This window comes from Oxyura jamaicensis, chromosome 3, assembly GCF_011077185.1.
Source record: "Oxyura jamaicensis isolate SHBP4307 breed ruddy duck chromosome 3, BPBGC_Ojam_1.0, whole genome shotgun sequence".
NCBI lineage: Eukaryota > Metazoa > Chordata > Aves > Anseriformes > Anatidae > Oxyura > Oxyura jamaicensis.
In genome coordinates this window covers 94,123,232-94,264,601 of record NC_048895.1, presented here as the reverse complement: position 1 = coordinate 94,264,601, position 141,370 = coordinate 94,123,232, and the positions used below count along the sequence as shown (strand labels likewise).

Here is a 141,370-nt window from a genome sequence, read left to right as displayed (position 1 = left end):
CTTTCCTAATTCCCAGGCCTTTCTCTCACGTTGCTTCCTTTACTTTGAGATCTTGTGGAGTCTCCTCCTTTACCTGCCCTTTTCATCCACCATCACTGAAGAGCAGGAGCAGGATTCCCCTCTACAGTGGCCAGCAACAGATGCACAGGAGCACAACAAGGACCATTGTAGGCTGAACTTTCTCCCATTATGTCTTCTTGACCTTCAGCAATTTAGGAACTTCCTGAGGTGAGAATTTCATCCAAATCCCTGCATACCAATAGATGTATTTTCCATTAAATCATCTAATCACTTCTTGAATCCACTGGTACTTTTGGCCTCCACAAAATCTTTCACAATGTTATTATATACTCATGGACAAGTTTTGTTTATTTTTAAACTTGCTGCTCCATCATTTTGTTGAGTGCTCTCTACTCCTTGTATTCCAAGAAACAGTGACTAATCATTCTTTTTTTAGCTTCTCCTCAATATTTGTCACTTCATCTGCCCGCAGAGCACCCAGATCCAGCAACTCGTCATGTCGCAGAACCTAGACAATTCAGTCCTTCTTCACAGTGCTCTTCTCTGCATCTTCCCCAGTTCTCCTACAGCTATTCTGTAGTAGGGTGGGTGGAACTAAACAGAGCATTCGGTAACCCAAGACACAGGGGCTCAACAACCAGGATGATGTGTTCCTGTTGGCCTATTTCTGCAGCCTGCCTAGGTCACTTTGAATGGCACTCCTGCCCTTGAGTGTACCAGCTGATTTGCACCACCCCACTTTGGTGTCATCTGTAAATCTGTTGGGAGAGCCTTCCTTCACCTCCTCCAAGTCATTGATGAAGATGTGAAAGAGGAGAGGCCCTGGAGTGCCCCACTTGTTACTGACCTCCAGCTGGAGGAGTACAAACCACCAGCCAGTACCTGCTGATCCCAACCACCCAGACAGTATCTTTCTGGACTAAAGGATACTTTAAAATATACATCTGAAGGCTTAGGAAAATGTGATAAGGTTCATGAAGGTCTGGGACTTTAGTTATGCTCGTTTTGATCATTATCACTAATGGAGGAATTCATTGGAGTAATTTTCACCTTTGGTTACCCTTATGTTCAGCAGAGAGAGAGAAAGAGAAAGAGCCTTATGCAAGGCATTCCACCCAGTCTGATACAGATGGGATAAATCAGTGAGGGCTATCTGTCTCCACCAAGGAAGGAGCCCAAGCAACTAGTTCAATATTAAACACCCAAGCTGCAAACAGTGAGATGAGCCATACATGTGCTGTCTTTGTATTTTAATTCCCCTTCTGTAAAATGGTGATTCTAATGCTTCCTCGTTCCTGACATCTATTTAAAATGTATGCACTAATGTATTTTGCCTGGTGCCTAGAATAACAACAACCATCTTTTAAAGCCTCTCGTTGGCTTCATGCTACCACTATTCATCATGAAGGAATGGAAGATGGAGCTTCTAGAACAGATTAATTTTGAGCACCTGCACACAAACTAAAAATAAAAAAAAAAAAAACTCACGTAGAAGAGGCATGAAAGGAAAAATAAAGCAGTGAGTGAATTTCCATAATTTGTCATTCTCTCAACCTTTTGAACTGCTGCCAACTTCAAATCTAGATTGGCATATTTCTTATTTTGCTGTTTTTAACAGGAGTTAATTATAGCTCATTGTTCCACAGCTCACTGTGTAAAATGCTGAGCAGTACTTCTGTCCGTTCTCCTTGGCTCTAAGGAACTTTAACTACTTTTGATTTTGTGTCCCAGATAATCACTACTTAGCAGTTAAAAGTTCATTAAAAATGAAGCCAAACATAGATGAAAATGCCAACAAAAACATGCCTGAAAAGATAGATGAATAACATGGCACTGCCAATAGAAACACATTTTCTCACACTACATTTTTAAATGTATCTAACGAACATTTTATAAACTTTAAGTACATTTGATGAAACTGACTTTCTACAAAGTAATTGTCCTAAGGATGGGAAATTTTAAAATGCAAATTATACTCTAAAGTAGCAGACAAAGAAGACACGTTCTGCAAATATCCATGAGTGTTTCTTCCATGACCTAGAGTTCAAATTTCTCGACTGTTTTGCACACTATGGAAAGAAGCTTAACCTATAAAGAACAATTAAAATGAAGATGGAAAAAGCATGTTTGGGTTGCACTCCTGCACTTTCCACAGTTGGGAAAGCAACAGTTCCCTTCGGTTTTCCTTCTTTGGCTGTGAAGGCAAATGGCTGATGTTTCCAAAATGTTTCTGTGCTATTCCATGACATCAGTTATCTCAATGAAAGGAGGCTCCTTCTCCCATTCTTTTAAGTCAAACTCCAAATGAAAAGTACATCATTAGAGAACATTCTTTTAGAATTTCCTCAATTCTTTTTTTTTTTTTCATTTGAAGTTTCCCACATAGAAAAGATGCTCAGAGCACCTCTTATCTCAGCTTGAGCTCAGTATCATACTGAGAAGATCTTCAGCTTTTTTATTCTTGTGGATTGGTAGAAAGAAACCAGTGCCTTTCTCACTAGCAGGAAGCCAGTGGGTAAACAGGGCACCAGAATCTTAGATTAGGACAGAGATTCATCACTGCCAGATTGGACAAAGACCAAATCATTTCTTACTAGAAAATCTATAAAACAGTGAAGCAGACTTGGATGCACAAGAATGACCCAGTCTTATCAGCCTCAGAAACAGATTACCAGCCTCTACTTATCACATTTTCCCATTCGCATGCAAATTTTTAGGTATTCTTTAGTCCAGAATGAAACCAGAACTCCTAACCAGCTTGCATCGATAAAATCTAGCTCCAAAAAACTAACTCCAAAATACTGAGCATGTATAGTTAGTTAGTGATGGAAGCAGCCTAAGAACTGGTAGTCAGGGCTGGCATACAGGCAGCAGGGGAGGAGGGAAGCCCTCACAGGGTAATAACAGCATGCCTCTGTGTCAGCAGGCACACCTCACAGGCCAGCATGTTTGTGGAGACACACTCTCACTAGAGCCTGAAATAAATTTTTGGAGAACAAAGTAGGGCAGTTCTAATAGAGATATGGGCTCAGTGTCCACTCCCTCCACTAGGGCACTGGCTGGCAGGAAAAGGATACAGATAACCACTGATATGACTATCTGTTAGGAGGGGAATAAGTTTTATTTGCCAGAGGCAGCAAAACTCCCCATGAAAACTGTCATTCCCCCATATCCTAACAGTTTACAGCCTTGTTAGGGATGTCTTCCAATGAGAACCTGATGGCTGCTCAGACATACAAAACGAGCCTCTCTCTTCATGTTATGCTATGGGCTGATAAAAAGAGACAAACATCAAGTTCTTCTTAAAGAATAAAAGAAAACCAGAATGTTTTCATTAATCCATCAGAGGCCTGACATTGTACCAAGGACCACTGACTAAATTCATATTTATTTTACAAGGATGTGTCTTGGTTGGGAATATCTGGACTAACATTGATTGGTCATTGTTTATATTGGGAAAATGTTATGTAAGAGGAATGGCTAGGCACTGCCTGGAGAACCAAGCAGGGCACGATGTAAATCTGTAAGGAAATGGGAAATCACCCATATGTTAATTATTTATTGTGGAGGAGATGAGATGTTTGAAAGCATGCAACTTCTGCTAGAAGTGCCAGGAGCTGAGCTCACAAGTTCCCTGTACCTTCAAGGCTTTTGCTTTCCTAATGTCATGGAAATCTGAAAATGTTTTTACATTTTCTTCTTTACTGATGCAGAATTTAGCAACCCAGCCTCAAACTGCTGTGCTTACATGAAGCAAAACAGAATAAGAAAAAACTTTCCTGGTGACCACAAAATGCCAAGCAGAAGAGAAACAAATCATGCATGTACATATGATATAAAAAATGAGGATAGGAATTATATCTGGCTATGTGGTCACCTTGATAATTTCAACAAAGAGCCTTTCCTGTTTGGTTTTCAGGCAAAGTAGTGTTTTTCTCTTATTAAATAACTTAAATGATTTGTGGTCCTGTTTGTATGTTATTTCCTCCACTTTAATCTTCACAGGATCAGTGAAATGTTAGCTCAGGGATACTTGTTCTCTGAAGCACAACAGGCTTGGTCAACCTGTTGTGCATAAATATCTGAAAATACATAGACGAATTGACTTAACAAAGGCAGTACAGTATCTAACTTGCCCATTCCTTCCTGTCCCAAGATAGTAAAGATAAGAGACACGAGACACATTTATTATGTTTTCCATATGCTTGAACAGTTGTCATAAAAATGCAGTTCTGTTAAGTCAGTGCATTTAAAACCAAGGATATTTTGACTCCCTATGCTTGGCCATCACAAACAGGACTTCCAGGGAAGAAAGGTGATCATGTTGGCAGTCAAATCCCACTGGGTTTTCTTCCTCACATTTCTGAAGGACAGTCTGGTAAATGTGCAATATAGAACTGAAATAAAAGAGGTAGCTGTAGATTTGGTAAAGTGAGACAAGTCCTGTTACTTTTTCAGGCCCAAAGATATAGAAATAGCATACGTAACTCCTCTTGTTGCATGGCACCTTCTATCCAAAAAAACCTCAGGCACAGGTGAATGCTTTCACACACCACTGAGAGATGAAGATCCACAGAGAGTCCTGTGGCCGTGATCTGTGCCAATATAAGGACCAGCACATGCAGCTGGAGCTGCAGGAAGCAGCAGCAGCAACAGCAGGTGGCTGCTCTTAACTACATCAGAGCTGGCTGAGAACCAAACATCTACCCTTAATTTATAACAAGGCCTGTGACATCTTGAACAACCACAGTAGATCAGGATGATGGCCAAGCCAGAATTCCCCGTACCATACAGAAACCTGATGCACTTCGTGTACCAATTAAAGAACATTATCTGGGCTTCAGTGTCCCAATCTGTGCAGCCCCAATTGGTCTCCCCACTCTACCTGGCCAAGCAAATTGCACCAGGAGTACATGGCATTTGGACATGACACACAAAATGTGTGTTTTCATCCTCCTTGTGCCTGCTCTTCCTGAGACCTGATCACCAAATTTGATCACTCACAGGTGAATCAAGCTGAGCAAAGGCCTGACCTGGGACATCCATCATGTACCTGACAGTTTTAAAAGCTCATGCTGAAGGAAGAACACAAGCCAACATTGATTTGAGCTTTTCTAGAGCAGCTGAAGGGAGATGCTCTGTCAGCCCTCAGTGTCTATTCCAAAGCTGAGGAAAAAAACTGCAGACACCACAAATGCAGCTGAAAGAGGCACATCTGTATCTTTGCCTGCACACTACCAAGAGCCCCTGTTTGTACCCACTGTTATAGCTAAGATGGCTGAATTACAAGGTCACGTATTTTGCTGAAGGCCATATCATGAGTCATTTGATTAAAACTCTGCCCTTCCTGGCTCTCAGTCCTTTGCTCTACTCATTAGTACACACAATGTAATGAAATGTTGGAATATCCCCAGAAGGGAGTCTTGCTTAGACCACTTCCTCTGTAGTTCAATACCAGAGACCTCAGTTCTTGGCTTGGGCAGCTTTCCAGCTGAACTACATGATGCAAAATAACATTTTAAGTTAAATTTCAAGTGGGATAATGAGCAGCTACAGAACTTCAAACTACAAACATTGTTCTAAATTTAAACAAAACAGCTAGAGGAATTTTAGAGAATATTCAAGAGATTAAACAGTGTAGAAGCTAAGCATATATGTAGTGGACACTATTTGCCTTTCCTATTACCCATTTTGACAAGCATTCTTTGATGCATTTAGTAGCTTACGACCTCCATTGCCTTTTCTTTTAATTAAACCTTTTGCCCAACTCTCTAACGCAGGATAAAATGAATGCTAAAAAGCTGGTAAAATTAACCAGCTGTGTTGACTGCTGAGAAATTATTGATAACATTAGATATTTTATTAAAGTTGCTTTAAAACTCTCCTATTTAATAAAAAAAATAAGGAAGGCTTCATTTTATAAACTCATAGGGTGTTGGAATGAAAGATGTGATAGTTCCCATGTAACCTCATAAATTCTCTTGTTAGTCAGTCTTGAGTCTATGAGCTCTAATAAAATTCTCATGAGAACACAGTATCCGTCCATAAAAACTCCTGAACCCCCCATGGGAATCAGCTGGTTTAGAAGGGTTCAGAGGTTCAAGTCTGTGGTTTATTTATTAAAATTTTCTCAGTAAATATATCATGGTATAATAGATAACAACCACACTGTTCTGTGCTATTAACATCCGTCTTCTATAAAATATATGAAAAGTGTGCCTCAAAAATAGGAATGAAGAACCTTAAGTTACAAATAAATGTGGGTGTATTAGACCTTTTCTCAGAAAGAGACTGCAATCATAAACAAGAGTGAGAATTTTCTTCCTTAGTTTTCTCCTCAAAACCACAGAAGCAGCTCAAATGTCACTCTATGTAAAGCTACAAAAGGGGAAATTCAGACGCCCTGATCTTTGAACAGACTGGTCTGAGGTTAGATGCTTATAGTCCCAAAACATGATGATGAATTAGAGATAACATAGCTGTAGTATTAGAAGCATGAATCTGATTAGGAACACCATGTCAGTGATAGAAATCAAAGCATTTTGTATAGTCTCTGGTTCTCAAACAACTTTACCTTTACCTCCCTCCATAAGGCCTCCAAACAAACCCTAAAAAATGAGTATTGCAAACTCCTTCCCTTGGAGCCAGAGAAGAGTAGGAATCTACCAGACAACAGTAATTTCCGTAAGACAATATAATACTCAAGAACTGCTTAGATACCATCGTAAAGGGTTTGACAGTCATGGAATCAGAGAAGAGCTTGGTTGGAAGGGACCTTAAAGACCATCTAATTCCACTCATCTGCCATGGGCAGGGACACCTCCCACCAGACCAGGTTGCTCAAAGCCCCATCCAGCCTGGCCTTGAACACCTCCAGGGATGGGGCATCCACAGCTTCTCTGGGCAGCCTGCTCCAGTGCCTCACCACACTCTGAGTGAAGAATTTCCTCTTTATACCTAATCCAAATCTACTCTCTTTCAGTTTAAAGCCATTACTCCTTGTCCTATCACTACAATCCCTGACAAAGAGTCCCTCCCCAGCTTTCCTGTAGGCCCCCTTTACGTACTGGACGGCCGCTATAAGGCCTCCCCAGAGCCTTCTCTTCTCCAGGCTGAACAACCCCAACTTGCTCAGCCTGTCTTCAGAGGAGAGGTGCTCCAGCCCTCTGATCATCTTTATGGACCTCCTCTGGACACATTCTAATACATCCATGTCCTTTTTGTGCTGGAGGCCCCAGAGCTGAACACAGCACTCCTGGTGGGGCCTCGTGAGTGGAGCAGAGGGGGACAATCACCTCTCTCACCCTGCTGGCCACACTTCTTTTGATGCAGCCCAGGACACGGTTGGCTTTCTGGGCTGCAAGCACACATTGCCAGCTCATGTCGAGCTTCTCTTCAACCAGCATCCCCAGGGCCTTCTCCTCAGGGCTGCTCTCAATCCATTCTCCACACAGCCTGTATTTGTGCTTGGGATTGCCCTGGCACAGATGCAGGACCTTGCAGTTGGCCTTGTTGAACCTCATGAGCTTTGCACAGGCCCACCTCTCCAGCCTGTCCAGGTCCCTCTGGATGGCATCCCTTCCCTCCAGCGTGTCGACTGCACCACACAGCTTGGTGTCATCAGAAAACGTGCTGAGGGTGCACTCGATCCCACTGTGCATGTTGCTGACAAAGATGTTAAACAGCGCTGGTCCCAATACCGATCCCTGAGGAACACCACTGATCTCCACTTGGACATTAAGCCATTGACCGCAACTCTTTGAGTGCAACCATCCAGCCAATTCCTCACCCACCAAGTGGTCCATCTGTCAAATCCATATCTCCAACTTATGTTCAGAAAATTTGCTTAGGTTGGATTATAAAGTTCTGGTTTCATATTTCAGTGTAATTCAAACCCTGTGGGAGTGCATTTTTATTTTTAAATATATATATATTCTCTGTATCTTTCTGGAAGAAGCCACACTTCCCCTGTTTGTGTTTGCACACATGAGCGTGTGTAACAAAGCTGGTTTCCTTCACACTGACACACCCAGTAAACGTTTAAATGGAAACGTGTGTGTGTAAAATTCAACTGTTCAATGTATAAGTAACAATTAAAAATCTCTATTAATTTCTTAATGCAATTAGGAGTTTAACCCTAGAAATGGTGCACACTATTGCTTACTATTAGCCAACTCCAGATTTGCACATTCCTGAAATCTGAGGGTACAGTACCTTTGCACATCTGCGCATCTTTTCTCTGGAATACAGCTGGCTTTCACATTTACCAAATGATTTATACCATGATGATAAGAGAGAGCAAGGGAATACAACATTCATTGCCTTTTGCAAGGTAGAAACTAGATGTGAAGTCCATTATAGACCACACAAAATCCTAAGACTTTAGGGAAAGCTCCTCCGTGCATTTTAGCTCCAGCAGTAATAGTGGCCTGTAATTTACATAGCATGTCTTCTGAAAAATCCCCAATTTACAAAGATTTATGGGGGTCATTTCAGCCAACAGTGAACTGCAGAGATGGGGGGGAAATGTGTCTGTGACATTTAGCTTCGAAATTAGGAGACATTTCTTCTCAGAAAGAGCAGTCAGACACTGGGACGGGTTGCCCAGGGAAGTGGTGGAGTCACCGCCCCTGGGGGTGTTTAAGGAAAGGTTGGACCTGGTGCTTAGGGACATGGTTTAGTGGGTGACAATGGTGGTAGGGGATGGTTGGACCAGGTGATCTTGGAGATCTTCCAACCTTAATGACTCTGTGATTTCATAAAGGGATAGGACACAAAAGTGAAAGACAAAAGACCAAGAATACTGTATTCCCTTGACAAATGGAGAGGATAATAAACACAGAGGACTATACATTACGACAGTGGATTATCCTTCAGCTAGAAAAAAAAAAAAAAAATCAGGATATCCTAAATACCTACAGATGGTCAGTGCCTCCATTGTCAGTCACCTCTGACAGATGGCCCTTCCTTGGTGCTGATGTGCCAAGAGCAGTGATTAGAGACTGACTCCGAGGCACAAGCGGTGCCATGTTTCACAGCTGTATTTATGGTGTCACCCAGAATTTTCCTTGCACGTCTATCTGCAATTGAAAAATGCAGCCTGAAAACATACTGAAACAATAGCAGTCACATAGCTCGATCCCACACTGTTGAGACCACCACAAATTGCACTGTGCTGCAAGAAAAGGCTATTCATCAGTTCAATTAAGACCCCAGAACTTATCCTTTCTGGAGCTAACAGTTTTGTGTATGCTTAATCCATTACACTATCAATGCATCTCTCTTCCATTCCCAAAAGCTGAGGACTCTGTTATAGATCAAATCATTAGTTACGCTATTGGCCAGTAATCACAAAACCCAGGCCAACTGCTGACAAACCAAATCCATAACTGGCATCGATACTAAATTAATCATGTAACACGTGGCATTTGTTAGCGCTTTACTATGTTGTACACCGTCTGGTTATTTCCTGACTCCAGTTCCAGTTTCAATCTCAGCTCTTCATTTTATGTAAAACGTCCAAAAAATAAAATGATCCAAATGTCTGTATTACCTCGGAAAATGTAAACTGTGGGAGTGTGAAATGTAAATTCTTCACCATCCAGTAAAGCACCGGGCCCAGATGGCTGCTCTACTGAGTTTTTCCAATGATCCAATTTGCTGCTTCTGTCTCACTGATGATCCCTTTACTGAGAATCATAATAGGTGTTCAAAAGACATTTAGTAAAGCAACTGTTAATTTTATTTTGGGATTCTGGAGCCTGAATGGAGTCTGGAAATAGGTTTGCTCGTCCACTTATTACCTTCAGCCATGTGGGATGAACATCAAAGCCCTTTCTGGTTTGCGCAGTGTCACCCATGTGGCTGGAGCCAGTTGCTTGGCCTTGTCCCTTGCTGTACCTCCCAAGGATGTCTATGGACTTTGCTATGAACCCAGTAGGGATGCACAACCCCCCTTTGCAAATGGCCAATGCAATGACAACTGTAAAGATAAAGATATGTCCAAAGTGTGTGGATTGCACACACGAAACTGTCTGGTCAGCACTTGCCCAAATTTTGGTCAGGTTACAGAAGATAGGCATCAGCCAGATGAAACAGTAATCAGGGATTTACGAAGAGACTTGACACAAAGCTGGAGTCGGGCTGAAAAGAAATATAAAAATGTGAAAACTCTTAATGGAAGGGAAGAGATGGGGGAAGGCTTATGTTTCCTTCCAGAGCACTGATACTGAGTAAATCCAGAAAAAGAACAAGTTCATGCTCAGTGTTCCACCTCTAAGCACAGGTGAAATCCCATAAGATAAGGTGAGATCTGCACGTAATATTTGTCTCAAAATAATTATTTTGAAGTAAGGCATTAACCATATGGTTATTTCTCACCTATTTCCTGTGTGTTTATACACTGATGCTACATGGCGAGCTTTTGTAATTCTTAAACATGTCATTATACTTCAGTCAGCACTCAGTGTTGCCTCCTTGTTTTCCCTTTGAGCTATCTGTGAAAAGAATAAACCGAGCTGGACTTGGAGCTCAGTTACCACAGTTACCACAATCTGACAGAGAAGAGAGTCAGCCTTAGTTAAGCCCTGCTGAAAAACTGAAAAATCAGAACCTAGCAGTGTGAGTGGTTTTTCCATGTTGCAGGGTTTCAGTAATCATATCACTTTTTTTTATTATTATTATTTTTTCTTTTTTTTTCATAATTCAGAACTTCCTTTTTTTCTGTAAGGCGACAAATCTTTTCAGTTGTACCCATTGAATTGGCCTGGCCAATTCTCCTTCCTTCCATAGCTGTAATAACATACTCTAGTATTCCCCAAAGCCTGTTTTGCTGTGCATGCCTGGATATGCTAGTCAGTACTAATTTTCTATAACCCTGCTGTCTTGATTTTCCCAGACTACACCAATGTAAGCACAGACAGTTTGGTCCAAAGTGTGGACAGCCCCGAATATAGCACAGCATGGAAACACCAGCAGTGACAGCAAAATCTCTGAGCATCCTTGCAGTATGGATGTTGCCTAATCAGGAAGGCTCCAACTCTTACTGAACAATTAATTTTGAACAACTTGGTAAAGGAAACAAAAAAAAAATCAATTTTTTGGCTGAGATTATAGCTGGGTATCCCAGCCAAAGATAATTGCATTTCACAAAATTACAAACCTCACATGAGGGTTTGTAGTGGAAAAATACTGACAAGCCATTGTCTGCAATGTTATACTCACAATGCTGTAATTACAGCTTTACCATAACGAGTGTAACTCTGTGGTCAGAAAGATGGCAGGAATACAATATTTGTCCATGGAATATTTCTTCCTTCATAGATGTTTGGCTTGAAATCTGGAGTTTAAGTCACAGTATTGTTGGCATAATTTTTCTCATATATCTATATTTTGGGGCTGATTTATATAAGTGCCTTAACTTGGCTTCCTTTTAGGTGTACAAATGAAAATTACTTCATTTTTTTTCCATACTTGAACAATTGCTCATAAAAGTAGACATGTAAACCCCTTCCATTGCCTGATGTTTATAATCCTCCCTTTGCACCCACAATGGTGCTCCCTCGGGTATTAGCCACACAAAGATGAAGACAGCTTTTTTTCTTTTTTTTTTTTTTCAAATTAGATTACCACTTTTATAAGGCAAGATCCCCGAGGTCGCCCTGAGCTGTGCTTCTCCAGGCCTGGCTTGGCAGGAGACATATCCCAGCCCACACTGCCTGATGATACCACGAGATACCAGCCTTACGCCCACCAGGGAATCCACCACATGGCTGAGGAAGGCTTCTGGCTCATCTGCACTGGAGGAGCAGCTAAAAAATCCTCAGCAGAGACCAAAGATCTGGCTCCACACTCAATCAAGCATGAAATATAGGACTGCCTAATAGACCCTGGTGTATCTAAGTGTGGGATGAGCTTTGGAAGGAGGAGGAAAACGCTTGAACTGTTAAAAATATTACTTCTGATAGGTCTAGCAAACGGGTTGGAAATTGTTCCTGGAGGCAGCTGAGCAGTGGGTGGTCCTCCTTCCTGGATGTCCCAGCTCTAATGATCTCTGAAGAGGAAACAAGGTCAGAATTTCACTGTGAAAGCAGAGGAACAAGAACATTGCTTTGAGGGCCCGAGGCTGCTCACCACTTTTTCTCAGTAGTACTTGTGTAAGCAATGCTCCCAATGTTAATGTGATTAGATAAAGGCAGAAGAAATACTCATACAAATAAAGGTTGGGATTCATGCCTAGTAATGTGTCTAATCTGGCACTCTCTCCCCTTCAGCTGCACTAGATCTTTTCCAGTAGAGGACTCTCAAATAATATATCCAAAATGCATGGATATCCAGGGGAAAATTCTATGACAGCTTAAGAAATCTTTCCCGGGACAACTTCATCAAGTCCAGTGCAGACAGTGCAGGAGGATCCCAGGAGAGAAAGACAACATCAGGAGGGCTACAGTTTAGTTCAAGGGGCCCTTTCTAAGTGCTAATAGTACATGGGTTGTCCTAAAGCTACTTGTTTCCTCAACAGGGTACAAGGCAGTGGTAGTGCTCTAAACATCAGGTTTCACTGACGTAAGAGAACCCTGAGATGTTACCTTTGAAAACAAAATGAAATACTAAGTCTCCTACCAACATCCCATTTTTGCTCATATGCCTCTGAAGATGGTATCAGGTCCCTGTAAAGAACATGAGGGATGCCCTGCTGGGTCAGACCAACCTCAGCTATCACCAGTATCTTTCCTCCAGTTACAGGAGATGCTATTAAAAAAGACAATGCAAGCCTGTCTACTTTATGCATGTCCCTCGTTCTCCTTCAGTATACACAGTCACTGTATTAGTGATGCTAGAGAGCACATCCCTACTCGTTCCTTTGAGTATCTCTTTATGAACCTGTACTCCATTTAATTTAGCTTCTTTTTCAGTCTGCTGACCTATCTGCTCCCCAAAACCTCTGCTAGCAGTAAATTCCACAAGTTAACAGTCTGACACATAAGAAGTATTTCTTTCTGTCTTTTCTAAACCAACCTGCTATTGGTTTCAATAAGCGCCCTTACTTATAGTACTGCAGAGCTTGGAGAATTACAGCCTGCATTCACCCTACCCACTGCCTTGATTTTGTAAATCCTGATCGTATCCTCTCTCCCCAAACTGAAATCCTTGCTGCAGAGTGCCTCCCTCCTCTTTGCCCCCTGAGAGCATGGCATGTGGGTTTGAGCAGGACAGTCCATCAGCCTTTCACTCCCCTCTTCCATGCATGAGCAAGGATCCCAGGGATCATCAGCTCTCCAAGACGGCAATGACAGAGCAGAAGTGTCAACAGTAAGCAGTGCCCTTTTCCAGTTTCCTGATGATTTATCATCATCGCTTGGCACAGAGTTCACTGAGGGCCAAAGCTGGTTCAAGGGAGGGACCGAGAATGTGGAAGCCAGCGACTGAAATAACTTCAGTTATTGCGAAATCACAGCTCGAGACACTGTCGGTGCACCCCTTCAAAGCCAGGACCACGCAGAGCTCTTCCCTCTGGGAGAGAGGTCACGTTTTCCTTTCCATTTTGGCATGAGAATGATCTGAAAGATGTCTATGATTTGGTTACACCTTTTAATGAGATCACCAGATTGTCCATGGTGGACTTGAGCAAAGGTAGAGCTAGAACAGCGGCCATCAACTGACATCTAGGAAAGAGTAAGGACAGGGAATGCAGATATGAATTTTCATCCTGAAACTTTCCTACCTTCAGGCTATTTTGCAGCTCAAAGAAGCTGCCTTGTGGCATATACAGTTTTAAATATGCCTTGGTGCTCCTGCTAGAATTTGGGAAGGGCCCAAATTCTGTGCCTGTGGGCTCAGGCAAGCTGTTGTCTGGCAAACTTGTCTCTCAGTGTGTGAAGCTGCAAACAGCCCCTCCTGCACCAAGCACACAGCAGTGAGAAGCATCAGAGACCTGATTTTTACCATAGGACCACAAATACTGCAGGAGGGGTCTGAGAACACACACATGCACACAACATTTCCCTTCTCCCTCCCAAGAAAGAAACTTTCATCTTCACGAGTTGCTTTCAGTCAGCTAAAAACAACACACAATGACAAACAAGCTGCTTCAAATGAGTCTGAAATCCCATGGGGTTTCACTCCGACTTCCTGAACGACTCTTAAATCCACATATCTATTAAGAAAGATGGGAAATTTGGGATATCTCAGAAGCACAGCACAGCTAGTGGTCCTAATCTGGATATATTTAAATCCAGGATTCCTGAGGCACTGAAGGAAAAAATCCCCATTTCTTCAGGAGACACATTCTATCAGCTTTTGAGAAATAGTTTGGGAAAATCAAACCACTGTGCTGATGAGAACCCAAGACAGTTTGATCACTCACTCTTAACCCCTGCTACAGCCCTTTGACCATGCCTTGTGGGCAGAAACTATTTTTTTACACATGCTCTGTCAAATCCCCGCGTATCAAAATTACATTCTTCCATTTTGTCCTCTTTAATCCCTCCGGTACTAAATGTAGCTAGAACCCAGTAACACTGGAGCCGTCACCATAATATCCTGCTGGATGTTGTCAGCCTGCAGGGTCCACATGGACATGTACCTCTATTGCACAAAATAAGGGACTGGAAAGGAGAATCGGAAACAAAGACGCCCTTTTGGCAGCAGCGAGCCTTTAAGTTAAAGCACCATCTCCACTTGATCCCATTGTCTATGTAATTGATAAAGATATTAAACAGCACTGATCCCAGGACAGACCCCTGAGGGACACCACTCATCACCAGCCTCCACCTGGACATAGAGCCATTGACCACCGCTCCCTGGGTACGGCCTTCAAGCCAATTCCTCATCCACTGAATGGAGTCACTCCATCACAGAAGGACACCAGATTGGTCAGGCACAATTTGCCCTTGGTGAAGCCGTGCTGGCTGTCTGGGATCACTTCCTTGTCTCACATGTGCCTTGACATTGCTTCCAGGAGGATCTTTTCCATGATCTTCCCAGGCACAGACATGAGGCTTACCAGTCATTAGTTCCCCTGATCCTCTTTTCTACCCTTCCTAAAAATGGGAGTGATGTTCCCCTTTTTCTAGTCACCAGGGACTTCATCTGACTGCCCGGACTTTTCAAATATGATGGAGAGAGGCTTGACTACTACATCAGCCAGTTAGCATTAAGCCTTACTTACAGCTACAGTCTTCAGTGTTAATACAGGAAGACCAGCCAAAGCTGTAAGCAGCTTATAGCAGGAGATGGGTCTTGTGTGTGATCCTTTCTGCCAGTACCCTAACAACAGGTAGCTGAGCAAAAATGTTCAAGGAGAAGGAGATGAGCTGTTACATTTCAGCCCAAGCCCCTTAAAGTCTTCTTGTTTTATACAAAACACTTGTAAATCAAGTCAGAAGTGCAGCCGTTCTCTGGAGAGAATATATACGTTTGGATGTGAATGCAAATGGGCCTAAAAAAGGCGTCACATTATCAATACAGATGGAACCTTCTGGGCACTGGGCTGTAAAATATTGAGAAGCTTCCTCTCAGTATTTTTAACCCTTTCTCCCCTCAGGTCACATTTTTATGAAAATGAAAAGCATATCCCTGAAATTAAAGCGATTTACTTGCAAAAAAAAAAAAAAAAAGAAAGCTGTTTTTCCAAAACAGAGAGATGCTAGAAACTGTTCAATGAAACAGTTATGTTTATAATCGACAAAAACAGGTATTCTCCCCTAAATTCATCCTTGTAGTTGGCTCAGCTGTCATAAATGGAACTCTCCAAAAACAAAGCAAACAAATCATAATATAGAACAAAATAACCAAAACAAGCTAAAATAAAACAGCTGGAAGTAGACACCCAACAGGGGAAAATTCAGCTCAAACTGGCAGTTAGGAACAACTGAAAATGAGAATAGAAAGTGCTGAGCAACATTAACACTAGCTTTGCTGCAAGCTCTGTTATACCTCACTGTTAGGACTGCGGGGTATGATTTGCCATGCTACCAACAAACTAATTGAATGAATTCTCCTCCCACTAAAAACCTCCCCCAGGAGAGGCAATGGTTTCACAACAGACAGTAGTTTAAGTAACAGCTTAGGGAAAACAATACCAAATACTTTTCATAATTGAAAGTGTAGGAGAACATAACAAGAAGAGTGTAATTCTGAGAATTCAGATTTAGCCCTGACTTCTGGGCTATCCAGTCTTCAGTGAGGAGTATCATTGAATCAGTAACCGCAACTGGTCATTACCCTGTAGGTGCCAAAAGACACTGCATTTGTTCCTCTTTGGAGCCACCTCAGACAGAACTATACGATTTTACTCAGTTTAATCCACTGTTTATTTTGCTGTGCTTTTCAAGAGCCACAAGTCTCAGGATGCATCATAAAGAAATCTGAGCTATCTGGACTTCAGCTTCACAAGTCCTCTTTTGGTTTGCATTTTGGAGCCGTCCTGCCCTCAAGTGTCCTATGCTTGTTTTCCAAAGTCGCTGTACCTTTCCTCTTCCTTCCCACAGACACTTGTGAGATAAGAACGGTTCTGTTTTCCACTGGGCAGACAGACTTGGACAGCTCACATGGAGTGGGTTTGTGTCACAACAATTAAGTGCTAACAGAAAAAACAAATGGAACGTTAGTAGTGGAAATTAAGTACGTTAACCCTAGTGAGAATACTGATTCACTTTCCAGCAAACTCTTTGGAGCGGAAAACTCCCACACCTTTAAGCAAAGACATCTCAAGGAAAAACAAGATTTTGGCAGGGATTTTGAAACGACCCCTGCAGAAGGCAGGTATCCAACTCCGATCACACGGCATTGTGTGTCTCTCCCTGCGGCCATGCTTACGCTCGGCCTGCTAGCAGGAACAATGGGAAGCGTGGGGAATGTCATGGACAGGCACCTCTGAGCTACCGCTGAAGGACACGTCCCACACCAGTCGAGAACAGCTTGTTTGAGGGAAAGCTAAAGGAATATTGAGGGGGATGAGAAAAAAAAAAACATACAAAAATAGCCTGTAGTGGAATGGCTCCAACAAACAAGGCTAGCAGATGAGGAGGGAATCCGCTAGAATAGTCAGGTCAAACGGCTTCATAAATGAGCTACATGTGTAGCATCTGAGTCTCGGGGCTTAGGTCTGTCAGTCTCCCTGGACAAACAAACAACATCAGCATCCTGCCTGCGTGTCTGCCCGTGCGGCTCCATGCAGACAGCCCTCCAGTCCTGGGGATGCAGGCCAGGGACCGGGGCTGGTTTTGGCCATTGACACAGGGAGGAAAAGCCCTGTGCGAAGGGCAGAGCAGGCACCAGCCTCCATGCTGGGTCACAGGGTGGCTCTGAGGGGGGTTTCATAATTAAAATCCCAAATTAAACCCCAGATCTTTCTCGCTGCCACTGGAGCCCACGCAGCCCAGCAGCCCGAGGGCAGGTCGAGGACTTCCACCAAGCAGCAGACGACCCCCGCAGAGCCGGGGGCTGCCGCTGAGGAGCGCAGAGCCCCGCTGTCCTCCATGCCACCCCGGCTTTGTCCACACATTTCTTCCCCACCCACCCCGTCCCCGGTTCGGCCAAGCGCCCCCAAAACTCTCCCCTCATGGCAGCGCCATAGCGCGGCCAGCCCCCGCCGCCATGATAGCGGCAGGCGCCCTCCAGCCTTTTCGCTCCTCCTCGGCCGGCCTCAGCCCCGCCGAGGGGCAGAAATCTGGGAAAGGGCAGCGAGGAGGGAGCCGGGGGCGGGGGGGGGGGGGGGGTGCAGCGCCTCACGCCGCCCGCCGGGAGCGGGGAAGGCGGAGCGGAGCGGAGGGAGGGAGGAGGGCGGCGGGACGAGGTATGGGGAGAGCGGCCGGGGGGCGAGCGGGCGGCGAGGGGGCTCCGCCGCCTCCCTGCTGCGGCCGGGGGCTGCCCCGCAGGCGGCTCCCCGCCTCCCCGCAGCGGCACCGGGGCTGCCGCGGGGGAGCCGCCGCCGCCAGCAGGAGCTCGGAGCTTGGGGCTGCGGAGGCCGAGGCCCGGGTGCCGGGCAGGGCCGCTGCGGGGAGTCGGGCAGGGCCGGGGGCTGGCGGGCACGGGGAGCGAGCGGGCAGCGGGGAGCGGGTCGAAGGCGAGGCTTTAGTCGTGGCGTGCTGCAGCCCTGCGCCTTCCTTCCCCAGGGGGTTACAGCCGACCGGGGGTCGTTCTGAGTTCCTTGTTTTGATATTAAAAGCTTGGCATGAAATGATGAGTGTGTTCTCTTTCCTGCTGCCGTTTTAACACCAGACACATTTCCTCAGGTGGAAAGAAGTATGCACTGAGATTGATGTGGGAGAAGGAAGGAAAAAGTGGGGCCTTCCTGGGGAGAATGCGTACGGCTAGTTCTGTGTATGACACATCATGTTTTTCAACAGTTCGAAGGTCGGTTTAAGTGCCACCTGTGAAAAAGGGTTATTTCTTAGTGCTACTACAGGACCCGTGAGGTGCTCAACACGAACAAGGTGGGATGGCTCCCTTCCACCAGGGCTGCTGGAGAGCTCGGCTTGGAGGGCTTTTCCAACATTAATGAATCTGTGATTTAGGAACCAAGGGGGTCAGTGGTACAGGGACTTAAATGTGCTTCTGGAGAACAGAAGCCCAGCTTCAGACCAGGTGTCAAAATCTAAAGGTATAACAAAAGGGGCATAGACAGAGATAGGATAAAGCTTCCGTGTATATATATATATAACGTTCCCCAGATGGCCTGTGTCTGGAAACTCTCTGTAAACTTTGGGTAGGCTTTGAAAACTTCCCACTTCATGCTGGTATTGCAGGGCCCATGACATTCTACTTGGAATATACGATGTATGTTCTAGTTGAGAGAGCAGCAGTAAGCTGTGCACTCAGTGTATGTCCAGATCAGCCATGCAGCACAAGTGTAACAAATCTGACACTTGTGGTAGTGTCGAGCTTATTGCTTGCATACATTTTTGTTTTGTTTTGTTTTGTCTAGGAACAGCCTGATAGAAATATTTTATACCTAGATACTGAGCTGTAAAGAAGAGCATCAGTTTGTGAAAAGATGACACAGCTAACAGACGCACCTTCATCCTTTGAATGTTTTGACACAGTAGTAACACAATAATCAAACATAACTTACAAGAGTGCAGTGTTACTTAGAACACTTTAAATAATGATTATTTTACTAGAAGGAAGGAACTTGTTTGTCTTCAGTTTCAAAATGTTTTTTCTCCAGGGTTGGGACCATGGCTATTGACTGGATTGGATTTGCATATGCTGCACTGCTGGCTGTTGGAGGTGTTGTAGGATATACTCGTAAAGGTAAATACTGGTATATTGAGATTTGGCAGTCTGAGTATCCTCTCTGATACACTTTATGAAAAAGAAATGGTGAAAGGCATGAAACATTTCCTGTAGTGAACACATCTGTATCTTAAATCCAGCCTGCACTGCTATAAATTAATGTAGTCTCAAGGGATTTACTTGGGTCAGTTTAAGCATAAATGGTCATTTTTTTCTGTTTATCTAACTAATGAGTTTGTTTTCAGGGCAAAAAGCTGCTGTCATGTTATTTTTGACACTCAGTGTATTTTGGGCCTTTTCATTTCTTTTAATCATTTCTGATTTAAACAGAGTAGATTATCATTGATTAAAATTTGTTTTCTTCAGAGGAAAATTATTCTGGGTTGATTTGTAGATTTCCAGATGAACACCACGGAGAAAACCTTTTATTTGCTTATTCTGATCTGATGGTTAATTATATCTTGAATTTTTAACAATGGTAATTTTCATTCTAAGGTAAACATGTAGGCTTTAGATTATCATGTACACATTTCCTGTGTTCAAGTCATTTTTATAGTACTTCATGTGAACTGGTCCAGCTAGCAGCGTCCTTTCTGAGCTGAGCACAGCATCCCAGCAGAGGTCGCAGTGGTACTGAGGACAGGCAGCCTGAGCTCCAGGCTCGCTGCCTGTTAGCTGTCCTGCAAAGAGCACGCCCCAGCAGCACATCGCTCTTGTTCACCATGGCAGTGCACCAGAAGCTGGTATCCAGCTGGTTATCCATCATGATTCTTGGGATTCAGGATCACTGTTTCCCTGCATAGTTTGTGCATACCTTGGTCCTAAAGACATTGTTTTATATCTTGACTTTTTGAAAACACTTGTGTTTTATTTGATGGATTCTTTTTTTGTTTGGTTGGTTTGTTTTTTTGTTGTTGTTATTTTTCTTTTCCTTGCTCCCATCTTCACTCAGTCTCTATCCTATTCACTTGTTCTATTCTCTTTTTACTAGTTGGTCAGTCCTTGTGGCAAATATGACTTTTTTTTTATTGGTAATGATTTCTGTTTTCTTGTAGATTCTTGATTAATAATATTCAATATAACAGGACTGGGAGATACAAGACATCTAGGGTTCTGGATTCTTCCTTTATAATCATTTTGGGATGAGATTAGTCCAGATATTGCCAGCTGTGCTGATTCTACACTTTTATCATGTGGTACCACATAAAATGCCTATTCAGAAACCAAAGTATATTACTGAAACTCTAAACTTTATGAACCAGTTTTATAATAGCACTGTAAGAAGATATCAAGTTAATTTAAAAAGCTATATTTTCTTCCTCATTGTCATCTAATTGTTTTATTTTATATATATATATATTAGTTCTTTATTACTTAAATGTAAACGTTAGTGATACATTTTTTTTTGTCCAGGACTGATGTCTGACAGAAAGGCTTGTGACTAAATGAGGTGTTCAATTTACCGTTTATATATATTTACATATTACGAGTTTTCTATCATTTTTCAGAGATTCCGAAGTGCTGTATGATATAGTAAAAATCACCAGATAGTTCAGAGAGATTACAAAAATGCTTCTGAAGGTATGCGTGGTATGCCTAGTTCAGGTTTGTGCTTCAAAGATTATTCTTTCCATATTACAAGTATTGCTAGATCCTCATCTCCCTCTAGGTGAGCAGACTTTGGCAGTAATGCTATGCAAGAGAATGAGTAAGAAGGGTTACATAAATATTGCCTCTCTATTTGCACGGGTGAGTTGAGTTGGCTGCACAGTGGCAGAAGCAACTCTGTTTTTAAAATATCTGGATAATGCTGTGTAGAGAGTTACTGTGGACAGACTGAGCTTCAAGACATTGTATTGAGAAATAACATTTGAATGTTTTCTTGCAGGTAGTAAAATCTCTTTAGCTGCTGGTCTTACCTTTGGCTCTGTGGCTGGTTATGGAGCTTACTGTGTGACACGTGATCCGAAAAATGTGAAGATATCATTGTGTAAGTGTTTTGCTACAGTTAAAAAAAAAAAAAAAAAAAAAAAAAAAGAACTCACTGAAGTGCCTGTAAAAGTCTCTTTGAGAGTTGTGAAAGTGTGTGAGTTTAAACGTTAATTTTTAAATAGAGCTTGACACTCCAGCTTAGCTTGCAGAATTCAAGAGCTTAGATGTGGAACTGTTTGCAAGATAAGGCAGGTCATTCGTACAAAACCAGCAGGTGTGCACTACGACCTGGCAGTGCCTCCTTTTATTAGATGGTTATGTAACACTGTACATATTGTGAAACCCAGCTGGGAAACGTGGAAGAGATGTCTCATTAGAGATACCTATGTTATTATCTCATTAGAGATACAGATTAGAATTTGTTTTGAGAACACTCCGGTGGACCGGAGTCTTGCATGATGCAGCATTTCCTCAGCTCTCAAACAAAGAGTTGACGTGGCGGTTTTCTTCACTGCCAAGACAGACAGGGTACAAGCCATGCAGTAATTGTCATCCTAGCAAGCTTGCCATGAAACCCACATGGAGGCAAGGAACTACAGTCTCTAAGGGGTACGGTGTTCACCTCACATAACCAATTTGCAGTAGAGTTATTGGGAGCTTGTGTCACTCACGGTTTTAGCACCAATGGCTGAGGCTGTGGTTTCCCATGCAAAAATACAGTGAAGATACATTTAAGCCAGATTGTGTGAGCCCACAATCACTTCTTCTGACCATAGTTAGAACTTACAGTAGAGTGTTTCTGCTGGCTTTATGCTTTAAACCAACTATAGCCATAACAACTTCAATTTCAAAACAATGTTGAATAGCATTGTTACCAAAGTGCATTCACACCAACTGGGTTTTTAGCAAAGGTGGTCGTAGCATATCTGATCTTCTCCTTCATGTCCTAAAATCGGGTATTCTAGTTTTGCAGTCATGGTCTTACACATATAATTTATCCCGCAGTTAAAAAATATGTAAATCTTTTGCAGTGAAGACACAACCTTAAGTCTACATAAATTTGTAATCATTCATTGTGACATGCTTTTAAGCATCATCCAGTATTGTACTTACATGGGTCAGTGAAACATTAATTTAGATACAGAATTAGTGGAAGAGAAAACAGAATTTACTAAATGTTGCTTGTTTCCCAGTTCTCTGATTTTGAAAGGACTAATATAAAATTTCTACTAACCTGCTCACAAACATCAGATAATACTAAAATATTGTCAGTGGCAAGCAGTTCATGTAACCATAGGCATGGGAGGACTTTCTCTCAACTGAAGAAATACATAGTACTAATATAACAGGCATTATAGCAATGCAGATTAGATAGAGTTTACTACATCTGCACTAGAAAGTTCTTAATACATGGAGTAAAAAGAACAGAGGCAGTTAAAAGAAAATCAGAGTGTTTTCACTTAGACTTAACCTCCTGAAGTGCCAAAAAGCAACTAGAGCACAAATGCAAGAGGGAAATTAAATGCATGGAAGAAATTGACCACTCTGAACACAGCAACCAGTAGCGTAAATTGAATTGCAGTGTAGAATGAAATCAGTACCCAAACCTCTAAAAGGTTAGGACATTTTAAAAAAAAATCTCCCTGCAAAATTATAGTTATCCATAGTACCCTTCACCTACTCAAGAGTCTCCTACAATAATGTAAGTAGTATTTTAGTACAAGACTTTGATAGTAGGGTTCTTGTAACCTGTCCTACATGCAAAGGGTATGTGGCATACAGACTGGAAGCAAATTTCTTTAGTTGTTTTATAAATAATTTTTTCAAGCATTTTTCCACTTCTGTGAAATGAAGTCTGTGGTTTCTCGAATAGTTTAATGAAAGTTTATTTGATTGCAGTAGGTGTAGAAATTCGGACTGAAGTATGCACAGATTTACTGTGTTGAATTTGGCTTTATATATTGAATTTCTTTGATTTCAGCTGAAATAGTGATGTCTGGCACTTCTGAAAATCAGGTCTACAAGATGAACCTCTTAAAAAATCACTGGCACATTTGAAAAGCCGGATATTAGTAACTGGAAGAAAGAACATTACAGGCTAGACATGCTTTGTAGCTTCTAATTAAGTGTAAATATACTCAGGGCTCTAGACAAGACACACGCTGTGGAACAGTCTACTCTTTAGACATTCCTGAGAGGATCAAGACTATGGGACCAGAAAATAAGAGAAAGGGATAATGGAGCAGGGTGCCCTTAATGAGCGCACGTGCTTAGCTGGTAGAGTTTTCTAAGATGTGTGTAGCTGGCATAGCTTGTCGTATAACGTTGGAATGAGTTTAAAACTGATTCTTGGCTACTGTGAGCACAGCTCTGTTCACAGAAGGGGATAGTGGACCTGGAAGAGAGTTAGCAAGATGGTTTAACTGCTCCATAAAAATGGAAGAGATTTATGTAGCTGTCATTACTTCAGCTGCAAGAGTGATAAAACATAGCTGCCCGTGCTGCCTCTCTGCCCACTTCTAGGAAGCATTTCAGGTGACAGTTCTTTAATTAAGCTACCTATCTTTGCAGTTTTATGTATTCTTATTAATCTTTTAATTTATGTAGCACTCTGCAGTCATTAACTCAGTTAGAAATCCCCATGCCCAGTTGAGTTCATTGCTACCTCTTTTTTTTAGGTAGAAGAGCTCCAGGAAGATGATATAATTCCTTTCACGATGTTTGTTCTCTGCTGCTAACACTGCATCTGTTGCCCTCGTGGGCTGCCCACCTCTTGTCACTGGGAAGGACAAGAGGACAGCTTCCTTGTAGCAAAGGAGATGTTGATACCCATATTCGCTAGCAAAAATAAGCAGCAAACCTTCAAATCTAGTTTTTAAGGCTTAGCAAATAAGAGTTAGCATTCTAAAAAGAAATTAGATAAAGGTGAATGCTCTAGCTGCTGGAACAGCTAGAAAGAAAAACAGTTATGTTGGTCTAGGATGGTGGGATTTATGAGACACTGTGCCTGTAACTCAGCATAAAGGTTAGTGTTCTGGTGGGGATTCCACCTACTTCATTTGTAGCCCCATGAATGGAGGGATATGGAGGGATACACTTCACTGTCTGACAGACTTGCTTAGTATCTGCAGAGGATTTAGCATTCTGCTGCACCTGGAAACACTATGTGCAGCTGAAGGAAGTCCTGCTAGTGGATTTTGAAAAAGCAGGAATGTTTTTATAGACTTAGAAATTTCTCTTATCTAATATTTTATTAAAGTGCATTTCATATTAAAACATAGCAATGACCTTTGATAAATCTCCATGTTCCTGAATAGTTCACTGGGAGAAGTGAGAACATAAATATATTGACTTGTCTTTTACAGTTTCAGCTTTTCTTTTGACCATTATCATGGGAATGAGGTTCAAGAGGTCCAAGAAATTAATGCCAGCTGGACTAGTAGCATGCCTGAGGTAATCGTATATTGAGGATCTTATTGTAAAGATTTCACCGATTTTTAAATAGTTGCCACCCAACATCCGGTTCAAGCCATTATCAGTGGAGGTTACTATTGTCCAGAAACTGTGCAAACTAAGTGAAATTACTTTGGAGGTCACACTCCTGTTTCCACTCTTTCATCTGACAAGGCAGATACATCAGATACGGACTTTCTCAGCAGAGAAAGGAGATATCTGCAACTAAATATTAGTGCGTATCGATAAGGCTTTTCGAAGAACCTGAGGTAAGCCTCAGTGTTTCCAAATAGCCATGTGTAAAGCCATCCTTATTTCTCTACTGCTGCTTTTTATTTTGGCATTCTGAAAACTAAATTTTCTGTATTAAATATTTTGGAATTAAATTATGGAGTGGGTTGAAACATGCTTTTTTCCCTATGAGTGAATAATGTAAATTTTTTTCAACTCTTAAGTCAGAAACTGTTTTTTGAAGGAAGAATGACTGTTGCTTCTTTGTCCCCAGATTTAATGTAACTCCATTACCTGATTTATTTACGATGCATACAGGGAGGAAAAAAAACAGTTGCAAATTGTCAAGATGCAAAAGTTGTGAATCAGGAAAGTTGTGAATCAGGACCTAAACTGGAAAATGTTATTTTCTGTTGTGGGTCTCTTTGCAAGCCTAGGCAGACTGTTTCAGTGCACACTGAGCTGTAGATTGAGACATTGTGAAAGATTTCTTATAGAGACTCTAGTGTCAGGTATTTATAAATGTGCTCTTTATGATGACTTTAATTGTTTATGCACAGCCATACTTACAGGCTTTGTTGTGCTTTGTTTTTACAGCCTTTTGATGATTTTGAGGCTTGTTTTTATGCTGGTGTAGGAGAATTTAGCAACTTGAGAATCGAAGTATGACTGTCACACCCACCTAACAAAGGCAGGCTCTCCATACTTGAAAGACAAGTTTGAACACAAATCTTACTTTGCATTTATCTTTTCTGTAAAAGATCTGTACCTGTAATTTAATTATTGGCATTTGCTGGTATTTTGCAAGTTTTTCAAAAAACTGAAACAAGTGTTTTGATCTTCCATTTAAGCAATCTGTTAACTCAAAGGATCTTTACCTGAAAGTTTGATAGCTTTCAGAGGTGCTGAGCACCCCAGGAAATTATGTTAGTCTTGCACTGTATCTCTGAGAGAACATACATAACATAAATATATCGTTATGCTAAAAAAATAGATTGTTCTGAACCATAATTTATTAACTTCTGTAATCCTTTCTAATTGCATTGTCAGTTACTAATCAATAAAGATGTGTGCCTGTACTGTCTAACACTAGAAAACCCACATTCCTTTCAAACACATGTATCTTCTTCCACTAATTCTAAGTGTAAAAATTAACATCAGTGTTCAAATAAAACATAAAAAGTTCAAAAGCTTCTCTTGGGTTTCTTAGGCAGGCCAGTGAGCCAGTTTGGCAGTGGAAGTCTGGTGAGCTGCTGTGTACTCATGGCCAGTTTAAAATACATACTGTACCACGTGCCATTGTGGCACTAAGGGACATGGTTTAGTATCCCTATTATTATAACATTACAAATATATATATATTTATATAAAAATAAGTGTATATTATAAACATTACTATAATATTATAAGGGCCACCTATCTCATCACATCTTAATGCTGCACAAAATAAGTAGAACACCAAGCTTGTTATTCTAGCTGGGGACAAGGTGGGAGCAGCTCAAATGTCTGAGGAATATATGACCGAAAAATAAAAATAAAAAATAAAAATTAAAAAAAAAAAAAAAAACACCAACCTCAGCCCCCACCTCTGAATCTTCTGCTAACAAATGCTGGTACCAGCCACCTCTAGGTGTTGGCAGGCTTACAGGTGATTGAGCTGGTGTATTATGGATTTCAGTATGGGGCCTTGGTACATGCAATGGCAGCCAGACAGGTAAGATGTGTTTGTTTTTTTTTTAATCATGAATTAGAACTTCCACACAGGTCAGGGGAATTGGACTGCCATGTACTGTAATTACAAGCTTAGGTTGTGTTGGGTCTGTCTGGGATGGAGTCACCTTTCCCTGCAGCAGCCCACACAGTGCTGTGCTCTGCACTCATAGCTGGAACAGCACTGGTATCACTCCAGTGTTGTGTCTATTGCTGCATAGTGCTGGCACAACATCAGAACTCCTTCCAGGCCCCCAAGAGCCAGCAGGCTGGGGGTGGGCAATTGATGGGGAGGGGACATCACCAGGGCAGCTGACCTAAACCAACCAAAGGGATATTCCATAACACCTGATGTCACACTGAGCAATAAAAGGGGGGCTCTCATGGGGGAGGGTCTCTCCTGAACAACTGGTACGCGTTTTGAGGCCCTGCTTCCCGGGACGTGGCCGAACATCGCTCGTTGATGGGAAGTAGAGAATAACTTTTTTTTCTTTCTCTCTGTGCTTCCGCGCAGCCTTGTTGTTTCTTTTGTTTCTCTTTCTCCCCATTCCCCTTTCCTTAATTAAATCATTCTCATCTCAAACCTCGAGCTCTTTGTGTTGTCTTTTCTCCCCCTTCCTCTTTGAGGAGGGGAGGAGTGAGAGAGCGGTTGTGGTGGAGCTTGGCTGCCCACTCGAGTAAAACCATCACAGTGGCCAATGCTGATTTGGATATTTGTACTGTAGATATAGAGTCCCACCTTGGATTAAGCTCTACTAAAAAGTTTAGGCAACCTACTGCTGAGATGTGGACACCATCCTGCAGTTGCCTGCTAGTTCAGATCCTAAATGTAATAGGATTTTATATTTTTGAGCATCTCCAGAGTTGAGCTGTTCATGCATTCTCAGAGTTACCCCATGGGGACTCGGGCTAGACTCCAAGCCCAACTGTAATCCAGAAGCTTTTGCCTAAATTTCTGTGCAGCCCAAGTATTCTCTTGGGAATATGAGAACATATTGTGTTCTTGGGACTGTGGGATTGTGTTCTTGGAATATGAATTGTGTTCTTGGGAATATGAGAACATGCTGTGTTCTCAGCAAGGTACTGTATCCCTAGGGGATTTGTGTCTGTAGGGGACTGAGCACTGTCGCAGGTAGAAATGATGTGCACTTCACTGGGAAGGGAGAAGTAGCAATATGATTTATTGATACAATGATTTAACAAAGCTTAAAGATTCAGTGATAGCAAGGTACACCTGATTATAATTGGACGATACACTTAGTTGCACACTTTATGAAAGACATCATACACTACATAGAGACTACATGAGGAACTGGGTTAGGCGACATTACATCAAGGAGAACATCCCGTCATGTCTGGAGGTTCAGAGTGGACCCCCTTGCTTTCTAAACTCTGTGAGCTGAAGAGGAAGGGAGCCTAGAGGGGTGTGGCTGAATCCACTCCGAGTCCCAGACTTGGTCAACAGTTTAAGTCTAAAGGTTTATACGCATTACACAAACCCTTTATGCTACTTAGCCAGTGTGAAGTTTGATCACAAAGCACCACTACAGTGCATTAGTGTGCTGTTATTTTCCCAATCTGTTTACCAACCTATCTGTGGCAATAATGGTCTTCTCTTAATCTGTAGAAGTAACCCTGGGAGATGTCCCTGCTGTGCCAGGAGAGCTCAGAAGGCTCTCGGATCACTCACTGTTTATGGGATGAGATGATTGACTCTTGGTCATATTTGCATCCAGGTGTTAGTTTGTTCCAAATTGAGCTTGACTTAGACTTCCTTCTTAATTTGGCCAGCACTATCGTTGAGAGGGGGATGCATTGCTCCAATTAGCCCTTGGCTACTTGTCTCCTGTCTCTCCTAAATCCAGGATACAGCCATCATGACCAGACATCCATCAGGACTGCCACTGATGTTATCTGCTCAGGCCAGATGTTCTGCTTAAGCAGGCAGCTGGGGAGAGTACACCATCACAAGCACTCACAGAATGCAGAGGCGATGCCCCGTGTCAGACCCTGCAGCAGTTCAGTAACTATTGCGTTGCTTTGGAACAGAGGTGCAGCAGCTCAAACTGCTGCTGCCAGCTAGCAGGTGATCTTAATGTAAACATCCTAGGAGCTAATGTGGGCAGTGGCTAGGGGTGTGCATTGTTCCAGGTTTGTACCTGAGGTACATTGTGTAGCTCCTACACAAGTCAGAAAAGGAGGTAACTTTCTCTTTACAGGTACTTGAGAAGTAACTGGGGAAAGTGAAATCTTACCGAAGTCAAGCAGCATTTTCCTTGCTGTGGCCATCCAGCCAAGCAACAAGAGGAGGAGCAAGGGTGTAAGTAGCACAGATGAAAAACACATCAGACTAATCAGACAAATGTACTTTGATCTTTCAGTGAAACAAAATCTCTTCTAAGAGATTCATGTGAGGATTAAAATAGTTTCTTGCTTTCACCCATAAATCACGAGTTATATTTGTTATTTATATAGTTTTTAAACTGTAGCTCTAAAAGTACAGACAGCAATTACATAGATCGGGGGACGTTGAATTTTGGAAATACTGCAATTAAGCAAACACAGAGTATTAGCATATTTTATTTAATGGAGCTGGGGGTAGTAAAAAATGGTGGTAATAAAATGCTACCTTGTGAAATCAACAGGTCCTGCAGCCTTTTATTCCAATCTAAACCATCTTCTCTTTCAAAGATTAATACTATAGCCGCAGAATACATCTACACAGTTTACACTTAAAAGGCACAGCTCAGGTAATATGCTACAGTTGTGTTATCTTCAGCAGCCACATGATTAGATATTGAATATTTTCCTCACGTTAGCAATATACTTGTCATCTGCTGGTGGCTTCCTCTGGCTGCCAGGCTGCAAGAATTTTTTGATTGTTGGAATGTTGCTTATTTTGCCTTTAAAAGCCTGTAACAAGAAACAAGAAAGCCAGTGAGAGCAAGGATATTATAATCCTTTATAGCTTAGAAATCAGATGACTTGGATTTTTTACTTCTCAGACATACCTATTAAGCAGAGAAAGTTATTGGTACTTATAGCCGGCTCAACACTCTGCATTTTTAATTATATATATATATAATCTGTATTAAACACCACAAAAGACGAGAAAGAAGAAACATAACAGATTCTGTAACTGTATATGATTTCTTCCAAATGTAACTTTGCTAGCAAAAGCAGAAGGACAGGAACTGCAGACATAACAAGCCCTGGACCTCCCTCCTGATGCTCACTGCTGTGCTTGAAGACATGGAAGTAGCAGTGACAGGCCTTAATTGGTAGAGTCGGTAGGATGTTAGGTTGGATATTAAGAGGAGTTTCTTTACAGAAAGCATTGTGAGGTGTTAGAATAGGCTGCCCAGGGAAGTGATTGAGTCACCATCCCTGGGGGTTTTCAAGAGACATGTAGATGTAGAACTTAGTGGCATGGTTTAGTGGTGGACTTTAGTACTAGGTTAAATGTTGGACTAGATGATTTTAGAGGTCTTTTCCACCTTAATGGTTCTCTGATCTTATGGCAAGTGAATTCCTCCCAGCTGAGAACAACTGGAGGCAGCAGAGCTGGAGAAAGGTGAGACCCCCAGCAGCTCTGGGGGCAACACTGTGTGTGGGTTCAGCTTGTTACAGTCAGCAGTAGATCAGAGAGCTACCAGTAACATAGCACAATGGTTCAAAAGATTTAAACATCAATTAGCTTTCAAACCTGGGCTGTGAAATTTGCTTGTTACATTCTTTGTTGAGACAGATGATCACTGACCTGTAGCTGAGGGAATGCAGACAGTATATCTGGCTTACATTCCTCTACCATTAGAATGGCTTCCAGCAGGTGGATGTCCGCCCAGCTAAATTTGTTGCCAACAAGATAATCGTGACCGTGGTCTTTTAAGGCCTACAAAACATGAACAAATAATAACAATAATAATAAACAGGATGCAATCATTTTAGCTAGATGTTTTGTTACAGACATATTTCTACAAAAATATACAGCACAGCAAATCCATACGAGGACCTATGAAGACAGAAAGTAGGTATCCTCATGACAAAAAATATTGAACCAGAACTCATGTTTCAGTGTATGTGGGCCTATCACTCACTCTAACCTGTCACCCCAGGTAGCTGCCCCACCAGAAAGACTTAAATCGTAGAAGAGAAGCAGGACTGGAGTAATTGGAAGAGGTAGTTAGGACAGCTTACCTGTACTGTACTTTGGTTAAAAAAAATAAAAAATAAAAAATAAATAAAAAAAAAACAGCACCTAAATTTCCAGATGCTTAAACTGTCCTCGCAGGAAGCAGCAGAATATTATTTAGCAATCAACCAGGGAAATCTCCAGAGCCTCAGATTTGGCAGCACAGCCTGAACTGCTGCTGCTACACCCTAACAATGAGCTATTGTCAAAACTAGCGAATGCCCCAGTTCAAAATCTTAGAAAAAACTATGAATGCCTGTGGTGTGGAGGAGTTGCTTGGTTGTTTTCAGGCAAATATGAGGCTTCTGGTTACAGTCTGAAGTAGGTCAGGAGCGAAGGAACGCAGCCTTTGTACCCTTCATCCTGTACTGAAGGATTCCCTCATGGCAGCCTGCTGATGCCAGAACCACAGCCCTCCAAAGCTACTAGCAGCTATAACAATTTGTGGCGAATGTTGCTGCACAGCTTCAAACAGTTACCAGCTCTCCAGCTTACCCTCCGCCTGAAAGACTACCACCCTCGAAGCAGAAGAAAAGGCATCTGTGCCTATGCCACGCTGATGCTGCACTCCACTACGGAGCATGCACTGAGACTAGGACACCAGCCTGTGCCCCCAGAGACAATTCCTCCATTGCTCTTAGCTACAGAGGTTTTACTGTCAGGACTGTGTAATGGATGGACTGCAAAGCCTGCCAAATCAGCGAATTAATGTACTATTTAAGCAGCCAGTACAGAAGGAACGTTATTAATCATTCTGATGACATTAGCTAGGTTGAAAATCATGCAAAGTTTAGCTGTGTCTAACGTCAGTGAATAAGGATTATTTTAAAGACTTTCCCCCATTAAGCATACACACTACATGTAACAGTTCCCTGTGGCAACTGGGCACAGGTTTGGAGAATAATCTAATTTTGCCTTTTTTAAAATTACTTTTTTCTTTATGTTATCAGACCTCAAATCTTTGAAAGATTGCTGTGTGCAATCAGTCTCTCCAAGCACAGCATTCCACAGGTATGATCTCTGTGATTACAGGAGTGCTGGCTTATGCAGTTGATGTGCAGTCTCATCACAGGGCAGCCTCTGTGGGTTTTGCATCCACAGCCTAAAGCACTGATAAAGATGCACACAAAGCTGCACCAAGTCCTGGTTTTTTGTTTGTTTGTTTGTTTTGAATGGTATGTGAATTAGCAGATGTGGTGTGTCCTGTGTGACACAAAGTAGAAATTTCCCAAATAGGTGCCAGATGTTTCCATGCAGGATCAAAGACATTAGAAAAACTGCATTTTTCTATGTTCCAGAAAGTTGTATAAACAACCCTCCAAAATAATTCTGATTTCCCAGAGCTAGCTCTTAGGAGCAGATCCCATGATGAATTTGCTCTTGAAACCCCCATCTATCCCTGATCTCCTCTATAACCTCTCCCATATTCCTCCTAGGGAATGAGGGACTGAGCCAGGCACCCACCCCAGCTCTGAAGCAATGCAGCTGTGTACCCTTGGCACAAACTTGGAGGAAGCCACTACACTGCGAGAAAGGGCTGTGAGAAAGTCTGCACAGCTCAATCATACAGGGTGCAAACCGGAGCAGGAAAGTGAGATGGGAATCATTGCTAGTGAATACAAAAAGGTAAAATTTTAATAAACACACACACAAAAAAAATAAGAGATTCTAAAGGGAAAAACAAAACAACAAAGCAAACAGCAAGTTGGTAGGAAATGGCAACACCAAGGCTATGTTCCTGGCAGCAGCGGAGAGTTCTTCCCCTCCTGACCAACTCTCGCCTAGCCAAGAGGGGCTCTTTATGTGCTTCATGAGTGCAGTAAAAATACTAATGCTTTGCCTCGTAGCTCTTTAGAGGGCAGCTCCTCAGTGTGTGCTAGCCAGTAGATAATTGCTTTAATGCTTTTAAGCGAGATGCGTCCTGTTTGCAGAGCCTATTTGTTGCATGGCTAAGAATGCCCTAAAAGCAATTCAGAAAAGGACAATAATAATCTTTAGGTGAATTCTATTAAAGAATAGAATAGGGTTTGGGAAAGATCACAGAGTTACATCGCTAATTATAATGCAGAGTTAGATTTAACTTTGAACAGCAAGAGTGTGTACACTTTCAGGCAGTAAGTTCTGAAGGCTGGCACAGGTATTTAAATGAGGCATTTGTGCAAAATGCTGGAAGCTACCAGTTACTAAGCTAGGTGTAAATAATTTAAGTCCACTCCTTCCTCATAACAAGTAGAATTTGTCCTCTGAGGAGTCTTAAGGACAGAAAAGATGCTCAGTGTTGAAATCAGCCCAGTATAATTTGTGGCCCTCTTTTCCCATTTCTGAATGCTATTTCCATCACACAGCCCCAGGTGGTGTGTCACAACCTGCCTTCAGAGTATGTGGGGAGGCTGCTTTGTGGACTCTTGCTGATTCATCCCTTACCTTTTCATAAACCGGAAAGTATCTGCTCTTAGCTCGTTCAATGATTAAGGCAAGATTCTTTTCTCTCATCTCAGCTGACTGCAAAGGGAGCTGCATGATCATTCCCATCAGGTCTGTTGTTCCTTCCACGTACATATCGATCCTGAAACATTTTAATTTAGCATTGATCATCTGAACATTCCATGTTGGTTACTTTTCTGAAATACAATGCTGAATGGATCACTGAGTATTATGCTCATTAGGAATTCAGCGTAAGATGTTGGTTCATTTTCTTGTTCTTCCATTTTGATTCCAGCTCAGGTTTCTTTCTTCCAAAGCACAGATCATTATAAACAGACTCACAGTGTCTGCAATACAGTATAAACTACATTGAAACTGATGTAAATTGGAGTTCTCATTGTTTTCCACTGAAATCCTATTTATCTATGCTGTGGGAGAAAAAACACGTGTCAACCACTCTAGAGAAAAAAATAGTTCTGAGGCCTAATCAGAAAAGGATCCAAGCAACAAATGGCTGCCAATTGCCAGTTAGAATCACAGAATGGTTTCGGTTGGGAGGGACCTTAAAGACCATCCAGTTTCAACCCCCCTGCCATGGACAGGGACACCTCCCACCAGACCAGGTTGCCCAAAGCCCCATCCAGCCTGGCCTTGAACACCTCCAGGGATGGGGCATCCACAGCTTCTCTGGGCAGCCTGCTCCAGTGCCTCACCACCCTCTGAGTGAACAACTTCTTTCCTTATATCTAATCTAAACCTACAATCTTTTACTTTAAAGCTATTGCCCCTTATCCAACCCTCTGATCATCCTTGTGGCCAGACCACCTCTAATAGGTCCATGTCTTTCTTATGCTGGGGTCTCCAGAGGTGAACACAGTGCTCCAGATGAGATATTACTGTCCATAATAACCCCCACAATCTCTGGAGGTGTCTCTCCATTTTCACAGAATAAACCCTTTACAGTCAGTGGCAGTCAATTAGGTTAAGGACTTCATTATCCATGATTTATTTATTTAAGAGTGATGACCTTTACTTTTTCATTAGCCCTTTTGATAATGGAAAGTATCCACAGTTTACACAGTAAAGTAATATGAAACAATTGGTTCAGCTTTCAGGGACATTAAGTCACTGAGCATTTCTTTATTTTTATTTTTAAAACACTTCAGTTTCTCCAGGCAACTGTAATTTACCCTACTGCTTTCCATTTAAAAAAAAAAAAAAAAAAAGCAACTTTAGCCATTATAATTGCCTTAAGGTCCTCCAGTTGCCCAGCAACTTAAACCACTTCTGCTCTGAGTTCAAATGAGCCTGAAAGCAGCCATAACTTTCTCATTATGTTGACAACAAACAATCATTTCTCAGTCACAAATTCTGCTTACCCAGCCCCTAGATCTGAAGGGACTAAGTGCTAGCAGATTATTTGCAGGTCTATATGCAGACATTTCAAAGCAATACTTTTTTCTTGTATGTTAAAAATAGTGGAAAAGTATTAGTAAAGATGGTGTGTACTGTTACCATACCAGGCTCTCTCCTTCAGGTCCTTCCCATAGAGATTGTATTTCCCTGCTATATAGCTGAGGATGGCTCTGGTCTGCACCATCTTCATCCCATCGATCTCTACCATGGGCACTTGCTGGAACAGCAAGGATCCGCCTGGAGAAAAAAAGAAGCAAACTTCTCATGCTGTTGTAGTACTACGTTAATTCTGAGAAAGGTTATCTGTAGTGTACCAAGACGTTTCTAATGCTGAGTGATCTAAAGCTTTTGCAATGCAACCAGGTCTCTCAAACCTCGTTACAGGTCACATTGTATTGGAGTTCGTACAGAAATCTCACCTCAGGCTAACAAAGTCAGAAGAAGTACTCTTTTTGTTATATTGGTGTGAGCTTGTGTTTAGGGGACTGTTTACAGACTCACCATTGCGTAGTTTTTCTAGGTGTTCACTTGTTTCTATGAATTGTTCCTCAAACTGAAAAGCAAAGACAAAACAACATTGTGTAACTCCAAAGACAATGGGAAAGCGGCAGGGATTCTGGTAGCTGGACTCTGATTTTTTTTTTTATGCCTCTTATATACAGTACTTACCCCTCTCTTTCCCCCTGCTGTTGTATATGTTTGTGGGGTTTTTTGTTTTGTTTTGATTTAGTTTTTTACTTTTTAAATGAAAAGGACAATTCAATGAGGGCAAGATCTCTGTTTCCTCAACACTTGTGATCTTCAGCTTCTCTGTCAGCAACACTCACAATGAACAAGCAACATTTAAAAAGTCATTTATTTCCAATGGAAAATAAAAAGTTTCTGAGAAAATAGTTTCAAACCACTGCATTCAAACAAAAAGTGAATGTAGAAATTAAGATGCCTTAGGACAGCTTTCAGCTGATGCAAATCTAAGATAGCCCTCCACTGGCTTCAGGGCAGCTTTGCCTAGTCAGGTTCTGGCCAACAAAAGAAAAACCACTTTGTTTGGAGATTGTGAAGTTCTTCATGTGGTATGCATGATCCTCCAGTGGAGACCAATCATAAGACATGGGGAATTCAGAATTTGCATTCAGAAAACTTTATAAACAGTTCTGGACTGTAGCAGTGATTTAAGATCCTGTCAGCATAAAGTATGTTTCAAAAATGAATGAATGAATTATTATTTTTGTATATTAAAATCAATATCTGAAATACAGTACAAGAGTATGTCACTGAATCTAAGCATTCTGCATCACAATGTGATGTTGTGCATACCTCTAAGCATATATATACTTTGAAAATATTTCCAAAACAGAATCCATATTTTAATCACAGATTAATCGGATCACTTTATTAAAATAATGAATTTTTTAAAAGGTACAAACCTCAACCCCAGCTGCTGCTAACAGCCATCGGATTGACTCCATTTTCCCCCTTCCACATGTGTAGTGCAGCTTAGGTTTCCCGGACATGATTTCAGAGTTGTTCTTTCTGACAAATTCAAGAAGATATATGAAATTGTTTATTTTTTATCGTTATTTTTATTTGTATATAAAATGATCCATTCCAAATGACTAAATACAGTTGGATGAATGTGAAACTAGATGGGCAATCAAAACCTAGATATTTCGGCTTGATGCAACCAAAGTTCCTGTGAATTTCACTGAGGAAAAAAAAAAAAAAAAAAAAATTAGGGCACATTACCAGGAGAACATGCAGTGATTCCGCATGGAATCACGACAGAATAACCTCACAGTGATACAATCTGTTCAGTAGGTGTTGGTTTTGTGACAGCATCCAAGTCATATCAGACCAGAAAATGTACTGTGTGAAACTGATTACTTTGCAAGAACATCAGACCCCAGATAGCAGTTTACTTTTACCTCTGTCATTATGAAGTTTCAGTCCCCTATGTTGCTGTGCCTTTACAAGCTTGAGCTTATGACAGCAATATATATTCCATCAGGCCTGCTAATATCCATATTTAGCTAGTTGTTTTGACCATTTTGGCCAAATCACAGTATATCCATTATAGGGCACATGGACTGACTTCAAGATCTGTTCTAATCTTATGGATAACAGTTAAACTCAAACAGGGATGTATATCTTACTGGCTCGGAGAATTTAAGGTTGAAACCAAACAAATAAGAACATGGTCTCCACTGGATAGATAAAGCCTGATCGATGCTCCCAGCAGCAAGGCCACCCGATAATGGCATGGGGATCAAACATTGTCCTTCCAAAGTCTCACTAACACCAGGTACGGTTCACATGACATAGTATGAACCTGGCAGCCAAGGGGAGCTTGTCTGGTGCAGAAAACAAAGTTATCACTGTACTCTTATCGCTAATAAGTCCCAGAAGATAAAAACAGATTTAGTAATAGGACAAACTCACAGGCTGATTAGCAGAGTGTTTCATCATTAAGGCAAGGTTTCATCTCTTTACAGGCACGTTCAGTTACTCATGTACAGACTTTACAGCACTCAGCTAAGCCACAAAGTGGGAACCCTGGCCACAATACCAAAGGTGTGAATGAAGATGCACAAATGAACAGTATAACAGTGAGTGGGGAGACTGCATGTCAGGTCTTCTCCACTGAAGTCCTTTGTGTTGGGTGGTACCTTCAACGTACCCTGTAAGGAACAGCCATTGCTTTGCAAAACTGTGGTGCCCCAGTACAAAATACACTCCTCAAAACCTCTGCTCAGCTTACACCCAGCCCTGGCAATACCTGTATTCCCAGACACCTGTCTCTTCCAGCAAAGTTCTCCTTTAACATAAAAATGTACTTGATAATGAAGACTTGATTATGTCTTAATGTTTAGCTTTCATCAGTCTAGAGCTGCTAGATATGTAATACCTGAACAGCAACAGAGTGCACAGACAAGGCATTTAGAGACGTGCCTCATTACAACCACCTTCCCTACAGATACATGCCATACACTCCATTTCTAGTTCCCATAAGCACGTGAGTTACACTACACCAGGTGAAAAGCTCTCACACCTCCATACTTCAAAAATACTTAATTCCTTGGTGCTCAGGAAGTAGGTGATTGTATCAACTCTGCTTCTTCTCAGAGCAGAGCTGCACTTGGGCCCCTCACAGCCTGGACAAGCACCAGACAAGGACTCCCAATTCCAGCATTTGGAGTAAATGTGAGAACTGCACTGCAAGGACAAGCTTGCTTAAGCAGAAAGAGCAAAGTTCCCTGATGCCAAAGCAGAGGAAGAGCTGGTAAAAACACATCCAAAGTCCTGCTTGCCAGTGTCAGCTCAGTGCCCCACTCCAAAAAAAAAAAAAAAAAAAAAAAAAAAAAAAAAAAAAACCTAAAAGATGAATAGCTGAGGACATGTCCGTAGGGAAAAGTCCTAGTACCGACATAAGCTGTACTTGCCCATCACATTTCCTTTCAGGGGCTGGCCAAGGGCTGAGTCTTTTGTGCAGGTGAGAAAAAAGCTTAGATCTTCCTGGAATTGCACTGCTTAGGGACCCAGCTCTGGGGTTTAGGCTGAACACACACAGTGGCAAAGTACTGCAGTGATTCTGTTACTGCTCTGCAACAAGTATTCCTCTGAGAAGCAATGAGTCACGAAACAGGAGCAAGGTTGGTCAATTATTTTTGAATAACAATAATGGACTTGAAGAGAAATCCTAAACCTTCTAGATGTGCATGGGACCTTCCTCAGACCTCAGCTAGGCAGGTGCCAGAGTGACAGCTGCTACTGCGATCACTGGTTTTTTGTTGCTGTTTTGTTTTGTTTTGTTTTTTGTTTGTCTAAATAAAGTTATTTTGTCCAAAACAATTCAGGCACTGGCCTTCCAGTGCGAAGCACGTAAGCGAACTGTAGCGTATGCTCGTAACCTGCCCGATCTTAAACCTTCTTCCTAGCTGGACATGGCCCCCAGGCAGCTCCTTGCAAGGCCTGGCTCCTCGCACACAGCTCCCGCACAGCACGACCTCCTAACGCTGTGCCCGCTGCTCTGCAGGCTGTCAGAAGACAGTAATTACTTACCAGTGTGGGGTTTCTACTGGGCTCCAGGCCAAAAGCTCAGCTTGGAGAAATATTCCTCCCACCGCCCAAGCTGGAAGAGATGCTTGCAAGAGGCGAAAGGCAAATCACCCCTGGAAATTTAAAAACTTCTCTGCAAACAGCAGCTCAGCTCTATGCTCTCTTCCCACCCTACCGAGCAGCAGACCCCTCGGCCCCACCATGGCCTCTGTGTCCAACCCTGAACCGGGCCCACGTCTCCCCACCCTGGACCCCCCAGCCCACTGCCACCCCTACCCTCCGCACCGAGCCTCCGCTGCTCTGACTGATCCCGATCCCTTTCCCGATCGCTTTCCCAATGCCGAGCCCGATCCTGAGCCCAATCCAGACCCCGCCGCTCCGCCCCTGCAGCCGAGGGGACGGGCTCCGGCAGAGGGAGGGATGCTTCTGCTGCCCGGGAGCAGAGGCTCTCGGTTACGCCTGTGGGGAAACCTGTGGTTCCAGGCATGTGCTGTTCTTTTTCGAAAACCAGTAGGTGAGAGATAGCAGGAGTTTTATTGTCCGGAGGCTGCCAATCTCAGGCTGGCGGTGCCAGAGCAATCGCTTTTAGGGCGTTGGCAGCTGCATACAACAGGTTGATGTAAAGAATGCCTGTTTATGTATTCAACTTTCTTGCCAGCCTGGATTTCAGTGATTGCAATGCACAACTCATAAGTGAACTTAATATAAATTAACATCAATTCATAACCAAGTTTAATATAAATTAACATCAGTCAACACGAAGTTCTACATGTCAAGGTCTTGATAGCGTAGGGACATGGTTTAGTGGGTGATATTGGTGGTAGGGGGATGGTGGGACCAGATGATCTTGGAGGTCTTTTCCAGACTTTACGATTCTGTGATTCTGACATCAGCCAGAGCACTCCTTCCTCCATTGATAATAGTTTTTCAGCTTCACAGTTGGCTACAAGCAAACATCTTTACTTCAAATGTGTGCAAATTGCTCTTAGGTGCTACAGCAGGCTGTCTGTTAAAGGAGATAATAGTGAAGCTACCATACAAGAGTTTGAACAGCTAGTGACAAAACAGAAGTGCAGTAGGACCCCTGATCCCAACGTACTCCAAGCCAAGGAATATTAAGTTCAGAGGAAAGCTGAATCCAAACATTTAATCTCCATCAAGCCAGAACCTGCAGGCTTTACTTGGCTTTTCCCAGGGAGGGCACGTTGTCCACTGTTTGAGCTGAGCCCCCTTCCTATTCCAGCAGCTCTAGGGCATGCCAGAAAGAACAAGGGATCCCTTCAGTATATAAGTAGCGGCAACAAGTCAAGATGTCAACATACTTTTTAAAATGTAAAGAGTGAGACTTTATTTCAGGTAATCTCTTAAGTATTTAAGACAATTTGTTTCATACAGTGTAGCCCCTAGTTCAGTTAATGATTTTATTTCCTGGTGTGTTCTTGTAGATTCACTTTGAAAATGTCTGCAGTAGGCTGAAGGGTAATCAAAAAACTTTCACTATTTTCATTAATTTCACTTTTCTATTCTCAGCAAATACAGAGACAATGAAATAGAGTTTCTGTGGGTTTGGGTTGCTGCTCAATGGAAAATTTGCATCAGTCTTGGTATATCTTTTTCTTGGATGGGTAGTTTCCTCTGGCTGCCAGGCTGCAGGAATTTCTTTATGTTGGGGATATTGCTTGTTTTTGCTTTAAAACTCTACAAAACAAAAAGAAAACAGCACTATACTTAAGAATGATGGCAACTTTCAGACATTTAGATGCTATGCATGCTGTAAAAGTAACATCACAGATTGATCCTGCAGATTATAGTAAAGGATGATAGTAAATGGGGTTACATGAGGCTGGTGGTCAATCACTAGTGGGGTTCCCCTGGGCTTCATTTTAGACCCATTTCTCTGCAACATTTTTATAAATCATCAGGACGCAGGACTCGAATGCATACTAAGGAAGTTTGCTAATGATAGTAAATTAGGAAGACCTATTGACTTCGTCAATGGTGGAAAGGCCTTGCGGAGAGATTTTGACAAATTTGAAAGCTGTGCAATCCCAACTGCATGAAGTTTAAGAAGTGCAAGTGCCAGATTCTGCACCTGGGAAGGGGCAACCCTGGCTCTATGTACAGACGGGAGGACAAGAGGCTAGAGAGCAGCCCCTTGGAAAGGGATCTGAGGGTTCTGGTCGATGGCAAGCTGAGCATGAGCCATCAGTGTAATTCTGGCAGCCAAAAAGGCCAACCATGTCCTGGGATGCATCAGGCACAGACAGCACTGCTAGTCGGTTGAGGGAAGGGATTGTCCTGCTCTGTTCTGCACTTGTGCAGCCTCACCTTGAGTACTGTGTGCTGTTTGAGGCACCACAGTATAAAAAGGACATAAAACTATTAGACTGTCCAAAGGAGGGCAGCCAAGATGGTGTAGGGTCTAGAGGGGAAGATGCATGAGGGACAGCTGAGGTCCCTTGGTTTGTTCAGCCCAGAGCAGAGCAGGCTGAGGGGAGGCCTCATGGTGGCCTGCAGCTCCCTCACGAGGGGAGCGGAGGGGCAGGCGCTGGGCTCTGCTCTCTGGGGACAGCGACAGGACCCAAGAGAATGGCATGGAGCTGGGACAGGGGAGGGTCAGGCTGGGTGTGAGGAAAAGGTTCTGCACCCAGAGGGTGGTCAGGCACTAGGACACGCTCCCCAGAGTAATGGTCATGGCACATAGCAGGCTGGAGCTCAAGAAGCATTTGGGCAATGCTTCAGGCATATGGTCTGATTTTTGGGTGTTCCTGTGTGGAGTCAGGAGCTGGATTTGATGATCCTTGTGGGTCCTCGTGAGTTCCAACTCAGGAAGATATTCTATCATTCTATGATTCGAAGAGTAGATGCTTCATTGTATTATCTCTTTAAGTGCCCTGGTGGCTCTAGTGACAGAAGGCCACAATAACTATCAATATTTCTGGCTGGCTAAAATGACTTGTTAAAAATAAATAAAATCAAATAACCCTTCTTTCCTTACCCTCCCACACACCCATATTTCTCAGCCAGTTTAAATCAATGGTTCTGCTTTGATTTATTTTCCATTAAAACTGCATAATTACCTGCAAGAGAGGAAATTTGGCAAGTATATCAGGCTTGGACTCTTCTACCAATAAAATAATTTCAAGTAGCTGCACATCTGCTCTGCTAAGCTTGTTGCCAACAAGAAAGTCTTGTCCATGTCCTTTCAAAACCTAAAAACAAGGAACAATGACCAGAAAGAGATGTGATTTGTAAGTGTGTGATTAAATATATCTTCATAGTAAGGTGCTACACTGTGTGGAGTTATCCTTGAAGCAAGGAAGTACAATAAGAACATCCATAGTACAAACATATAATCTGTTTGTCATCCTAGACATCATACATACATCCTTTATCTTCTTATTTTTTTTTTTTTCTGACAGTTCAGGTCTTCCCCTCTTGCCTTCGCTTGTAGCTCTTGTAATTAGAGCTCCTGTGTTGAAGGCTAAGCTTCATGGAAAACAACCATCACTGCACAGTATTTGCAAGTGGCTCGAATTCAGCACAGGGCACAGTAAGAGAATCTTGGACATTTTCAAATTATGGGTAGCTCCCTTACTTCTCACCTGTTTCTGCTTTGATTTTGTGAATATTGCACTGGGGGTTAGTGTGCCTCAGGTTCTCCAACACCCAGCTTAGCCATCTTCCCTTTTTACAGAGGATGCTCCTGTATGTGTGGTACAGTACTTCTAATGGACAGAGGGTCTTGTAGTTCAGAAGGAAATTTTATATAAAAGCCAATGCTATCATGGCTTTTGTCTGTAACAACTGATATGGACAGCTGGGGATTTCAGTGTGTCCTGGGTTGTTGCAACTCTGCATATCTCCCGGATTTGTAACATCGTCTGTCCCCTCTGTGGTCTCCAGCCTTGTCCTACTCCCACAAAAACCATGGAATTTATGTTTAAGTGGTAATTTGTCCTTTCTGTTTTCCTGAATAAAAATTGTTTGTGTAGATCAGGGACAGAGTTTCAGGAAAATAGTATTAATTATGCTACTACATCTTTGCCACGTACCTTCTCATAGACCGGGAAGTATCTGGTTGTGGCCTTGTCCATAACAGTCGCAAGATGTTCTTCCTTTTTATCCGCTGGTTGGAAGAAATTGCTCGTGATTAACTCATTCAGATCTGCTAATCCTTCCACATACATATCAATTCTGGAAAGGAATAAATCCAGTTGGTCAAGTCAAACACAGGAGAGGTCTGAGTAGCACAAAAGGAGCTGACCATAACCACAAAACTAAAGGGCTGCAGTTCTTCATTTGTCACCAGGGGTGATACTCCACTGCATTAACTTTTTTCAAACCTGAATACAGAATTGGCATATGTGTTATCTAAACCCATGTCAAAAACCAAATCAGATGTGCAGTTAAACAGCGAGTCTGTACAATTTCTAACAATTATCTTGAAATGTTTTTACTTGGGCTAATCAACTTGAAACATTTACAAATATTTGAGGTAAAAATATGGCTCCCCTATACTCTTGACTGTTTTTTTCTGATGACTGTATTGACCTCTGATCTTCACAAACTCCCTTGCACCATTCTGCCTATCTTATCTATATGGTTACTATTATTGTAGTCATCACCAACAGTCACGTTCAACACATGCTACGTGAAAACTTGCTGAATCACCCTGAGTCTAAACGTAATTGGGGATATTATTGTGTTACACAGAGAGGTAGCATGGGCTGTAGTCTAACAAACAAAGGTAGTACTGGTACAGTACAGGGCTCTCTCCTTCAGGTCCTTCCCATAGAGATTGTATTTCCCTGCAATGTAGTTGAGGATAGCTCTGGTCTGCACCATCTTCATCCCATCGATCTCCACCATGGGCACTTGCTGGAACAGCAGGTCTCCATCTGGGGAAAAGGGGACAAGACAAGGAGATATTTAGTCTCTGAATGAGCACCATCAGTAGATATGTGGGAAAGTAACCAACCCATGTTATTTTTGATTTGTGGTACTCCTTTTCACTCTCACGATGTGGAGAAAGCTTACCATGAAGCCAAGAACCATTAAAGAAATGTTAATAACTGACTATTATAGCAATCAGCTTCCTGAAGTCTATTCACCTCTGATAAAGACCCAAATGAAGAACTTTCAGTAGCCAGTGAAAAAGACAAGTCTCTTACTGCATGGCCCTAATTCAGATTATTATTTTTTTTGTGTGTGTGTGATTAATACAGATAGGAAGGACTAAATGATCTGACCCATAATGAGCCAGTTTTTGTTATGTGCTATTAAGTATTGTGGAAACTTGGACTATTTAAGTGTTTGTCAATGTATAATGTTAATATACATGCTAATATTTATCTTCTTTACTACTATATTGACTTTATACAAAAACAAACACCTGTACAGGCCTGAAGCAGGGAATAATGAATGGAGTTTCATATGATTCCAGCAAGAGCCAAATACTTCTTGGTGTGAGATTGTAGCAGTGTAAGTCCCTTACTAGTCTGCAAAAGTCTCATTCTAGGAAGGAAAAAGTCAAAATACTGCCAGAAACTGCTCAGAGCAGCATGTCAGAGTATTTGTTTCATGGGATCACATTTCTTGACTCAGCTAACTGACCAGCTGTGTCCATCTTTGTATCCACTGCAAGGCAGGCATGCACAGAAACAGCTTGCTATTAAAGATATCTTCTCTTATGCTCATGCCTCAAAATACTTCTGTGCTTTTTGGAAGCTGGCAGGTGGCAGAGGGGGGAATCAATTCATTGTTCCTGAAGGACGGCAGGACTGCAAATGCCATCCCAAGCTCAGATTTCTTTGAAAAGCTGAGTGGACTGGATTGGATGAGCACAGACACGTCTTTTGCTTTAGAGGAAATATGAGAATCAGTCCCACTAAGATGGAAGCTAAAGATAGCAAGATGAACAGTTGCCTCAGGAAACAGGAACACTTCAGAAGTACACGTTAAACTCAGAAATACAGAACTCTGGTTTCATACAGATTATAAAACAACAGCTTTGTAGGCAACCTAAAATGCTAATGAATTTCAAGATGATCTGATTACAAAAGATATAGTATCATGTGACAAGAGGCAGTGGGTACAAACTCAAACACAGGAGCTCCCATCTGAACATCAGGAAGCACGTCTTTACTGTGCAGGTGACAGAGCACTGGCACAGGCTGCCCAGAGAGGCTGTGGAGTCTCCTCCTTGGAAATCTTCAAAAGCCTCCTGAACATGGGCCAGGCTCCAGAGGAGATGCTTACTGCAGTGGGCATCTGTGATACCACCTGTTTAATCCAGTCTAAATTATCCTTTGAAGAGACATAAATTTCCTTACGTGTCCTAAGACAAACGATTCTAATGATCATTATTATCTAATTAAAAAGTGAAGGAAACTTACTTGTCTGTAACTTTTTCAGGTCATCTTTTGTTTCCAGAAAGGCTTCTTCAAACTGTAGGGAATAAGGAAGAAAAGTTATGTTGTTACTGCATGTTTTAGCTTCTGCTTGTCATGAGACAATGAGGGTTCAAAAAGCTGCACTGTTGGGAATTTAAAAAAAATAAAAATAAAATAAAAACTATTTTTTTCTTTTTTTAAAAAAAGGTAAATTTTCTTTAGAAAGTAAAACAGATTTAAAATATATATTTTGCCTTTGCCATATACTCTCCTCATCCTTCTCCTCCACGATTCACAGTTTTGTGCCTGTAAGATTTTGGCTAACCCTGAGGTGACCAGAAGGCACAAAGCCCTGTCTTCTGAGCAAACCACCACCATGATTCTTCTGTTCTAAGTGCTGGCAAGAGATGTTGCAGGGAGGGGGACAGGTAAATTTGCACTGCAACAGTAGAGCCATGTTAGAGTTCCTTTACCCCAAGCTAATGAAAGGAGGGATGAACAGAAGAGATCAGGTGCTCCATGCAGCTCACTACAGTGATGAAAAAACCCACAGCCCTTAAAACTCACAGATCTCCACACTCCCTTTCCAGTTTGATATCAGAAATCATTGCAGATAAAAACAATTAATGGGTGCTTTATAATACACAGTACTTCTGGGGCAAGCAACATTGTAATAGTCATAATATATATTCTATTTTGGACATTGGGACTTAACTAGAGGCCTTCAAAAGTCAAAGTGCTCGACTGCTGTGATCAGTAAGAAACCAAGCTCTGCTGCTGTGGTATTAAATGTTTTGTTTCACTGGCCACAGGGGAGGTGCGTTTATAGCACTAACAGCAGGCTTGGCACATGATGCTTGGAAGTGAAACAGCAATTTGCCCCCCCTGCTACGGGTGAGCTAGTGGTCATTGTTTGCTTGGTCACTGCTGTGCACTAAATGCAGAACTTGAAACTGCTGCTCAGTCCCATTTTTGATAAGTAATAGTAAAAATGCATATTTACTACATGCTTTTAGTATAAAAACTATAGACAAACCTCAACTCCGGCAGCTGCCAGTAGCCACCGTATGGGTTCCATTCGGCCACGTGCATTGACGTAGTGCAGCCTTGGTTTCCCAGACATGTTTCCAAGTGCCTGATGTCCTACTACCTAGAATAAAGAAGTAATAACTAGAATGAAGAAGGTTCAGAATGCTGTTCTTGAGTCTCTAACTGGTTTTCAAGCATTGGTCAAAGTTGTTGTTAGAAACCAATGCCTGATGATCCAGGTCTGTCATCAAATCAGCAGAGGACATAAAAGTTAGAATACACTGAGAGGTTGCACTGCATCATTTTGCCTTGAGATGTCTTGTACGTGCACGTTAGTGGAGCAGAACTGTGAACCAAGAGTGACTGGCCCATGTCAAGTAAATCAAAGACCACATCAAGCCCAAAGCCTTCTGCCCTGACCAAAGAGCAGGGAGTGCGATATGCACTGCTCTATTTATTTTGGCCTTAGTTCAGAATACAGTTTACTATTTAATCAGGCAGACAATATCAGGTGAATGATTGCCATAGTTTCTCCAGTAGCCATTAGGCTCCACTATAAAGTGACAGGAAGGATTTTTCCACCACATGTATGCATTCAGTTTTATTCAAAACAGTCCCCACTCTTCTCGTTTCTTCAGGCAAGTGTCTGAAGGCATGAAATTTATTTTTTTAATTTGGTTACATAAAACTGGCTGTCACCACAGACAGAGCCAGAGTAAAATATCTGCTCAGTTCAACCCCAGCTCTTGCAGGAGTTTAATGCAACAGCTGTCCCCAGACACATGGCATCCACCCCATTCAGAACCAGTGCACAGCAAATGCAGCGAACCTGCAGGCAGTGCCCAGTTCACCCTAGTGTCATGTCACACCATGTCAACAACAAAGCTGGAGCATTTACAGCAGCAAAAAGCAAATGGGTACAACAAAACATATCCCCCTTGTAAGGAATGTGTCATCTTCTCTAAAATAGGACGCACTTCACTCACACACCCAAAATCGAAATTGCTTTTTCTTAAGTCTGTATACCTAGAAAGCAGTTGATAAATAATTAATTATCTGATGCACGTAACCAAGTCAGTAAAACACATTCAGGAATTTAATCCACAAGATCAATTCACTGACTTTAGTTTCAAGTGCACTAATTCCCTATGCATGCCAAAATCCAAAAAGCTTACCTTGTACGGAGTATATCCCTCTCTAAGCTCTCAGTAGCTTTGCCGTGTGATTATAAAGGTTTTAGCCCCTCCTACAAAGAGAATTAACAGACACTTTCTGCTGTTGGGAAATTGCTATTTCTCAAGCAAATCAAAACAACTAAGTTTAATCACTTCTCCCCTACAGGAAATTTTGGACTAATGCTGATGGTGCACAAATGTAAGACTCATGAGAGGTCATGATTGTTTGGGAAAACTGTGCTGACAGAAATTTTGTGCTTCCTAATTTCATTGTTTGGCAACCTGCTAGCTAAAAATAATCAGAGCTGCCAAAACGCTCTCAAGATTTAAAAAGATTCTGTGACAGCAATTGAAGTTTTATTTAAATTCTTTATGATTTCATAGTTTTGTACATCTTTATGCGTGTTGTATCAGCTAACTCTGCTTGAATCCTTCATAACCTTCCTTCTCTTCCTTGAGGGGATACTTCTTCAGGACATTTTTTTATTTTCTGATGAATTTATTTCCTGGACATAGAAGTACTATTTTTTCTGTTTCTGTCAAAGATATTTCTCTGGATTTGACCTGGTGAAAAAGGATGTAGCTGATGACTGAGGAGCAGCAAACAGAGGTTGGCATCAGAAGAGCAAACTCCTGTTTCCTTTTGAGAACTCTGCTGACTCCAAAGAGTCAACACAGCATGAACTCCCTTGCCCCGTCCTGCTGTCTAATCTGCCTGGTTAATACTGCTGTAGGCATCACATGCAAGCAAGGTTGCCGTGCTATGTGAAAATCTGCTGAATCACCCTGAGTCTGACTGCGAGCGGGGATATTCTTCTCATGTTACATAGAGAGGGTTATAACTAGTCAAACAAAGAAGTGGGTGGCTGCAGTACAGGTCTCTCGTTCAGGCCCTCCCTGCAGATATTCTTTGCTGCTGTATGGCTGAAAATGATCCTCACCCCACCAATTTCCACCACTGGTGTCTGTTAGACCAACACGGTCCATACTTGACAATAAATAAACAGAATTATTTAGAGCTAGAACAGAAGGAAGAGTCATGAAAATGGTCACCACATCAAAGTCTGTCTTTTAGGAGGTGACTAGTCCCCGAATGCAGCACCACTGACATACTTCTGTACCCTAGAGAGCATGTGAGGAGAGCCAGGCTTCACAGAGGGGATTCCTCACCCACCTCACATCCTATAGCCTCCACCTTCTGGTTCGTGCTTCCTTTCTTATTTCCCTTTGTCCACATCTTAGGTTCTGGGAAGTTCTTCCCTCCCTCCAGCCTCTGAAAGCTTCAGTGGGGTTCAGCCACCTACACCGAGGTGTGCACACTGCGGTGCGTGTCCCAGGGCACCCACCAGCCTCTGGAGAGGCCAGGTGCTGGCCCTGCAGGGTGTCCTGCAGCTCTGACCCTGCCTCAGAGAGCCCCATATGAGACCAACAGAAGCCCACCACAAGTAGCCCACATTTTGCTCGTAATTTGTTCATATTTTATAATGAAACAGAACTCTGCATAAGAACATTTTGCTTGCTTTCTTGAGAAATGACTGTTTTCCCTTCTAGGCTTCTGGGAGTGCTGACACTTGCTTTTAGCATTTTTTTTATGCACTAAACAGTGTGCCTCCAGCATTGTTGGACAAATATGACTTATCACCCAGAACCTGGGATAATGCAGGAGACTGTTTCTCTGTGCAGACCTGTGCACTGAGGTGTGGCTGGTGAAGCCTGCACACATGCCAACTCACTCTTAGGTTGAGTAGCTACCCAATCTTTTGCAAGCCTGCTTTTGACAAAGCCCAGAACTGTAGGAAATATCCCAGAAGGCCTAGTGACTACTCCTACATGGCTCTAACTCCACTGTATTAAAAGAATGCAAGGTAAGAAAACATGAACTTGAGCATGAAAGTTAATCACGGTGTAGACAACTTGGGTAAAACTTATCTCACCTATCTTTGTAGACACTTACATCTAGTCCATCTGTCAATCCTCCTTCAAATTTGTCTACATCCAGGTAGGAGGGTATCCCTCACTAAGCACTTGAGCCACAGCTGCTATCCAAACCAAAGGCAGCAGTATGCGCTCAAATGGTGGGTGGATTTCTATCAGATGCCTGAAGGCATTTGATCTCTTACGTTCTTCTAGATTCAGATTGATTGTCCAGGAGTTAAGGCTAGGGGAAATCTCAAATATACCCTGATTATTTAGAAGTGAATATTCACTACAGCTGCTGCTGCTGCTGGCCACCAGCTTGCTTCCATTTGGTGTCTTTTAAAATAATAAGGCATAAATAAAAGTATATAATAATGTTTTTTTCAGACATGATGCCAATTTCCTGACAAAGCATAGAAAAACTGGGTCATCAAACTGTGGATTTTCCTCTCTACATAAAACATGTCAGCATTATGTTAGCTTGGATTGGAGCTGTGTTTAAAATTATGAGCCAATATTTAAAAGTTAAAGGAAACAGGTACACACACAAACTGTTGTGTCTCACTGTACTAACAGGGGAAAGAGGGCTTGTAGAGAAGGGAGCCTCAGCCGGGACTAATGAGACCTGCAGAGATATGCCCAGCCCTGCCTTGCTGCAAATATAAAGGGCAGCTCTGGAGTTTTGTATGATTTAAAACACTTAAAACATTTGATCGTTGTTGTTTTTCTCAACTAATGCTGCATGTGTTTGGTGCATTTCATTGTGTCCCATAAAACATTCCTCTGCACTGAGCTACACATGCTGAACCAGGCTGGGTAGGTACGCAACCAGACTAGTTTATAAACCCAGGTATATGTTGTTTACAAAATATAGCCTTGCCGTTATCTCCAAGATGTCCCCGGGGTATTACCTGCTCACTGTTGCATTTATAGCTCTCTCTGCACGTTAACAGCATGCTAGGCTCCTGGGACACACATCCACTGCTTTGAGATTTTCTTCAAGTTCCCTCTAGCTTGCTCCCTTTCTCTCTCCTGCTTAGTTTGTAGCCTGAGATTGTGTCTTCTCAGCAACTTTCAAGATGTCCTCCTCACCTATGATTGTTCCCTATTTTCCCCTCCACATTTCCAACCTGTGGACCTTTCTCCTCAGGAGATGTGGTTTTCTCCCCATGGGAAGAGTCAGAATTCAAAAAGGGAAAGCAGCATGTCATTGATAGCCAGGAATTTTTAGGATTTCCGGAGTACATAAAATCTGAAAACCCTCTCCTTAGCATCATCTTTCCTCATATCTTCTCAGCTTTCCTCCAGACATCACAGAAAGGATCCTAATATTTATCAAAATTCATGGCTTTCTCAGAACAGTGCTAGTAATGATTCTGAAATCGGGGGTAAGGGGGTTAATTTACTTTACAACTGTTCCACCAAACAATAACATGATACAAAACATCTCTGCTCTCAGATCACTCATGGCCTAAGGTGAGCCATGCCACTGTGTGCCCTGCAGGTCCCCACTGTCCCAGAGCGAGGGAGGTCACCCACCTAACTGCTAGCTCTTCCCTCGGGAGTCAGGAGCATAACAGCAGAGAACTGATGGGAAACACAACTTCTGTTTTGAAACCCAAAGTGGGCACAGAAAGAAAGACTTCTGCACCAAGGACAGTAACTCTGCATTTGTCTGCCTGCTGCTGACAGTGCCCCCCAGCCCCTTGCTCCACGGAGCCTGTAATGTCCTTACAGCTCCTTGAGCTGCTTGTCTCCTCTGCCCCATGCTGCTTTAAACCGATGCAAGTCCTGTACCAGCCAGCTCACATCTTTGGGATATGTGATTATATTTACAAGTGCACATCTCTTACAGAATTAAGCTGCAAATAGGGTGTGTTAGAGTTTTTCATGCACGATTATTTTCAGAAAATTATCTCTCTTGCTTAACTTACCTATAGCCTTGACAGCACTATGGGACATGCTTTATTATTATTATTTTTTAAAATCCTTCTTACAATAGTAATAAAATTTTTCAGGATGGCCCCACCTTACACACACATGTGAATAACTCACATAAGGACATATTCTACTTGACTGCACAATTTGCTAGCACTGACTGTTTGAGATATAACTGTAACTAGGCACAGCCTTGACCTCAGATGAAGTACTGCAAAAAAAAAAAAAAAAAAAAAAAGAGAAAAAGAGTTGGTGTTAGCAGGTCATAGCCCCAGGGCTATGCAATTGCACTAGACATATCAGTAAAAGATAAGTTGCCTCAGACAAAAAGCAGAGCATATTCTGTTAAAAACCCCACTTTGTCTTGCTGCACCCTAACAGAAGCAATTGTCCTTCTTTTTTACTGCTAATGCAAAGGGGAGCTGATGGAGCAGGTGAGTGGAAACATTTTTATTACTCCAGCAGCACAGGGAAGTGTATGCTTAAAAATATACATATATATATTTTAGCTGTGACTGTTACTGCTTATTTCTGTGATGCTTGCAGGTGACAAAAATCTTGAGTTGCCCAACTCTGCTGAAGAACAGACCAGTTACACATAGTGGTACCGCTCTGAAGGGAGCGTATAGTTTCTGCTGGCTAGAAGAGCGTGGAAGGAACACAATCCATCTACAAACAAAGTCCATTCTTCTGTTCTCTCTCTACCAAATTCATTTTCCAAATCTTTTGTAATTTCCTTTCTTTCTACACTTTTATATGGCGATATTAAACATCAGGTTTTGCTACTGAATATTGTATTTTTTAATTTTGTTGAGAGATTTTCGTTATCTCACTAGTACTTACTTAGGGGCTAAAATTTTTCTAGCATGACATAAAAAGAGCAGTCTGCAATTTCCAAAGAGAGCTAAGAGGGGAACACTCAAAGCAAGGGAGGGTCAATCTGAACCACACCAGAACAAGCAGATGTAGTGCAGCTTCCAGAAGGGGAGGAGAAATTTTGACTTTGTTTATGACAGTAAATGGGATGGTGACAGGGCACAGGAAGTACCCAAGGAACATGGCACAGAGATTTGGCTTTGGTAACAGTAGATGAAACTAGTATTAATTTATAAATACACACAATGCCGTAAAAATAATTCAACGTAGGGAGTTACCTAAGTTGCTGTTGAAGCTAGTCTATTTCTTTAAAGGATAAGTGATTCAGTGAATCTTCAGCTCTTTCTTCTTTTCAATAGCTCTGATTTTGAAGCCTATTTTCATACTGAAAATATTTTAGTCAATAAGTTACAGTCTGTCGAACTAACACCATATCAGTCTTTTTTCCAAAGGAATAAACTTCCCTACCGTGATAAATGGTTCTTTGCTTCCACACTCCTTTGTTTTCACATTTTGCCAAACATTGGATACAAATAAAGACAAGCCTGCTCTCACATTGTCAGAGTAGTCAGAATTTCAGGTTTTATTTATTTATTTTTACCATTGGTTGCAAGTACAATACTATTTTACTGAGCTTCCTATTTCCCTAGAGGATTTTTTTGTTGTTGTTGCTTTCCCCGGTATTTTGGGCCTCGCTGAAGGTAACAAGGCATTCAGTTTAGATTAAAAATCGACATCACAGTTGCCACATAATTCTCATCTGGTGGGGGCTTCCTTGCGCTGCCAGGCTGCAGGAACTTCTTAATTGTAGGAACATTGCTCATTTTCGTTTTAAAGGCCTAAAAAAATAAAAGCAAGAGAGATAAATCCCAAACTAATCCAGCAGCAAACAGTGCTCCTTGCACAGGACACAGAACAACTACTTCCCCCTGCTGATAGAAGAGATCCTAGCATTCATTTAGATGTGCAGATCTAAGCAGTCTCCTTCTAACAGGAGAAGGACCGTCAAAAAGCCTGCTCTTACCAGCAAAAGCAGTGTTGGAGCAGAGAATATCTAAAACTCTGCTGCCTGAAAGAAACTGAAGGCAAAAATTCACCACCTGGGGCATCAGGGATTAGTTTTAAAGGTCCATGTACACTAACCAAGCTCATGTCCTTTTTCTTTTCATTGCTGGTTATGATAACAGCATGATTTCCATTTTTACCACATCATGGAAGTATCTGAGCTCTGTTTACATCTAGCACGGCCACTGTTGTCACACTGTTCCAGCCCTTCTGGGATTGCATGGGTGAAGGTGAAATGGCTGGAGGCATCCTTGGCTCATCTCATTTGTCCCCTAGAGGCTTCTTGTACTACGTGTTGCACCTTAGGGTAGACAAACAATGCATGGAGCTGTAAGACAGGCCTTTGGGGAGACCTGTTCCCGTCTGGGGTAGTGTCTGGAGGCCAGGACAGTGATTAAGGCAGACTTGAGAATCTCAGATCACAAGAGAGGCCTGTGTTAAGTCAAGCTTCCTGAGACCTCTTACTGTAGCAGCTGGAGACCCCCCCAGTTAGCTGAGAAATCTTACATACACAAGAACCAACTCTAACAGTGGGGCTAAGGGAGAGGAGCTGGAGCTTCACAGAGCGATAGCCATTTTTTGCTGGCAGATGTATGAACGTAACTTCCTCTTCCTTAAGAGAACAGGAAAGATAAATGGCAATGCAAGAAGCAGCAAGAAAGTAAGAACCACAAATTAAACACCAATTTTAGAAACTTCTCTCTACTGGCAGTGAAGGAATCCCTTACAACTAAGTCATGTATTCAGCAGGACTGTGGCTGTGCCTGGTGGCTAAGATATCTTCCCAAAAGATGAGAGATAACGGCCACAACCCATGAAGCCCAAAAACCTGCATACAGGTTGTAGTATGGCACATGTTGCTGCCCACATTGTGGGCTGAAGCACTTCATTCTGTCACACAAAAAAATCAGAATTAAACTACTGAGGTTGAGATTTGGGAAAAAAAAAAAAAATCCCCTTCTTTCCATTCCCCTCCTCCCTCTCCTGACACCTTTTTCTTATCAGTTCCAAGCAGAAAATCTAGGTGCTGTAGTCTGATGCTGCACTATTTCTTTTGTTAAGGGGATTAAAACCAAAGTCTGAGTGCATCCTTCAGGTTAAGAGTTTCTAAGCACAAAGAAGAATGACCTCAAGAATAGAACCGTCAACCCAAATTTGCATTGCCTGATTGCCTGCAGTGCTTTATTTACCAAGATTACAGGCACAAGGGTGGACTACTGAACAGTTATTTGATTTTTCCAATCTCAGACTATTTGGCTCCACTCTATCTCAACTCTTTATGACTCCTGCAAGCTCACCCATTCACTGAGTTCTACAGTGTGCTGCATATCTGGAAGCTTCTCATTTCTTGAGAAGTCTCACAGCAAAAGTCTTACTCCTGCTTGGTTTCATATTTTGTATATAGCACAAAAGCAGAGAATTGATTCTGGATGATACTGAGTTGATTTTTGAAAGAAAATGGCTGGATAATGCCAGGGCTTGAGTTCCTAGTCATACTTAGAAGTCAGAAGTAGTGAGGTTAATAGGATCCCAAATTTGTAATTCCAGCCAGTACAGAAAATGACACACTGCACTGTACTCTAACATGTCGATCTGTATCACAGCCTTAATTTGTTATCTAGTATTAGATAGCATCTACAGGCAGGAAGCAGGAAAATGAAAACAGGGCAGATTAGGTTGACATTACTTGTATTGAGAAGGCATACACCAAAGCAAATATCCCTCCAAAAGGGACACCCTTAACAAGGTTAGCCAGGGACACAGTGTTTTACAATGAATCAACTAAACCCACTTCCTGCTGTGTTCCATATTAAACAAACAGACAGGGATAGTCTGTTGAAGTGCCCACAGAACTGATTAACATAGAATGATCACTTCAGGATTGTCCCAAAATTAAAGTTTTGAGGTCTTTGTACTGCACGGTTCCTAAATTCAGACATGTTCAGTGACAAGGTTACCTGCAGCTGAGGAAACCCAGAAAGCACCCCAGGTATTTTCTCCTCCACTGCTAAAATGGCTTCCAGTAGCTGAACATCTGCCCAGCTGAGTCGGTTGCCCACAAGAAAGTCTTGGCCGTGTTGTTTCAAAACCTGTAGAATACAAGAGAAGATGTGTTGCAGATGAGAACTGGACATATGATGCCTGGCAGCTAAGTCTCATGGCACAGCTGTAGAGCTGAACAGCAATTGTAACCGAAACTTCAGTTTTTAGCTGGAAGGCTGTGAGCCCAAGTCACTTCATCATTGTCAGAAAAAAAAATCCTGTGGTATACAAATTACAAACTTGGGTCACTTGGTAATGGTGAATGACAACAGGTACGGGGAAAGTGGACAAAACCACAGACTCGAGCAGGCTATTAAGAGTCATAGCATTAGAAATAAGGATAATGGAGGAATTAAAGAGTAACTCAGAATTTATAAAATGGCCATTTAGATATTTCATTTCAGGTTATGCCCAATGTCCAGGAAGCAAACATAGAAAATGCAAAATTACAATAGCTAACCAAAGAGAACCTCTGCCTTCAGAAGCAAGTTATTATAGTCATAAGACCTTCTAGGATGTTCAGCCTTTATTATTGTTTTCCAAAGCTAGATGGATGTTACAAAAGTGAAAAATGTTGCCAGATGCCTGAGTCATATGGGTTTGGTTTGTTGTCTCTGAAAGTGGGACGTGCAGAAATCCAGAACTGTTTCTTTACTAAGAGTCCTAATATCATGGCGTTTTTATCTCTGATTTATTTCCAAGGGATTTTTCCATTCTTCTAATGAAAGTGCTCCAAATAATATTAATTATAACAGAGATGTGCTATGAACAAACAGAAAAATTGAACTTTTGTCTCAAGGAAAAAAAAATCATACATGCTTGCTTTTACTTCAATGAAAGTATTTGCTGCGTAAGCTGCAAATATTTTGCTTTCTTTGCTTTGTAGCTGTTCAAATACTACAGCCCTGACAACACAAGATAACAAACAGAAAGTTTGCTGTAGCATTTCCCCTTTGTGAGAGCCAAGAAAGCTGAGGGATCAGATCTAACCTGCAGTACAAGCATGTTCTTATTTTTGGGAAACTTTGATAATTGCAAGTACAAGATTTATACGCACATCCTCACCATCACTTACCTTTTCAAAGACTGGGAAGTATCTCTTTGTTGCTTTCTCTTCAATTGAGGCAAGATTTTTCGCCTTTGCCTCAGCTGGAGAGAAGGGAAACATCATAACCATTTGCATCAGATCTGTTATTCCTTCCACGTACATGTCAATCCTATCAGAGGAAGGCAACAGACAAGAGCATAGGAGTTATTTCATCAGTTTTCTATTTAACTAAGGCAAATTATAGAAATTGTATACCACCACCATAGTGCCAATTTTCACAGCCAATACAAATACAAACTAAAAGATTAAAACCCTATTGCTGTTGAACAGGATTTCAGAAGCTTTGGTTAAAACTAAACAAAGGCTAGAGACCCTGTTCTTTATCGTGTTAGCCTTTCTCACGCCTTTCTACTGGATTTACAGGATTACATCTTTTGTATTTCATGCAGCTATCAAATAACAGATTGCTCGTTAAGTGAAAGAAAGTGTTACAGTACAGGGCTCTCTCCTTCAGGTCCTTCCCATAGAGATTGTATTTCCCTGCTATGTAGCTGAGGATGGCTCTGGTCTGCACCATCTTCATCCCATCGATCTCCACCATGGGCACTTGCTGGAACAGCAGGTCTCCATCTAGGGCAGAAAGTTGAGGGAAAGCTTGTTAGTTCCTCCTGGACTTCCAGCTTTACAAGAGAATGCATTTCTTTTGGAGTGTAAATCACTGACGCCTTGCCCTTACTCTAGAACTCCGTGCAGTAATTTAACATTGTGGGAAAAATCAAATGCTGCTAATAGGCATCAGAGCTTTGTAGCTGGGTCATCGCAGTGCAGCTGGGCCCCTCGCTCTGCAGCTCTGCCAGAGCTTTGCTGGCTGATGGGAACTGGCACCGCCTGCTCCTCTGCACTGCTGGACCCTGGCCCCGCTGGCAGGAAAAGACTCAACCAGCAGTTTCAGCCCAAGGGATCGGAGGAGAAGAAAGAGCTGTGTTAAATCTGAACTTCAAAACAGAAAAGTTCTATTATTTTGAATACAGATCAGTTTCCTGGCAGGACATAAAGACCACTGTCCGTCCTGCCCCTGCCCTGGTAGTCCCCTTTTCTCCTGGTGCTGAAAGGAGTTTGGCTGATCCTTCATCGAGGCAGTGCCGACAGCTCAGATGCCATAAAGGTTTGACACAGCAAAGCCTGTCTTTTCTAGACCAGTTTTCTGCTGGACTAATTCCCAATCTTTGGTGATACTCCCTGCTCCACTTACACAGTCAGGGCATCCAAAGAACATCCCTGCCTTGTTAAAATCTGATCAAAACTCTGAATTCGAGTAGGCAGCTGTCACTTTGTACTGCTGAAAGTTAATCATTGATTTTAATTGCTTGATCTTAATCTGTCCATTGCACATTTCTTCACAGTAAAAGAATTTATTTTCGAAGGCACTTTTACCTACTTTCTTCTCCACAGAGCTACTAAAATGCTTTGCTAACCTCACATAGATAAACCTTCTTCGCTCATTCTATATTATTTGCAGTTTAAAGGCTCTCTCTTCTGAGAAGGAATTGCCTGTGTTTATTCTCAGAAACATTCACAGATGGATCATAAGTTATCATATCCAGAACACACTTCTGCAGACTGAGGTAACAATATCACCTGTAAGATGGCCCCCATCTAGTGCAAGCACTATGGAATAGGAAAAGCAGCAGCTAGGCAAGGATACTTTTCAGCAGGAAGATGCACTAAGTGGATAATAAAATCTGACTTTCTGTCCCTTGACAAAAGGTGTAATACAGAAAAAGTGGGAGAAGTGAATGCCTGGTTTGTTTCTTATCTACAGAAAAGAAGAATTTCTCTCTTATGGCCAGCAGCAGACTGCTTCTCCTAACCCCGCAGTGAGGACCACTTCACATAAGCAAAGCAGAGAATATTTTTGCAGGACTTAAAGCAGTTTGCCAGTCATTTTGCTGATGGTATTGTGCTATCTGTGAGCAACCAGAAAAAAAAAATCATCTAGACCAATCTGTCACAGAACAGCATGGCTCCTTGACATCAGGGTAGCAACTTGGGCAACCTGTCGCCACTCAGATTGAGCCAAGCTAGTTCTGTCAGAACAGTGGGTACAGGAGGATGCTCCTGATGTCTCTCAGCCTCCAAGGCAGCTGGCTGGCTGCAGACTGCATGCTGGAAACAGCCTTTGGCCCAGGATGAATCCTTCACAATGTTGGGGAATTGCTTAGATCATCAGCTGCCATCGGCTGAAGTCACCCCTGGACCATTGTTAACAGCGTGGTGGCGCCTCAGCACAGCATGCCCCAGCAGAAGGTGTATTGTCAGAGAGAGGAAAGGAAAAAAAAGAGAGAGGGAGAGGCAGTGGAAAGTTATACATGTTCAGCCCGGCCTTGCACAGCTGGCAACATGCCAGCGGTCCTTTATCAGGTTGACTAATATTTGTCTTTCTTCAACTCATCGTACCAAAGCCCGCCTTTTCCTTTGTGTTCTCAGGTTCTTAAGCTCAATATACATACACGTAGAGGCTCCCGATCTTTTTAATATTTCCCTGTTCTTTTCATTGCCACTTAATTCTCCTCCCTGACTATGGATAGGCTTGGATACTATATGCAGGATTATACCACCCCATCTGGATTAGGTATCCCTGAGAAGGAAATTCATAGTTGAGCTTTCACTACCTGAGATACCGTACTTAAAGCTCTACCTGTTGTCTGTACACTGCATTGCTCTCCCACATCACCAGATTCCCAGCCAGATGGACCTGCAGCTGTAATTCTGATCTTACTGACATCACTTCTGTTGGGTTGCTTTGTTCATTTTAGCTTTGCTCTTCTTTAAAGACAGGTTCCCCTTTCTGAGCAGGCAGCCAGAGCACAGCCAAGTCCTTTTTCAGACATCTTAGTACATCTGGGCAAGTTCAGCCTGATGCCTCTCTGGCGTGCTGGGAGGTTTCTGTGAAATGTTTTGGGCAGAAGGAAAACCTTGGGACAGGAGCACTCTGTAGTGCCCCTCACAGTCCCAACTCCTTCCCCACCCAGGCACCAAAGTTTTCTTCCAGGGTGGCTGCAGGGGGCTTTGCCGAGGGGTTTCATCTGACCAAGTCTGAAGGGCTGTGGCTACGCACTGGTATTTGGGAACTGGTCTCCTTTCTGGCTTGCTGCTTTGACCATGTCAGACTTCCCACAGGTCTCTCTTCTGGCTCCATCTTTTTGTCTGGGGGAAGCTTCATGGCTCAGGTACGTCCTGCTCAGCTGGCCTGATACTTTATTGCCATGTCAAGCCCTACCTTAGGCTTCCAAAATTCCTCCCCATTGCTTGCACACGAGGGTATGCAATGTAAGGACTCTCACTGGTGTGTTCACACAGAATCTAGTACGAAAGAAAACTCTTTCCTAGGAATTTTGGTTCCACACAAGTCTTTCACTCACTTTCCACCTCCCTGAGGTTCAGATCCTACATAAGATGGGATCGTACCCTCCATTTTTACTAGTCAACTCTACCAACACCTCAGGCCAGCTGGCACCGAGCAGCCACACTCAATTCAGCTCTCTCTGCCTACACAATATGCTGGTCACAGCTAAAGGACGTCTTGGAGTTGGGCCTGGCCAGGTCCCAGGAGCTGCCTCAGAGAGTGCTATGTGCCCAGGACCCACAGAACAGATAACCAAGTTGTACATAGGAACATTTGCTATCCATGCTCCGTGTATTACTGAAAACAGTCATAGAAGCTGGGACTTCTAGCTTATAGGAGTTATTTAGCACTGCAAAGAACAGATTACACAGAACTAGTATTTTTGTGTGCTAGGCACGCACCTAGAATTTTGCATTGGTTTACATAAATCAATTTTAAACCACAGATTTAGCTAAATTGGAGTAAATTTTTTGACAGAAAGCCTCAGGTATCACATCCTTACCTTTGACTAACTTTTCTAACTGTTCTTTTGTTTCCAGAAATTTTTCTTCAAACTGGAAGAGAAGAGAGAAGAACATTACGTTGCTGTATTTCAAGCCTTCTTCTGTGGCTGACTGCACGTAACCACGAGCAGAACCACCCAACCAAGGCAGGTATGATGAGCTGGGTCTTCAGCTGCAGATGCCCTGAGGATTCCCCACCCGTTCCCACAGCCGGGAGGAGCGGAAGGGCCTGGCCACTTCTGCCTCAGTGCACTGGTGCAGAAATAACCAAAGCACATGTAGAAACAGAGCACAGGCATCTACAGGAGGGAGACAGGTTGCAGCCAGTGCCAAGGGAAGCACAGGGTAAATCAGCTATTTCTAAAACCACCCCCAGAACATGCAGGCCAACACCACCTTTTTTTTTTTTTTAATATACAACTGGAAAACTCAGATTCACTAAGGGTCTTTAAAAAATTCCCCAATTTTACCCATTATGATTACTTCAGTGCATTCTATAAAGCTGTAAGCTCCACAGACTCTGCATCCCAAATACCAGCAGCTGATCATGATAGGTCCAATGCCACTGGCCAAATAAACTTTACCACTTCCTGTAGTCACTTACACTCTGTGCATGTTAAATTGTTGCATACAGCGTCCAGTTGAAAACATCAGCCTGGAACAAGGTGCCAAATGTCAACTAACCTCCACACCGGCCGCTGCCAGCAGCCATCGGACCGGCTCCATTCGCCCCCTTCCATTGACGTAGGTGAGCCTGGGCTTCCCTGACATGCTTCTGAGCTCCTGGATCCCTGAAAAATATTAAGCTGAAAACAAATGTCTCATAAAGCTAGTGTAAGCACCATTATTTTCAGGAAAAAAGGGGGAAAAAAAAAAAAAAGGCTTTTATTCTTACTATGCCTGCTGGAATTGCACATCCTCTAATTTAAAATACAAAATGAAAGATGCACCAGGGACATGCCACAGCCTACGCTAGGAAATGAAAGATGTGCAGACTGGTAAAGCCTTTCCCAGCGCTACTACAAAGGGTTGTTTTTTCTTTTTTAATGATGCAAACACAGACATGCTGAAACAAGTGCTATGGATCCTGGTGGAAGCTTGCTGCATTACAAGACAGTTATACAAAGTCACTGAAAATCCTGCCACATCCCCAGGGTAAGTTATTCAGTTATCCTCACTGCCATAGCTCCACTGAAAAGAAGCACAAGATGTTTTATTGCTAGGCTGGAATTTGTCTAGCTTTGTTTGCCAGATGTTGGAGTGCCTTACGAAGCTTCACCTGCCATCCACTTCTTTCTTGAAGCAGGATCATTACGATCATAATGATCAAATGAATCATTAATCTTCCCTTTATTCCACGAAACAGGCTGAGCTTCCTTGGTGCTCCCCTTGAATGATTACAGCATGTTCCCTTGTTGCTTACAGTCTCCCTCAAAACCAGACCTGGAGCCTGGCTGCAGGCTTCAGGTGCCTCCCAGGTATCCCCCAGGGCACCAGAGCACTGTGTGCCCCAGGGACATGTGCCACTCTCCAAGAAGTTCAGAAGCTCGTGTTCCCTTGCCCTAATCTCTAAAAAATGGGACTAGTATTCCCCTTCACAAATATGTTAGTATCATACACTAATGACCAGGAGAAAAAAGCTTAAAAATGGGTAACTTAAGCATGTCCAAATGTCTCAGAAGCCAAAGAGTAAAGAGCCTGATTAAAAAAAAAAGGCAAATAAACCAACAAACAGAAGCCCTTACCAATGGTCCCAGTCTTCCCAGAGCTACCAGCTGAAGCTGCAATACCGGTCTGTGGCACTGTCATGATTGCATCTACATAACGTATCCCACTGCCCCCACATAACACGTCCCCAGTAAGGTTCAGCATGCTCTAGTGAAGTTTTCTTTTACACTTCTTTTTAAGGTGTTCTTAAAATAAAGTATGTTTAGAACATACTTTGCCAAAACTTGATTTTAAAGAGCAATCAGATCGAGAGCTCTCCCTTGAGCAATTCCATTAAGAATTAAGCCCTATCTCTACAATAAACAAGGATAGTTTGGCTGACTTTGACATGATCCAAATACACACAAAAGAGAAATGATCACCTCCTGTTTTAGGATGCAGATAGCTGCAGCTACCTGCAGCGCTTTACCTGTAAAACAGCAGCTGCATCATTTTCTGCACACGTTGTGTGAATAGCATTTACTACATGACGGTGCAACTTAGCTACGTAGATCAAGGCCACTGAACTAGTGCCTCTTCATTATCACACCTACCAAAACGTCACACACGTATCACTTCTGCACACATTGCCCCAGCTTGTGGTGTGCAGAAACTTACTGCAAATAGGACTTTAACTATCAAAACCAAAGCTCCTGCAATGCCAAGTATATGAAACATAGTCAGCGTGGAAAATCGTCTGTTTTTGTAATGAAAGGGAGCGCAAAGCCTTAGGAATCATTTTTATCATTTTTCATGAAAAAAATTCTATGCGACATTTAAATTATGTGAAAAGTGACAAATAGACAATGAAACCTGTCATCAAGTTTTTTTTTTTTTTTTTTTTTTTTTAAATAGCGACTATCATCCGTAAGTGGGCATTAATTGTTTTAAACTTCTGACATAGAAAAAAATACTTGCTTTCCTGGTAGTCTTCTGAATCTTTAAATCCACTGAGCGTGTCTCCTGCGGCTACAAAAGCACCTCACACATGGAGCTCACGCAGACACCTACATTTCAGCGCCTGGATCTGAGCCTTGACCTAAGGGCTCAGTTCAGTAGGCTATGCCGATGCATCTAGTGCCGCTTGAGACGTGCAGACAGCACTCTGGACTTGCTGGAGCCCCGTTTTTCTGAACAGTCAGCCTCACGTTTGGCAGGAAACTGTAGGTTCAGTCAAGCTCTCGGCATCACTTCAGTGGAAACTCACAAACCACTTCAAGTCCAAAAGCAGGTGGATGTGTCTATGTACACGTTTGCTGCTTTTGTCTAAATGCCGTATTTACAGCCCACTCCCTCCCTCTGTGGTTTATACCCTGCTTTACTCAGCTCTGAGCTACACCACGGGGCTGCCTTCTCAGCCCGGCATCTCCCAGCTTACTCTGCCCTGCACATGAACTTTAGAGAGCAGAGAACTTACATTACCTCAACAGACGCTCTAAAATATCTGGAAGGAGCTTCACTAGTAGCAGTACCTTAAGCACTTACGGAAAATAGTTGTGAAGCGCCGACTTACCTTCTGGGCCCAGCCTCTGCTGATGGCAGGCGCCTTCCCTCCCCAGTTTATCTCTGGAGCTCCTCCCGCCCCGGGGAGTTTCCAGCCGTACCCAATTGCAGACAAAATTCTCCCAGTGCTGTAAAACCGGCACTACAGAGCTTAAAGGTGTACGTGTCTGAAAAGTGCTGCCTAAGGCAGACACCCTCTCTCTTTTCCAGTTTGCTGATTCACCTGGACCACGGGGCAGTTGCAGAGTTTCAGGGCCATCTGTTCAGGCTCCTCTCTTGGACTCATTGGGGTGTGTTGTCCCAGTGCTTTACGTACAAGAGCAAAACACTTCAAAACATTGAGAACATTATAGTTTTTTTTTCTGGATCTTATTTAGGGTAATAGCAACTACTTAGAAGTAACCCGTGAAGTTTCTAGGCCTGTCTCACTACTTAACAGTAATCACGTTTTTTTTATTATTATTTTCTGTGTTATCTGGCCCAGAAAATGTACACGAGGTATGGGAAAACAATGCCCAACTACTTCAAAATACAGTTTGCCAGTACATAGTGATAACTTGGTATAAAAAAAAAATAGATAAGTAGCTTATGTCAGAACTGAAGCCGTGTCTTAAGGCGATAGCATTATTTTGTAAACTGAGTGTATGTGGCGAATACCCAGCTAGAGGTGAAATAAACTATGATTTTCCTGTGCAGTTTCTGTGAAATACAACCGCCTCAGCTTTGCTATCTACATGTCACATGAAATGACCAAAACTAAAAGTGGATTTGAACAGACAAAAGGTGGTTTGGCAGATGGGAAACAGGATTTTGACACCAACTATCAGGTCCTCTAGTGTAGGCATGCACAGGATGTTGGGCATCACTTTACACCTGCATTAGGTATTAGTACAGATAACCTGAAGATCTGATCAGAACACCCACATTGTTGTCCATGTATTTATCGGTCTAAAGCCACAACTGTACCAACACAGCACCTCAAGATGGGGAATCTCAGGACAAAAATCTCCAGCTAGCTATCTGAAAGAAATCCCCCAAGAGCTATTTCCTTTTTTTCGTCAGATTTATGGTTTTGTGATGGTTTCCCTGCCTGGAAATTGATGTCAGTCTCTTCCACAGGATGCAGTTTCACCAGAGGCTTCTTGGAAATTTGAAATTTATGCATTTCAGAGATTGATGGTGTCAGCAAAATACAACCATATGGCTTTCCTCATGCCTAATTCTCTCTCTCAGGTTCATCATCTAGTGAATAAAGCACAGCCTTAAGTGTATGCTTCTGCATTGCTTCCATGTCAAACCCAGTTAGCTCCCTCCAGAAAATTCCCAAGTAGAGGTCATAAGTACTTGTTCATACCTGTCTATGATGGCAGCACTAAATCAAGATTAATCTATTCCTGCTTTTGAGGTCTCTGGTACCAGCAAGTACCTGAGTGCAAGGGTTGGTTCATGAACAGTGACCGAAACATGCAAGTCTTCCTTGTCCTTTCTGTAGTCCCCGGTGCTGCCAAGGGCAGCAAGAGGGCCTGATGGCCAAGAAGAGGGAGTCCATTGTTCTCCATTTATTTTGCTTTCAGCACAACCTTTCAGAACATAATTTCTAAAGCTCCTTTGACATCTATACCTGTTGCCTATGAGGTTACTTTCATCTACAACTTGAATAGCTGTTTTATGAACCTCTAGAGTAGAAAAGAAAATGAGTTCCTTTTATAAAACATTTGGTAAGCCACACCTGTGAGTATTGAAACAGCTGGCATGGAGCCCAGGTACAACTTAAATGATCTTGCGTTGGGCATAGGCAGATTTTAAATAATACACATACCATACCCCAACATGTCAGGTTCCCACTGTGCTCTGCAGACACATTTCATTGTGATGTAGCTTGGAGAAGTCCAAAGACTTCCCTAAAGGATCTTGCCTGTGATCCTCACAAGCCACCCTGCAGCTGGACAGCGGGACCATAGCTGCTTCCAGCAGCATCCTGCCAGAAGTGAACACAGCGTATACAGCTAAATGCCACGGGAGAATTTAGCAAGAGGGTTAGCAGATTATCCCTTTGCTTCTGATCAAGCTCTTAAAAGTGAAGCACAATGCTGCGATAAAAAATTAGAGTCCACGTGAGTAGCTAGAACAAGCCCTGTGTCACACAAACCCAGACTTGCCAACTTTTCGTAAAGTAACCCTCCAGTGACTGCTCCAGTTCTGTCCTGGAAGCTTTACCGAGCTCCCAAGTGCAAGGTCAGCCAAGCCCACGTTCACTTTCCTGCATATCTCTGCAAGCTGTTTGGCACCTATCCAGACCACCAGCACAGGAAAGTCTGAGAACAGAAATCCTAATCCTGATTTACGCCCATGGCACTGCTGGCAAGGAGAGCTTAAATGGAGAGCCAGAGACGAGATTTATGCTAGAAGAAGAGAGGACAGCGCACAGACCCCAGCACTAGCACGTGCCTCGCCTTATAGCCAAAGTTCCCTAACACAGAATTTACCTGTGCCAACTAGCGCTGTCCTACATGGCTCCCAGGCACCATGGGTGGGGAAGCATAGGCTTCATAGGTCATTTCCAATAACTAGTTCAGGTGTGGCCACCCTGCCTTGGGGAATGAGATTGGCTGTACAGACTTGAGCTCGACCATGTCAAGGGCTGCAAAGTCAGAGAACTCTCCTGAAGCAATGTGACTGGCAGAGACATTGACAAATAATGCAGACTGATTGTTTGAGGGAGTCCGGACAGAACCTAGAGCAACATTTAGTGATGCACCCGGAAAGGAGGACAGTGAGGACAACGTGAGGGTAGGCTACAAGCTAGCAGGCAGGGAAAGATGCCTTATGTGACTTACAGCTCTGCAACATCAGGGGCAAACCTAAATACCAGTTATACACATGCCCCAAAGGAGCATGATCTACAGAGATATCTAGCCATCGATTTGTAATACTTTTTAAATAAGTTTAAGACACGTCAGTTTATAGAATGTTACTACTTGGATCCTTTACCACTTACTATCTCCTGACTCACGTACCTCAGCATGGTCAAAAGGCTTATTATGTAAGCATGAGATTAGCAAGATCAAGGCTTTAAAGCCAACTGAAAAGTAACTCTAACCATATTGTGAAATATTTATCTTAAATAAGTCAGATATTATAATGACTTATTTCAATAGTAACCTGTGTAAGCGTATGTGTCCTCTGTATGGTTTCTGGCATGTGCCGTGAAGACTCCCAGTTTATGTGCATTGTTACAATTATCTATTTAGGAGTAGATAATAATCTAGTTTAGGTTTAAAGAATCTGTCTTCATAAGGGGATGTTGGGAAGTATGACAGAACTTTCAGTCCTATTATCTGATGTTGATCAAGCTGGACAAGAATATTTTTTCAATAAAAGATAAAAATGATTACTTGAAAATATTTAAAAGCAGCTCTTATCCCATGAGACATTTTTTTAATCTGTTTTGGCCATTGTCTTTATAAAATCAGATTTATTTATACAGCTCATATAAGGAGAAACAGATTTTATTGACCACAAAGACAATTCCTTCTCTTATAAAACAGTTCTGTTTTTATTGAAGTGAGTGTTTCCCCGGGAGATCATCAGAATTTTCATAAGACCCAGCATTCTTTATACATATTTTAAACTTAGTTTCTCTTCAAAGACAAATATTCTCTCATTTCCTTAGACTCTTCTACACAGATCCATCAGCACAGCAAGATTCAATGAAAGAGCAATGACACATTATTTATACAATCTACAACTGTCTGACTTTTAAGATAATTTTTATTCGGTGTTTTGTGTCAACTTCAAAATTACAAGATACATGTGTTTTAATGATATTTATAAGTAAAGTACTACCTCTGCATTTACCTGTCTTGCAGATACATTTAACAGTCTGTGAAACGTAATCTCAACATGAGATTGTTTTGTCCCTGTTGCATGTTCGACATCATACAAATCTAGAAAAAAAAAATCAAGAGAAGTTCAACTAGGAAAAGGGGCTGAAAAATGACCGCAGATGGAACTTGGCTTCATTTCCTATTGAAAATTCTGTGTGTTAATGCTACAGCTTCTTCATCTTGTGGTGACCTTCTTGTCAGGTTGGAAGAAATTTTTAATTGTGGCAATGTTGCTTTCACTTGCTTTAAAAGCCTAAAATTGGAAACAATTCAACTTCCAAGAAGAAGAGTGGGAAAAGTTCTAATGACAAGCCAAGACTTGTGAAATAAGCCTCATCAGGTGGTGGTTCAAAACTGGGAGGGGGCAGTTCCTAAAAGCAAATGATACAATATCGGAGAAAAATAGGTATAAGTCAGGTGGTACAAGTCATAGAATCATAGAATGGCTTGGGTTGGAGGGGGTCTTAAAGATCATCTAACTCCAACCCCCTGCCATGGGCAGGGATGCCACCCTGAGGTTTCTCAGGGCCCCATCCAACCTGGCCTTGAACACCTCCACGGATGGGGCATCCACAGCTTCTCTGGGCAGCCTGTTCCAGTGCCTCACTACCCGTACAGTGAAGAATTTCCTCTTAATGTCTGATCTATATCTATCCTCTTTTAGTTTAAGACCATTCCCCTTGTCCTATCATTATCTACCGGAGTAAAGAGTCCTTCTCCATCCTTTTTACAAGAACCCTTTAAGTATTGAAAAGCTGTAATAAGGTCTCCCCAGAGCCTTCTCTTCTCCAGGCTGAATGTCCCCAGCTCTCTCAGCCTTTATTCATAGGAGAGATGCTTCCGCAAGGGAAGGTATAAAACAATGGAGTTACCAGTACTGGGATATTCTGCCTTTCACAATTTAATCTTTCAGAGCTAGAGAGCTGCTTAACCCCTGAAAGATCATGATTTCTTCCAAGATTCCACAGCACTAATTATTATATACTTGATATCCCTTTCATCCTTTCAAGTTCCTGACCTCAGTGACATCCTCTAACAATGATTTCCGCAGTCTTAGTGTGAAACTGTTGCCTTTTTTCTGCTTGTATTTTGCTGCATTTAATTTGAGTGTCTTATTCCACTTATGTTACAAGACAGAGAATATGAAAACCACTCTCCCTCTCTTACTGGAACCACAAACATAAAAAATAATTTATATAATTGTTTGTTTGTTTTTAAACACATAGGACCATAATTCACTTCTCGCATACATTTCTCAGCTCTGCTTTTATTTATTATTACTATTATTTTATATTCTCCGTGCTTAACTTTGTAGACCGTGTTTCCCAATCCTCTCTCTATTACTTCTGCATTCCGGCAAGGAACTGCCAAAGCATTTCAACTTCTCTTCCACAAAGCTTGGAATGAATATGACTGTCTTACTATTTGATTTAATTACCTGCAGCAAAGAAAATTTGGAGATAATGTGGACACTTTCACTTCTGCCATCAGGATTGTTTCATCAGTTGGATTTCTGCCCATATGAGCTGGCTTCCAAAAAGGAATTTCAAGGAATTCCAAGGAATCTTTTAAAATCTACAGAAAGTGGGAGAAATTTTCATATATATCAGCATATTCCAGTCTCAGCTAAAAGATTATTAAAATACTTTACTTTTACCCACCTTGTAAAGTAGGTGTTGTATATAAACAGGAAAAACCTGATTATTTTGGCAATGGACAACATGGGTGAAATCCTTCTCTTTGACTTATGAGAGTGCACCTAGGGAATGTACTCAAAGCAGAATTAAGATTTTAAAAGTAAGGAGTGAGCACAAGGAAGTAGGAATGAGCACGTTGCACTCACCTTTGGAGTGGAAGACACCTTGCACTTAGGCTACTTATTGCCTGGGGCTGGGAAATTCCGACCTTCTTGTACAGCTAATGATGGGTCTCATTAATGAATTAATGAATTCATTAATGAATTAATGAATGTGATTCAGGACCCACTTCTGCTCCTCTTCACCGACTGCAAAGAGGTTTCAGGTTTTGGGAGGTTTGATTCAGTCCCCAGTCTCTTAAAATCTGACAACACAGTAAAAACTGTGCTGTTTGCCATCAAACATGCAAATATATCAAAAGGAGGTACTTACAGTTTAAATACAGGTCCTTGTTGGAAGCTCTCCATCCAGCAAGACTTCTAGCTCAGACTATCATCTGGAAGGTTTACTCTTGTGTTTCAAAACAGGAAAATGGACATTCATCTCTTCTGTGTGTCCATTTTGTGGTTACAGGGACGTGGTCTGTCACCTTCTGCCTGACCATTATAGAGCTCACTTTTTAATGCAGATAGTACTATAATCCAAGAAAGTTACCCATTCTTCAATACTGATAGACATAAAAATTGTGACTAGCTTGATTCAAGAGGAAAATGATTTCTAAGGATTTAAAAACTGAGCAAAACTGAGTCATTAAATACAGAGTTGATGGAAATATTCATGACCTAAACCTACATTTCAGGATTATTTCTGCATCCCTGGTCAGAAATATTGAAAAAAGGCTTTGGGATACTTAAGAACCAGGGTGATGCTGTGTATAATCTTTATACACAAGGTAATAAATCTGTACCAAGTAAAACAGTGTAAATACACTCACGTTATAAAAGTGGGGCTATGTTTCAATGTGTCTCCCAAGGCCGGTACAAAGTTGGACTAGGTGATCTTTGAAGGTCCCTTCCAACTGAACTATTCTGTTCTATTACAAACATGGGAACCTATATTAGGATAGCATTTTTTATTACCAGGAATGTGTATCAGGAGAGTGTTTTTTATTAACTTACTTCCAAACAGAGTTTGGTCACGATAGCCAAGTACATAACCTTAACCGATAAAATTGTGCAACATTATACAAAAAGATGTATGAATCCTTCTGTAGGTTAAACCTCACCATAGGCTTACATAAATGATTTAATAACTACTGTCTGGACAATTTCCATCCACATGTTTCATATCTATAAGGTGCTTCCTGTGGACCCCCTCAGCAATGAAATCAGCACTAGCTGCCCTAGTGTTGTAGCTGAACGCAGAGATTCCTAAACTTCTACAAAGGAATGACCCGAAAAGACAGATCAGTCTTCAAGGCCTAAACCTATACATTTGTCTTCAATAGTCTGGTTTGGAAAGATGTGCCTCATGCTTCAAGGACCAGGACACCATGCAACTCATGAAGTCTGTCCCTTTTCTAGTGCAAAAACAATTTCTGGATCCAACAGAAGTACCTTCTCCAGCCTCGAGCCTGCAGGGCTTCACATTAACACCTGCTACAATGAGCAAGAAGGTACCATGGCACTAGAAAAACAAACAATGTTCTTGTTTAATTCAGGTTAAGATACACACACTCATGTCGCACCTTTTTTCTTTTGATGTTGTGTGGGCGTACTTCGCATGTGAGAACTTAAACAATGAGATATTCTGCAACGTGTGAGAGCTATGCCTTTCATTGCAAGGCTGTCTCCATGCAAGCCCTTCTTAGACAAACTTTATCAGAAATGATTGACCAACAGGTCATCCTGAGAGTAAAGATCTCCTACAGCAAATCTGCTGACTAATAGCAGAGTTTGATAAGGTAGTTACTTCCTTGACAAAGGAAGTGGAGGGATGATCTGTGCATGAGCTAATGTGTATCTGAGTAGGCTGGCACAGCTGGGATCGTGAGCTAAGCTTGGGAGTATCAGGCTGAAGGGTAAGGTTAAGCTCCTTCTGCCTCTTGCCAGAAGGAAGGTATTGTTTCCATTCCATCTGCTTTTGGGTGACCTTTTCATGTGTGAGTTTGAAGAGTTCTGCTGCAGTGTAGAAATTGTTCTGAAATGAATAGTAGGGCAAGCAACAGAAAGAATTGGAAGCTACAGCACTGTTCATCCATTCGCAGTATGCATACTGATTCAGATCACCAAACCCCACATTTACCCTCTTGCCACCTTTTTTTTTTTTATATATATATATATATATATATATATATATATATAATCTTCTTCAAACTGTTAATTTTTACTTCAGTTCCATGATAAAATGTCAAATTGCAAAGTGCCCAGGATATCATTGTGTTCAACTATCTAATGCGTAGTTACTGAGAGGGCAGGAGCAGACTCTTCTCAGAGAAGGATGCTGAAAGGACGGGAGAGGACTGCAACAGAAGTTGCAGCATGAGAAATTTTAAACAGACAAAGCTGAAGAAAGTTTTGCAGTGACTTGGTCAAAACCTGGAGGGGCTGCTGGAGGTGTGTAAATATATCACTGATTTCTGCTCTGTACTCCTAGGGGGCTTGCAGATGCTTCCAGTCATATGCTGGAAGAGGTTAACCACGCCTTACAGTTCGGATAAATTGCCATCTAGAGATAACTATTTCTTTCCACTGACTAGAAAACTAGTCATCGTTCAAAATCAAGCACCTGCTGCTTATAAGTCTAGAGTTACTGTACCAGGCTTTGTCTCCTTTAGGTCTTTCCCACAGAGGTTGTACTTTTCCTGCTGTGCTGCTGGGGTTGGTTCAGGGCTGCACCATCTTCATCCAACGTCTCCACCATTTCCATCCCATCAGTCTCCACCATGGGTACTTGCTGAAAGAGCAGGGCTCCATCTAGGGACAGAGGAAAAGTAACATCAGGATAATTCAATGCCTTTTGTGTTGTTCAAACGGAGCAGAGACACACCTAGTAGTTGCCTAGGGCAGAAATTCCCCCTCCCCCCCCCCCCCCCCCAGCAAACAGGATATAGAACAGCCTTCACTAAGAGCAGGAGCTTAAGTATGATGTTAACAATAAAACATTGATCAGCATGGGAGAGATGTTGTGGCCGAGCAGTATCCTATGCTGTTGTCCTCTTCCCTCTTTAGGGAAATGACTTCCTCAAAAAATCCATGTCACACTCAGGATGTGTTTATGAACACTTTGCAAAGGTTAAGAGATTCTGTAAACCTGTTTCAACTGCTACTAACCATACAAAAATATTTTACATGTTGCCATAAATATGCAGGCACCTTGGACTTTACAGTTCTTGGGTTACCATTTTAATAATAAACACAGGTTGCTCAACTCCTTATTTAAAGATGCTGGTGTAGAAGCAGCTCCCTCCTGCACACCACCATAGCTGCTCCTGTGGCACCTACCAAGCACTACTCTCTGGCTTCCCACTGTGCAGTGGCAGTAACCTGCCAGATGTCTTTGGCATCTTCCACAAAGACAAGCTTTTTGAATTGCATTTCTACAGGGGATTGACTTTATTTGTGCCAGATGTCCCTGCTGGGGCTGTGCATCAGAAATGAGAGAAATAAAGCCAAACAGCATGTTCCTGCCTCAGCTTTCCTACTACTCATTGCCAAGGGTGAGTGTAAGTCTCACCAGCCCTCTGAGGGCTCCTCTGTGCAGGCAGTGCCCAAGCAGGAACACGCAGCTGATGCTCAGATCCTACATATCACCCCCAAAATATGAACCTACCCCTCCTGAACCTCAAAGCAGTGGCGAATGCACACAAACGTTTGCTCCAAGGCAACCAGCAGGTCCCAGTAATGCACACGGCCTCTCCTGCTCTTCCTTTAGTGAGAACTTTCCTACTGCTTTCAGTGGGAAAGGACTTGTAATTCCACTGATGGCCAATGTTTTAAACCCAAACAGGCTGTGTACAACCACAGTGCTTACTTCCACTAAGCACAACTTCTGCCGGGCTATCAGAATGATGCTGCAAACTGCTTTGTGTATATATATAGGTCTTGCAAGAGCAAGGGCTGAAGGCAAACCTAAGTCTTTGTAAAATACATCAAAACTACCAAATAAGTAAGTGCTTTAGGACAGTTAAGAGTGAAATTTTTCCTAGGATCACTGTGTATTGTGCCAATAGGTCAGCAGCACTGGGCAACAGGGGAGATGACAACAAGCATCTGTGTATCTTCTTTGCTTACTACTGTCTTGAAGGCTGGTGAGAGAACTGAAGTACTCTGATGTGTCTTAAGAGCATTATCAAAGTCTGCTAAAGACTAAGTTATCCCTGCTAGAACCCTGTACAAGGACTCGAGAATACTCAGTAAGGAGGCATTTTACACTTCTCTGGCTATTAGGAAACTCCTGCAGACTGATGGCCTCTAAGACCCCTCTACTTCTCATGAGGTTTACAAAAGACTTAGATCCAACCCATCTCCCTAGTTTGCCCTAAATTTGGAAGATCCCAGTAATAGTCTATAGACCTGTCACTCTGTGGAGGCTGAAGACTAAACTGACAAACCTGCGTGGAAATATCCAAATAAGAAACACACCATCCTTAGAATTATTTTCTATTCCTTCCAGTGATGAGGAGCTCTGAGCAGACCCTTGCCCAGCAATATTAATTCCCTTGACAAAAAAAAATAACAAGTAACATATGATTAAGTTCACCCTAAAGTATACAACTACTGGCTAGAGGATTGCTTTTCTTCTGCTGCTTTGAAGTGTTTATCGACTGGGTTTGATTTGATTTTCTGCACGAGCACCTAGTGACATCCAAGATGTCCTGTGTCAGCTGTTCCAGAAGTCCATGAGTTTTCAGTAGTGCCTGTGTCACATCATGCAGCCCTGTGACAACAGTGTAAGTGAAAAAGGTTGTGTTATATGGAGGGGTACACACCGGTTTGTATATATACACATCTAGGTGTCTTCATCTCAAACCAAATCAAGAAGATAAAAAAAAAAAGTTCTCATCAACCCTCTCTCACAGAATAAATTGAGCTCTACTGATATCAGGAAATAACCCATCGTTTGGGCCAGATCTGAAGCACTACAGGGCATATCTATACTAGAGGTCTGGAACAGAATGCTTTTGAAGTGCATTTCTTGACTGTGCTTTGGGTCCCACCACATTGTGACCTTGGAATGCACAAAATGGATCTTTGCTGTGTGAAATTAAACTGAAAATCGTGCTTTCAGAGTGCAGTTTAAACAGCATTCTGTCACCACAACCATTCAAGCTAGGCTGAAGTAACCCCACCCCCAAAACCACACAGCACTGATGCCAAGTTTGCAGTACGGACTGTCCTTCTGTTCAACTTCATTGCTACTGTGCCATGCTCTTTGCTGACTGACATGGCTACAGCCCACCAGGCTTAGAATTGACAAACACTGACAGACACCCGTTCTTCTGCATCCTCACGTGTGGAACATTCATTCACCATCACACCACACCTTTCCTCAGATTCTGGAGAAACAAATCAGCAAAGGAATGAAGATCGACAACGACAGAGTTTTCCAAATTTTCTTATTAAACCAATCTGAGATTAAAACAGGGATTAAATTGCAATTGCAGTCAACATTAGCAAAACAGGTGACATAAACTAGTGTCAATCAATATAAACCCTGTATTCCTGGCACTGAGAGGAAACTTCACAATGCTGAGAACTTCAGTCGCTCTGAAGCTGGGAGATTGATGAGCTCTCAAGTGGGCAATTCATTCATCAAATATTACTCAAGAGCATTCACTGCATTACAAGGTCAAGAAACACCCTGTTTTTCAGTATCTAGCCAGAAATTAAACAATGACATCAGGGACTGAGAAGCACCAAGATAACACCCTATGAGCAGCTTTTCAAAGACCACGTGCCATTTATTTGATTAAAAACATTTGGCATTCCTTTGTAAACTCATCTGCGGAAACCACACACTGAAGAAACTAATAGAGAGCAGAAAAGAAATAACATTTTGAGTATGGTAGTCATTAAAGTTTGGACAAGAATTATACCAGGTCTGTGTGATGGTTTACTACCTCCCTTTCCCATCTCCCTTCTTTGGTTTAAAAATGCAAATGAAATGTTTTTATGGGTTACACAGGTTAACAAGGACCCCCTTCATATCAAGTCTTTGAGGATACATTCTGTATATAAGTTAAAGTTTGCAAGCCCCAACTTTCATTCATGAGACAACATAGCAACAAGAACTCGTAAGAATAAGAAGTTTATTTGATTAGAACGGGCCTTCTAGGTACACCAGTTATACAGGTATGACAGCTGGCAGACATTTTATTTCTTAATTCAGTAATAAAAATGCCACTTGGTTATGAAGGCACAATGCTGGTATTTCAGACAAATCACTAATGTCCAGCATAACTGGCAAGAGAAACACCTCCCTCCTACTTTCTTTAAAAAACATCTCTTTCATTTTACTAAGGTGAAGTTAAAAACAGCAAAGACCTGAATTGGAACCAATCATACAAAAATCTGATCTGGATTTCAGCAGAAAGTCCTTAGAGCCAGTAAAACATGCTGCAGCCGTCAGTCAGCAACTCACATTTCCTTCTCGTTTGCTTTCCCCTCTTCCAGTGAGCTTCCAAGAAGACAGCAAGTCTGCTGCCATTTCAATTGCTTAAAACTACCAGAAAAATCTCAAGAAGAATGAAGGAAAAAAAAAAAACACAGGTTATTAGTGAAGTATAATTTAAAAAAAAATACATACTGTACTTTGCATGAGAGAACACACGACGACATTGTTCACTGAAACTCTTTTCAAATGTATCTTCACCTTCCCTGTGCAGTTTAATTGTATGCTCTCAGTTTCCTTCAACCAAGCAGAGATGTTCCTTTAGACAGGCACACTAATTTGCTTTTATATCATAATACATACGGAGAACTCTCCTCACAGTCTCCACATATTTATCATCAGGAACAGGTTTTCTCTGGCTTCCAGGCTCTAGAAACTTCTTGACTGTGGGGATGCTGCTTATCCTTCTTTTAAACGCCTAAAAGGTAAACAGTAAGTACACGGTATTTAAAAAAACAAAGTAACACAAGAAAAAAATGTTAAACTCATTTGTGGAAGCAGATGATTTAACTGAAGAGGGCAGCATTTACAGAAAGCATTAAGCAAATACTGTCTGCTGCTACTAGAGAAACTACTAACAATGTATGTCCAGAACTGTTCCATCAGCAAAAGAAATACTGCTAAGAGATGTGCCTGTATTCATCTCAGTCTTCCTAATGGAAGTCATTAGCATCCTTTAAAAAGCAGCATGAAAAGGCAAGACAAGAAAACCAGTTTTAGCCACGGATAAGTGGCTAAAGTTACTCTCCCTCACCCCCAAACTAATTATTTTAAATAGTAATAAGACAGCCCTCCATCTTGTATTGATATAAGTTGAAATGGAAACATTTATCTGTGGTTTCAGATATGATCTTTATTCAAATCACAGCTTGTGGTCTAGAAAATATTTTGTTTAGGCATCGCAGAGCTGTTGAGAGGATACAAAAAAAAACCCACAAAAATGAAGGGTGGTTTTCTTCATGTCTGTACAAGAATTACTCTAGAAAATTATACGTTCTGGAGATGAATCCTATTAGGAGTTTCTTCCTAAAGCAAGCAGAGCAAGACTACAATAGGAGTGACAAACATTCTTGTCTTATGTAACTGTCCACACATAACAGACGTTTCTCTTATCATACTTCCAGCCATGTGAGAATATTGTTAATGTAAGTTACCTGTAACTGAGGAAAGCTCGAGAGAACGTCCGACTTCTTCTCTTCTACCATTAAAATGGCTTCAAGAAGATGAACATCTGCCCAGCTAAAACTGTTGCCAACAAGGAAGTCCTGCCCATGGTCTTTCAGAACCTAGAAGTATCATACATAAAAGTGTTCATATGTGGATAAGCAGCTGTGGTTGATGTTTTCAAACACTCAGGCACACCTCCTTGGACAATACTTATTGCCTCCTCTTCTTTTCACCTTTTTCTCCCCAGCCCCTACGGATACTACTAACGTAGGAGATGTGAGCTCAGTGCCTACAATCACCCATCATTTATCCATGAGCAGTCCTCACAGCAGTGATCCAGAATCCCATCCTTCTCTTACCCATCCTTCCTTCCATCCTATAGCCCCTAGGTAACCCCATGTACTGACTACAGGGTTAGATCCCTCCTTGGTTTTCTACCCTTTCCAGCCTAATAAATCTTGTTTTTTTTCTGCATTTGGTTACAGCTTTAGTGGGAAAATAGAGATCAGCCAGAGAAAAAAACGTGATCCCAGTATGGCTTATGTAGCAGGACGTTCAGATTAGAAGACTTCTGTGCCTCCTACATCTGCCTGGGGAAACTAAAAACACTGAGGCATCTCCAAAACTGTGGTTTATAAACTGTGGTAATAACTGTTTACTACTGTGGTTAAATAAATAAATAACAAAGAATATAGTTGAGATGTTAAACAAAGTTGACAATTATTTTAAAATTGCATCTCCTTTGCAATGTAGGTTACATAGTTTCGTTTCTCCTAAAAGCAGGAAGCTGCTATTTCAACTGTGTATAACCACTGTTTACACATTCACTGGATCAAAGGGATACTTGGATCTTTCGTTGTCAGTGGTGATGTTGCTCAGACCATGAGATCTCCCTCAGAACTTTCTACATTTAGCCCACCCCCAGTTCTCTTACACTGCTCTGACTTTCCTCTCATCTGTCCAGCCTAGGGACAGTATGATGGCCGGTTTAAAGTGGGCTGAAACCTTCCTATTTCCTCCGCTTTTCGTAAAATACACAGTGTTCCTGCTGGTACCCTTCCAGAGCAGCGGAAGGAAGAGGTCCTACTACATACCTTTTCGTATACTGGGAAGTACCTGCTGGTGGCCTTTTGAACTATAAAGGCACGTTGTTTCTCTTTATCCTCAGCTGATAAGAACGGGAACATCAAAATAAAGCCCATAAGGTCCTCAGTTCCTCCAACATACATATCAATCCTTAAAACAAACAATAACAAGAACGACAAATGTAAATAAGAAGGTGCCTCCATAACCACAGATCTGCACTGTAATTGTAAAAGTTGAACTCCCCCTCCTCCATCATACAAATTGTTTTTCTGGTTAAAAAGTAGAGGTATGTTGGGTTTACGTGGCAATGTTTTGGTAGCAGGGGGCTGCAGGGGTGGGGGTGGCCTCTGTGAGCAGAGCCCAGCAGCTGGCCCATGTCAGAGCAGAGCCAGCTCCAGCCAGCTCCAAAAGGGCCCTCCACTGGCCAGAGCCGGGCCAGTAAGTGATGTCAATTTGCACCTCTGTGAGAGCGTATTTAAGAAAGGAAAAAATAATGCTGCAGAACAGCAGCTGGGAGTCTGAGGAGTGAGAAGCAGCCCTGTAGTCTCCCCGGTCAGTGCAGGAGGGCAGGAGGTGCTCCAGGCATGCAGCAGCAGTTCCCCTGCAGCCTGTGGAGAGGCCCCTGGTGGAGCAGGCTGTCCCCCTGCAGCCCACGGGTCCCATCAGGTCTCCACGCCGCAGCCCATGAAGGAGCCCAGAATTAAACAGGATTGTACAAGGGCTGAAGCTCAACTTCAAACATCAGCTTGTGCAAACAATCACTTGAGAATCACCAAAGAAACCCACAACACTACAGTGTAATTCATTCCAAACTAGCTTAATTGCCTAGATACATCTTACCTTCGGGGTTTCAGCCAAAGTCCAAGTGGAGTCAAAGGAACTAATAATGTGGCTGAAAAGCTGAAGTTGTCTATCAGGTCCAGCACCTAGCTAAATTATTAGTACCGACATTTTTATTTTCAGATAGCCCCTTTTATCCATTTTTTTTCCAGCGCTCTAACACCAGGTTTTGTACAGGAGACAAGACTCAAATTTAAATTAAGTCCTCATGAATATGAATAAAACATCTGGTAAAGTTGTTTATCGAAGTCTTCTAACCACCCTACACCATAAGAGTCTTATTACACATAAGAAACTCAAACAACTGCAGTTGCTGTTGTCAAGCAACAGCTTCTCAAAAAAGTCTCTGTAAGGATTAAATACAATGAGATGCTATCAGATATTCCTGCAAGGTTTAACACTTACCAGCTTCACCTCTCTGCTTTTCCAAAACTGCACTTCCACACTACAGAAGACAAGTTATCCAAAGTACTTCAGCCTGGCCTAATCGCAGTAAACCCCTCTCAAAACACTGCCCTCAAGCACAAATCAACACATACATTTGAATTCTATCTTCTAATAAACAGAAAGAATAGGCCCAGACTAAATACACAACTTGATGGAAAAGGATTCTGTCTGCAGGAAGAGGTATTCAAGGAATTGAAGCTATAGGTGATGTTTCATTAACACCACAAAGAAGCTGGTAAACTATGAGTGATGCTCCAGGCTATTTTTCCTGTTACTTTCCTGAACCAGCTTCAGCCAAGTCACCTAACTACTCACACTTCTGTGATATTTTATCCATTGAATTTGGATTCCTTACTAGTTAGCCTTTAATTTTCCTTTATTTGGAAAGCAATAGGAAACAGGCATTTAAAGGCCACTGAGATATCCCAAATACAATTTTTTCCTTCACGCAGACACAGCATGAAGACCTGGATTTAGTTTCACCTGAAACCAGAAGTCTTTAAGTGGTTTTAGCTGCCCTTTCTCCAATTCCTCAAGACCTAAAAAGTAAACTTTTTATAATGCTGAGGAACACCATCCAAACGCAGATAACATCACTTCCAGGACTTATTTTGCAAACAGAAAAGCTAAAAAATAACCGCTGCTTTCCTAAACGTTTTCAGTTTACAGAAGTAGTTCAATATTTACACTCCAGTCAGTTCCTGAATACCTGTGGCAAGCTATACTCATGTTTTACTAGAGCACAACGGACCCACACATCAAGCATTTTTTTAATGTAAAAATAATCTAATCAGAACAAATCAGTTGGGTTGCATTTAACGGTGGCTTGTCAGTCTCACTGCAAGTTGTGAGTCACTGAAGCACATCGGTGATTGTCTGTGCGCAACTACCCCGTTAATTCTACACATATCTAAGCTACTGTAACACATCCAAGAAGAATAGTCACAGTACAGGGCTCTCTCCTTCAGGTCCTTTCCGTAGAGGTTGTACTTTGCTGCTATATAGTTGAGGATGGCTCTGGTCTGCACCATCTTCATCCCATCAATCTCCACCAGGGGCACTTGCTGGAACAGCAGGGATCCGCCTGGAGAAAGGGAGAACAACACAGCAGTGTTGGATCTAGCACCTCGGCAGCAGATCTCATCTTCATAAAGGCATTACTTTTATGGTGAGCTTGCTGTAGGAAGCCGTTACGTTAAACTGGCATCATGCAAACAGTAAAGAGCAGATAAATTAATGTGAAGAATGGAATCATTGGGAATCACCAACCTTGCTTTAAAGAGCCAAAAAAAAAAAAAAAAGTGTGCAGAAGTTGTAGGCAGGATCATGTTCAACAGCTTTTATGCTGAAATTGAAATACAATCGAGACAATCTTCACACTAAACACATTAACTGAGTAAGAAGGGCCTAATTCTGTATATGTAAAAATATATTTGCATTCCACTACTTAAGAGACAGTTGAAGCAGATTTTAAATTCCAAAATTTTGCCCTCATTACCAGTATCTTAAGCTAGATCAGGACACTGATATCCACACATGGGGAAGAAAAAGAATTTTTTAAAAAAACTCAGTCTCTGAAAAAATCTCTGCCGTGTGGGAAGTCGGTCCCACAGTCTTTCAACATCTTCTCTGAGACTCTGTAAAGCCTGCTCACACTTCTTTTGAGGTTTTATATGCACTCACTTTGTAGGAGCTTCTCATACTGTTCTCGTGTTTCCAAAAACTCCTCTTCAAACTGAAAAAAACAAACAAAAAAGCGAATAGGGAAGAACATGAAACAAACATCTTTTCACATTTCTAGAACAGACAAACTTCAAACCTGGATAGTGCTTATCAAGGAAGAAAATACACATCTTGGTCTCTACATCCCATACCTAACTCCTAGGGAGAAAATGCAAGGGGCAGAAGCACTGGCAAAACCTCTTGGTCTCTCACATCTGACAAATGCTGCTAAGGCAACCCTAGCAGAAAAACTGGCATTAAGACCTGGAGTGAGGATAGTTTATTTGGTCATGAACAGGCAATTTAATCTGAGACAGTCAACAATATGGACTAGGCTGTCCTTAAAATGCTTCCTGACATGTGGAAAGAAGCTCTGCTGTGTGTTATTTTGATTTGGGAGCTTCACAGGAACAAATTATTAGAAAGTTAAAACAAAGCTTTTACAAAAGAACGTTAAAGTATTGTGCCAAGCAGGAAGATTAGTGCAGAAGCATATTTAGGACATCTAAAGATGAATTATTCACTAGATAAGAAACCCAAAAGACACAGCACTGCCTCTGATCAGACTGATTTACTGATATTCAGTATGGTTGAGGATGGCTGGTACTTACAGAGGAATTCAGTTCAAGATTAAGGCACCAAAGTTGGGCATTTACATGTACGTGTGCCGTACATGTCTAAGGTGCCATTAGAGTCAATGTAATCCATTGAGACTAGAAAGTGATTGAGCTTACCAAGCACTAGAAGCCTTGACATGAACTCCCAAGGGTTCTTCCTCAGTCAGCCTCTCTATGCACGTACGCATGACGTGTTAATAATTAAGATTTGCTGTAGCAGGGAAAACCCAGAAAGTTAGGCATACAAATACAACATGGATGCTCAACTAGGGTAAATGTGATCACATAGGCTAAGATAAGCTGTTAAGTCTACCCACATGAAGCAAGCAGGACAAAATACGTTTCACGCTGCAGCTCGTTTTGAAGGACGCAGCCAGTTGAATTAAAAGATAAAAATCCTTGTACGAGCCCTCAGCTGAAAACAGACAGACTGGAGAAAGCAAATTCGGTGCTGTTTTACTTGGCACAGATTATACTTGTTATGCCAGGAACACATGTATTGTTCAGCTCAATAGCACTGGGTAAGTAACAGAAGGCTTAATTAAGCAATCTGGAATTAAGCAAGAGCCTGGCTTACAGTGTCTCAGAAGACACGTAACTTGAAGCCATACTTTTGTGCACCTAAAGTAATAGCATTTAATCATGCTGAATAACCAATACTTATTTACTATTGCATTTTGGGATAGTTTTTCTTGCTTGGTTAATGACCAGCGTTCTGACAAGCTTAAAATATACAGCCTGAAGTTAAAATGGTGAAACAAACCTCAACCCCGGCTGCAGCTAACAACCAGCGAATGGACTCCATTTTGCCTCTTCCATCAAAGTAGTAAAGTTTAGGTTTCCCAGCCATGACTTTAGACTTCCTTTCACCTAAAATATTTATAAAAAATACATCAATAATGATTCAAAATATTGATGGCTATTGGAATAATGGATCACAGGACAATATTTTAAAGTTATTTTTCATCATTTCAATAAAGCTTCCAGTCTAAACTGATTTGGTTTTATTGCAGCACAGTCAAGTCACAGTTATTTCATAGCTGTCATTCTCCCCCAAATTCAGAAAAAGTAAGCATCAAGTTCCTAATTGGGAGATACTGGGAGGGAAAAATAAAGTCACCAGTGAGGAAATCATTAAAAACTTTTACAAAATGAAAGTTTTAGCATTAGAGCTACTCAATCCACTAAAGCCACTAAAAGCCATGTTTCAACCAGAGGGGAGAAAAGGGAGCAGACAGGGTTTTTCAGTCCTTATACTGAAGGACACCAGAAGTATCTAAACATTAATTTTACACATTAAACATGGAAACACGTTTTCAAAACATCTCACTTGTGAGACATCCCACTTGTGAAACATCTCACTGGCTGTGGTGATCCACAATATGTGATTCTACACAAGTAGAAACAAAAATAATCAGATAAATAGATAAAGACCAGTTTATTCTGTAATAAAACAGACTGAAATACTAAGATTCAGACTATTGTACTATTTATTCTTCTACTGGTCTCATTTCTTTCTATTAATAAGCCTTATTGATAAGTGTATCTTTATAGAAGTTTCTGTTTATCAGATACACCAGGCGTTGCAAGCAGAACTTCAGTACTTCCATGTCTCCATAAAGGAGGCTATTACTTGTTTCGTCTAGGACAGATGCACTGTGGTTGCAGAAGGAACTGGATTCCACTGCACAGCCATAAGCCAAGGGAGCACTGAATTTCGTTATACTAGCATTGCATATGCACACATCTGAAATAGCAACTCCTTGCTGAAGCTGAGGGCTGTTTTCCCTCTGCAGGGAGATGCCTTGTCACTCTAGGCAGCAGTTGAACCAGTCCTGGAAAGCAGCCTGTTGGCGTGCGAGCACTGACCCCAGTTCTCAATGTTCCGGGCACTCCTTCAGAAGCAGAGGGGGGGGAAATATCAACCTCTACCAGATCCTGAGCACAGAAGCAGCACCAGGCAAGACAGTGAGCAAAAAAAAAAAAAAAAAAAAAAAAAAAAGAAAAAAGACACAAAATATGAGGCTGCTGCTGACAGGAATTCAAAGGAGCAAGGTTGTTCCGCCCTTCATGCCTGCCGAGGGGCCTCTGCTTGGCATGGGGTGGCACAGCAGTGCCCGTGTCACCATGTCACGCTGAGCAGCAGTGGGATGAGCCCAGCACCTACCTGAACAGCACGAGAAGAGGCTGATGAAAACAATGAGCAACACAAGGTGCAGACAGACTGCAACGAAATGGGCAAAGAAGGCAAAAAGGATGGTTTTCCAAGAATGGAAACGGCTTGCAAGACAATTAAACTCACAAAGGAGAGGAAAAGAAGAAAAGCAAGGTGACTGTTAATTTGAAGTATTGAAAAAATAAGAGAAACATTAGAGCCTTTGGTTCAGCATGCCCTTCTGAGATGTGCTTGAAGCATGCCAATGTCACAGAATCACAGAACCATTAAGGCAGAAAAAGCCCTCCAAGATCATCTGGTCCAGCCATCCCCCTACCACTGTCACCCACTAAACCACATCTCTAAGCACCACATCCAACCTTTCCTTGAACACCCCCAGGGATGGTGACTCCACCACTTCCCTGGGCAACCCGTCCCAGTGCCTCCTCTCCCCCAGACTACAAAACCCCAGCTCCCTCAGAAGGCAACCGAGCGGCGGTGCCAGCCCCCAGGGACACACAGCGTAGGGGCTCCTCAAGCTGCGCCAGCCAGGTGAGGCAGGACAAGCACGTCCGGCTGAAGGAAACATGGAATCAGAGAACATCCTGCGCTGGAAGGGACCAACAAGGATCACCGAGCCCAACCCCTGTCTCCACAGAGGACCACCCAAAAATCAGAACTGAGGGAACCGCAGCGCACCAACAACGCGCTTCTACCTCACGCCCCTGCTCACCACAACAGGAGGAGACAAAATGGCGGCCGCCGCCCGCTGCCCGCCTCAGCTGCACTGAGCCGAGCCCAGCCGAGCCGCCCCCAGCCCGCCCGCCGGGCCGTGCCGAGAGGGACAGCAGCCAATAGGACGGCGCTGATTTACATAAAATCGCAAAGGCCTGTGGGTGGAACGCGGATTCCGTGAAAACGTTAACGTGCTTGTGGGTGTCCTGGAGAAGGCGTGTTTGGGGAAGGAACCGTGACGGGGGAACGGTTCTGCTGCCTATGGCACCGAAGTGTCACCCTCGTACGTCCTCACCCGAACCTAAAAGAAGTCGCACAATGGAGCCTTATATAGAAGATGGGCCCCCTCTAGTCTCGGATGTGAGGGCGATCTGGCTGCGACATCTGTCACCCCATTGATCGCCAGGGTTGATTCGGCTGATCTGGCTGGGTAGGCGGTTGTCCCCTTCCTCCCTCACCGCTCCATGTGCGTCCCTCCCGAAGCTGCGCGCTCGGTCGAAGAGGACGACCTTCCCCGATAGCTGCGCTCCCCTGCTAGAACCTCCAAACAAGCTCAAGGGTCCATTTGTAGGAGAACGTAGGGTAGTCAAGCTTCCAACACTGCAGACACATCCAAATGAGGCGCTGCATGGGGCAGTCTGCCATTGTTTTGCGACGGGGGCCCGCCTTCACGCTACTCGCAGGACGAGGAAGCTCCCCAAGTTAGTTATTTCACGGAATGGAGAACCGCTAATTTCAATTTACACTACTACGGGCCCTGCTCACTTCGTGGCTGCTTCCACTCCTGTCACCTACGACTCCTAATGTTTCTCGCTTTACACGCGCAATCGAGAACATTGGCACTTGTACCCATATTTTCATGCGCTCTCACATCTAAGTCTGCAAAATAGCTGGCTATTTAAGTTACTGACCAAGTTACTTCTACTACCTTGAAAGAAGCAGGAGAACCCTGAGGAGATAACGCTTACAGTAAGAACAAGTACATCTAAGAGATGAGCACATCTATTTTAATTAAGTGTTGCACTTAACTTCAGATTTGGCAACCAAGTTGGACTACGTGATTAGATTCATACAAAGCTGATGGCATATTGCAGCTTGTGGTGGTTTAACCCAGCTGGCAGCTCAGCACCACGCAGCCCTTCGCTTCCCATCTCGCCCTCAGTGGGATGGGGGAGAGTTGGGAAAGAAATTAAAGCTTGTGGATCGAGGTAAAGACGGTTTATTAGGACAGAAAAGAAAGGAAAACACTACTAATAATGATAATAGTACTACTACTAACGTGTACCAAACAAGTGATGCACAATGCAATTCCTCACCACCCGCTGACCGATGCCCAGCCCATCCCCGAGCAGCCGGCCCCCCACCCCAGCCAGCCACCCCTATATATTGTTCAGCATGACATCAGGTGGTATGGAAAACCCTTTGGCCAGTTTGGGTCAGCTGTCCTGGGTCTGTCCCCTCCCAGCTCCTGCTGCACCCCCAGCCTGCCCACTGGCAGGACAGAGTGAGGAGCTGAAAAGTCCTTGGCTTAGTGTAAGCACTGCCCTGCAACAAGTAAAACATTAGCAAGATACCAACATTATTCTCATCCTAAATCCCAAACACAGCACCATACCAGCTACTGGGAGGAAAATTAACTCTGTCTTAGCCGAAACCAGGACACAGCTACAAAGAGGCAGTACCCATATGAGGTGGTTTTGCTTGGGCGGGCAGCCGAGCTCCACCACAACTGCTCCCTCACTCCCCTTCCTCAAAGAGGAACAGGGAGAAAATACAATGAAAGGGGCTCAAGGGTTGAGATAAGGACGAGGAGATCGCGCAGTAATTATTGTGACGGGCAAAACAAACTCAGTATAGGGAGATAGGAAGATTTATTGCCTTTTACTAACAAGCTAGAGAAGTGAGAAACAAAGGAAAGAAACCAAAAGCATCTTCCCTCCCATCCACTCTCTTCCACCTCCTCCCCCCAAGCGGTGCAGGGGAACGGGGGAATGGGGGTTATGGTCAGTCTATAGCGCTTCTTCGCTGCGGCTCCTTCTCGGTCACTCTCGTCCCCTGTGCTGTGGGGTCCCACCCACCGGATGCAGTCCTTGCTGAACTGATCCAGCATGGGCTTCCCACAGGCAGCAGCTCTCCAAGAACTGCTCCAGATATGGGTCCGTACCACGGGGTCCATCCTTTGGGAGAAAACTGCTCCAACCTGGGTCCCCCATGGGCAGCAGCTCCTGCCAGGTCACCTGCTCCTGCGTGGTCGCCTCTCCACGGGCTGCAGGTCCGGCCCGGAATCTGCTCCAGCAGGGGTCTTCCACAGGCCGCAGTCTCTGTTGGTGCAGGTCCACCTGCTCCACCGTGGTCTCCACGGGCTGCAGCGTGGAACCCTGCTCCACCGTGGCACTCCATGGGCTGCAGGGGGACAGCCTGCTTCACCATGGTCCTCACCACAGGCCGCAGGGGACTTCTGCTCCGGAGCCTGGAGCACCTCTCCCCCTCCTTCTCCGCTGACCTTGGCGCCTGCAAGGCTGTTCCTCACTCCTCTCACTCTCCCAGCTGCAGTGTGGCGCAGCATTTTTTTTTTCCCTGTGTTAAATATGCTCTCACAGAGGCACAAACAACATCACTTATTGGCTCAGCTCTGGTCAGCAGTGGGGCCCTTACCAAACATGGGGCAGCTTCGAGATCCTTCTCACAGAAGCCACCCCTATGGCCCCCTGCTACCAAAACCTTGCCACGCAAACCCACTACACCATATGAGAAGGCATCAAATGGAAGGCTTATTTAAAAAAATAAAGTGCTATTCTTAAAAACTCAGTAGAAGATAAAAGACACTAGTCATTCCATAATTCTTCAACAGTAACTTTATTCTGGGCAGGAGACTTGACACAGAAGGAAAGAAAACATTTGCAACAGTTTTGAACAAAAACACTGAAGGAACAAGAACCATTACTTCTTTGAGATCGCATTCACACCAACAATACCACCCTCTTCCACAGAAGCTCGGAAACGTTCTCCTCTCCTTCTGGAAGAGCCTACTCACAACAACAGCCTTATTAGACATGGAAATTCCATGGAACTGGTGGTTTGTTTTTTTTTTTGGCTAACATCATGGCACTCACACAAGACTTTTATGAAAACCTGCATTACAGAGGTGAACGATCCACTGTCAGGCTCCTTTATTTCCAACAGCCATTACACACTCTGCAGAAGGCAGAGAAAAAGTAGACAGCAGAATTCGAGCAACATTTTGCACAAAGATGCTGCTAAACATTAAGACACAAAGTAGTAGGCTACATATGATAAATTCGCAGATATGCTGCTTGCCCAGATTTCGGTGTAACAAACAAACATCTTTTCCACCTGTGCTGCACAGTGAGTGCACAGCACGACACGCTGGTCAGCCAAGTCAGTTCTTACTCAGAAAGAACTTTCTCCTACAGCTGTAGGAATTTGCTTGAGTAAAGGCTACAGAAGTGCTGCCATTATACTAATACTTCACAAGTTCTCCATCCCACTAAGTTAAAACTAGAAATCATTCTGAATGTCAAAAATTATTAGCTTTTTTCCCTCAAAAATAATGGCTTTTTTCTTTCAGGAAAGGGGGAGTTGTGCCAAAAAAAGAGTGTAATACTATTTTTTAATACTTTTGCTGGGCTGACCAAAACCTGAATGCTATATTCAGGTTCACTGCTGCAGGGCTGGGCTGCCAGGTCCAGATTCACCGTGTACCATGTTAAGCATGCTGAGTAGTCCCCGTCATTAGCGGGGAGAGACCCGTGTGTATCCAGGGGGCTATCACGTTCTCAGGCAAGCTGAGTTTCTTGTGAGTGATTCTCACTTACCTCTGGTTTAGAGAATTGGCTCATGATTAGGCAACAATGGTTAGGTAGGATGAATCCAAGCCTCAGCAGCCCGTTCTTGTGACTTGTCTCCCGCTTCCATTAATAGGAATTATATGCATGAAACAGACTACTGAAATTGCCTACTTAGGTCTAAGGATACTTAGGACAGGTTCAGGGTATTTCCTCTTGGATTATTCAGTGATAAAATAAATTAAATGATATCTAAACATAAATATGGGTATTTATTTCCAACTAGAGAAACAACTATCTTTCCAGTTCTAACACAAATATACATATTTCCCTTTCCTCTCAGCCACGGCAACCTCAGTGTGCTCCAGAATTGGAATGGCTGCTTTATGTCACTGCTACGCATTGGCATCACTGCTCTAGAAGCAGTTACATATGGTTTGGAGTTAGTACTTGTTTGTAACAAGTAATTAGGGTAGCTGGACATGTCTGTGGCACATATAAGTCTTATATGTATACCTCTATAATGCATACAGCCTTCTGCTCCTGTTCTGCCTTGTACTGTCTCACTGTGGGCTGAGTTTGTTAAAACAAACAGTGACCAGTGCCCCTCACGGTCCCTCCGTAGCACTGAGCCAGCAGCCTACTCGAGGGTCCTGTTTCCTGAGTCCCGTATGTTCTCCATGCAAAGACCTGAAGATGCCAGTGCACGCCACCAGCCTCCAGACCGCAGCGGGTGCCCCTTGTGGGTGCAGGCAGACCACACAGAGAGGATCGAACTCACACACTAGCCCTTTGCCACCTTCAGATGCCCAGATGCCAAGAACTGTACCTGCTCTGATCCCTTTAGGCTGGATCTAAGTCTCCCAAATTTAAGATCTGCCCGACCTGTTCATAAAACGAGTTCAGGTGAGGTTTCCCAAAAGCTAAGCATTTCTGTACACTTCTGCAGGAAGATGTGTTTTCACAGCACACTTCAGCTTTGACAGTGCTTTTCCAAAGCACAGCTATAAAAGATGTTCTCCCACAGCACCGATTTATCTACAGGGCTAATCTTCTGTGGAAAGAGCTGCAGGAATACCCAAATGCTGACTGATCAAAACGAACCTTTTGCTGATGGCTGAACTCTGGCACTCCTTTCCAGTGCAGAAATAACCCAAGCTATGGGGCTATTCTCCTTTGTCTATAACCTGCTCATTCATTCTCTCCTGTAAGCCGAGTTGAATCAATCACAATTTTAGAATGTTTTTTAGTAGGATGAGGTAAGGTCCTATTTTTCCCAGTAGAGTCTGGGGGCCTAATTTACAGAACAGAGGACATACTCTTCACATTGCAGTGAAGACATAATGAAAAGAAGAACTGAAGCTTAAACTGATTCATTTGCTCCAGATTTTTTTTTTCTCCCTCAAAAGTGATTTAAAACAGTTACAAAAATTAAGTCAATGGAATAGATACTGTTTCCTTAAACTCTGCTGCTGGTATCTCACTAATTCTTTGTTACTGTGAAATTAGCTTTGTAATTGTCAATACTGTCTTAAATCTGTCTTCGCATCTTATAATCTATTCCCACCAATGACAAAAAAGCAGAATCTACTTTTTCTCCTTAGAAGTCATTAGGAAGCATGTAAATGAATTTAACAGAGGTAGGTCCACATTCTATTTCATAGTGAACAACACCAAGAGGTAACTTTGAAACAGGACAAACAGGCATCAGAAAACAAATCTACTGAATACCCTTTACTAAAGAAGACTACCAAGATTTGGTAAAAGCAAAAGAATGGGACTGGAAAGCTGGACAGCAGTCCAAAAAAACACCTTGTAAAGGTAAAAATAAATACAACAACAAAGCTTCCCACTGACTTGGGACTTCCAGCAGTCTCTCATTGGATGCAAAGTAGAGTTTAGACTGTTACTCACTCCTACTCATTAATGTCAATACAAAGCAAATGAGTGCACAACAACAGCATGGCATCAGGATGTGGCACTGCTGAAATTATAAAGCCTCATTTAGCACGTAAACTTCTGAAAATATCTGATGAATGCCCCTTCCTTGCTACTTCTCTTCCACTGCAATATTGCACCACTCTGCCTTTTTTTTAAAACCCACTTTTATAAAAAAGTTGAATCCAATAAAAGGAAAAGTTAAATTTTAAAAACGTTTTATATAAAAATTTGTCATATAAAAATGCCAAGACCCCTCAACCATATATACAAAATGATTTTGTTATGAAAATAACTGGACCCAATTATATAACAAAACAATTTCATACAAAAAAGTACAAGATTGCATCCAAATTAATACAAATAAAAGTTAAAAAAAAGCCTTCAAAAAGGTCTCAACCATAGAAGATCTGTTTCTTTTAAATTTACAGGTATACAAAGCAATATAAAATTGTCTCGTGTTATTCACCACTTCATGGGAAATATACACTGGTTTAGGAAGTTTTTCCACGTCACCGGTTAGCACCATACTTTGCAGACCAGTCAACACGGCCATGGATCGGCTGAGCTGGTGGCGGGAGAGGCATTAACCTTGGTGTGCTTCCTGAAGGGGAACTGAATGAGGGCTGTCCAGGATGGGGTCTTACCGACTTTGGAGAAGCATAATCTAAGGGGCAAAAGAAGACACCGGGAGGTAAAGGCTCGGGGAGGTAAAGGCTCGGTGAGTAGCTGTCCACATTGGAAAACAACTGGATGCAGGTCTAGGACATCATCTTTTCAGGAAACAAGCATCCTTTTTTTTCCAATAGAATTTGCTAATGTGAAACACCAGTGGATCCAATCCCTAAACCGTTATCAAACAAGGAATATCTATGTCTTGGATTTGACAAGTGTGAATTCTGTGGCAGCTCTCACACCACACTCTAGGACCCACTGAAACATGCTTACTGGTTAACAGCTGTGGATAAAAATACACGCAACCCATAAACCAAAAAGTAAACCTTCTCCATATGAAGTTCAGGAAGATTATGAACTATTGTTCCAGTCACTGAAATATTTACAAAGTAAAGCAAAGATATGTAATCCAGTGCTGCATGTATACAGCACAACCAGAGCAATGAGCGAGGGACCGAGGCAATGTTGGCACTATACTTACTAGAAGATGGATCTGCAATTGGTGCTAACTGAACCCTCTGCCCAGCAGAGCCTACTTCCTTCTTCAGAAACGAAGGGATATAACCACTTGATCCTATGGGACCTGAAAGAAACGGCAAGCAACATTTGAGGTCAATACAATAGATCTCCTTTATACCACCTGATGACACGTGTGAACCGATGGGCCATGTTTGAGATCAAAGCTGATCGTGGACTGATGGAAACAGGAACTTTGCTGAAGACATTAGAAACCCACAGATCCTTTATATGCCTGTGTTCAGGAAAAGTGTCAGCAACATACTGCATTAAAGACAAAAACAGGTACAAAATGAGCTCCTGGAAAGGCTAGTTCTGCTTCTCCCCAACAGCCCAGCTTTAGAAATAGATTTACACCTTTTTTCAGGGTTTCTCAGAACTTTCAAGATACAACATATCACTTGGAATTGCTTTGGCTTTCAGCAACTTGGTCTTATGAGAGCAGCCACTCTTGATTTCTAAGCTGGATGCAGGGAGTCTGGGGCCCTGATGCTACCCAGAGCTTCTATTGAAGCCAGTAAGAGTGCCATTTAATAAACTGTGATGGATTCGTGTTCCAAACCTGGCAAGTCAGATACCAAACTTGTCCTTAACATGAGTAAGAACAGATTTGACTGACCCCTGTAGATAAGCTTTAAGAACTGGAACAATAGTTATAAATAAAACCCTTTGGACTCATACCACAGCTGGGCACTGAACAAGTTAGCATGTACAGATCCATGGCACATAGTCCTATAACGTAATAGAGCAGTACAGCCATGGCACTGCATATTGTGGGAAATTATGGTAATAAACAAAAAAAGGAAAAACCTAATGATATCCTATACAGCTACAAAAGAAGCAAAAGCTTGTAGAAGAGCCAAGGAGCCATGTGCTATATATATATATATAATGGTTCTCACATAGTTTAGCCATTTACATCTCCCATCTTAAATTTAAAAAAAAAAATTTTTAAGAGCTTCTAAAGGCCCCATATATTTTTCTGGACCAAGAATCAACAGAAAATTTCTCAATCTCATGTTTTCACAAGAACACGTGCAAAACAAGTACCACACTGCAGAACTGTATCATCATGTGAAAACATGAAGACAGGAGAGATTAGAGAGGGGAAAAACAGCTACAATTTAGAAAGATCAACATGTTTAAGTATATCTGGTAAAATCTAATGTTAAAATCTACAAAATAATTACTTCAAATCCAATAATAGGGATTAAGTATCTGAAGTACCAAATGTCAAAAGATACTCGAAGACAAAAAATTGAAGTGCTTTGCTTTTTGTCTTATTTTTTTAAAGCTACAGTTATTCCACTATTTTAAACAGCATCAATTAAAAGACATGATGAGAGATGATAGATTTTTATTCACATAACAAGAGTGGTGTGTATAGCTATTTCAATTTGGACCAGTTTTCTCCTCTGTGACAGTTACTTATGCAATAGCTGGGCTAAAATAACTCTGAAACCTGAAAATATGACTTACAAAAACTGGCAAAAAGAAATTAAAGGCTAGGTGAAGTATTTCAGGTTGAACAGACCGAAGCTGTCCATCCTTCTGTGCACGTGGTACTTCAAAACAGACTTTCAGGGATTCATTAGAAGAAATGACTATGGTTTAGTTTCATGCAATCTCCAAACCAAGGAGCATTACTCATTACTGGACTTAAGGAGAATAGGCCCAGCAGCAAGTATCCTTGGTGATGATAACGTACTAGAAATGGACAACCCCAATACACAGCTATTTGGAATTGCAGAGACATCTTACCTGAATTTATCCTGTTAATACTTCCTCCCAGTCCTGAAGCTTTCCCAGGCAAACCAGAAGTGGGCCAGGGATTAGATGGAACAGACTCTTTGCTCGACGTGGAGACTAAGCTATTCCTTGTGTTGACTCCTATTGCAAAAACACAACAATTACCACACTGAAAGTCTCTAATTACACAGGCTTGCATGCACTCCATCTGATACACAATCTTACAGCAGTTGTTCAGTTCCGTGAATATTCATGAGGCAGGTTAAGGGCACTTTCTTTTCCAGTCTAGAAGATCAGTCATATCCCTCTCAGGGAACCAGGGAATAGCCTGGCACATTAACAGACATTTTCTAACACACTTAAAAGCATAAAAGAGCATGTGGTAGGAGGGAGAAATGTCAATAATTCCATCCCACTTCATGTAAGCAGGATTTATCTCAGTTGCAAGACTGCTAAAACGTAGTTGGCATTATTGGCCAACAACATTAGCAAGAAAGCTCTTTTCTTCCTTCAAGTAATAGCCCCCCCTTCCACAAGTTCAAAGGATAAAGCCTAACATATTTCATAGCATTGTTGGAATTACAGGATGAAAAAGAAATAAGTATTTGATACTAACCAGGTAGATACCTAGAATGTCTCAGGTAATGCTGCTTTGCTGCAGAAACTCGCAATGTGGGAGTGTCCTGCCGTGGGAAGGTAATGTGGGAAGGTGCACTGCTGCCAGAGCCAACAGCATCCGAAGGCTTCAGGTCCAAAATGCTTTCAAATCTATAACCCAAAAATTGCTATGCTTAGTCCAATACTTATAGCATATGCTTATCCACAGTTGGCCTTCTCTCCTCCATCCCATCTCCAGGAACCACTTCCTCATATTGTGTTTGCTACAGTATAAACACACAGACAACAGGGAATATTTTCAGCCCGAAACCATACAAGTGACCCTAAAATTCTGATCTACACTTTTAGCTCTCTTATAAATTGCTTTCTTGGTTTTTATATATCACCTAGTAAGTTTTTCTCTACTGTGTCTGATCTGTGGAAAATGCAGCTTAGAGTCATGTGATACAGTTTATATGTGTGAAATATGTTGTAATGTTTCACATGGGAAACAGAAAATATACATTCAAAGATTGGAAAGACTTAAGCATTATTTTCAGAGTATGTATGTTTCTAGATCCACAGAAAGCAAAAAGAACAACATTATGCAAAAAAATAAGACCAAATAGCATATGAACATAATAAAAAACAACTTACCTACAAATAGTTTCATCATTCTGCCTCTTTTTGTTTTTCAGGTCAACTCTTGTGACAGAAGAGCCAAAATCAAGGTCTTCCAAATCATCCCAGTCTTCAGAACTCTTCACTGTTCTAGCAAGATGTCCCCATCTTCGCCTAGCTTTTGGTTTAAGTTCACCATTTACATTCTCAGTTCCAACAGATGTTTTCTATTACAATAATTGAAAAGAAATAAACCCACACAGTTACACCACAAACCAGGTGATAGGACCAAAGCAGATTTTCTTCCTATCTGAAAGGGCAAGAGTGGCAGCAGAGCTGTAACAGAAACCTAGTCTCTCTTTAAACATGCTAAGAACACAATCTGCAGCCTGTAGACCTTATTACTTGTTTTCTCCATTTCATCCTATATTAAAATATCTTACATTGATAGAAGAGTAAATGTCTGGAGTCTCATTTCCAATTCTACTTATGTTTCACTGTACAACTTCTGAACAACTAGCTCATACTTGACTTTTATTCCTTAACCCATTCGGAGCTTAAAACTACATGTACATTTATGTTTCCACTAGCCTGGACCTGCACATATATAGAAAATATTCTCCTTGTGGGACAGTGCAGATACAAATTTGCATCTCCTTAGTCATTTAAGTGTATTTGTACATTTCAATCTTGTGCAAATCAGTACATTGCCAGTACAGATTCTGCTTAAGACCAATTGCTTATCAGAAGCGTTCGTACTGCTTTAGTTATCTGTCTTATGAATCTAGTCTCCTTGTATCATCAGCATAAATGGGAGGTTCTTATTCTGAAAGAATCCCTTGTCTTCCATTGCCTGTACAGAAACCCCAAGGGTTGTCTTAGTTATGTAAACTGGATGACTTAAATGGACTAAGCTAGCAGACCCCCAACTTCAGTATCATTCGGTATCATTTAGCTTAATAGCTATATCCCTGGCATCAATCACATTAACATGCTGACCCCTGTACATCATTTCACTCATGTAAAATCATCCTTTACAACAAAAAGAAGTATAAAATGCTTTGAGATAAGAAATCAACTTGTTCTATAGCAGTTGGATTTAGATTTCAACAGACTAACTTCCACTTTACAGCAGAAAGTCATAGCTGTTCTTTATTCACATTACCTGTACTTTTCATACAGTATGAGAACCTCATGCAAGAGAGCAAGAAAAAATAAAGCATAGTTAAGGAAAATCCATGCGCTAGATGGACGTTTACCTGCTGAGGAACCTTATTGTGAATTGCAGGAAGAAGAACCTGGTTAGACTTGTCTTCCTGTAAATAGTTACTATGATCAGTCCCAGAGTTGTCTGTCTTATATGGATAGACCAAATGATGAGAAGCCTGGCTTTGTTGAAATGCTCGTGAAGAAATCCGCGCATGCGATTTTGAAGGAGGTTGTGGTGGAGGGACAGGCTTAATATGCAGAGATGATTTATCATGGAGTTCCTTTTGTTTCACCAGATCCTGAACACCCAAGGCATGCCCAACCTGGAAGTATGGATATCGGAGTGCCTAAAACATAATGAAGAGGTTAGGATCCATCTTAGGAAACCAAAGTTTCTAACTTACCCTAGCCCTAAGATGACAGTACAAATGTTATTTTCCCTTTCCTGGGGTAGAAAACAATAGAAGGTGCATCTCCTAACACCAGATCCTAGTGAGCATAATCCCCCTCAAAATAATGATTCAACAGTAAAAAATTCTCAATAGATAACAAGTAATCAGATCGTCTGTGGATCTCCACGAACAGAAAAGGTTACACAGAGAGGTAAATACTTAAGCAGGAATGTGTCATCTGGAGGCACGTTCCACTGTTCTGTGCATGTGAGCATATGTATACACAAACGCATGTGCAAGTGTCATCACAGATTGATCCATCAAGACATTCCAGAATGACCCCCGAGACATTCCATCTCTTCCATTCTCCAGTGAAATAAACATAATCCTTATGAAAATCAGCCTCTCTTTCTTGGAAGATATGGTGGTAAAGTATCTTTATCCTGCCTTACAAGTAATTAAGGAGTTGTCAGTAAAGGCAATTCACTTCTGCCCACCTTGCTGTTTCAGGTATACTCATTTACCCTCCCCAAAGACCTCTCACTGTAAAAAACTACTAAAAGCTCAGATTCCTCACCATATTTGTACCTTACTGCAAAGCAGGTGCTAAGTACTATTTGCTAATGGCGGTTAATACCAAGTTATACTCAGTATTTTTCATTACCTCTGTGATTTCTTGATCTATTTTGCTTTTTAACTGCTTTAATTAACTTTAAAGCTTTTTATTAGAGTTCATACTGAAGGTCTGATATTGTAGAGGTTCAACTACAATCCTGTTTAAGTCAAATCATATTTGAACCCAGAATAACATCTATTTTTCAACAGGTGCCCCTTGTATTTCATTAGTTGGGCACTATCACTACAGCACTAATCTCTAAAAACCACTGGCTACCACCACCACCAGGACTGCTGTACATGCGATACTTGGACTATGTTTATATATATGGCATGTTGGAACATATTTACAGCGCGATCAAGCCCAGACTGTCCTTCAAACTGCTTTGCATGAGCTAGCTTTATCTAAGCAGCGGTGGCCTGGATGGATTGGGTAACAGTGAGGTGAAAGCTGGCTGAATGGCTAGGCCCAGAGGGTGGTGATCGGTGGAACAAAGTCTAACTGGAAAGCAGTGGCTGTCAGCGTACCCCAGGGTTCACTAATCTGGGAGGAGTGGATGATACACCACAGAGTTGTGCTAGAAGAGGGACCTTGACATGCTGGAGAAGTGTTCTGACAGGCAGCTCATGAAGTTCAGCAAGGGAAACTGCCAAGAGCTGCACCTGGGGAGGAAATGAGCCCAAGTATCAGTATGTGCTGGGGGTCACCTAGTGGAAAGCAGCTTGGCAGAAAAGGACCTGGGGATCCCGGTGGACACCAAGTTGAACGTGAGCCAGCAATGGGCTCCTGCTGCAAAGGTGGCCAACAGTGTCTCGGGCTGCAATAGGAGTGTTACCAGCATGTCGGGGGAATGATCCTTCCCCTCTACTCAGCCCAGGTGAGGCCACACCTAGAGCTCTGCGTCTGGTTCTGAGCTCCCCAGTACAAGAGAAGGAGCAACAAAGGGCCACAAAGACGATTAAGGGACTGGAGCATCACATACTCAGAAAGGCTGACACACCTGGGACTGTTCAGCCTGAAGAAGAGAAGGCTCAGGAGGAACCTTATCAATGCCTACAAATACTTGAAAGGAGGGTGAAATGAGGTTGGAGCCAGGCTCTCTTCAGTGGTGCCCAGTGACATGACAATAGGCAATGGACGCAAACTAGAGTGCATGAGCTCCCATCTGAACATTGGGAAAAACTTCTCTACTGTGAGGGTGACCAAGCACTGGCACAGAGAGGCTGGATGAGCCTCCATCCTTGGAGATGCACAAAAGCTGTCTGGACATGGTTCTGGGCACCCTGCTGTAGGTGAGCCTGCTTGAGTAGGGGGATTGGACCAGATGCCCTCCAGAGGTCCCTGCTAACCTCAACCACTCTGTGATTCTGTGACACATATAAACAGCAATGAAAGAAAGCACAGCACCATACTATGTGCTCCAGCATCCATACATCCTACCTTCAATCTGTTGTAATTCACAGTGACTGGGTTATACTAAATTCAGATGTACGTTATATCATTGAGGACACGGCCCATGCAGTTGATGCTGCATGCAGCAGATTGGTTACTCCCTTTTAATTACTCCCCTTTGTCTTGGAAATTGTACTTGGCTTATGTTTTTTTCCCTTCCAAGAACTGAATCCCTGAGCAACTGTTAAATAACTGCCTACAAAAAGTGACTTGCAATGGAAAGAAGAGTCATATAGTCATATGTGGAGATGAGAAAGAGAAAACAGAACCAAACCTGGCTAGCTGTTGGCCGCTTTTTGGGGTCCCACTGTAGCATGTCTCTCATAAGCTGCACTGCTTCGCTGCTAGCATTAGGTATGAGGGTTTTCAGGTTGTTAGGTACACACTGAGGCCAGCGAAAATTCATGGAGGATGAAAGTTGGTAGCCTTCAGGCCAGTCATTCTGGAAGAATGAGATTTCCAAACACAAAGTTCAGGTGTAAAATATCATAATGCCTAAATACACTAGCATATATTCTCCAGCCAGTAAAAGACTACATTCAGCTATTGTAGAAAATTTCAAGGATTTCACTAGAAGTTTTCACCTCAAAACTCCAGTGGGAGGTAACTCTTGCTTTATATCTGATCATGACAAAGGCATAAATGTGACCAGGAGATAGGAGTTTTGCCATGATTCCAGTTTTTGTCCTCTTAAGGCTTAGCTTTATATGCAATATGCAAAAGATAAGTAAATTTCAATGTCCAAATAAATCAGAGTTTATGACTTTGTTTGCTTTTCAGGGTTCTATTTCTCCTCCTCTAAACTTCAGTTTTTATAGTATAATACTTATGTGTACACGTAATACTTATGTAGTATGCATAAAGTAAAGTTAAATTGATTATTAGAATCACAGAATACCTCTACTATTATTGCAGTGCGGAATGTCACTGTACCTACCTTCTTTGGTGTCCCCAACACTTGGCAAATTTTGAATATAGTATCAATTTCACTGGCACCTGGGAAGAGAGGCCTCAGTGTGTAAACTTCTGCCATTATACAACCAACAGCCCAAATATCTATTGGAGAACTATAGCTGGTGGATCTCAGTAGGACTTCAGGAGCCCTGTACCTGTAAGAGAGAGGGGAAAAAAATAGAGAAACAAATCCCAACAATAATAATAATAAAATCAAACACGGTCATACACAAAATCATTCTGCTATTCTCTTCTGTTAATAGCTCCTTAAAAGCTCCTATCTTTTAAGGCTTTTTTTTTCCCTAGAACAAAGATTTAAAACCTATACATAAGCTCTTGTAAGTTCTCTTATGCCTTCCTGACATGCAGCATTCCTAGCATGTACCACCCGTGTTACCAGGTCCCTCTCAGTTCAGGTGCTCATGTCATCTGTAAACTGTTTTGCACTAATTGAAGCTTTCTGAATTATGCCAAAATTAATTAAAAGTTTCACAAAGAGGAGGAATCAAAAGTGGCATTATATCCCGCACTGATTTTACACGACTTATTTAAAGGCTTGATTATAAGACCTGCAGATTTATGCAACATAAAACAAATACTTGCACTTACCATCTCGTGGATACGTAATCAGTGTAAGGAGGTCTAGATCGGATTTCTCGGGCTAAGCCAAAGTCTGCTATTTTCACAAGTTCTGGTCCCATGCACAGGAGGTTTTCGGGTTTCAAGTCTCTGTGAAAGAACCCTAAAATTCAAATGAAATATTGATGTGCATTGTGATGCTACACCCAGCAGTTCCTTTTATTTCCCATGTGGATTGTTTTGATATAAGTCTTATTGCTGAAGCTTGAATAGCTCAACACAGAGTTCAGAGTCTGATACGGTCAGAAGAGCTAGTCTGTATAATGCTTGTTCACTCAGACTCTGAAGAACAGTATAAACAAATCAACTATTTTATAATAATTCAGACCATTTAGTCAGGTAGCTATCTTTCAAGTGTCACTTCCTTCAAATAAATAATTAAACAAACAACAAATTAACACCATTTAATATTATTCTAATTAGATTAGAAATTGTGCAATGAAATCAACAATTTGTTTTTACCTAAATGACCTTATAAACAATAGAAATTAAAACATAACGAGATTTTTCTGTACTTTAAAGCTTTTTTTTTTTTTTCCTCTGAGAACTTCTTAAGTCTGCAAGCACTGAGTTACTCATCACCCTATCAGACAGCAGTTCTCGGTACATATTTTTTTTAAAAGATTTTTTGGGTATTCTGGTAGGTTGTGATTCATTTGACAATCTGTAAAAAAATGATGGTTTATATTTTTCCAAATAAATCATGTTATTTTTCTGTTCTTAAGTAGTTTTTATCTCATTGGATCACTGGGATTTCTAGTTTGGTTTCACAGGTCTATCCAAGCCCCACTGGAACAAAATAAAGCGATTTGCTTGAAAACATTTTCCAAAATGAAGTTAAATGTCTTTTTTCAGTAAACTGAAACTCTGGTCTTACAAGCCTTCTGCTTCCAGGAGGCCACCGCTGTTAGCTCTCTTTTGAGAATCCTGAGAGCTGAACAAAAACATTGTACACTAGAGTGCATTTAGCAGGTTGAATTGCAAAGGGTAGTAAAACATGGTGATGAAGGTATCTTAATGCTTAACTTTTTTTAGAGAGTAAGATTTTTTTATTATTATCAGTTAAGCAGGTCTTGTTACTACTGGCTAATACATCAGTTTTAGCTTTTATTGTCATTCTAAAAATTAAGTGCAAAGCCACACAATGAAAGCTGTTTGTTACTCATACTTTATTAAGAGTATCTTGCAGAGAATGTGCAATTTATACAGACACCTGTGTGTAACCTGGGAATAGAGAAGAGAATAACATATCCTTTATTCTCAATCTCAGAAGACCTCTAAGTCTATCACGAATATGGCCATTAACATCAGATGAGTTTCACAGGTGGCCAGTTGCCAGTTTGAGAATACAGAAATCTACAGAAAAGAAATGAAGCAAACATCCAAACTGAAACATCAGGCAGCTATAAAACACAGATACCTGTCTTCTCTTTTCAGTAACCTGAATCTCTAGATTAGTGCCATTCTTTTGGCCAATTCCTCTAATAAAGTTATTATTATTCATTAAAACAAACAAACACCTTACACAGACACTATCTTGCTCTAATTCAAAATGTTTAGAGGTGAAACACAGCTTACCATGTTTATGGATAAATGCAAGTCCTTGCAGGATCTGATACATAATATTCCTAACTGTAGACTCAGGAAACAGTTTGTTTCTGTAGGATAAATAAAATGAGGAAATAAACATTAATGATTAAGTTCACACATTACCTTATACTGTCTTTATGAACAAAAGGTAAAAGGTAAAAATGACAATAAAACTACTAGATATATTTTAAGCACTTCTGGGTAGTTTATTCTCCAAGAAAACCTGCTCAGTATTTGTAGAACAGCCATGTTATTCTATGTTAAGACTATGTGGGATAGAGAAATAAATAAATAAAAAAAAATTAGCCAAACAATCCTTAACATGAACAGGTTATCAGGCACATTCCTCAAGACAACAAGGGCTCACGTTAATTCAGTAATTCTTCCAGACTCTCCTCTAAAGCATATACAAGTCATTCTTTTCAATTTCCCTTACTATTATCTAATAGCTGATGTGCTACTTCCTTCTCATCTGCTATCTGAAAAAAAGAAGTCTAATCTCCTACTAGTGAAAACAAGAGGGGCTTCTCATAACATTTAGACAAGAGAAGCTTTTTAATGATGGCCCCTTTTACCAAGAGAAGATTAAACAACCCTGGACCAGCTGCCTCTGCACATGCCAAAACTCAGTTGAGATGGTTTGGGGGAAAGGGAGGACCAAAAACAAACAAATAAATAAATAAATAAAATTTTAAACAGAAAGGCCCTAATAGGGAATGAAGAAGGCAACCTGGGCCTTATTCAATTCCGGAGCTTGCTTCCTCTAAAAAACGGATCACCACATATTTTAGAAGTGAAATCACCTATTACAGTCAGCTGTTCATAACTTCTTGCTTATTTTTTAAATTACAGCAGAAAAAGAACCAAATTTCCTCTACAGTCCCTTCAAGCAAGACTGGCAATTTTAACTAAAACTTAAGGAAATAAACCACATTCTTAAAGGTCTGATTTATGCAATGCCTAACCAGTCTGAGGCCTAGCTAAACTGGAGAGAATATGATGTGCTGCATACCTTTACAGACATTTGCCCTATTTGTTTTCATAAGGAGGTAGAATATATTAAGCATTTCTAAGAATTTTATCATAATTCCTATATTTGGTTTGTATGTTAAATGCTAGAATTGTTTTCTGAAGGTTCATTATTCCACTTAATTAAAAATCAGCATCTACATATATGTGCACAATTTAGTAAAAGTTGTTCTATACCCGTGCACTGTGCATGCATACGAAGTATTTCTACTCTTACAAAGGTATTTTATGAAGTATTTACAGAGATAATATTATAACAACAATCTTATTTGGCTAAATGAATTAAGATCACTGTCCTCTCACAGGCTGATTCTACTGTCCATAGAAAGAAAATGACTTTGTCAGAATTTCAAAGTAGGGACCTATTTTACCCCAGCTTATCCTCTGGAGGATCCTATCATGGTCCAAAGGCTAAAATTAAGACTTTATTAATGTTCCAGCAAATATCAAAGAGGTAGATTTTGCTGAGAAGACTGACAGATAAAATAGGTATTCTCTGGGCATGCCAGATCAAATTTCAGGAAAAACAAACAGGCTAAAAATTCCTAGAAGCAATCCCCAATTTGACCCCTCATGATTCCTACATCAACCACTTTTTATTTATTTATTTGAGGAAGCCGTATCATGAGGGGTGGTAATACCTGCCTCTAATAGAGAAAGTGTTGCCAGTTGAAGCACTTCCCTAGAAATAAAAAGTTCTATATTTAATGCCTCAGCCTGAGGGATGTTAAAAATTCACCACTCCTAACTCTCAAAAGCGTGCCCTACTTATCTGTCAAGGTAATCTGAGAAGTCTCATTAAACTGTTTGGAATATGCTCAAAGGTAAAAGCCACAGCTCCTGCTGTAACACTAAGCCACAGTGATCGAAGCGTAAACAAATAAGTTCCAAAGTCCTTTGAAAAGTAACAGGAGTGTTAAAAGTAAGCAGAACAAGCACATTACACAACTGGGAGCGGGTGATGCTGTTACGTACCTTTCTTTCATTAACTGATAAAGATTTTCCTTCATGTATTCAAACACAAAATACAGATGATCATTTTCCCTGATAACTTCTTTCAGCTTTACTACATTGGCATGGTTTAGTTTCTTCAAAGACTAGAAGTAGAAAATACAAACAGGATTTTAAAAGGGTCTTACTCTAACAGAAAGAAAAATACCGTTTCACTGATGCAGACTTGACTTCAAAATTTGAATATTTTAAACAATCAGATGGCTCTGAGAATAAAGACCAGATTTACAAATATTAGCTGCTACATAAACCCTGAAAATTCTTGTTGGTTCTTCATCCTTCCTTCTGTTTTACATTTTCTACTCTACATTCATTCTTGTTGTAGCAACACAACTGTACTGCAAGAAAAGTGACTTAGGTTTCATTTGCAACAGTAACAGCAAAGCCTAGAAATTAAGGGAAAGCCTTAAAACATATCCTTAAAGCTTTGGTTGTCTCTGAATTTCACGCTATGTCTCCAAATCAATTATCCATAAAAAAAAAAAAAAACCCTGCATGTACAAAGGTTACCGCAGAGTGAAGGGCACGTATTCTCGAGCTCTGCAAAACACACCAATCAGCTCCAAGTGACAGAAAAGCTGTCCCACTCACTCACTCGCCACCCACTGAAAGGAAGCAACAGCTCCATACAACCAAATGTTTTTTTTTTTTTTGGTAAGACCACAGAATTTTGAAAAGACTGCAGACATCGTGTTCAAATGCAAAGCCAGGAAAGAGAACTGTAAGGACACATTCCACAGCAAATTCTGGGGAGACTTTCTGATGAAAGGGGTGGAGAGAATTTGGTGTTAGCCAACAACGTAATGGGGTTCTTTGATGTTTAAGTCAGCCACTGAATGAAGCAAGTACCTTAACCTCTCGAAGGTTCATGCATTCCTCCCAGGAGTAAAACTTTCTCTTCATTCTACAATAGTAGAGGGAAAAATAATGAATATGTGGTCAGCATCAGCTACTATCTTAGATCCAGAAGTCTTGTTACAGCTTAGCAATTCAGTTTCTCCATCTAGATATAAGGTGTTACCTCCTTTGTCAAAGAACTTTCCATCTCTAGACAAAGTATGCTCTAACAGTATTTGAAAACATTGCTCTTATACAGGATTGCCTTATTTTGCATATGTATCTTTCTGAATAAATGTTAGACCTTTCAACACATCAGGGCATGCTATTTTTCTTTCCAGTATACAATGTGATGGAGCAGAGGCCAACTGCAAGAAGAAAAAGGGCAACAACGGTTATGACTGAGTCAGACTAAGTTTTGGAAGAAATCTACAGAAAACCAAGTTAAATCACATCACTGGGTCTCCAATGTCATCATATTCTACCTGCTCCTGTCCTCTGTATTTTGATTTCTTTGTAATTTTTATACATTTCCCCTGTAAATTTTATTTCTTTGTTCTACAGTGTCCACTACTCCCTTGCTAGTTTCATTTATCAAGCCAATTGCTTTTCAAATTTTGCCTTAACTTTCAAGCTTACAAGCAACTCTGCTTTAACAGGAAGAAACTGTGTGGCAGATCTTTTCTATCCTAATCCCGAATATAACTGTACAAAGCAGATTTTAATAAGAAATCACTCCCTATTATTGTAGTAATTTTCCAGTTTGAAATCAGTGCTTAGAAAAGTTTCAAGTATACCAACATGGTGTTCATTTCTTGAAGGGTTTTACATTTTTTGTTTGCTTAAGCAGTGTTTATGCAGTTACTGTCTTGTTCTTTCAGTCACCAGTCCACTTCTGTTCTTAGCAGTGGGTTGGCATTAGCACATAAGCAAACAGTTCCATCTTTTGGTTTGTTCTGAAACTTTTGAGTTTCTATCACACAGCAAAATGAAAATCAGAGGTGTTTCTGACAAGGTTTGGTGCAGGAAAAACATCCTCAGCACACAGAACTTGTAAAGTTGCTAAAGCCAGCTATTGACTATTCATACAAAACGCCATTGTAGTGAAAGCTCCTTTGACAAGTATGTCTCTGGGTCAGGGCTGGTATTTCAGAAAAGTATTTCATTGCAATGCAGTGTCTCTTACCACAACCAGGACAAATAAGTCATTTACAAACTGAGGTCATTGCTGAAGTGGCCGACAAGGAATATAAAAATCAAGTGGACTTCTCAAGGAATTTTAAGAAAAACTTGAGCTGAAATGACCAGAATATAAAGATAAAGCCAATTACACTGCAGTATTAACATGACACTGGAAATTAGACCATGAAAAGCACCATGTAAGCAGCAGGGAAGGGGCTGCAGATTCCCAAACAGCATTGCAGAATACTCTACCTAATATACACAGTACATGTTTGACAGCATGGAGTAGCTGAGCACTATTATAGTACGCCTACGTGTCTCATCCTCTCTCGTTTCTGCTGGGGCTTTGGAGGATACCAAGAACTCGTATTGAAGCAGCGTGCAGGGCTCAAGCATGCACACCTGGAGTGGTGGAACCTGAAGTGCTTAAACCAGCACGAGCAGGTGATGCAGATCACAGAATGGAAAAATCCAGACCACGACCCAATAGGTAACAAATGAAAACACTTACTTTTTAATGGCTATTAGCTCCCCAGATTCAATGCTTCTCCCTAGGAGAACAGAGCCGTAGGTCCCATCACCAAGCTGTCTGATAGTTGTGTACCTATTCATGATGAGGATACTTTAACTGCAAGCGCATTTCAGTCCTTAGTGTTTCTTGTGTTGCTCCTCCGAGTGTAACCAGTTCTTTCTGTGGCAGCATAAATACAGAGCACTCAGGACAGTGTGAACAGTTGCAGGAATCATGTTTTCAAGACTTAGCCTTTGGTCTGAAAGCACAGAACATAATCCACTTGATTTCTGTACCCTTCCGAGATCGCTCTTCTGCAGACTCCATTCTCCTTAGAGAAGCAGTCCCTGTAAGCTATAAACAAACACTCGTCTAGGTTTCCCACCAGAAGCAGTTGGCCTTACCTGGATGTAACTGGGTGTGTTCCCCAAGTACTCTCTCAAGTACAGCTAGAGGCACTTCACAGCGGGGTTGTAGCCAGCCCTAGTGGCACATGCTATTACTGAAAGCAGAGGATGAAGTCTCATAGTTTATATTATAAAATATTATACTCGTGTCAGGTAAGGCCAAATGTATTTCTGCACAGTAGCCCTCAGCATCAATCAGTCTCTCTCAGAGGATATATCAGATTATCTATCAGACCGTTTGTCCTGACACTGCTCATATGAAAACCAGAATGTTAGATAATAAAGCAAGAAAGTTCTCACTCCTTCATTTAATCTAATTGCTGCTGGCATTTTCTAAAATTTATATTACTTTTGAATAAATAGGATCTATTCTATGTAAATTAATCATACATTTGGAATAAAATAGAGTTCCAATGCAATTAGGGTCCGGTCCCTGATTTCTTTTTTGTCCAGCTCTCAGAGGACAGCAACATTCCTGGCTTGTGAGTTTTGCCTTCTGTAACCTGCATTTCAGCAACACTTGCACACTTTTGTGGCTTCCTTAACTCTCTCCTCTTGCCTTATTTCACAAAGCCAAATGATGATTTTAAAAGTATAGGGACTACATTGTCTAAACATTCTAATTAGCATCAGTGCAAAGTCACAACTCTGTATACGCAAGATGTTGTGAAGATTCTTTGTTTTCATCTTCTAAGCCTATCAATCGTGCTAATACTGGTACAGAAACAAACAAAAAGTAGGAAATATAATGACAATACACTTTTTGACAATTTTACGCATCATGTACGAAAAAGAAACAGCCTGCCTCTGCCTACCTTAGACACCAGGAAGTGTGTAAAACTGGCAAGAGGAACTGCCCTCTGGCAGTACCAGCTTCTCTCCACACACTACCTCAAGGAACCATGGCTGAGCAGTTTATGTTGGAGACCTAATCCCACTTTTGTACTGCTTGCCGAGGAACACAGAGCCTGACTGAATGGCACTTTGGGGCACCAGTTTCTTTTTGTGCTTTTCCAGCACAGAATAAAGCTATGCTTAGGCAATGCTCAGCATCCAGGTTAAAAAGCTTTGGTTACTCCAGCTGGTCGGTGACTGGATGCTAACTCAGAAGCCCTGGCTCCCAGGCATTTATTCAGATCCTTAGCACAAATTTCAAACAGGAATAAAGCTTTGAATGTTCTCCCAGTCTGAAAACGTGATGTTGGTTAATATCCAGACGGATCATTTTATAATGTAACTTTGAACTAAAACAGATGGGACTTGTGGCTTTTTCAGCACATACTCCCCTCATGAAAGAGTTCTGAAACTGTAATCTTAAGATGCGATGCCTCCCAGTTCATGGACTGTCATGCACCCCTGACTCACCATCCACATGTCCCTTTCCTAAGAACTGTGACTACAGACTGGAAGAGCATCTCTGCCTTATGCTTGACAATCACAGCTAACCAAAACTACCGGTATCACAGGACATTGCAAGCAATAACCTGCAAGAGCTGTCATCAATGGCTACCGTTTGTTTCAAGCCTCTCGAATAGACAAAGTGTTGAACATAACTGCCTTTTCTGCACTGGGGATACAAATTCAAGCCCCTCTGCTTTTAACAGCCACTGATCTTCACAGAAATTGAAATAAACTATCTTTCAAATTCCAGCTCTGCTGTTGAATGTGACCAAAACAGACAAATTAATTGAAACACTGCTGGAGCATACAAGGGAGGCAACAAACCTGTAGAGAGAAAACTGTCCAGAAGTCAAGATTTAAATGAGGAATGCATGCTAAAAAACATGTTAGGATGCACAGAAGTTAGCACGGCTCCTGTGAAAGCCCAAATCCACCTGCATGAAAATCCACTTGGCAAAAGCTTAATAATGTATTTTTGGTTAACTGTATTAGTATCATTAATTCTTGAGCTTATCAGTGAAACTGGTTTTAAAAACCCATGTTCCTTTGCAAGACTTACATTGTCTCACCTTAAACTACTGGAATGAACTAAACCTTAGCCTTAAAATTTCATGGAAGTGGAGTCCCATTGAAAAAAGCACACAGGTCTTTGACGAGCAGTTTGTAGAGCTCTGACACGTACAAACTGTGTCGATGCACAAGCTCTGTATTCTAGTCTAGGTCTGCAATCCAGACAGATTCACAGTGTCTGAGGATGTAAATACAAACTGCAAAATCCTGGAGTGGAAGAGAGTTTCACTAATTCAGTGTCAAGAAGCCTTTCCCCATCTGGATACAGCAGCGTTACCACAGCAGTTCCACACACTCTAGCTAACGGGTTTGAAGCACTGGGAACTGAAAGTGAAACTGGCTCCCTTTTCCTGCCCCAGCTGGGAGACACAACAGCAAACAAGCAGCAAGTGGTTTTTCAGATTTGTTCTGAGTGTTGGCAATAATCTAGAGGCGCTACTTCAGCGCACATAAAAAAAGGTGTGGTTTGAAGACCTAGGCTTACAACCATGCAGTCCCTCTGACTACTGCTTACGTCTGTTAGTAAAGGTGATGAGGTTCCCCATCAAAGGAAAAAATATTTGTAAGTGATGGGGAAGACTCCATCAGCAACAAGGGGACCCTGGAGGCTTGACGAAGCCGTCACAGCACAAGTCACAGGCTCCACATGCAGCCTGTCACAGGCTCTGCCTTGCAGCCCCTATGCAAAGGAGCAGGGGCCACTCTGTCCTGGTGCTCAGGCAGAGGTGAGGAGGGCTCTGCAGCTGCAGCTTGCGCCGCTGGGCGCTCACCCACCCACCTCATGCTGTACTCACCGGTGGGCAGTTTTGCCTTCTTCCACGGGGGAATAAAAAGCCCCACACCAGCAGAGAGAGGCCCCTAGAGGCTGGCTGTGCTTGGGCCGTTGACTTGGGGGTAACGGCCACGCTATGCCAGCAACATTCCCCTCACGGGCAGGAGGCAGGCAGTGAGGGAGGGCAGGCAGGCAGCAGGACTAGGGGCATCCATGGCCCCCCAGGCATCAGGAAGATTCCCGGCCATGCCCAAAACAGGGAGGGTGCCGAGGGGGAAGAAGGCCGACTGCAAGCCCCAGCTGGCAGCCTGAGCAGGGATTAGGACCCAGCTGGATTTTAGTATAATTACACGAAGATAATCCCCAGGGGACCGGCCTTGCTGCCATCTCTGAGATGAGTTTAAATGGCAAAACAGTACAGCCACGCAGAACCACGGGACCGCTAACAAACAGCAGGAAGACAGCTGCTCTCCCGTTCCCACTCAGGCATCCACAGCACTGTCCCCTGGCTGCAGTCTTCCTGCTGCTGTGCAGAAGGCCTGATCCTGCCCTTCCTGAGCACTGGAGGCTCCTGCTGGCTCTAACAGGGTCACGGGGACAGCAGGAGGCACACAAGGGAAACAAAGAACAAAAAAAAATTGGCCTCAAGCAACCGACTGCCAGACCCAACTGTAACAATAACTGTCCCACCTGCTTTTCACACTCCTTCATTTGGGTTTTAAAAGTACATCACAAAAATATTTCCCTGGGGCTTGGGGTTTACAAAACAAAGTGAGCTGGGCTTGGAACTCAGGAGCACGGCACACGCAGCTCCACCCCTGGGCAGTATTTTGTGCCAGGGAATCCTACAGTGAAGTGCACTCATTTAAAAGGAGTTTTTTTTAAAAAGCCTGAAAGGTCTGGATGCCCAGACCATGCATCCACATAGAGGCTGATCTTCAGAGCTGTTACATTGCTTAAATTAAAACAATAATATCTAAAAAGAATAGAAAAGATTTAAATCTCCTTCTATAGGCATGCACGACTCTCAGTGAAGCCAGCTGGAGCTGGGTGTACTTACTCAAAAGAGATTTCTGCTTTAAGTCATCCCTATTACATCTTATAAGCACAAACACGTATTTGTGTCCAACCCCGTGATAGAGCACCCTGTTTTTCTGTTGTTAGGAGCAGGCTTCCCTCACTCCCCAGTGAACAGAGACACACCCAGGCAGGAGAAAAGCCTGACAGCTCTGCCTCCAAGCCTAAACTACAAGACCGGTTACAGACAACCCATTGTAGCGGTACTGAGGATCTCAAAACCTCAGGCGCTCGGCTACAACCTCAACCCCTCGCACCCCACTGATCGAGACCACGAACTCCACAGGCATGCCAGCAGGTAGCCCTGTTACTTCTCCCTCTCCTCCCCACGGGTTCAGCGGGTGAAGTTCTGGGTTGAAAGCTGTGCCACCTCCCTCATGTTCCCCCCGGTGACTCTCCCCGTTACCCGTCAGCACTGCCCAGGCCTGATCTCTCACCTGCCTGCCCACTACTGACACACATTCCTCACGGCTGGAGGCATGGATAAGGGTTAACAGCTCACGTGTAAACACACACAGATGGTGTTTTCCTGGAAAAAAAAGGACTGTTATGCAGATTTAAAACCCGATTTCCTCCCAAATTTGGAGAACCTGACCGAACACGCCACGCACAAACACAACACCCCCCGCAATAAAACCTTCTCACTGAGGCGGGCGGGCAGGACACGGCGCGATGAGACGCACACAGATTGAACACGACCACCACGACCCACCTCCTTCCTTAGCCAGCTGCTAATTAACCGGACCACTCACCCATCGCCCAGAAAGGGCCTCCAGAAAGGGCAGGGCCCCCCGGTGCCGGCGGTAGCAGCAGCACGGCGCTGGGCCGCGGCGGCCTCGGGCGAGAGCCGGGCCCGGCCCCAGGCCCGGGGCCGCTCGCCGAGAAAATGGCGCCGCCCAGCGGGGACGGAGTGCTGCCGCCGGACTACACTTCCCGGTAGCCTCTGCGTTGGCCGGAGCTGGGGATCCCGCGTGGACTTCATTTCCCAGCAGGCTCCGCGCCGCGGCCCTTCATGCAGGAGAAGGGCGGCGGGGCCGCGGTGCGCGCTGGGATTCGTAGTCCCCGCGGCGGCGGCGGCGCCGTCTCCTCAGAGCGGCCCGCGCGTCGGGCGGCGCTCTGGCGCGGCGGGTCGGTGTGGCGGCGTGTCCCCGCCGCTGCCGCTCCGCCGGCCCCTCACCGCCGGGCAAGATGGCTGCCGTCCGCAGGGCCCGCCGCGACTCCCGCTGCGTGGTGCGCTTCTCCGACCGAGAACTCTGCTAAGTGCCCCCCGCGGGGACCAGGCGGGACGAGGGGAGGGGGGCACGGACCCCCGGCACGGGACGGAGCCGCCCGAGGGCCGGCAGCATGGTGAGAGGGGGCGGCGGAGGGCGGCGGGGCCGGGCTGGGGGCTGCCGCTGCTGACGGGAGCCCCTTCACGCGACTCCTCTGAGGTGATCTGGGGGCCGGCACCCCGCTCGTTAAGGGGTTGGGGGCTGAGGCGGCAGGAGGCTGGGTCAGGGCTGCTTTCCCGACAGCACCGCCGGGTCACTCCAGCTGTCCGCCCTGAGAGCCCGGCCATTCAAACCCAAGCCTCTTATATCCTCCGAGAGCCGTCAAAACTCACCGCTCTGACTAAAACACCAATTTTCAAACGTAATATCACTCCAACCACATAGACAAAACCATGAGTTACTCCTCATTTCCTTACAATTCAAGAAGAGCGTTGGCCATCGGTCGCAGTTTTGCAGTGTCATCCCTGCTTATTCTCCAATTCCCAAGGGTTGGCACATAGTCCTCTTCGGCTTTGAATTGTTTTTCTCACCTTTATTTTGCTGAAGCAAAGATCCAAAATGCTAAACTGCGGTGCCGAGCCCTCTAGGAGGTGGCTGTTGTGCTCAGAGGAAGGCAGCATGCAATTGTTGATTGCAAAACAGTTAAAGCTGAACCACACACATAGGCTAGTTTTTGCATTTGGGAAATGTTTTCTAAAGCTTTGCAAACAATCAGAATCAAATTGACTCAGCAGACTTCTTTTTGCAGGTCACAGTCTGGCTCTGGTGTTTACTGGTTCCCTGTTGACCTTACGGATGCTTGATTTGCTGCCACTTTTCTCATGGAAAAATCATTTGAGCCGATCAGCCTGCACCGAGGATGGCTCACTTTTTAAGCAGGACGAAGTCGCTGTTACGTAGGACAGCTGACTTGTGGCAGAGGGAAGGCCAATAGCATAAAGATGAACAGGCTTGCTTCCTTTAAACTACTAAGTAGTAACAGTACAGGATTCTGTGAACCTGAGAAGCTGTAATTGCAGCTGAAGTATTATCAGAATGCAGGGAAGGAGCCAGTTTTTACAAGTCAAAACCTGCCCTGGGTACGATCTCAGGAGCGGCCTGCCAGTGGTGATGCCTGCTTTACCCGTGTGTTTACGTGTTTGTACTAGCAAAACCATGGGGATTTCGCAGATCAAATAAAGAGCAGAAAGGCTGTTAATAGAGAACAGTTTTCCAGCCCGGTTAGCTGTGCAGTAGCAATGTGAAAGAATTGCATTACAGATAAATTTGGAGGGATGGTAGCTTATGCTGCCACTGCTGCCAGAAGACAAACCTGTCATATGAGAGACTGCAGAACAGACGTGAACTCGGCATGGAAGAAGTAAAGATGAAAGCCAAACTTTGGTTGTAAAGAATTCTGTAATGCTTTCTGTTTTTTGTACAGCTGTCAGGCTTAGGAGTAGGTCTCCATAGTATGGTGTATTTTTATTTTTTAATTTGAGATTGAGAGCACATTGAAGTTTTAAAGAGCATTGAACGATATTTTAGAAGCAGCTGGTCCAGAACCATGGCTGGTTTTTGACTCAGAAATGAAGAACAGGTAGGGCAGTTCAAACAAGGCAAGGGGAAGAAAATTAAGACTCATGAAAAGTTACTGAAACCAAGTGTTTGAACAGTGGGTAGAATCATAGAGTACCCCAAGTTGGAAGGGACCCACAAGATAGATAGACTTCAGCCAACTTAAAAACCTAAATAATTCTAACTCTTTTGGCTTAAAATAGGTTATTTGCAGACTTCATAGTTTAAAGCTTTTAATGGGTGTGCCTTTATGCACAGGGAGATAATGTGTTGATTTAGTTAGAAGTAACTTTACCAGTCTCTGCATTTTGCAGATAAAACCAGGCTGCTTCTGCTAGACTGAGAGCTGCCTGGACAAAATTCAGCTGCAAGCCAGAAGCCTTGTGGCTCTGCACTCCGTGCAGGCAGAGGTAGGCCTTGTTTGTGCCAGCACCGTGCCGTAAGAACACAGATACAAGACACCCGTGGCAGAGCTGGCTTGTTCCTGCCTGGCTCTGCCCAGCGTAGGTGTAGTCCGTTGTGTGCTGAAGTACTCTGGTGATAGGTGTGCTGCAACTTGTACAACGTTAACAGCCTGCAACCAAATTCTGGAGTAAAAAAAACATGATGCTTCTGAGTTATTTACTTCTTGCTCAGATTTAAGGCTTCCAGTGCTTTGGAACATTCTGGCTTACCTACTTCCTTCACTGAGAAATTCAAAGTACACAACCTTAAGAATCAGTGTAGAAGCAGGTGCAGTGTCTTTTTTAACTAACCAAAGCTGTTTGCGTCATGAATTGTAAAAGATAAATCAACCAATGTATCAGTGAAAGCACATCTACAGATGACAAGCCAGTCCAATAAGTCTGTGGTGTTTGGAGAACCAGGGACAAGTGCTACGAGCTGGACTCCAGGGATGTGCTTGTCACCAAGACAAAGAGATTAAACTTTTGCCCATCAGGTTTGCCAGTGTTCTGCTTGATCGTGAGCTCCCAGATGCTATACAAACTTTGAGAACTTTCTGAATGCAAAAATGCTTTGACATCTGCACTCATGCTGTGCAGGAGATAGGGATTTAATTAAGAGAACTCGAAAGACTCTCACTAGTAAGTTTACAGGATGTCATTTGAAGACTTTGAGGGCTATCTGCAGGAGGAAGGAGGGGGACACAAAGCTTCTATAAGTAGTGCTGGTAATCTTAATGCCAGGTTTACCTTCTTAATCTCACTTTGTGTGACATACTTCCAGAGCTAGATGTGAATTTCAGCACAGAATCTTATAAAAACTGGGATGTCTCAGAAGCAGGAAGAACTTTAAACCGATGTCTCTGTCCATAATGATTTTTTTTTCTTTACTGGCATCTTGCTGCTGTTTTCATTCTGGTGGCTTGTCACTGGTGCTCGGAATTTGTTTTATTTTAGTACAGATGCTATACAGTCTTAATACATTTTAGCAATGAGGTATTTCCCCTTCTGAAGCAGGATGGGGGAAGTTTATTTTTTTTCTTTCTCTCTTTTTTTTTTTTTTTTTAAAGGAGGGGTGTTTTTAAGTTCTGCTCTTAAACTAGCTGTCTAACTGGTATGTTGGGCCTTGTTAAGTTCAGTAAAAGCTTTGTCTCATTTAAGGTCTTATTTGTTTAACTTATCTCACAGCAGTATTGTAAATAAAACCAGCCGTCAAGCTCTCACGCTAGCTTCTTAACTCCTTTTTCAATAGGGTGGGTGCTTTATATTGTCATATGTATTTTTTGTGATTGCCCTTTGTCCTGTAATTTTGTAAAGTTGCTATTTTTACTCCAAGAACTAGTCTTTTCATGCTTTCCTAAGTATTAAACAAATCAAAACTGTTGGTTATCTTTACAATGAGAAGATAGTGATTATTTTTTATTTCCTCTGTGAAGCACACCACGGTTTAATACTGAAGTTTTGGTTCCGTGTTTTGATGTGGACACTGATTTTATTTGGGTATCATGTCAGTGTGCTGGTGTACGTGAGCCTTCAAGTGATACATAACTAGCATGTGTCGGATTGATAGGACTGAAGGGCAAGAAACATCTTCACTGGGTTCATAGGAAAGTGCAAACAATAATGGTTAATTTAAGATTAAATTTTCTCGTCAATTAAGATTGATCAGTGGGGGTAGACAGGTAAGATGCGGGAGAAGAGGAGTCGGGGGGGGTGTTAATGTATATCCATGATAGTTGTGTGTTATGAAAGTTCAGTAGGGCCTTGCAATCTGTAATCACATCTGACTACTCTCTACTAGGCAGAAGCTGAAGAAGATTGTCACTCTGATTTGGTAAGAACTGATGACAATGAAAGATCTGGTGAAGCAAATCTTCAGGTATGTTGTTTATGTTAGCGTTTTATTTTGAATGCAGCACTGCTGTGATTTAAGCTGCACTGTTAATGCTCATGTAGTTATCACGTATTTGTTGATATGACGTGCTTAATGTCCCTGCCCCTCCAAAAGTGAAATTTGGTCTGGGTGTTAGTCAGCCATCGGGTATCTGTACAGATGGAAGTTTGTGGCAAACCTGGAATTTCTTTGAAGAACTGTAGAAATCAGACAGCAGTTTCTGTATGGGTTAAATTCAGGCTTAATGTGACACTTTCTTCTGGAGAAGAAAGTTGATAAAAGGAGTCTGATAGAAAAACACGCTTTCTTAGATTTGCTGGTTTTCTGTGTTGGTGCTCCCTAGCAGTCTTGACAACTGCTAGAAACACTTAAATGTAACTTCAAAGATGTTGAAAAAAATGCATGGCAAGAATAACTTGTCTTGTTTCACAAAGCATAATGCTTTCTTTCTTAAAAGAGAAAGGAATGTAAGGCCTCAGTTGTATTTTATCTAAATGACAGCCTTGATTGTCATAAAGCTTAGTATGCTTGTGTACAAAAATGAGCTTTTTTACATTTTCATTTCAAGAATTAATTTATGCTTAAGATAGTTCTGCATGAAAAAGAACATTATATGTCTCAAAAGCATATTTTTTGTGGAGTCTTAGGTTATAAACATACTACTAACAGCCACTTCTTGGAACATCCCAGTTTTTCTTCTGAGGAAGACAGTCCAGATAAAGGCAATTGTGTTATTGAATGACATTGAACAAATACATGTGCACTTCTTAAAAATGTTCTATGAAACTATTGCTAACTCCATACCTGAACTCACCGAAACCTTTTAAGACTTGGAAGTGTAACGCATAATTTGGAATTCTTTTGTGTGTTAGTACTGTGTAATCTCTGCTTAGAAGATGTACTGTCTGAATATGTGATACTAAGTCAGAATTTATCGGATGTTTTAGGCAGAGCTCCAGATGTTCAGAGCTCAGTGGATGTTTGAGCTTGCCCCAGGTGTGAGTTCTAGTGGGTTGGAAACTCCGCCATGCAGAGCATCACCAAGAGGACCTGGAGTAAGGTCTGCAGATACCAGAGGGAAACAGGAGATAGCAAAAGAGGAAAAGGTAAATAAATAAATAAATAAATAATAATAATAAAAATATGTGGTTCTGTTGTTATTTTCTGTCCCAGTGTAGCATTGCATTTTCTCCTAAATATTTCAATACTACTTAATAAACAGTATCTTTTATTTCCTAAGATGAGGCTTAGACTATTTTTTGGTTCTTTTCCATCTCGCCAGCTCCTTTTGGAATAGATAGCTATCTATTTTTGTAAAGCTACAAAGCTTTGTAAAGCATTGTCATAGCTGCAAGTCCAACTGCTGTTCTAAAGGAGTCAAAGTACTGAAAAGAATTAATTTATATAACCCTGCAAAACGTGAGTCACGATGGGAGTATTGTGATCCAGTTAGAATAGTTTTGTTAACTTTCTTAACTAACCTCCAGCACCATGCTGTGATCCAGGTCCAGGCTGGTGGGACTCTTTTAAAACAAAACAAAACAAAAAAACTTGTTTAAATCTTTTAAAAGAACTTGGAGAGATTGATTGGGAATTTCAGTTCTGGCTTGTAGCTTATAAATATGTTCTATCATTTTGTGTATAGAAGTATTTTATACTCCTTTGTAGAGTATAGTAGACAATATGAAAAATAGTTTTAAATCAAATGGCATATTCAAAACCAACTTAAGTGTTCTGTGTAATTTATTCTGCAGGCAAAAGAACTTTTCCTGAAGGCAGTAGAAGAAGAACAAAATGGGGCCCTTTATGAAGGTAATAGGAAGTCTGTAGTGAGTGCCCTTGCTGCAGAATAATTTAACCTACTAATTTATGAATAAGAGGGCATGATGACAGTGAATTTAAACTGAAGGCTAACGGTAATTTGAGAATTATTTGGATAAGCAAACAACCTTGCTGTAAAATGAACCGTTATATCACAGACCTATGTTTGAAAGAATCAAGGAAAGAATTTCTAGATTTTGGACAAAACATGAGAGTATTTTGAAACCTAGAAGTATTGGCACTGGCTTAAAGGAAAAAAAAAGGCAAAACCCACGGAGAATCAAAAGGAGAAAACAATTATTCTCCACTTCCCACCAGCAAGTGATGCTCAGCCATGTCTTGAGAAGCAGGGCCTCGATACGTGTAGCAGTTGTTTGGGAGGACTGTTCCCACACATACATCCATATGAGACCTCAGAAACAAGGTCCTACACCAGACAGATAAATTACTGAGCATGTGTTGGGACATCTGTTTTCAGACCATACTTTCATCTGCTGACCTGGCCCAGTTTGCCAGAATCCAAGTGACATTTTAAGTCTGCTTCTGAAACCTGCTGATAGATGTTTGTGAGGCAGTAATGTGAAGCAGCTTCTTCATGCTCAAGTACAGTACAGGCCTAGCTTGGAGTCTAAATGCTAAAGTTGAGACTCACCTGTTCAGCTGAGGCTGCTGCTATTCCTTATCCTCACCAGCCACAGGATACTAGCTGTCAGTCAGCAGCACTGACAAGTAGTCAAGGGAACACGAACACTTACTTGTCCCAAATTCAGGCTTCTCATTAGTGTATCAAATTCTGAGCTCCAAACTCACTGGTGGTTTGGGTTGTTTTTTTTAAAGGTCCAAGCTGAGGGAGAATGGCCATCTGGTCTTAGTATCATTACATGGGAATCCTCATGTGGGAATAGAAAGAGGCATATAAATACATACATTATCTTAATTACCAGTATTAAAAAAGGCTGAATGCATGTACAATTAATCCATTTGCCTTCAGAAAGATCCACAGAGTTGACTCAGAAGAAAGCCATGCTGCAGCTTAAATAACAGTTCTTTCACACAGGGTGAAAGGTATTTTTCTTTTGCCTCTTTCTCTACTCAGTGTTTGTAACATCTTTGGAGTGTTAAAGGCAGAAGTACTTTCTCTTGAGTGCTGGATGAAGCCCCAGCTGTCAGTTCTCTCTCACATCCCATAGTCTTTTGTTTGCTTTTTGAAAAGGCTTCTTTCAAACCAGTCAGGTTCCTCATCCTCAGTGTTTTGAGTGGCTCGCTCCTGTGCCTTCTGTAGCTGCCATGGTACCACGGTAAAATTAACTTGTTTTGGGTCTGTTGTTGATGTATTTTAAATATACAACAATATCTTTTGATACTTCACCTATATAATGTTATATATGTCTGAATAGTCTGTATTATACCGGTAATTTAAGGTATACATACATCTTCTTTCAAATTCAGTTTCATGTTCCTTTTGGTTATTTATGACAGCAATGCTTAAAAGCTTTATGGCTTGTTGGAAAACTTTAAGTCCTATGCAACAAACAAAATCGGGACTTACAGCATTTACTGTAAAATTTTGTACTCCATAACTGATTTTTTTTTAGTGGTTAAGGCAAATCTGTAAAAGCTGAAATGTGAGAAATCTTTATTATGAAGGAGTATATGACGTTTTTTGACAGTGTTTGATTTGTTTTTATTCTGTATTGAATTTACGCCTAATCAGTTTGGATTAAGTAATATTTACTATGCAAAGACACTTTCCGCGTTTTTTAGTTCTTTCAGTCAAAGTCATTTTTCTGAAAAAAAAAATGCTTTGGTGAGCTAATATAGGCATCAGACATATTTAAATATTACACCTTTTGTTTTCAGCCATCAAGTTTTATCGTTTAGCCATGCAGCTTGTACCTGACATAGAGTTTAGGATCACCTATACACGGTCCCCAGATGGTGATGGAGTTGGAAAGAGGTGGTAAGTATGAAAATTTACTAATTAAGTGGATAGGAGTATTGAAACCTGAGTAAAACAATTTACAGTGTGTCCTGTAGGTACTGGGACTTTACATCATAGTCATCAAAATAAAGGAAGGTTTGATCAGTGTAACATCTTACTATGGTTTTTTAGTCATGACAGGCTCAAACATAATTGTCCACTCTAAACATTTTAAAACCCATTGATAGGTTTGCTAGTTGCTGACTGGGCTCTTTATTCTCAGCTCATTCTATTAAGCTTGTCTAGAGTAGAATTAAATGATACTAAAAAGTGACTGGAAGATCGTTTAGCAACTTTGTATCCCCACACAGGAGAAGGAAAGTATTTTGTGATGAGATTACCAAGAGTTGTGTAGTTTGTGGTTACTTTGTGCAAGCAATCATGAGCCTGTTAAAGGCTCATAAAACTTAAAATATGATCCAGCAACTTGATGCAAAGATAAGGACACCTGTTATTATGTCTGATATCAAAGTTTTGGCATTCCCTTTTTCTAGTGTTGAGGATAACGAAGAGGATGGCAAAATGGCTGATCTCCTGTCAGATTTCCAGCAACAGTTAACTCTTCAGGACTCTTCCGTCAAACTTTGTCAGCCTGAGTTTGATGTTAACCAGACCCATATCTCAGGTATGAGTTAAGATGGACTTCAGGAGTTCAGAGGAATAATTTTTATTAATGCTTCCCTCTGACTTTATTAAAACATTTACCTTTTTCATTCTAAAGTAATTTTAGAGAAAAGTACACAGTATGTCTTTATTTACTTCTGTTGTTATATCTAACTTTGTAATGGATGGTTTTGCCTTAAACCTACAACCCTTTTTATGTATTTATGTATTTTTCAGGTATGTATGTATTTTTCATGTATTTTTTATGGTCTGTGTTGTCTTTTCTTTTGTTTGCATATATTTATTACAATTCTTAAGTAAGAGAACCATTCTGTGAAGGGATGTGTATTTCTGTGTTTTCTTTTTTTTATCTGATTCTCTGTCAGTTTCACTTGTGGGACTGCAGCAACAGTTTTTTTTAAGAAGCATGGTTTTACACTAAAAGCCGAAATTCTAGTAAACTGCAATCTTTGCTGTGGTATTTACAGGCAGTTACTGTTTAATGTACCTTTGTGCCTCAGCTATTTTTGCCTGATCTCACAGCAGTTATACTGAGGAAAGTCACTGAGTCTTTTGTGGATGTGGTGTTACAGGTCAAGCCAGAGGCTCCAGAAAGCAGCACTTGTTGAAAATAAATGGAATGTGATTCTTAATAATAGAAGATCAGTAAACAAGATTATTTACAACTGAAACAGAGGAAACACAGGGAGGCAGAAAGCTGTAAGAAGGCAATGAAGCCAAAATTCTCAGGGCATTCTCACTGAGTTTCTAATGCTACGAAAATTCTCACATGATTTTGTGGAGCTTTGATGAGGACTCTGTCACTATTATATTACACTAGAACATGTTTTTAAACAATGCTCTGTGATAACATTTTATAATGTGATAACATTTTCATAACATTACTGGACTTGTAACACAAATTACAGAGTGATATGACACCAATTTTGTAGTGGGTACATTGTTCCTAGGATGTTTTATCCAATATGGAACGTGATCTGAGCTTGTCTTGCCAAAGCAGTATGCTTTGAGGTAATGTTACACATTAGATCAGTCAGAATTTATAGACAGCTTTATAGACAAGCAGCTTTATAGACACTGTATGTGCAATGTACCTGTGGAATTTGGTACCTTACAGGTACTCATTTATAGTCCAACACTACAGTTTGTACTGTTGGTTTAACGTAATGCGATAGAGTCTTAACTTTTGATTTTTTTTCCATTTTGTTACTTTTTTTCCTAATATATATTGTAACTTCCTTATTAAAGGAAACTATTCTTGGTAGCTTCCCTGGTACCTGGCTTCAGTGTGGAAAAAAAAATATATATATATATATTTTGGTGGAAAGTCAGAACATCAGTAACTGAAATACAGACAAACTATTGATTTACACATTACAATCTAACAAGAAATTGTTTTCTATTTGCAGCGTTGCCTTTGGAAGTACTAATGTACATTTTCCGATGGGTGGTTTCGAGTGACTTGGACCTAAGATCATTAGAGCAATTATCTCTTGTCTGCCGAGGATTTTACATTTGTGCCAGGTATTGTAGATAATTTATCTAGAGTAAAGCTTCTATATGCTCTAAGGAAGAAAAAAAAATGTTTTATGCACAAGCATATATAAACAGTATGTAGAGGTGGATGACAAATTAATAGAACAAAACTATCAGTATTGGAGGGGTGGGTTTTTTGTTTTCTTCCATTTGTTTGTTTTTCATGCAGGGCACTAAATCTTACATGTAGGACCATGTCCTGCATTTTCTTCCCATGGCAAATCCTGTGTTATGCTCCTCACAGTGTTACCAGCTTTTGAGTATGCCACTGATTGGTATGTTAGATGACTTCATTGTAATAAAAGTTGCTGAAAGTATTGTTTCTTCTGCCTTGTTTGAAAGTCAGAGTTGCGAGGTCTCCAAAACGTTTGTTGTGTCGTTATCCTCATGGCCACACAGAGGAGTGCCAGACTGCTGAAATGCTCTTCTGTACTTGGCTGAAAATTACATTGTGTTCTTGGATTTCTTGGGCAGAAGGAAATGGCTTTCAAATGCTCCAGGACCAAGGAAATTAATGATTTTAAATTATGCTACTGTGTGTATGAGCTACAGTAGTTCAAGAAAGTTTCTTTCAGTTACCTTCAAACTAAATAAAGGCGTTTGTTGCTTGGAACATGAAAGATAAAGTTTGCAGGAAAGTTTTGAGTTACAAGTTCTACTTTTTTCTTATTTTTACTAGAGATCCTGAAATCTGGCACCAAGTCTGTTTGAAAGTCTGGGGCAGGAGTTGCAATAAACTTGTTCCATATTCCTCTTGGAGGGAAATGTTTTTGGAAAGGCCTCGCGTTCGATTTGATGGTGAGGTGTACTTGGGGAAACAGATTTTTGTTACTGCATGTAATCATGACAGGAGCAATCAGATGGGTTTTATGTTTATGATGTTCTTAGACCTGATCTGAATTTATTGGGACCGCCTGGACGTGGTCCTGGGCAACCAGCTCCAGGTGGTTCTGCTTGAGCAGAGGGTTTGGAGCAGATGCCCTCCAGAGCCCCCTTCCAACCTCAACCATTCTGTGATTCTGTGGGCTTTTGAATCTGTAGAATGTCTATAAAAACAAGGGGAGAGCGTACGGGACAAATATAAAAACTTCTACGTATTTAAGTAACAAAAACTGAAAAGTTTTGGGTTACCATTTTTAATGTAAAGTATTGTATGCACTTCATTTTTGTTCATATACTTATTTCCTTCATTCCTGTAGGTGTGTACATCAGCAAGACAACGTACATACGCCAAGGAGAACAATCTCTTGATGGTTTCTATAGAGCATGGCACCAAGTGGAATATTACAGGTAGAACTGTAGTACAATGAGTGAGTGAAATGTTTCTCTCTCTTAAGTTGTTCAGATCCAGCCCTTGATATCTCAAGCATTAATCACCCTGTAAAACCCAGTGGAGCTATTACTGTGTGCAAGGCTATATATATTTTTTTGAGAACAGGTCTTAAGGAACAGTGCTTGTTACAATAATAAGAGTTGGGCTTAGAAACACATTTCATGTTTGGTTATACCGTTTCATGTGGATAGAAGTTCAACAGTAATAACAATAATACACAAATTTCATTCCCCAAATCACTTCTGTTTTACGTTTCTGATATAATAATGGCTTTTAGCAAAGGGAAAACAAGTGATTATGCACGAGCTGTTTTTTTTTAACTCATTTGTAACCAGTTTTAAGTAATCAAGAGGCTGAGCTTTCTCAACGTACTGTAAAAACCTTGCCATTGGTTTCTTCGGGCTATTTTTCTTCTGTCCTTCATTCTGCTGTTCACTAAGTTTGTTCCACTCCACTCTCTCTTCTGAGGCTGGAAACATAATAGAAATTGTTGAATCTCATGGCTATTTATAGAGTCTCTCAAACATCAAGATGGTATCTCAGTAGTGTAAAAACTTAATTAGATCCCAGAACCTGAAAAAGACCATATGACATTGTCCATTCTGTACTGACACTGTAACTAAGGTTTTATGGCATTTCTCTCAATGGGTGCTGTGAATGGAGAAAACTTTCTTGAGGTCAGTTTTGACTCCAAGATAGCCTGCTTGTTTTAATGAGAGCTGGCAAAGCTCCTGAACTGCTGTCCTTTTGCATAACTCCTCATAACTTGATCTTCTAACATTCAAAACTGTCTTTTGGGTTTTGATCTCTTTTTCTGGTATATCCTTCTGTGAAACATTCCATGATTTTAAAAATAAATCCATAAATCTAGATTTATGTGGTGTAATTTATATTTTTGTAGGTATTTGAGATTCTTTCCAGATGGTCAGGTAATGATGCTAACAACTCCTGAAGATCCTCAATCTATCGTTCCTCGCTTACGGACTAAAAATACAAGGTTAGTGAAAGAAAATATTTAGCTGTACACGTTCCCTATTGCTTCTACATGGCAATTTCTACTTACTTTTGTGTCCAACTGTATATCTGGGCTTAGCAAAATGAGAGTAAAAAAGTGATGTTGTAGGAAAACTACTGAGAACTGCAGGGAATTTTGGTCTTTATGCCAAAATACTTACACCTTAAATTCCTGATATTTTAAGTAGGTTTCCTCTGCAGGGTACGTGTTTTTGAACTTTTAAAGGGAATAAATGGAAGAATACATGTTGTTCATTTGGTGGGTTTAGTATACTTTTAAAGATACCATTTTGTTATTGACTGCTTTCTCACATTTCCTTGACTGTGTTTGTGAAGGACAGTGAAGTTTTTGGTGGGACTTGTGCAAATTATTGCTTGATTTCTTTTTGATGTTTGTATGGTCTTATTAAAAATATGGAAAATCATTTGGGACTTCAGAACACGCTTGAGCTGTTCACCAGAAACCTGAAAATACTTAGCAGTAGGCTACATGGGACAGTAAAGATAAGTTAATCACTTCTGTCTGGGAAAATTTAAAAGCAGCCTTCCAAAATGATTTCCTAATTTCATACTATTAGTGAGCCTGGTATATACCAAATGCAAATCAAAATAGGTCTCCTGGATTATGATATGTAGTTGTCTTTTCATTACTGGTATTTGTAGAAGACTCTCTTGGGACAGCAAACTTCTTTGCCGTTGACGCTATCTTCCTCTTAACCCTCCAGAACGGATGCAATCTTACTTGGCCATTATCGTCTTTCCCAGGAAACGGACAATCAAACCAAAGTATTTGCTGTAATAATGAAGAAAAAGGAAGAGGTAGGTAGAACCAGAATAGAAAAAAGTAATTTAAGGAGAGGGCTTTTTAGTAAGGTTTTTCTCAGACTGAATATTTTAAGGCACCCAAAGATTTGTATTACACCAAAGGATTGAAAAATGAATGTTTAAAAATGTTTAACGTAAATACATAAATGTGGTGCGTTGTCTTTTTTCCTGGAATCTGTAATAATCCTTATTAAGACAGATAAATACTTGGTTCACAATTGAGTAATGGTTCTCCCCTTTAGGCTTAATTGCTCTGTGTGTTGCTGTTACATAGTTTGAAACAAACAGGAGGGAAGGGTGGAAGAGGTCATTTTCTGAGATCAGTTTTTGACTGTGTGTGTAGATGTTCCACAGCATTAAATGAAAATAAATGAGTTAGAAATGTTACCTTACTTTACAGTGAGTTTGTGTAGTTTGGGTGGTGTCCTTGGTTCTTATTTTCCTGTGAAAACTTCTATAATCAACATCTAAATTCAAAACTTTTTTCTTTGCACAGAAACCAATTGACTACCACAAATACAGGTATTTCCGTCGTGTTCCTGTACAAGAAACAGATCACAGCTTTCATGTAGGACTGCAGTTGTGCTCCAGTGGGCGCCAGAGGTTCAACAAACTGGTTTGGATACATCATTCTTGTCACATAACTTACAAGTAAGTAAATGCAGAATGAGATCAAAGAAGGATACTTAATTGTAGAAACACATGTGACATGAGTCTGTCCAGTGCTAAGTTCAGAAAATGTGTAGGCTGTGAGACTGATGAGGCTCCAACAAAATGTCCTGGGAACGGTAACTCGTCCTGATTTGATGTATTGTAGTGAACTTTAAGAAATCTCAGGATCTGAATCACTTTTTCTAATGGTATGGGAAGTGCACTGAGTAGTTTCCTTGCAGCATTGTAGTTGGTGTTGTAGCCATTTAAAGGATTTATACACTGCATTCAAATGACTTCAGTGTGATGCCAATAAGTGTGTGTAACGCGTATATTCATTAAGGTCTACTTCTGTTCCTCTGTGACCATGCAAGCTATAAATACCGTTATGTGAGGGTCCCTGCACCCCCTGTGTGGGCACTGTGGTGCTTGCAGACCACAGAATCCAGCCATGCAAAGTACAGGTGTGTGGCCAGCTGTCCTCATCACTAACCCAGCAGGAGCTGTGGCCCCTGTTCTTGCATCTTCTACTCTAAATTACGGCCAGGTTGGCTGTCCAGAGGTTTGGCATTGGCATTTGGGGTGGATCTAGGTGGTCTTGTCTTCCAGTCTTCTTAACCTCTATATTCAGTGTTTTCATAGGGACAAAGTCTAAGAAATAAACTACTAGTGGTTGGGAGTATAGGTAATTTAAATCAACAGAAAAATAGCTTGTATAAGAACAAATATTTTCATACTGAATTTATCAAGAAGTGGCAATATCGAAGAGGTTCTTTTAAGCTTGAAATTCCTGTTCTATTCAGGTTCAGCTTCACTTGTCAGTATGGTGGTGTCCTTTTGAAACTAGAATAAAGAGGAATATTAAATACAGATGAAGGACATGCACTTTTTAAAAACTAATATTAAGAAATACTTGGGTTTCCTTTTTTCTCTCTTTTTTGTATTGTAAACTTACAGACAAGTTCTTGCTGTCACTTTGTGTTCTGAATTCACGGTTCTAACTGAAACAAATGAAAGGGGATTTTTTTAAAGATTAATATGGTGGCTTCAGTGATGTCCTGCTCTGTTTCAGGTTTTGGAGCTAGTAATAAAAGCAGAAGGGGAAAGTGGCTTCTTTGTTATTAAAGCAGAAGCCAATATTCACGTGCTTTCAGAATGAGGCAGTGTGAAAGGTACTTATGTTCCAGCTGTAGTTTGCCCGTGGCTGTACTGTGGAACTTGACTGCATAATTGAGGGGGTTAAACAGCAACTTGTGTCTGATTTAACTTTTATAACGCTCTTTGCAGATCGACTGGTGAGACAGCAGTTACTACTTTCGACATTGACAAGATGTACACCCCTTTGTTCTTTGCACGAGTGAAGAGTTTTACTGCATTTTCAGAAAAGCCGCTCTAAGAAACACCTTTTCCTCTCACAACTCTTGCATGAATAAAAGGTTGTAGCTAATGAGCACTTAAGTTATAAATGTGTATATATTTGGAGCATTTTAAAATTCTGGGGTTGTTGGTTTTTTCTGTTTCTTTTTTCTGAAGGCAGTATGATCCATTTGATTATGGCTGGGGATTTGTTTTGAGATCAAGCTTATGAGTATTAAACACCTTTACGTTGTGACAAGAATTTGATAACAAAGTTTTTATTTTTTTTAAACAGATTTTATAAATCAGTCTGCTTAAAATGTGAGTCTTCATCTGCCTGGACACTGGTTTGTCCGAAAGCAATTGTTGTAGGAAAATCTCATTGTCCACGGGACAGTGTTTGTGGTCTCTGGTGAAGGCTTGAAATGTGAAGGGGAGAAAGCTGTCTTATATTTGTTAAGCTGTGTGACTTAAAAGAACTTCAAATAAATGTTTTCTTTAAATTAAATTTACTTTGTTTGCCTTCAAGATCTGGCATTATGTCAACATCAACCTTCAGGAAAAAACAATCCAGGGCAAGCAGTCACAAAGTGTAACGTTTAAATGCAGAGTTACATCCCCACCAATGCAGTGATTCCAGCTGGTCGTAAATGTAACTTGAGCTTTACACAAGTTCAGTGGAGCCTGCCTTCTCAACAGGATGGATGCAAAAGGGCGAAGGATGTGGGCAGCGAGCTGTCCTCTTGTGCTGTAGGCTGAGTTGGCAGGGTGCACGGCTCTGCTTGGGAAGCGTCACAGTGCAATGGTGAAATGCTTGTGTGCGTGCTGCTTATGCGTTGGCAAGGTCTGATCGCACGAGTAAGCGGGCCTCACTTAAACATGTCTGTAATGTGCTATAACCCTTCATCTAACCTTGCTACAGATGCTGTAAATCCTTTGAGCATTTGTTGTACTAAGATAAATTTTGAGGCTGCTGTAGATGTTCAGGTGCTGTGTACTGCTAATCATGAAGTGTACCTTGAGATTGGTGCAGGTACTGTATGCTGCTTCTCCTGCATATGTTGCTTGGGGGTGTAGTGCAGACACTGTAATACAGCTTATCCTGTGTATCTTGGGTTCTGAAAGAACTGAAGCTTTTTAGTGTAGTTTTTTAAAGCCATTTTGCATAATTTGCCTTTGAACATCTCATTTCAAAAAACTGACCTGGACTTAAGGACTGAAGTCTGAAAGAGCTGCAGAAAGAACTATTCTTGTTCCATAATTTATAAAGTGTATCTTTGCAAGAAGCTACACGATTAAAAATACATCAATAAATCATGATCTTGAACACACAATCCCTTGCAATTTCTTATTTTGCCAAGAAAACATTATTTTCATACAATAAAAGATGATTACTTAGGAGTTGCCATGGATGAACCGTGTGTTAGGCAAGACTGACAGAAGTAGTCTCTTAAGGACTTCTTATTATGGCACTTCAAGGTTTTCAGAAAAGCAGAGGAGCTTTCAGGTACATTAGTTCTGGTTAAGGATATGTATCTAAAACCTCTTGCTTTTTGTAGCTAGTCTTTTGTAGCTAACTAATGAGACTTTGCCTACAGCCCTTTGGCCGATGCCCTTAGGCTCCAGGGCTGCACTTGCACTCTTGCTTCATACAACAGAACATTTAATGAGTGTATTGTACTCTTCTAATTGTTGAGGGGAAACAATTGCTTAGAATATCAGCTTCATCCTTTGAAGATTAGTAATGAAATATTGCCAAATTTGTAAATGAGAAAAGATGTTAGGTATCTACCCTTTTGATGATGATCGTGAAGATCTGATTCTTGCTTCTGAGAAATGTAGAAAGCTTTTGTGACAAGAATCAGAAGATGGTTCTGATTATTAATTTTGTCCAGTAACTAAATTCCATGTAGTACAACACCCTTTAAATTCAAAGCCCTTTTCAGATCAAGATTTCTGCTGTTTCTGAGCTTTTTTTTCCCTACCTTTATCATATGTTTGAAATATACTCTGAGCACAAAGGAAAAACTAGCTAGTGTACTGTTATAAATTGAGATCTTTTACAAATTGAGATCTTTGTTCAGCAAAAGTCTTAGGCAATTATTATTTTAAGGTTATGTGAAATACTCCTATATGCCTGTTTGTCTACGTTTAGCAATAAGAGAGAGTTGAGCTACTTTGTCTTTCAAAATGGTTTACCATTGGCAAACACTGTCTGGTCACGTGTGACTATCAAAATAGTACTTCGTTCAGCAAAGAAGGGCGAGCGGTTGTTCTTCCTTTGTTCTATGTAGGAATTTTTAATAGTCCAGGGCTTTAATAGCTAGAGGCTCTAAGTTCTTACAAGTTAGTTTTATTGTCCTTTTAATTACCATATAAAGACACTAGTTGGTGTAACTAGTTTACTGCTGGCAAATTGTCCATGGCTAATTATATTAGTAACTCTAATGAAAGAATCAGGGATACACACTTCTGCAGTCCTATTTCCCTAAATTTTTTTGAGGTGAGACAAGTCCACTTATAAATGGAAGGAAGGCTACAAAAGGGAACAGATTCATGAGTCTCAGAGCTGTTGATCTGTCTTTTTTGCATTGGCTTGAAGACAGAAAGCAGCCTTTTGTGCTGTTGAAGAGGTCTTTGCAGCCCAACATTTTACTGATAGAAGTACATCTTGGTCCCAGTAAAGGAACTCTGTAGAATAACGGTCTGGAGCCTTCACTTCATGCTAGCAAAAGTGGAGTCTTAGCCAGCTGTTTTAGTCTGTGCCTGCCTTCTGCAGGACACTGGAATGAGCCTACAGTTAAAAACACAATGCGTTTTTGCTTTCTTCAACAGAGGTCGGGGAGTAAAGCAGAATGTGGCACTGCCAGAGCACTCTGGCCACACCCCCACCGTACAGTTAAACAGTCTAAACACTAAGCAGATTTTGTGGGGAGAAGGTGCCTTGATGACCAAATGCTATGCTAATTTGGTTTGGTCTAATCAAAGCTGTTGTGGTTTAACCCGGCTGGCAGCTAAACACCACACAGCCGTTCGCTCACCCTCCCCCCTCCCTCTCTGGGATGGGGGAGAGAAACGGGAAAGTGAAGCCTGTGAGTTGAGATAAAGACAGTTTATTAAGATAGAAAATAATAATGATAATAATAATAATATGTACAAACAAGTGATGCACAATGCAATTGCTCACCACCCGCTGACCGATGCCCAGCCCAACCCCGAGCAGCCGGCCCCCCACCCCGGCTAGCCACCCCTATATATTGTTTAGCATGACGTCAGATGGTATGGAATACCCCTTTGGCCAGTTTGGGTCAGCTGTCCTGGGTCTGTCCCCTCCCAGCTTTTGCTGCACCCCCAGCCTGCCCGCTGGCAGGACAGAGTGAGGAGCTGAAAAGTCCTTGGCTTAGTGTAAGCATTGCTCTGCAGCAATTAAAACATCAGCATGTTATCAGCACTCTTCTCATCCTAATCCAAAACATAGCACCCTACCAGCTACTAGGAGGGAAAAATAACTGTCCTAACTGAAACCAGGACAAAAGCCAATTAAACCTTTGTGTGGTAATGCTCTACAGAGAGGTGGGGAGAAGGAGAGAGAGGTTCAGTGCCCTAAGCAAATGATCAGCTGCAACGCTTTCCAGTTGCTGAGCTGGGCTCCTCTCAGAAAGCTTGAGCCAACCCAGTCTGAATTTCAAAAACACACCATGTTTACACAAGGTTTTTAAAGAAAGAAAGAAAACAATGGACTCAGGTATTTATTTTAATTAATTAATTTATTTAAACCCAAGAAACTTCCACTGGAATGTATGCCAGTATGTTCGGAAACTTGTCAACATCGAAAGGGCAAGCGTGTACTTCTCTCTTTCATCTTTTCTTCTGTTCAAGGAGAGAAAAATACGAAGGCTTATATACATTCACAAAACAGTTTGAATCACAGAAATTAGCATTGCATATGTTATCTGGTATTAATACATGTAGAGAAAACTTCCACTCGATAGTCACTCAGTTTGGAGTTGGGCTTTGTCCCTTATGCTTACAACTAGCAGCTTTCTTGGTCAAGTGACTTGCATAATGGTTGGCTTGAAAGGAACAGTTAGCGCTCTGCTGTATATTTATCTTGTCCAGAGATTAACTTCTGAGTCCTTAAAAGAATGTTTAAAAGACCAAGTCCTAGATAATATTGATTGAAGCAAAGGACTTGAAAGAGGAACTAGAATCTGTTACTGAATGGGAACTTTTGGGATGCATAAAAATGGTATTTTCTCTCAGCTAAAACTTTCAGCTCTGATACTGTAGCACACAGTGCTTCTGAAGGTAATGTTCTTACATCTTTCAGGATTGGCAACCTTCCTACCTCAGCAACTGCAGGTATTCCGGCATCTTTTGAATAGTTCTATAGCACAGTTATTAATTTAGTCTCAGAAGGCTCTGTGAGAAATAGCTGGGTAAGATGCAGAGCTAAGAAAACTAAGGCTAGTACATCATCCTGGCAAATTAAATTATTCTTCAGCGTGGAAGCCAAGATGAGTAGACAGATTTTCACACATTTTTGTTCCTGAATTAATGAATCTTCCCTTGAGAAGGTAAGTACGAATGCTCAACCCTGCATGTTTCCAGGCTAAATTTACACCCCAAATAAATTTATTTTCATTAATTCTACCTCCAGAATGGTAACAGAAAAATAGCTAGGATCCTACAGTAGTAAATAATGAAAAAATTACTTGTCATAACTGTTGCTTTTATAAAAGATACCTCATCTACAAGCTGGTAGAACGTGTGGTCATATATATGCAAAGAGTAAATCAGAATGGAAATACTGAACATTTTGATAAGATTATTGACAGCATATGCATAATTTTATGATGGGTTAAACAACAAAACTGTGGAGACCTACATGGAGTTGCTTTTCCACAGACATTCAACCAGTGGAGAAAGGTGATAATAGAACTGCATCTCCTCTGTTTGAAGACCACAGGTAAACTTTGGAAATTATGGTACATAAAATATATTAACTATTCTAATCCACGAATAAAGAATGAAACAGCATAGCACGTAGGTCTGTTTAATAACCAAACATATAAGTATACATAGGTTTTCTGTTAGCCAAAGTTGCTAAAGCAGAAATTCTGCTTGATTTAATTTTGCTTGGTTTGTTTTTGCAAAGGAATGTTCTTGTTTGATTCCCCACCTCCACCCCAGTAGTGGTACCCCTCCGTGCAGGTGGTTAGTAACGAAGAGGAGCTTTGGGATGTAGCTTTGTGTGCTTACTGCTGTCAGCGCCCAGTGATGCTGTTTGGCCATTAGGTGGCATACCACAGTTGGAAGTGTTCTTGGGTACTTAATATTTATTTTTCCCTACATCTTTAAAACTTGAGAACATGCAATAAGCTGTAGGTTTAGCCTGCCAGGCGTTCAGCTCCTTATGATTCTGCACTGTAAGACGTCCGTGATGAGACAGCCGAATGGGGATAAACAGGTAAGCCAGCTCCTCAAAGGGACTTTAAGTATCTGAATCTGAGTGGAGTTTTCAGTCCTGAATTTGCTTCCCAAACTCCAGAACAGCTTCTAAATGGGATGCAAAGCAGCCGATGTGCTAAATGGGAACATCCTTATATGATGAAGGATGGTACGCTGTACAGAAGCACAATTTCAACACCCACTTGGAGAACACAGAACTTAGGCTTGGCTCCAGTACTTCACGCTTCAGTGTTTATTTACCTGGGTTGGACAATTGGTTACAGAGATGTTAACCTTTATCAGCCAGCAGTTGCCCATTTGAAAGAAAGAGACAAAATATTGGATCATTTCCTTCTCTTTTCCCTAAAATCTGGCACCCTTGTCTCCTGACTGGAACTGTGGTCCCACAAACAGGTGACTTTGCTTATAAGACAACTGGGGGAGCAGGCACCTTTAGTGTAGTTGACACTAACTGTGTGTTAACACTGACTGTAGTAGGCACCTCAACATTTTTTGGGGGGTTGGGGGGGTACCCAAGGCAAAGATAGCTGATATGGTGAAACCTTCCAGAAGACCTTTGAAGTTCAGGCTACTTCCCACAACCTCTGTATGTGGGTTTCAGTAAAAATCGATGAAAAGGTCTTTAATTTGTTTTAGATAATGTGCCATCTGCCTGAAATGACAAATACAAATGCAGTGGGTTGGTTCTGTACTGCCTGGAAATTTAATCACATGGAGAAGAAAATATTGAATACCCTTAAACTCACCTTGAGTACATATATTAGTAATTGACAGTGTCTAGACAGATGGTGATCTGGAAAGCAAAGTCTGGGAAAAATAAACTTACAGATATTAAAGTCAGCAACATTTCCCAGTGGTAATAAAGTGGAAAGAGGCTGGGGGGTGGGGGTGGAGCATTAACTTTTGTAGCAGCTGACAAAATCATTGCCAGCAGTTTAATTTGGAACCTGCCCCCTTTTTAAGGAGTGCGTCTTTTTAAAAATTTCACATTAAAAAAAAAAAAAATGGAAAAAAAATGGAAAAAAAAAAGTTTGAAGAACCTGAAAATCTGCAGCAAAAAGTAAGCTGATGATAAGATGAATATTTGTCTGGGTATGTGCAAAGCTGTGAATCAAGTTTTTCTTCTTTCCTTTCAAGGGACTCTAATTTAGGAACGCTTTTATGAGACCCAAATCATACAGCAGATCGTATGTGATTACTGTCCCTCACTGGGACAAAGAAACGACAGGGCTTACTGTTGATCAGCTGCTGATCTCTGAGCTTCCACACAGCAGCATTTCTGATTGTCTTGTACTAAAATCACGTCTATTCTGCAGAGGTTTTAAAGTAATAAAAGATTGAAAAAGGTGAGTAAAAGTAGGAGTCTTAAGTTTTTCAGGAGCCCTTGTGTTGCAGATGTATTCAGAATACACCTGCTGATTTGGGCATTGTCCATACGGCGACATGGAGGGTAGGATGGAGCACAATGATGCAAAACCCACATCTCTGCATGCTCCCTTGGCCTGGGGACGGAGCAGCCCTGGAGCTGTGGGGACAGCCCACATGGTGGGTCCCACTCTGTCTCTTACTGTGCAAGGTACTGCAAGCACTCTCTGGGGCGCTCCAGCTGACTGGTCACCCTGGCACTGGCTGTATGCCTTTGTCATGAGGCATTTTGGGGTTAATGATGGAGAACATGGCTGGCAATCCCAACTGCAGCCATGCCCAAACCACCCTCTTCGCAGACAGAAGTGATCTTGGCCTGCACTGAGATGTGTGTGAACTAAGCTTGTTCTCATTCTGGTCAGGAGCTTTCCTGAAGCCCAGGCCTCGTAGCAGGCTTGAGTGCTTGAATGGGAAAGAGCCAGACACGGAGAACAACATATTTCCAAAACTGAAGGAGCATTAGGCTGTGGTTATACAGCTACCATCGGTTGCGTGCAGGGACACTGAGCTCCTTGGAGGTAGTTTCAAACTCCCCCAACTCTGCTCCTACTAAATAAGAGCAAATAGCTTGTGTGGCTAGGATAAGGTAAATCAGGACTTTCTGGGTCACTGGCACTTAGAAATTACATTTGCTCCCTTAATAGTTTTCCAGAGGGAGTCTGTCTCAACTGTCACCCCTCTTTCCAAAAATGCTAGTCACCGCCCTGCAAATGGCAAAGTGGCATTAGAAGTGAAATCCCGAGCAAGGATCTTAGTAAGAGGTTTTTTTGCTCCCTTTCTGTAAATCTGCACTTAGCTATTGACAGTACTAAGACGGGATAACAGCTGGTAGCATTGTGGTCATCATGGAGGTGAGGTGGGTATTTGGATGGAGAAAAAGCCCACGTAACGTAGTTTGTTTGGACAATCACAACTACTTGCAGCAGCAGCAGTATCTGCTGCACTCACTCTTCAGTGAACTGGCATTGACGTGTGCTTGGATTCCAAGCCCTGTGAGTGCAGATCAATTCTTAGACAGCTCTTCATCAAACCCCTGAAAAAAAAGAAGAAAAAAAAAAAAAAAAAAGGATTACACAAAAAAAGGATTGCACAGTCATCATGCTGTCAGTCAGACTGTTTCCATCAATAACTTTTGAACCTGCTGACCAGGTAATGAATAAATGTGACCAAAGATTCAATTATACCAGGTTTGGACAGGTTTGATGCAGATACCCACTGAGAGTGTTTTAAAGTATCTATTTAGAAAAACTTGAAGCTTTTTGCTGCATAATGAGGTTTGCATCTCTTACTGGAACAGATCTTCCAATAGACCAACCATTTAAAAACACTGAAGCACTCCCTTGGCACCCGGGAGGGACCTTTTTGAGAAAGCATTGGTTTTATGGGAAAGTTCGAGTTTTACAGGAAAGAGCAAATTGCGTGCTTTATCAAGGGGTTGGGCAAGAGCAGGGAAAGCAGAAGGACAAGCTTGAGGGGGGCTGAGCGCTGTCTGTCTGCAGCAGGATGCCTCATCACTGTGCCGAGAGGCTGCAGCCTCACCAAGCAGAGGAAGACCTGCAGACATGTTTTTGAGAGGGCTTCTCCTGCAAATCATGGATATGGAGATTTACTTCTTAAGCTGAAATAAGCTTTGTTTCCTTACATTTGGCAGTACAGCTGTGTGTAAAGGTTAACTGCAAGTTTAGCAAACAGTTTTCCACGACACCCAGTATTTACAGTATCCGGAGGCACTAGTTTGGTCACAGCTGTGTATTGTGGTAGCCTTTACTCACTGCTGTCAGGGCCTGTGTGCTTCCTAAGCACCGTCCAGATAAGGCTGGGATGCCAGCACCTCACCCTGCCACCCTGGTACCACAGGAGCCAGGGTTGGGGCTGCAGATGTGCTGAGAGCAGCACATGGTCGCCCCTCCGCTCCCCACCTGGTGTTCGGGGCAGGTGAAGGCCCCACCGTGTCCTGGTAGGGACACTCTTAGGGACAGGGTGTGAGGGATCTGATCCTGCTTCAGGCATTTGCTATCTCCTCTAGAAGCAAAAAGGAGCTGGATGAGCAGTTGCCCTGTGGCTCTGACCTTTCCCTGACAGTTTCTGTCAAGCACAGAAAGCAACAAGCAAAAGAGCACACTGCTCGTGCTGTGGTTTGTATTATTTATGACTGTCTTTAGAAGAGCAAACAGATTAGGCAATGCTCGGTAACAGAAGACTTGAGTCACATCACTGATGATACAATTGCTAGACAATGTGAGGAATTGCAGTGTGAATCTTGGCATAACTGGTTTTGAGAAATGAAAAACACATCTGAGAAAAGCTCTCCAAGGCAGTTATGTGTCTTCATTTACTAGCTTGTAACAGAAGGAATAAACTCAGTGTGAAAAGCTGGTCAGAGACCTTCCTGGCTTGCTCTGTCCTCTGAAGGGACTGTCTGTGCCTCAGGAACTACTTGCCATCCAGAAGATCATCTTGTGTTGCTCACAGAAATCAAGGAATCCAACAAGGAGAGCAAAGGATGCTTATGGCATTCAGACTGCTTATGCTGTTGACCACAGGGCCACAAAGGCCTTGTCCTGCTGCCCAGGGGTGATCCTAGTAACTCAGGATGCTGGATGACTTTTCAGATGTGCCACATGGTGCACAGCTAATTCAGGCAGAAGCATCTGGAGACTGCAAGTGGCTTGAGAAGAGCTCCATCTGATGGAGTAAGTGTTCCCAGATTCAGAGGATGGCTGAGGTGGGACGGGACCTCTGGAGCCCATCAGGCCCAAACCCTGTTCATGCATCGACACCCAGAGCAGGGTGCCCATGCCCATGTCCAGATGGCTTCTGAAGATCTCCAAGGAGGAGACTCCACAGCCTCTCTGGGCAGCCTGTGCCAGTATTTGACTGTCCTAGCAGTGAAAAAAGTTTTCCACCTGTTCAGACTGAATTTCCTCTTTTGTTGTTGTTGTTGTTTGGTTGTTGTTTGTTTTTAATATGTTCCTATCTTCCTTGTATAGGGAAGCCCAGAAGCAGACACAACACTTCAGGTGTGGCCTCCCCAGTGCTGAGCAGAGGGGAAGGATCACCTCCCTTGACCTGCTGGCACAACTTCATGACACTGCTTGAGAAGGCTCTTAGCCTTTCTTGCCACACAGATGCATTGCTGGCTCATGGTCAGCTTCATGTTCACAAGGACCTCAAAGTCTTCCTCAGCAAAGCTGCTTTCCAGTCATCTGCCCCCCATTGCCCCCTTTCTGCAGTTCCCCAGATCTTCCTTCTCATCCTTCTTGAAGGTAGGAGTGACATTTGCTTTTTTCCAGTCTTCAGAACATTGCTTGCACAAGAGCCAGGTTCAAATTTTTAGGGTTTTCAGATGTGCAGCATTAATACCCTACTTATGCTCTGCCTTGATTACTGATTGCATCCATTTTTAATCTCACACCAGCAGACTTTCTTCATTTTTTTCCTCTTAAATATACAACATCACCTCCCCCTCCTCCCCTGCCTCTCCTGGGCCCCCACCCTGCAGTTGCTACCTCAGCACAGACAGGCTGTCCCCCTGCTGAGACACACTGTGGGGACCACTTCTACAGCTTGTGTGCAATAAAGTAAAAGATTAGATGGTCCTATTCTAACTTCTTGGTTATAAGAACTTAAAAAGCCCTAAGTGACTATACTGAGGTGAAGCAGAACAAAATTTCCATGAGTACCAGACACACCGGTTAGTAAACCTCACAAAAGCAAAGAGGAAAGAAAATCTTTGATAAAATTACTTGGAGTATATCTCCTAAACCTTACTCTGCTGGAGTGCTTTCTATCACCAGCATTTTGACGTACATATTTTGTTTAGAAATATAGAGAATGCATTTAGGAGCACATTTTAGAAAGAGGCCCATAATCTTGCACATAGAAACAGCATTCTGCCAAAGGCAGGGGATTTTGTATCAGTGGCTGAAAATGAAAACATGTGATTGTATTCAGCCTGATTTGCAATTCTTTTCACACACAAAGTTAGAGGAAAGCCAGAAGAAATTGGGCAAGGTCTGTGCCCAGGACTTGGGAGATGTGGGTCAAATCCGTGTTCTGCATTTCCAGCTTCCTTTCGGCATGACTGATACGGAAACCTTTCCCCTTCTTACAGTGGTATTCTGAGGATAAATACACTGAAAAAAATGGAAGCATCCAACTGCATTTCATTGTCTTATAATAATAAAGTAGTTCCCTCTGATTACATGTCTAGAGTTCATCTATAAATGTTGCATTTAAAGGGACCAGCACTGTTTAACATCTTTGTTGGTGACGTGGACAGAGAAATTGAGTGCACCCTCAGCAGGTTTGCTGGTGACACCAAGCCGTGTGGTGCAGTCGACACGCTGGAGGGAAGGGATGCCATCCAGAGGGACCTGGACAGGCTGGAGAGGTGGGTCTGTGGGAACCTCATGAGGTTCAACAAGGCCTAGTGCAAGGTCCTGCATCTGGGTGGGGGCAATCCCAAGCACAAATACAGGCTGGGAGGAGAATGGATTGAGAGCAGCCCTGAGGAGAAGGCCCTGGCGGTGTTGATTGAGGATAAGATCAACATGAGCCGGCAATGTGCGCTCTCAGCCCAGAAAGCCAACTGTGGCCAGCAGGGTGAGGGAGGTGATTCTCCCCTTCTGCTCTGCTCTTGTGAGACCCCAGAAGAGTGCTGTGTTCATCTCTGGGGCCCCCAGCACAAGAAGGATGTGTACCTATTAGAGCAAGTCCAGAGGAGGGTCATGAAGATGATCAAGGGGGTTAGAACTAGATGATCTTTGAGGTCCCATCCAACCCAAACCATTTTGCGATTCTGTGAGTCAAACAAAGAAAAAAAATAACATAATTCAGAAATATCATGTTCCTGTAAGATACAGCCTGGCTCTGTGTGTCATTCTGAGTAGCTGCTGTGGTGTCTCTGATGGCCTAGAAGAGCCCTAATATATCAAAATACTTGCTTTGAAGCAAGCACTGGGACTATGCCCAAAGAATTACCCTTTAGACATTGAGACCAGGGTTTTCAAAGCTAAGAGCTTGGGAAAGCAGTGAGTGTAGACTATCCATGCCATGCAGGGATGTTTGCATAAGCTTGGCAGAACTGGCTGAAACTCCTGTAAGCTGGAACAAATCCCTTCATCTATGTAATCATTCATGTCCTGATCTCATAGCTTCTCTGCTGTCTTCCTAATATTTTGCTGCAGCTGCATCTTGCAGAAAAACATTTTCTGCAGCAGAGAATATGGTTGCAGTATTATCTGCGGGTATATCCTTGCATATAGATCAGTGTGTCTTCATAGAGCTAACCCAAACTACCTCAGTATTCAGGATATTTTATTCAAATTGCAGGGTAAAATGAATCTGATACCATCTTTCACCTCTGATTCCTATCACTGCCCACAAACAAGCACAACACCTTAGAAGTGGTTAGGAGAGGCTTAAAGCAGAGAGGTACATGCATTATTTTTTTCACATATCCCAAATATGTTGCAAAAAGTCGGTCTTGCAAAGCTCACAGCTGGGATTAATGTCTTCATATTCTGAGCCAAATGGTTATAAATCTGGCACCGCATTGATTCAATGTACAGATTGTACCAAAAAATGGAGAGAGTTGCTGCCAGCACAGAAGTCAGTGCAATAAGGTCAAACTGACCCTGGCAGAGTGCAAATCTGGAAACCTCTGTGCTTTACCTGAGAAAGATCCTGTTGTGCTACTTTCCTCCTTTTCAAAACAGAATGCTACTCTATCCCTGAGCCTCAAATGTGTTTAACTTGGAAGCATGCTTGGTGTAATGAGTGCTGTGCAAACGGGCCGTGGGTCCCCCCAAACCAGGGGTCAGTGCTGGGGCCTGGGTGCACAGTGTTATAAGCAGGAGCTGCAAGATATAAGGAATTTGGAGGAAAGGCAAGGCAAAGCAGAACAAGATGTCTGTGGGCAGGGTCGATGCTGGTGTGGCCGGTTGGGCAGCCACAGAGGAATCTCAGCTATGGGACACACAGCCTGGTGGGATCTGTCTGTCTCTCCTGCATCTCACCTCTCAGAGCAACAGTGCTTATGGCTCTTACTGAATTTCCTTTTGCTGTCTTAGAGGTACAGGTTGTTACTACCCTTGACATTTCTTCCTAAGATACTGAGCCATAATAAAACACAAATCATAATAAAAACAAATAGAGCTTGGAATTAACAGTTTGATAGTAGCATGGGAGTAAATCAAAGACTGGTGAACTGACCCTCAACTACAAGAGCAGGCTGTTATTTTATATCTAAATTTAGATTTTTTTTTTTTCCACATTAAAAAAAATAAATCACTACACATCCTCTGTTTCACAAATTTCAATAAACATTTTAAAACACTCTATAAATATAATTTGTTCTTGTCTCATAAATGTCTCTAAACTCCACCACCCTTCATAATTAGAGCCATTTCCCTAGTAGCTAATGTATTCCCAAGTCCTTAAAAAAAAGTCTAAAAGGTTGGAAACAAGCAGAAAAAAAAAAAAAAAAAAAAAAGACATATGAGAAGACTGAACCTGTTTTGATTTTGATGGACACCAGATGTGCTGCAGTCTGAGGTACTGTGAAGTTTTTATTGCCACTTGTTTTGTAATACTGTCCTCCCAGACTTGTCCCAATAAAAAAGGTATTTCGCTCAGCACAGCTTGCCCCACAGGTAGGGCAGGGGCCAGTCGGGGCTGCCAATGTTGTATTGACTCCAAAGACTAGGCAGTGTGTGGAGCCACAGCTACTGAAGGAACCAGCTGTGAACTGTGGCTCCAGACTTGATGTCCCTCATCTCCTCCTTGCAGGGTTGGCAGTGGGGATGTGTTGGTGCCTCCCTCTGCAAGGTGTGGGCTGGTAGTCCCTGAGACATGGTGCCGACAGCAGAAAGGTTGGGAAAGTTAGATATGAATTATGGAAAAAAAAAAAAAGTATAGAAACCTTTGCCAAAGATCTCAAAGACAGATCATTAAATTCAGGAAAAATAATCCTATTTGGCACACTATGTTTTTTAAACAGATGTTAGGGAATGGATAGCTCCTGATGAAGTACAGCTTACAGAAGTGGTCAGAAAATAGGGTGATATGTAGGAAAGGATGCTGAAGGATTTGTTACAGCTTGCAATGAAAGACCTGAACAGTGGCTGGAAAAAGCAGTGAGGTACCTTCAAAATACACATCTGAAACTGGGTCAAGCAGTACAGCTGTAGGACTGGTGGCATGAAATGCTACCAAAGTGCAATGGTAGTGAGCTAATTTGTAGAAAGAAATGATGCTTTTTATTAGATCAATGAAACAGTAAGGATTTTATTTTATTTTATTTTATAGGAAAAAAAAAAAAAGAGCAGAGGTGGGTCTGCAGGCACAAAAGCCCTTCCTCAGTTCTAAAAGAGAAGATAAAGAGGCAATCAGCATGGTAGCCAGAGATGGAGAGTTAGCCCCATTGCCAGAAGCGGATGATAGAGAGGAAATGTTAACCCAGTCACCGTAATGGGTACAGGTTAAAAAACATGTCGTTGTTGCAGTAGCTGGGGTTTGTACAGTGCTTTGCCTCTTCCTCATCTCGTTGGCTTCCCTTGAGGAGTGCCGGGAGGTGGTGCTGGTGGTGGTGGTGGTGGTGGCGGCGTGACCCCACCAGGCAGGGCCCTTGCTGAGGCGGGGGGTATGGTGGAGGAGGGAACGTATGGCAGCCACTGCTGTAGGCCAGAGGGCCTTTTCTCTTGCAGGATTCATCCCCCAAAGGGCCAGCACTGGGCCTGAGGGGGTTATGGACAGCCTTTGTCACCGGTGGCACGCCGGGGACATGCTGGGTGCCTCTCCAGACCTGTGTGCGTGAGTCGCCATGGGCAGGGTGTGCCCGGCCCTCCTCGTCCTCCCCAGCCGCCCTCAGGTACGGCAGCTGCCCAAAGCAGCTGCTCGGTGTCTGCTCTGGAGAGCTTTTTCTTAAATGTCCCCCAAAGTTGGCAGGTAGCACGTAACCATCCGGCTTGGAAAGCAGCAAAGGCAAGGCCTCCTGGGTGGGCATCTCACCTGTCAGAGACTTGGGAAAGGAAGGTGTGGTTTAGTGAAACGCGGCCCACTTTAGCAACATTAAACAACAGCAGGTCAATGTGTCCAAAAGGCATTCAATTAACGTGGGTAATGAAGCAGGCACAGCAGCATGGCCTCCTTTTAGAGTAGTGCCTGGGGGCTCTGGGACAAACCAAACGGGCTCTGATGTCACGGCTGTGGGCTTGGTTCATCAGTTTTTGCCCAAATCCTTATTTAATATTAAATAACCACTAGATCTTACATTCACAGCTCTCAGGATACACTGAAGAAGCACATGAAAATGAAATTATTCTAATATTAATTCTAATTTGCTTCCATGGAATTTAAATTGTTTCTAT

The 141,370-nt window shown here is 42.0% G+C and overlaps 8 protein-coding genes and 2 long non-coding RNA genes across 15 annotated transcripts in view; 3 read left to right on the top strand and 7 right to left on the bottom strand.

Annotated features, from left to right (window-relative positions):
* Window positions 1-17,690: 17,690 nt before the first annotated feature.
* On the top strand, window positions 17,691-26,071 carry TMEM14A (transmembrane protein 14A). The gene is made up of 5 exons (XM_035320089.1): window positions 17,691-17,818; window positions 19,193-19,278; window positions 21,149-21,250; window positions 24,558-24,645; window positions 25,474-26,071. Exons 2-5 carry the CDS (start codon window positions 19,203-19,205, stop codon window positions 25,511-25,513), a joined length of 306 nt encoding a protein of 101 aa, XP_035175980.1. The 5' UTR covers window positions 17,691-17,818; window positions 19,193-19,202; the 3' UTR covers window positions 25,514-26,071.
* Window positions 26,072-29,043: 2,972 nt separating this feature from the next.
* Window positions 29,044-39,105, bottom strand: LOC118163470 (glutathione S-transferase). 3 transcript variants are annotated; one of them, XM_035320083.1, is made up of 7 exons: window positions 38,951-39,105; window positions 36,046-36,151; window positions 35,120-35,171; window positions 34,723-34,855; window positions 33,203-33,344; window positions 30,347-30,478; window positions 29,044-29,499 (listed from the first exon to the last, which is right to left on the bottom strand). In XM_035320083.1, exons 2-7 carry the CDS (start codon window positions 36,130-36,132, stop codon window positions 29,377-29,379), a joined length of 669 nt encoding a protein of 222 aa, XP_035175974.1. In that variant the 5' UTR covers window positions 36,133-36,151; window positions 38,951-39,105; the 3' UTR covers window positions 29,044-29,376. The 3 variants fall into 3 exon arrangements, with proteins under 3 accessions (XP_035175974.1, XP_035175975.1, XP_035175976.1); XM_035320084.1 differs by having other exon boundaries at window positions 38,960-39,085; XM_035320085.1 differs by lacking the exon at window positions 38,951-39,105 and adding an exon at window positions 38,678-38,737.
* Window positions 39,106-39,996: 891 nt separating this feature from the next.
* LOC118163471 (glutathione S-transferase-like) lies at window positions 39,997-47,377 on the bottom strand. The gene is made up of 7 exons (XM_035320086.1): window positions 47,274-47,377; window positions 46,106-46,219; window positions 45,073-45,124; window positions 43,443-43,575; window positions 42,730-42,871; window positions 41,755-41,886; window positions 39,997-40,372 (listed from the first exon to the last, which is right to left on the bottom strand). The coding sequence occupies exons 2-7, from the start codon at window positions 46,190-46,192 to the stop codon at window positions 40,253-40,255; spliced, it is 666 nt and encodes a 221-aa protein (XP_035175977.1). The 5' UTR covers window positions 46,193-46,219; window positions 47,274-47,377; the 3' UTR covers window positions 39,997-40,252.
* Window positions 47,378-52,563: 5,186 nt separating this feature from the next.
* On the bottom strand, window positions 52,564-63,431 carry LOC118163468 (glutathione S-transferase-like). The gene is made up of 7 exons (XM_035320082.1): window positions 63,290-63,431; window positions 60,754-60,875; window positions 60,069-60,120; window positions 56,658-56,790; window positions 56,188-56,329; window positions 55,028-55,159; window positions 52,564-52,843 (listed from the first exon to the last, which is right to left on the bottom strand). Exons 2-7 carry the CDS (start codon window positions 60,838-60,840, stop codon window positions 52,718-52,720), a joined length of 672 nt encoding a protein of 223 aa, XP_035175973.1. The 5' UTR covers window positions 60,841-60,875; window positions 63,290-63,431; the 3' UTR covers window positions 52,564-52,717.
* On the top strand, window positions 60,883-81,795 carry LOC118163474. The gene is made up of 3 exons (XR_004749072.1): window positions 60,883-61,159; window positions 76,381-76,384; window positions 81,784-81,795. It is a non-coding gene; the product is annotated as an uncharacterized LOC118163474 (long non-coding RNA).
* Window positions 67,033-69,276, bottom strand: LOC118163473. The gene is made up of 3 exons (XR_004749071.1): window positions 68,828-69,276; window positions 68,605-68,741; window positions 67,033-67,537 (listed from the first exon to the last, which is right to left on the bottom strand). It is a non-coding gene; the product is annotated as an uncharacterized LOC118163473 (long non-coding RNA).
* On the bottom strand, window positions 75,094-84,323 carry LOC118163467 (glutathione S-transferase 3). Of its 3 annotated transcripts, none has more exons than XM_035320080.1 (7): window positions 84,243-84,323; window positions 82,118-82,224; window positions 80,699-80,750; window positions 79,967-80,099; window positions 77,737-77,878; window positions 76,630-76,761; window positions 75,094-75,893 (listed from the first exon to the last, which is right to left on the bottom strand). In XM_035320080.1, exons 2-7 carry the CDS (start codon window positions 82,202-82,204, stop codon window positions 75,750-75,752), a joined length of 690 nt encoding a protein of 229 aa, XP_035175971.1. In that variant the 5' UTR covers window positions 82,205-82,224; window positions 84,243-84,323; the 3' UTR covers window positions 75,094-75,749. The 3 variants fall into 3 exon arrangements, with proteins under 3 accessions (XP_035175971.1, XP_035175970.1, XP_035175972.1); XM_035320079.1 differs by lacking the exon at window positions 84,243-84,323 and adding an exon at window positions 84,135-84,194; XM_035320081.1 differs by lacking the exon at window positions 84,243-84,323 and adding an exon at window positions 83,522-83,634.
* A 4,276-nt stretch (window positions 84,324-88,599) lies between these two features.
* On the bottom strand, window positions 88,600-110,324 carry CILK1 (ciliogenesis associated kinase 1). Of its 2 annotated transcripts, none has more exons than XM_035321628.1 (14): window positions 110,233-110,324; window positions 105,569-105,748; window positions 103,888-103,942; window positions 103,003-103,124; window positions 100,987-101,066; window positions 99,379-99,511; window positions 98,753-98,924; window positions 98,090-98,257; window positions 95,406-95,702; window positions 94,183-94,373; window positions 93,545-93,696; window positions 92,941-93,069; window positions 91,145-91,246; window positions 88,600-90,655 (listed from the first exon to the last, which is right to left on the bottom strand). In XM_035321628.1, exons 2-14 carry the CDS (start codon window positions 105,667-105,669, stop codon window positions 90,501-90,503), a joined length of 1,857 nt encoding a protein of 618 aa, XP_035177519.1. In that variant the 5' UTR covers window positions 105,670-105,748; window positions 110,233-110,324; the 3' UTR covers window positions 88,600-90,500. The 2 variants fall into 2 exon arrangements, with proteins under 2 accessions (XP_035177519.1, XP_035177518.1); XM_035321627.1 differs by having other exon boundaries at window positions 105,569-105,827; window positions 110,233-110,305.
* Window positions 110,325-110,901: 577 nt separating this feature from the next.
* FBXO9 (F-box protein 9) lies at window positions 110,902-127,435 on the top strand. The gene is made up of 13 exons (XM_035321846.1): window positions 110,902-111,142; window positions 114,868-114,945; window positions 115,908-116,066; window positions 116,715-116,772; window positions 118,642-118,741; window positions 119,257-119,387; window positions 120,796-120,910; window positions 121,602-121,720; window positions 122,122-122,212; window positions 123,157-123,252; window positions 123,995-124,088; window positions 124,591-124,745; window positions 126,033-127,435. The coding sequence occupies exons 1-13, from the start codon at window positions 111,140-111,142 to the stop codon at window positions 126,139-126,141; spliced, it is 1,308 nt and encodes a 435-aa protein (XP_035177737.1). The 5' UTR covers window positions 110,902-111,139; the 3' UTR covers window positions 126,142-127,435.
* A 12,117-nt stretch (window positions 127,436-139,552) lies between these two features.
* Window positions 139,553-141,370, bottom strand: part of GCM1 (glial cells missing transcription factor 1) — a 9,136-nt gene continuing 7,318 nt past the window's right edge. Inside the window, exon 5 of the mRNA XM_035323034.1 lies at window positions 139,553-141,021. Within this exon, the coding sequence (XP_035178925.1) occupies window positions 140,464-141,021 (558 nt within the window). The 3' untranslated portion in view covers window positions 139,553-140,463. The remainder of the gene's footprint in view (window positions 141,022-141,370) is intronic.

Excerpts from the sequence above, each read along its gene's own strand:
- TMEM14A (XM_035320089.1), top strand. The coding sequence starts at position 19,203 with ATGGCTATTGACTGGATTGGATTTGCATATGCTGCACTGCTGGCTGTT. Across the intron at positions 19,279-21,148 it reads TGTAGGATATACTCGTAAAG|GTAGTAAAATCTCTTTAGCT; the intron begins GTAAATACTGGT and ends GTTTTCTTGCAG. Across the intron at positions 24,646-25,473 it reads GGACTAGTAGCATGCCTGAG|CCTTTTGATGATTTTGAGGC; the intron begins GTAATCGTATAT and ends TTGTTTTTACAG.
- LOC118163471 (XM_035320086.1), bottom strand. The coding sequence starts at position 46,192 with ATGTCTGGGAAACCAAGGCTGCACTACGTCAATGCACGTGGCCGAATG. Across the intron at positions 45,125-46,105 it reads TGGCAGCTGCCGGAGTTGAG|TTTGAAGAAGCCTTTCTGGA; the intron begins GTTTGTCTATAG and ends TATTCCCTACAG. Across the intron at positions 41,887-42,729 it reads ACTTCCCGGTCTATGAGAAG|GTTTTGAAAGGACATGGACA; the intron begins GTACGTGGCAAA and ends CCTTGTTTTTAG.
- LOC118163470 (XM_035320083.1), bottom strand. The coding sequence starts at position 36,132 with ATGTCCGGGAAACCTAAGCTGCACTACACATGTGGAAGGGGGAAAATG. Across the intron at positions 34,856-35,119 it reads CCTAGAAAAACTACGCAATG|GCGGATCCTTGCTGTTCCAG; the intron begins GTGAGTCTGTAA and ends TTTTTTCTCCAG. Across the intron at positions 30,479-33,202 it reads ACTTTCCGGTTTATGAAAAG|GCCTTAAAAGACCACGGTCA; the intron begins GTAAGGGATGAA and ends CATGTTTTGTAG.
- LOC118163467 (XM_035320080.1), bottom strand. The coding sequence starts at position 82,204 with ATGGCTGGGAAACCTAAACTTTACTACTTTGATGGAAGAGGCAAAATG. Across the intron at positions 80,751-82,117 it reads TAGCTGCAGCCGGGGTTGAG|TTTGAAGAGGAGTTTTTGGA; the intron begins GTTTGTTTCACC and ends TGTTTTTTTCAG. Across the intron at positions 80,100-80,698 it reads GTATGAGAAGCTCCTACAAA|GCGGATCCCTGCTGTTCCAG; the intron begins GTGAGTGCATAT and ends CCCTTTCTCCAG.
- LOC118163468 (XM_035320082.1), bottom strand. The coding sequence starts at position 60,840 with ATGTCAGGGAAGCCCAGGCTCACCTACGTCAATGGAAGGGGGCGAATG. Across the intron at positions 56,330-56,657 it reads GACCTGAAGGAGAGAGCCCT|GATTGACATGTACGTGGAAG; the intron begins GTACTGTAACAC and ends TTCCTCTGATAG. Across the intron at positions 55,160-56,187 it reads ACTTCCCAGTCTTTGAAAAG|GTTTTGAAACAACACGGCCA; the intron begins GTAAGTGATGGT and ends TGTATTCTACAG.
- FBXO9 (XM_035321846.1), top strand. Across the intron at positions 118,742-119,256 it reads GATGGAGTTGGAAAGAGGTG|TGTTGAGGATAACGAAGAGG; the intron begins GTAAGTATGAAA and ends CCCTTTTTCTAG. Across the intron at positions 123,253-123,994 it reads TTACGGACTAAAAATACAAG|AACGGATGCAATCTTACTTG; the intron begins GTTAGTGAAAGA and ends TTAACCCTCCAG.
- CILK1 (XM_035321628.1), bottom strand. The coding sequence starts at position 105,669 with ATGAATAGGTACACAACTATCAGACAGCTTGGTGATGGGACCTACGGC. Across the intron at positions 101,067-103,002 it reads TATCAGTTAATGAAAGAAAG|AAACAAACTGTTTCCTGAGT; the intron begins GTACGTAACAGC and ends TTTATCCTACAG. Across the intron at positions 91,247-92,940 it reads TATTAACAGGATAAATTCAG|GTCCCATAGGATCAAGTGGT; the intron begins GTAAGATGTCTC and ends CGTTTCTTTCAG.